This window comes from Barbus barbus, assembly GCF_936440315.1.
Source record: "Barbus barbus genome assembly, chromosome: 3".
NCBI classification, from domain to species: Eukaryota; Metazoa; Chordata; class Actinopteri; order Cypriniformes; family Cyprinidae; genus Barbus; species Barbus barbus.
In genome coordinates this window covers 25,839,234-25,961,129 of record NC_136731.1, presented here as the reverse complement: position 1 = coordinate 25,961,129, position 121,896 = coordinate 25,839,234, and the positions used below count along the sequence as shown (strand labels likewise).

Sequence of the window (121,896 nt, the reverse complement as noted above, 5' to 3'; positions counted from 1 at the left end):
GTGGATGTTTCTTCCACTCCATTATGGTCATAACCTAATGTCTTCTCTTTACATACTGAGTGAATAAACATGAACTTGAATAGAACAAAGTTCAGATCTACTCACAGTGTAGTTCAAAACAGACTACACTGTGGACAAAGCAGATTTGAGGGTTAACGATGTATAAGAGTGTCTACAATAAAAAAGGAATGAAAAATTTTATTAAAAACAAACATGGCCATAAATGTACGGTTTGTGTTCATGTTTTCATATAATTTTTATTTATTTATTTATTTAAATTTAGTGACGTGGTGTATTAATATAAATTGTTTTCCTTACACCTTGGCATGTGTACTAGGGTTATTCTAGTTAACTAAAACTAAAGCACAAAAAGAAACATTTTAGGTACATTAATCAATAGAAACAATGTAAAATATTACATAAAATATTACATAAACATAAAAAATAATAGTATCGCAGTGATTATTATTTTCAAGAAAGCTTAAAAAGTTTTTAAATGCATTTTTCAAGGCAGAAAGTTAACAATTAATTAATTATTTAAAAATATCAATACATTTCTGGGAATCAAACTACATAACTCAAAAAAACTTGACTTTTCATTAAATTCACTTTTTCAAGAGATTTATCAATATTGGCACACAGTCATGAAGGTCTGCAAGGGTCCTTAGTTATCACTGCATACCAAAGTTAAATTTTAATATAGATATTAAAATCATGATCATTATATAAGAGATTAATTGAAGTCACTGTATGTGTGAACTGCCTTATTAATTTATTTTATTTTTTTACAGAATTAAAAAGCGCCATGTCACTGACCCATAAAATGTGTCTGGATAAAGCCAAGCTATTATAAGCTCCCTGTCATCTTCAAGACTAAACAATAAAGAACACTTGTCTTTAAGAAAACACAAGATCATCTTTCAGACCACCAACCAGACCCTCCAAACTACAGCCCAAGGGCACATGACCTTTCCATGACATTTGCTATGGTTTGGACAGCTGCTGCATGTTTTGGTGACACTAGCAAATGTCAACCAAACAAAAAATGTCAATCAGATGGACAAAGCTAAATCACAAACTGTTGAGATCTGAGGTACAGACATAGATTAAATGGATTTCACAAAAAAGCATCTTTGCTATGCAATTAATGAAGGACAAGAACAATACGCTCAACCTAAAAGCCACATGGGTTGGATATGAAGACAAAAAAAAACAAAAAAAAAACATGCCCCACGGAAATGACTGAATGAGTCTTTATTTCAGGCCTAAAAAGGGAGACGCAGGTCCTATAGAGGACTTGTAAGTAGTACAGACGTCTATTGATATAAATAGTGACTGTAAGTCAAAGACCTGGTCCCAGAGAGGGAAAATTGGCAAAAGATAAAGAGAGCTCAAACTGGGACATCGTTGGGCCAAAAAGTGACAGGCAGGTCTTCATCTAGGTTAAGAAGCTTGAATCTGAGTTTACTGAGGTGTAGGACTAAAACCAAAGCATAAGCCCTAAATTCAGTTCATGGATTTATATATTGATTGGCTACGACATGTCATCTCTCATGGGGAGAGCTTTGCACAAGAGAAAATGTATTCAGAACAAAATAAGCACAGAGTGAATTTTCAATTAACATAAGCACAGAGTGAATTTTCAATTAACAGACAGAATAAGAGAGTGATTTGGCATCTTACCAATTTCTTACCAGCTTCTTGAGATGGTTGTCCATTCCGCTCAGCTGAAACAACAGTGATTTGCCATTATAGGTCGGTTAGTGTGTTGTTATTTTAGCTCCTGTTGGAATTTATACCGACACCTATTGGCGTAGATGTGGATGCCGTGTTTATATATATATATATATATATATATATATATATATATATATATATATAATATGTATGTAGAGAGATGTTAAATGTAAAAATTATAATAAAAAGACAATAATAATACAAAGTTGGTACCAATAATGTGTAGTTTAAAATGATGACAGCATCTGTCAAATCAGGTTATCTCTATCTTTTTGTTTTGTTTTGTTTTTTTGTAATAATTATGTTCATTAATAAAATAACATCATATTTCGAAAGAGGGGGGAAACAGCAGAAGTACCCTTATCCTTATCCAATATGCCCATATCCTTATCTAATATGCCCATATCCTTATCCAACATGCCCATATCCTTATCCAATATGCCCATATCCTTATCCAACATGCCCATATCCTTATCCAACATGCCCATATCCTTATCCAATATGCCCATATCCTTATCCAACATGCCCATATCCTTATCCAATATGCCCATATCCTTTTCCAATATGCCCATATCCTTATCCAATATGCCCATATCCTTATCGAATATGGCCATATCCTTATCCAATATGCCCATATCCTTATCCAACATGCCCATATCCTTATCCAATATGCCCATATCCTTATCCAATATGCCCATATCCTTATCCAATATGCCCATATCCTTATCCAATATGCCGGATCCCAGCATGTACTAACATATTTGTAAGGTGTGTGAAATATTACCATAAGAAGATGGGAATGGCTGGGACAAACACTTTCACGCAATAAACAATACACGGAAAGATGTACTTACAGACACATCTATTATATGGAAAATAATAATAAATACCGTGTGTACCTATAGTTTTGATTTGTAGTGAATCTTTATATTGCTCTGGCAATATAAACCCATGGTTACTGTGCAAAAGCCAAAGCTTTTTGAAGCTTTTGTGTGTTGAGAGACAGCGAAAAACAAAAAGGCAATTTCCACACAAGTCTTCATCCATAAATCCAGAAAACCAAATTGCATATCCACGACAACCACCTAGCGGAGTAGCATTTTAAAAACGCATTTTTATTTCCGCTATTTTGGACCGTATTGCCTGCCGTACTGAAAGCGTCCATAGCAGCCAGAAGGATGTTGACAACGAGAATCCATTAATTTTACATCCGAACTGATATTTCAGTGCAGCGAGAGTGGTTTGGTGTGATTGAGATGTTTTCCAGGGAGTTAATGGTGTGGAAATGACTTCAAACAACCCGGCTGGTTTTCTTCTCATGGTTAATGGGCAAATCGAAGCAGCCGATGTAAGTTAACAAAGATTTTTTTCGAGGATCTGTTTAATGCAGTAAACTGTGTGCAAAGCCTGTTATTAAAGTGGTTTAATTGGATTACTTACATGTAGTATTTTGTCTAAAGTTCCCAGAATATGACGATCTTTACTGCAAGTATTGTTTTGTTTATGGACACGACTGGGCGCCCACATCAGTGAGTGAAATCAACCTGCTTCACTTCCTTTAGTCTTACAGAAGGGAAATCTATCTGTCCATCATTAATTATCATTATTTAGTTGCCCTTGCTCTCCCTATGTGGGAGACATGTTATGTAGGCTATAAGCTTTTGTTTTTCTCATATATTCCACAGTAGTAAGTTTGTATATGTTTCCCACAATCTGAAGGGCTTGGAAGAGGGGATTTCTCAAATAACTTCAAAAGGTAGAGGATCTCAGAGTTTGGTGTGGAACTTCCCTCTGGACATCACGTTCAAAAGCACGAACCCATTTGGCTGTAAGTGAAGCACATGTTGATTGAGTCAGAAGCAGTTGTATGAAGTTTGTGTGGGTTTTAAAGGTAACAAATAGTTTAATTCACCCTTCCACAATTGAAGGCCTTAAAAGTGTCTTAAATCAGAGCAGAAAATCTTAAATTCATAAGAAATTAAATAATGCCTCTACTGCAAAAATAAATAAATTTGTTGCTAAACAACTTATTGTGTGCTTCCTAGACATTTACGTTCAAAGAACACTGACATACTGTGTTCCCTTCAATTTATTCCTTAAATTGAGTTACTTGGTCTTAAAAAGGTAGTAAAAAGCCTTAAATGTACCTTTAGAAAACCTGCAGAAACCCTGATCTGATAAAGGAATATTATTCTGAAGATTGTAATGCAGCTTAATAATTGTGCCCACAATATATATTTCTAAGTATCAATCTATTTTTAAATTTTTTATTTTATTTAGGGCCCCAGATTGTGGTCAGTGTGTATGGCCCCGACACTTTCGGAAATGATGTTGTGAGAGGTTATGGAGCTGTACACATCCCGTTTACACCTGGAAAGTGAGTTACTCTAAGATTGTGTCGTCATAATGCAAGCTTAAAATCTGTGTAAAATGCGCAATTAAGATGCGAATTCTCTCTGTCCAGACACACCAAGACCATTCCCATGTTCGTTCCTGAGTCTACATCAAGATTTCAGAAGTTGACAAGGTTGTAACTAATTTCTCATAATTAATCCAAAATTACCTCATTCATTTGCATTCACATGTAGACATACAGCAGAAAATTAAAGTTCCCCAATTTATAATGCAGCAGCTTTGGGTTATGATCTGAATTTAATTTGCTGTTGTCCTTCCCTTTTGTTCTCAAGACTTAACTTGAACTACGTTTCAGTTAAATGTGTGACTTGTATGAACGTTTCAAGTGAGATTGTAACTCAAAAACATTTGTTTTCATCAGACTCTATATCTAACATGTTATATCTTGTACTCAGCTGGCTGATGGGAAGGCGTCCAGAGTTCACAGATCCCAAGGTTGTTGCTCAAGGAGAGGGAAGAGAAGGTAAGCTTTTATTTAACCCTAGACTCAAAATGAAATGACATTTCAGTGGATGTTTATCACCTCAAGCCAAGTTGTAGGTCTTCAGAAATTGTTCTTTTGCAATCAAGTGTACTTACAAGCCATAACTGATGCAATTTTGTGTTTGCAGTTACAAGGGTGCGCTCACAAGGTTTTGTTACACTACAGTTCAACATTGTGACTAAAGATATGAAGAAGCTGGGTTATGAAACTACATCAGAGCATTCAGCTGCTACAGGACTGACAAGAACATCTCAACAGCTCTAATAACTTTCAGGATAGTTTTGTACCTTTTTGTAATCTTGGTCCATTTTCAAGTCACTTCCATTGTCGCTTTGTAACTATACATGTGATATCAGCTTTGTATGTTTTTAAATAAACTGATCTTGTTGCATTTATAGAAGTTAATTTGGTTCAAATTTGATTTGCATAATTTGAATTCCAATTCTAATCTGCAGATTCTGCAGATCTTTGCCTGTTTTAACCCTAAACACCAAATATGATTAACCTTTTACCAGGGTTTTTATACTGACCTAAAACTACAAAAACTGAAATTAACATTACTGAAATGAAATGTGAAAAAGCAAGCTTATTTTATTTCAGCTAATTCCCAAGGCAACATTTTTCACTTTAACTTGATCTACTAAAATAAAGTAAAAAACTTTACTAAAACTAACGACAATCATAAAACCACAACAAAATTACTAAAACTTTAAAAGCAAAATTCAAAATATGAATAAAAACTAGGGCTGCAAAACGATTAGTTGATTAATCGCATTCAAAATAAGTTGTTTACATACTAAATTTGTGTATTGCATATATTTATGAATATATACACATACATGTATAAGGAAAAATATGTTAGATGTATAAATTATATACAAGTATTTTTTTTATATATATATATATATATATATGCACACATATTTATATACACACATTTTAAAAAATATATACGCGTGTATTTATATATACATAAATATACACCGTACACAAACAGTATGTAAACAACTTTTATTTTAAATGTTGTTAATCAAATGCGATTATTAATTGTTTTGCAGCTCCATACCATAGCATCTTAATGAAGCTAAAATAACACAATAAGATGTGATGTGGCGTTTACTGACAGCATGAACAGACAGATCAAACGTCATTGATACAATTGATTTGTTTTACCACTGCAGCTACAGGTCTTTTATCACTTGCTGCTGTTTAGATGGCAATAAAACATCACACTCCTCCTGTGACTTTCCTACAAAACCATTACACAGAAATAAGGTACACAACAATATGTTACAATAGAACAGATGATAAATTATATTATACAGTTATAATGCCAACAAGCACATATCCATAAAAGCAGCCTGCTCCCAGTAATACGAGACAGTTTGGTAAATACACAGACAATAACATGGAAAAATAAAATGTTATGCATGTTCACAAGGTTAGTCCTCCACAATAAATGCATAAATAGTACATAATGACAGAAGTAACGGGTGATACACGGTAACAGCAAAACAAGATGATCGAGACAAAATGAGCTAGATATCGTATGGATTCAAAAGTAAAACTAGTCTGGATAATCGAGTACAGTGATGTTCACTAGCAGGGAGTCTTGTTTAGCAGGATCAGTGCCTGCCTTAACCATCATGGCCAACAAAAGCGCATTACATACAACTTAAAGCTGTCTTAGCCACCCCCACCCCCCCAAAATGCCTGAGTATGCCTGCAGATTATTGACCATAACACACCCAGGCTCTGCTACAAGGCTGCACGTGGGTAGTACTACCACAATATTTCCAGCAGAGGTCACTAGCTCACAGATGAGAGAAACCGTAGAGTCAATACTCAAGCTGTAATAATAAAAAGAAGCAGGGATAATAATGATAACTGGGGAACAACTGAAGAGAGATAAATGTGTAGTCAGTTAGGAAATGACCGCAGCTCTGCATTTAAAAAGGACAAGCAAAGTCACTTTGGTAACTACTATTGGTGGCAAACATTGCCATCTTGTGCTTAACCAGTTGAATTAAAAGTGTAGACACAGCAAGCCACACAAAACACCAAAGTCTAGGCGTTCTCGCTTTAAAATGGAGTGCTAATTGTGGTGAACAATTCATAGTCTGGTCTAAATCTCATTTAATGATGAAACCATGGCCAAAATAAATTTATGAATACAGAACAATGCAAATCAACCACAGGTTTCTAGCTGTAGAAAGATGCATATGACCCCAAACATACATGTATACCACATACTCAAACAAAAAAAGGAATCAATCATACAATCTATTAAAAGACTCCTCCCACACTGTAACCTGTCTTGGCATGTCCACTCATTCTTTTAACACTAAGCAAGTTAGCTTCGAATACAGAACTGAGGATTTAGTTAACGGCAAGCTCTGAAACACGCTTGGCTTTTTTTCCCAACGTACATGAACAGATTGCATTAGGAAGCAGTGATTAGTGATACAGCTGTCGGTTATAACAGTAAGATGCATTAGGACCTGATGAAGATATACCAACACCCATTTCCTCCCGTTTCCCTTTGCTCCTTCCATACGCACGCACACATAAATTAAAAATAAAAACATTACTGAAATGACCACATTTCAGGTTGTTGGATACTCACAGAGTAGCGGATGAATACCAATCATTAGTATGGATTAGCTGTCGAATATGGAGCTGTGCTGTGCAAATAGTGAGCCTTACTGAATCGAAAGAACCCATTCACCCAATAAACAACATCTCTGCATTGTAAAGCAGTAAAAAACAGGCTTAGGTATAAAAGTTGAGCTGTATTATGATATGCAAACCAACTCCCCGTCATGCATTACAAAAGAAAAGGAAGAAAGAACAACCCTCTACTTCAGTATGAAGTTCATCTTTCAATGCATCAGGTTTGAAACCAGTCACACATGCAGTTCGCAGACTCCCTCCTAGTCCTCGGCTTTGCTCGTGTCTTAGTGAACGGTTTGCCATCGCTTCTCGCGGTAAGGACTAACGGTGGGCCGACAGTCAAAAGAAGATAAATCAGAGCATGTGCAAAATCCCTGCTTAGAACATCAAAATCATTTCCATGTAAACTGATAGAGAGACCTCTAAACTGTCTACTCAAGCGTACTGTAAATACACATAGTGTATATGCACTGCGTAGAACGTACAGGCTGCTTCGATTAAAAGGGTTAGCTTTATCTAGCACGCTGCTTTCAAAGACTAGAAATTAGAAAAATTAAGACGAACCAGTACTCCTAGTTTCAAGCCTCTGATAAGAAAAGTAAGCCATCAAAAAAAGAAGTTAAAAACAGGAAGGTTACTCCCGGGAAGAAAATCTCCTAGACGCTGTATCGCTGATGGTTTCATTTGAGGAAATTTAGGAAAGAATACCAAATCATCGTATGGTACCAATTTCTGACAGAAGAGGAAGGGAATCGCCTGCCAGTGTAAGACCTGTAAATACCACTGCTACTCCCAAAAGTCTCAAAATAGCAGGCAGGTTTGGGGGAACATAACCGACTACATTGTCTATGCCATAGGAACGGGGATGAGAGAGAGATTCGTGTAGGTTTCGGGGAGGCAAATGATGTTCCTCACAATAAGAAGGGGTTGGTTGTGCCGCCGGCTTGTGCTGCTGCGCCTGTGGGCGGCAGCCCTCCGCTCATGAGCGGCTGGGGCATGGACATGGAGGCTGGGATCCCCATGTTTTGCATCTGGCCCACGGGCCCGAGAGGAGCCATGCCGGCCATGGGTACCATTGAGACAGGACCGGCTGGGGGCATTGAGGACAGAGGCAAGGGCTCGTTGCTTCTCTGGGCCATGCTGAAGCCCTGTCCGCTCAGGCCCATCATGGGACTGACTCTCATCTGGTTGAGGGTGGGTGGCTGTGGCTGGGTCACCTGGAAGGGGTTGACCTGAGCTGCAGGAGCTGAAGCTGCTCCCGAGACTGAAACGAGACCAAAGGGAGGTACAGGTGAGTGTGATGCTTAATGAGAAAAATCAGGGTATCCGCAGGATTTTTCAAATCAAATTTAAGGCATTTTAATTAAAATAACAGTCCGTCTAATCCATTCAGAACAAACCAACACAATCGCAAAAGCTGCAAGTATAAAATGTTTAAAATGTTTTAATAAAAATGTAATGAAATCAGTACCAACATATTAATGTATACACAGGTTGAGTGATAATACATTTTGCTGAGACGGTAATACTGTCTTTAAAGAAAGACAGATTACACATTGAGCCGATACTAGTAAAATCTATATACTGAATGTACATAGTGTATATATTTACAGCATATTACAATGTGAAAAACTTAAACATTGTCATATTCTTCAGTACAGTACACGGATGCATGTTCTAGGTGAGCAGCACCACGCGCATGCGGTACTCTCGATAATGGCATTAGATGGATTGTTGAATTGTTGAGTAAAGTTGTTATTTTTGTTTTCTTTGAGCACAAAAAGTATTTCACATGGACTATTTTATCCATGTCATTCCTACCTTTTTGGGTCTGGGAACATTTCAGTTGCATTGCTGGCTATGGAGGGTCAGAAAGCTCTCAGATTTCATCAAAAATATCTTAATTTGTGTTCAGAAGATGAATGATGTTCATGCAGGTTTGGAACGACATGAGGGTGAGTAATTAATGACAATTTTCATTTTTGGGTGAACTATCCCTTTAAAACGATAAATGACCTGGAGTTTTATAAAAAAGACCCCTGTAAATGTACAAGTGATCTCCTAGAAATATTTCATTGGTTTAGGTTACCTCCAGCAAGGAAGGGGTTGGAGACTGGAGCCTGCTGGGGAGGTTTGGTGACCAGAGAGTCAAGGTTGACAAGTGCAGCGTTGGGACCCAGGAAAGACTCTGGGGTTTTTCTGGTTGGGCCACTTGGTACGTCAAACAGATCAGAGCCTACAGACAAACTGGTTTGCGATGGCAAGGCAGAGCTTCCTCTAACATCACCTGTAAAAAAACATCACATCTCATGTCATTCCCTAACAACAGATGATACTTCATTTAACTAGTAATCTAGTAGTCAGCATTTACCTGTCACTGCTGAGGAGCGAAGACTGTCAAACTCTGAGAGGTCCTCCCTGGAAGTACCATTTGGTGTGGAGAAAAGATCAAAGCTACCCACTGAGGGAAGACAGTTGGGATTAAAATTGAAGAAAGATTTTGTAAAATAAGAGAACAGTCTTTATTTCTCAATGTAACAAATACATTTTAACATGAACTTCAGTCTTCAGAGCTCACCTGTGGCAGGGGCTTTGGGGCGGGTGGCAGGCATTGGGCTCCAGGGATCAGCAGCTGTAGGAGCCGGGGTTGACCCCCAGGGGTCACTGCTTTTCAGAGGAGCAACTGAGGAAGAGGCACTGGGAAGACCCCAAGGATCTACAGGAGCAGCTGGCTTAGGGGCTGCACCTGGAAGATACACACAGATGTGTTAAGTAACACCACAGGTAACACTAGAATGAAAAACCACTGCTACTCCCTTTACTCTTACTTATCAATAACTGAAAAAGACCTTTTTCAGAGCTAATTTTTAAAAACAAAATCAAACCCTAATGAGTTGCAATATAATGGAAGTAGCAGTAGATCTTTTCTTCCATATTGTGACAGCCGAATAAAATGGATTATTGAAAAAAACCAGAAAAAAAAAAAAACAGTGCCTGAACTTTTCATGTTTCTATTCATTGGTTCTTGAATGAATGGAAGCCTTAGTCTGCCATTTCACTTAAAGACTGAGTTCAGACATTTTGATTTAAAAAAGACAAAAAGCTATGAAAATGAAAAAAAGGCACAGATGAATCACTCATAAGATGCACTGAACTAGACAATTTTAAGCACAACACAATTAAAGGCACCAAAACAAAACAGAGTACCAAAACAAACTTGTAGCCAATCAGCAGTAAGGGGCGCGTCTACTCGTGATATGGAGGAGAGAGCGTTCAGTGAACAGCCGAGCGTCAGAAAGATGGAGATGGTGCATAAAAAACGAGGAAAACATCTGCGGAACAACAAGGCGAGAAGTAGGACCCGTGTAAATATCGGATTAGCTTTCCAGCGCTGGAGAGAACTCAAGGAGCGGGAGGCTTGCGATCGGACGCCGAGCTTGCTTTGTTTCTTCCCGATAGGTGAGTAACTGTGTCTACACCGGACTCGGCGTGCCGAAACAGCTAAAGTCTGCCTACACTGGACGTGTGTATTTCAGGCGAGAATTGCATTTATAGTTAAGAGATGTAACCAACATGAAAACCAGAGAGCTGTCTATGGGTGAAAAACAAGCAATTGTGAAGCTGAGAGGAGGAGGAAAATCAATCAGAGCCATTGCACACACATTGGCCATAGCCATTTCAACCATTTGGAATGTCCTGAAGAAGAAAGAAGCTACTGGTGTACAAAGTAACAGACATTGAACAGGTAGACCAAGGAAAACAACTGCAGTTGATGACAGAAACATTGTGAGAGCTGTCAGGAAAGACCCTAAAACAACTGTAAGTGAGATCAGCAACAACCTCCAGAGGGCAGGAGTGAAGGTATCACAATCTACTGTTCGCAAAAGACTTCATGATCACAAGTACTGTTACACCAGGCTACACCAGAAGATGCAAACCACTCTTAGCAAGAAGAATAGGAAGGCCAAAAGGAATTTGCCAAAAAGTACAGAGATGAGCCTCAAAAATTCTGGGACAAAGTTTTATGGACTGATGAGACAAAGATTAACCTGATACAAGCGCAGGTTTTATTAAATCGATGTAGAATTTCTATACTTCTGTGTGTCTGTGTGTTACTCTTTTGTGTGTTAAACACAATCTATAGATAACATCATTTTAATGAAAAATAAATGAAAAAATATATGACAAAAATACTATTATAAACTTAGTTTATAATACAGCAAAAGATACTCTAGAAAAATCATGGGTGCACAATAATTTTATAAAACCTAGTGAAACATTTTTATTTACAAATAAAAGTGAATAAGTGTAGGACTAAATCCGGTGAAATAATACACTGCTCTTTGAATTGTTGTAAAATACATTCATGAAAAAACAAGCAAATACATTTATATATAAATATATAGGCTACTATAAAATTAAAATGCATTTCTTTTAAATCTATTGCACAGTAATGAAGGCAGCAACATATGATAGATGGGACAGAACAAGAAAGACTGTTAATAATCTTTCATTGCGCAAAAGTAAGGCTCCAATATAGACCAGCAGAAAGCGCTTATGCGCATCCCGTGCGCAGAATGATGCGCTTGAAGCGACACGGAGTCACAGCGCGCAGCCCTCTGAGTCCACATAGAAACGTTCAAAGTACAAAGGGAAGAGATATTGATGCGTAGTATATTAAATCTGTGCGTAAGTTTAAGCCTTTTCTTTTGGTTTAAGCCTTTTCTTGAAGAGAGTTTGACTGTAGTAACCGAACGCGACACGCAGTTTAATTACTGAATGGAGGATGACAGACAGCCGCGGCAGAGAGAAGAGTTTACCTGAACTTGAATTTAAAGACTTAAATATTCATCTGTACCTCAGATTAAACTATGGAACAGCTTCAGAACACTTGAAATATAGTGCACGAAAACTTTATGGTGCTTTATAATGTTTTTGTGCCTTTCGTGGGGCTCAACAATAACACAATAGTATACGCACAATATCGGATTTGGATCGGTCTCGTCTGCTCGATAACCGATCCGCAGAAAATGACCGCATCGGAGCCGATACCGATCCGGAGTATCGGATCGATGCATCCCTAGTCACAGGCTTGATGCAGTTATTGAAAGCAAAGGATTTGCAACTAAATATTAAGTCTTTTTCACTTTAATCTGTTAATTCTATCTGTTCCAATACTTTTGCTCACATGAAAAATGGGTGGGTTCAAACAAAAGGTGATACCGAGGATGCAAGTCTGAAATTTGCGTACTTGGTATTGAGAAACACGCGCAGACCTAACGTTAAGTCACCAGACTATTTGCCTAATCTTTTCGGTAGTTTAGACTGCGATGGAAACGCAGAAAGCAACAGGTCTGGAGAAAAAAAAAAAAAAGTTCCTGGGACATAATGTTCCAGGTAATTTTGGTGGAAAAGCGGCTTATGTTTCACAGAACTAATCGTTGCCTGGGTCGCGTAGGCTACGTATATGTGGGGCAGATCTATCAAAATAGGGGCGAGACCCTTTTGGGGTAGGGGCATATTTGTTTTGGTGATTTCAAATATCAACATTGGCTTCCAGAAATCGCTTACCCTGCCTTTCAGAGCAGACTGATATAAATGAGAAGGTCACAGAATTACTGTTACATCATCAATAATATATCTTCACATTTAATGTTTAACTCACTTAGAACAGAAACCAAATGGATTAAACCTGTACAAACTACAATATGACAGGAAGAGAAAAAGAACTATTTGGAGACCAGGCTCAAATTCCAAGTTTAAGATCAATCACATATACTTCAAAAATATGAGATCCATTATTTTAAACCTACTGGTAATGCTAAAATTCTATTAAAAACAGTAGCAACAACAAGAGAAATGTGGGCTTTTGGTAAACAGGTGGTCCTCACATTCTGACCATTAACTTTTTTTTATTTGATCAAATTAGATTCAAATCTGCCTTAAATTGTAATAATAAAGCTAGTATTTATTATGCAAATGGTCCTGGTGGGATAAATGCTCTTTCATTTTTTTACAAAGCCTAATGTGATCAGCACAGCAGGAAGCTGATACAAACTGTTGTCAATGTGCAATTATTAGCCACAGCCAAATGTGATCTTGTATGTGAAGGGTGTTTACTTGAGAAACTAGCTAGTGTTTGTGTGTGTCTGCCTTCAAGATAATAAAACTAAAAATAATGTCTGTTTTTAGATATATATATTCCTCATCCATTTGACAGAATTTATTATACATCACAATATTTACGCGTTTTCTCCAAAACGGTTTAAAAGGGTGATTTGTTTCCCTCCTGAGGAATCATTTAATCCATTTCACTGCTGCTAAGCAGATGTTTAAATTAAAGAATTTAAATTAACAAGATCAAGATGGACAAGTCTATTGACATACTCTTTAGGAAACATAATTGCCAACCAAAAGTGCTTTATAAACATCATGATATTTACAATCTAACTGATATTGTCAAGCCCAAGTTTGTATGTGTCTGTTTACCATAGGACTGCCAGGGGTCTGAGGCAGGGCCTGCTGCTGCAGCTCCTGCTCCCCAAGGGTCCGATGTTTGATTGGCAGGGCCCTCAAGAACCGGGTCCATCATATCCATCAGAGAAGACTGTGGAGGCTACACACACACACAACATTTGAGATCAGCGCCTACAGATACCATCCAAAGCAATCACATCAGTTTTAGTGAATAAGAACTTGGAAGCTGATCTGAATATAAATACTCACATTAGGAGTAAACAAGTCCGCAAGCAAAGAAAGGGAAAAAGTTCATTGAAGAGATTAATGAAATGGTTTTCTGGTGACATTATTTAGCTCATAGTAGTATAAACACAAACTGGTAGTATAGTTTAGGAATACCCAAATCAGAATTTAGGTAACTGAATATTTTCAGGTCATATACATTTGGAAAGGAGTGACAGGTTATACCCCATCTAAAAACATCTCTAAAAGAATTGCTAATTTGGAATTGCTTTTATGAGCTCATTAATTGAGAATATATATATATATATATATATATATATATATATATATATATATATATATATATATATATATATATATATATATATATATATATATATACACACACACACACACACACACACACGTGTCACACCACATGACCATCTAATAAGAACTAATGAAGGCAAAGGTGACAATTTCACAGCCCCTAAAAATATACTACTGTTAAAATATATGGGGTCAGCACTACTCTTTTAAAGAAATTAATACTTTTATTCAACAAGGAAGTATTAAATTGATCAAATGTGACAGTCAAAACATTCTTAAGGTTACAGATGTTTTATATTTCAAATAAAAGCAGTTTTAAACTTTCTATTCAAGTGTATTTCAGTTTCCACAAAAATATTAAGCAGCACAACTGCTTTTAACATTGATAATATTATTAAATATGTCTTAAGCATCAAATCATCATATCAGAATGATTTCTGAAGGATCACGTGACACTGAAGACTGGACTCATGGCTAATGAATGTTCAGCTTTGCGTCACAGGAATAAATTACATTTTAAATATATATTTAAACAGAAAACTTACATTTTAATAATTTAATGTATATAAATACAAATAAATTGTAATATTTTCACAATATTACTGTTCTTACAGTATTTTTGATCAAATACAGTTTGAGAAAGAGATAAAAATCTTATTGACCCCATACTTGCGCAATGGTGTATTTATACATTCATAAATTGACTGAAAAACACTGACTGTGAGGTAACCAACAAAATTTAGCAGAGTTCTGCTCTACTCTTATGTTAGAGTAGAGCAGATTATATTAGCCATTTGGCCTTTGAAGACTTTGAACACGATGCATAATATGTACAGTTCTTAAACTGTACTTTCACAGGGTTGTGAAGCTTGACAGCCCCCGATCAATATATGCTTTTGATATTTGAAATAGCACAGAATGAACATTCAGGTAAAATGTCTTTGTTCTACCGAAGAATGAATATCATACATGAACATGTTAGGAACGACAAAAGGATAAGTAAATGACAATTTTAATTTCTGGGTGAACTATCCCTTTAATAAATGAACATGCAGGAGGTAAGGGATGTGTAAACCTTCAGCAGAATTTTGTGTGGCCACAGATTCAGTTCAGGCCTCCTGATGAGTTGAAGAGCTCAGAGGCTGCACCTACCTCTTTCTTCTTCTTGGCTATTTTCCCTGTGTTGGAGTCTTTACGGCTTTCTTCTAGAGCCATCTGGAGCCGTAGGTCATCCCCACGACGCATCCTCTCCTCCTGAACAACCACACACAGACACACAAAAGAATTCATGTTATATCACACATTACGGAGTACGTGCTGTCTGCTGAATCACAGCGTGAACCTGCCGCCCTGTGTCCTATGACGATACAGCCCTGTTGTTGTGATTCACGATGATTCAGCATCAAAATTCAGTTACCGGGGCATGTAAAAATCTGCAGATTACACAATTACACATTGAAGCCAAGACTCAGAATTATGCTAGCAAACCAAGAGACACACCCGACACTTTGTTTCCTCAATGGGTCTGTTTCAAAGGGCAGAGGAGACGGGAAGGAAGCTAGAAGTGCAAAATGTCAGTGGGAAGCAACTGAGGATAGGCTGTAATTTAGTCCCTATGTTAATTTGGTGCCAGTAAATAGTTTTGTATTTGGTTAGCCATATTCACAACAATTAATGCTTACAAGCTGAAGGGGAGCGAGAACAGATCAGGGTTTGTTGTGGTTCAAAGTCAGTAGATGGATCTTCTCAATGTGTTCAATGAAGCTCAAGAAGCAGAGTTCCAGATGTCAAAATAAGACTTTATTAGACAACATAAAGCCGAGATAACGGTCACCGCATCTGAATCTTTGTCTGTCCGTCCATCCATTTTATACCATTTTCACTACCCAAAGTTGGTAGTTCCGGTTTTTTAATTGGCTACGCCTGTCGGGTTCGCCACAATTAATCACTAGCCCACCTGGTCCATTTTTAATGGTGGAATTTGGCCAGATCCGCCATTTTTTAAAAAGTTCTTTATTCCATCACTCCTATTGGTTGGCAGTGATCCCAGAGGACATACATCACAGTTGTTTACGTGTACCTGTCATATTCTGGAAATCACCCAAAGTTCCTCGGGTTAAGTTCACTGGTAAAACACCTGCATTTGACCAGTGTATGGCCCTTTAAGACTTATAATCAGTATTTAGACATCCAGTAAAATAGTAATTAATATTTGGATATCATATTTTGCATAGAATAGTATATGGATTATATTTTTAAACATGTCTAATATTTTGAATAAGATAATGCTATAGTGAGTAAACAAAATAACACAACAGGTTTTACCTACAAATCAACACATTTGAGCATTTATTTTAAATAAAATTAATCAATAAACACTCCAAGTTAAAATCTTCCAAAACTGGAAATGATCAGCAATCATCAAACATGGGTTAAATGAGGCTATAGCACAAGCAAAGCCATTTCGCTTAATCAGTGAACATTTCCAATATTGTTACATGCAGGACATTTTAGTGTGGAGCTGAAACATGAAAGATTTATGCAAGAGGCAAGAAGGACAGAGAAAGCAGAAAATGCTGAGATGAGTGATGCTCTTTCACCACAAGCCTCATGATATCAACGGTTAGAATGCTATGCTTCCCTTAACCTCAATGATCACAAATCTGGGACATCTGACTGTCTCATACAATTATGTCCATTTTTTAAAATGACCCCTAGTTTACATCAAGATCTGACAGGGAAGGAGCTCACAGAATGAATCACAATCCCTATGATAGACACCTGACAGCTATACAATTAGAGGCAGGTTTAAGAGGGCCAACAGCGATACACAGAAATGTAGGAAGTCCCTACTGTGCACCTCCCTTTCAGACAAGCCCCTCCTCAACAGCACTAACATGCCTGCTTTTTCATTTGTAAATTCATCCCAGATGTCCAAGCGCACACACAGTTCCTTCACATTATTCTTTCTTCCCAAAAATATTCAGAGCCTTCAGGAACATTACATTTCCTACTGTATCAGCTGCCCCATTTTATCACTTTTATAAGACATGTAAGATGCGGTTTTAAATCCCACCGAGACAGCTGTGTGGTTGTATGACTACCACACTAATTTGTAAGCTTCCTAAACAATATCCTGTTGCTGGTCTGGGCCCATGTTGCAAGAAAAGGACAACTAGATATATCCGTGTAACATGTAATTGGGAAGAAAACGAGCCAGCAGAAGGTCATCTTTCCTATTTCTTGTACAGTGAAAGTGGCTTTCATGTAATGCAAATAGTTCTCAGCGTGCAATTAGAAATGAAACATTTTCCTAGTAATAGAGTAAGCGTATCACCATTGACTAATTATACAGTGACCCGGTTAGAATGTGTAAAAGATGCCTGAGAGGCACAATAAGGTAAATCTGCATCTGATAAGACCACATACAAATGTGTTCATTCCTGAATCAGCTGTTCAAAACTCTAACTATAAATAAATAAACCTAATTTTAGGCACCTTACTCTAACAATTTCCATTCCTGTGTCAGAAATATTTTTCCACATTTGATGTAGTAAATTAATATTTGATTATATTCACTGTGGCTACATCTTTGCTAACTGGGAACCATTAGAGCAAGTCATTCTCTGAAATTGCTTGCTGATTGTCTGGGTGGTGGAACAATCCGGTTTTAACTATGGAGTGATGATCATTCATATTAGGGCAAATTAAAAACATGGAGAGAAAACAACCAGAACTAATAACTGAAATAAGTCAGCAAAACCAGTCAGTCTGACAAAGTGGAACCGTATGGCTGTGATTCGGCTACCCGATCCGCAGAAAATGCAAGTATCAGAGCCAATACCAATACTTGCATCCCTAACGCCTGAAATAAGTTAACAATAAATGTCATCTCGTCAAATAAGCCGCCTTTGCAGCCTCATTGTGTTTACAATCATACTCATGCAAAATACACTACCTTAAACTTTCAGGGAAAACTTTTTTCTTTTTTTTAAATAAAGTCTCATCCAGATGAAATAGCACTCTATAAAAGCTCTCTTTAAAGGATTAGTTCACTCATTAAGTTAAAATTTACTCACCCCAATGTCATCCAAGATGATCATGTCTTTCTTCAGTCGAAAAGAAATTAAGGCTTTTGAGGAAAACATTCCAGGATTTCTCTCTATATAGTGGACTTCAACGGGAGCCAACAGACTGAAGGTCCAAAATGCAGGTTCAGCGCTGTTTCAAAGGACTCTACACGATCCACAGCCGAGGAATAAGTGTCTTATCTAGTGAAACGATTGGTCATTTAAATAAAAGAATAAAAGAAAAAAAGAAAACAAAATATATGTATATTCGGAGTTCAGATGCAAAAGCCGCTAAACACCACCTCCGTCAAAATGAGATAATGACATTGAGCGAATGCTTACGGCATATAGTACATGTTCAACAAATATTTTTGCTTCAAATCCTCTAAATCCCAGCATCAGACCATTCAGAAATATCGGTTTGTTGGCAAAAGCCTCTAGACGCCACTTCCCTTTGACAGCAAAAGCCGCTATGTTCCGAGAACCAATCAGAAGGTGCGAATCGAATCATATGATTGAGCGGTTTCAATAGCGGCACAGTGAGGAGCCGTTTTTTCTGTGGAGATTGTTTAAAGATTCAGATTGAGATTTGTAACATAAAAGATGGAGTACGATGAAATGGATGAGCCTGTCCTACTGACATTGAAAATGTTGTTTAAGCTGTAGATACAGTGGAAATGGCTCGGTCACGAGTGTGACATGCATTCATAACAGTTTTTTGTGCAGTACCGTTACTTTGAAGGAATCTGATTTATTATACATCAAACAACAGCTCTATTTGACCAATGACAAAGTCAAACAAGATGCCATTCTTCTGTCTCATATGGATGTTATGCCAGATGTATGTATTTTTAATGTTGAATTGTTTGTGTAATGTCTGGTTTTTTTTTTGTTAAAATAAATATGCTGCCATTTTGTGCCATTGTGGTTATACTGTGTGAATCTTTTCTTTTTGTTTTGTTTTTTATATTTTTGGGGGATTTTTGCCTGTATTCAGACAGGGTTTCTAGTTGCATCTTCAGTATTTACGGTCTTGTCCCAAAGAGATGGATTTAGAGGTTTTTGCAAAAAAAAACAAGTGGATTAAGCTGGTTTTGTGACGCAAAGAAGAAAATCTAACTTGTTAAAAACCAATGGATTGTCTAAAGTGACATTTAAAGAAAAAAAGTTATTTTATTCACTAATTACCTTATTACCTTTAAAATGAAAATACTGAACCTGATCATAAGAGCCTGATAAAAAAATGCTCATTTAAAAGAAAAGTCGTCTGATGGATTTAGAGGGTTTTGCATCTGAACTACACTTTTTAAACACAAATCCTCATCTTGCATTACGTAGTCACGCTGGAAACGTCACGCGTGATATAAGCAGAAGTACCGACCCAAAGCTTAAAAGTGTGGAGGAGGAGGACCGTTCAAAAGTTCTTGTATGTTGAATGACACATATGTCTATTAATAAGTTTACTATTTAAAATATGTGCATCATGGATGTTTACATTTTTTGGAACCTGAAAAATTTCTTCCGCTAGGAAAAAATTATTCCTCGGCTGGGATCTTGTAGAGCCCTTTGAGGCTGCATTTAAACCGCAATTTGTCAGTTGAAGTCCACGAAATGGAGAAAAATCCTGGAATATTTACTTCAAAAACCTTAATTCTTTTCGTCTGAAGAAAGAAAAACATGAACATCTTGGATGACATGGGAGTGAGTAAATTATCAGGAATTTTTTTGTCTTGAGTGAGCTGATCCTTTAAATGTACATCTGTGCTTTTAGGTAGCCCTGCCCAACATTAGAACTCATTGATCCTAAATCCTTCTCATGAACATACATTAAGCATCCTAATAAATCATATAATTAGCTGTAGATGTGTCAGATCAGGCAGCAGTTTTAGGGTGGCATTGAGTGACATGATGTACCTGCTCGGCGGCCTCTCGGCTCATGGCAAGAGCCAGTTGCAACTGTAGCTCCTCTTCTCCACTGGTCTGTGGTCTAGCTTGCTCCAACTCTGAAGATGCATTGGGAGATGTGGCTAAAAACAAACAAAACACGCATACAATGACATTATCATTCAAGCATTGCACTGCTACCACACCCGGCTGGGTTACCTTAAGGCAGGGCACGGGTGAGCCAACAAGCACACATTACAATTACTGTTGAGCTGGTTTTATCAGTTACTCATACGCCATGACACAAGAACAACGTAAAATGTTCTTGCTACATCTCTCTTCAATCATTTCACATCTGTCACCCAATGACTACAAAGTTATTTAAAGAGGCAAAAGTGCACGTGCCAGGCCAGAATGAAGCAGCCAAAGTGGGTAAGTCACAACAGCCTACTGATTATAAGCTTGTTGCTAAACCAGAGGACAAGAGTACTTCAATACTGATTGGATTAGGCCAAGCTAGGGGTCGACCGATTATCGGCCTGGCCGATTATTGGCACCGATATTAAGCATTTTTATGATAATCGGTATCGGTCATTTTCAAAACCGATGTGCCCATAAAATTATTTAATTTTGAAACACGCTATTTGGCTCTGATGCAGCCTGTCGGAACTCACCACTCTGTGGCCTAGAACAGTCTCCGCCCACCGCGCATCTGATTTGTTGAGAGTCAGGAGCCCGACCAATCAACGTGGAAGACTAAAGGCGCTCTCACACCTGAAAGCGCTTGCTAACTGGTGCTGCTTCATCACGCATCAGTTCTCTCTCAAAGGCAGCAGCAGACGTTGCTCAAGTTGCAATAAATTACAATCCACTACACTGAAGTTGTAAAAACCTCAATATTATCTATTTATGGTTTCCGAGATGGGGGAAACGCAGGGGGAATCACGGAATTCAGTCATATAAATAGCATTTACTGTATAACGCAGAGCCATGGAATTAGTCAAAGTTTGGATGAATTAATCAAAAGTAGGTCAGTACACTTAAATCAACTCACAGTATGGACTATCTGTAAACATTAAGCTGCAAAAAAGACTATTTAAATATGAATTCTGCATGTTCGGCGTGTCTCTGTATATGTGAATGGCACAGACGCGCGGTTTTGACACACACACACTGAAGTGCGCGATGCTCGCGGTGTTTTCCGCATCTGCCATGTCACTAAATGAGGCCATAAATATATGAACATCATCCCCAGAACTGCTCTGAGAGTTACTTCATGAGCATTTGACTGTTTCGTTTGAGTAAAACGATCGTCATATCATAAATAGGCTACAGAAACTTAAGAGGTCCTCATGGCAACCCGTCAAAATAAAAGTTCGGTTTATTTACTAATACTACTACAATTATTACAACTTTTGTTTAAAAGAACAATCACACAATACGCTATTTCTTCCATGTTTTAATTTTAATAGTAAACCCATTTGTTTGCCAAATTTGAGTTTAACTCATTTGATTAAAAGATTAATTAAATTAATGTTTTATGGCTTCATTTGCACTTCACTGTAAATGAAAACTAATGGAAATTACTGTCACATAGGCCAAGATTAAGTTACTGTCACATAGGCCAAGATTAGGATGACGGAAATTGGGACATTTCAATAGGCTATTGAACCAAGTGAGCCTATAACAGGCTATTAGTGTTATAGTTTCATTAAAATAGTTGCGGTCTTCTTCGCAACTTCTACAATGGAGCTATGAAGACAATTAAATTATTTACACATTATATACATTGCGCTTTTTAAATTAATCAATTGATGTGCATTAGATGATGAATTGAATAGTCCCCTCTTGTAGGTTATGATTTAGTCAACCGAAAATAATTAATGAAGAATTATGAGAGGTTATGCTATTACACATACATTTCTAACATGTAAATTATTGAAGCCAAATACTTACATTTCCCCAAGCTGTTTAGCTGTAGTATTTAGTATTCATAGGCTTAATCATGAAACATACAGTGGCCCCACTTTTAACTCTCTCTTTATATATTACCTTATTGTAGATGGATGCATGGGGGAAGACAGGAGTAAGAAGTGCAACCAACACTAGGGAAGGCCATTTTTGTCAGAGCCCTTGTTATTCTTAATTTTGACATTCATTTTCATTTTTACACCAGACATATATATTGGTTCTCGGTCTACTTGGTCTGTAATAATCGGTATTGGCATCGGCCCTGAAAAACACATATCAGTCGACCCCTAGGCCAAGCCATGTGTTTAGAAAACGCAAGTATCTCTAGCCATTTCGGAGCACAGGAATCAGTCACAGGCCATTAAGAGCCAAACACCTTAGAAAGTACATGTCACAAGGCCAGAATTAACAACCACAACTGCTCAAACTAGAAGCACGACACACGTAACAAAAAGAGCTGCACATTTGTGTTAAGGCTCTGATGTTTTAAGTCACCATCATTAGTCTACTCTAGGTATTTTTGTTGTAAGCAGCATCAATCAATAGACTGCTCGTCTGTAATCCATAAGATCTCTGACAACCATTAGGCCTAGTCTTGATGCATCACTTCAGTAATGACACTGGACCTGGAGAATCTCAGTGCCTTTTGAAACAAGCGTCCCGGTTTCTAAACCCCGAGGGACTAGAAATTACGACCAAAGGGCTTGAGTCTGTGGGAAAAGCAGTAGAGCCGAACAGGGGAAATGAGGTAGCGTGGGCGTGTAGCTTCGGTGAGATCACAGATGACATCACAAGTGCTTCCAGTCTGCACCACGCCACCCTTAATGGGCTAAAATGGAAATATGACTCATATGCCAACTGCATGGTTCAAAGTCAATTTCTCAGAATCACAATTTAAGTCAATTTCTCAGAATCATAATTGAAATAGCAAGGTTGGTTTTTCATTCATAGTCACTGAGACAGATTTTTGATTATTGGCATAGAGAGTTGTCTACTTTACTTTTTTTTTTTTACCTTATTTTGGCCAATAACAGACAGTAAGAGACTGACTGACATGCAAAGCAACCAATCTGATTGGAGTCAGCTAGATGAAAAAGTGCCTTCCACATTTGTATGCAACCAGACAGTAAGTGAACAGACTGTCTCAATAAATAAAAATGATTTAATGTAACATTTATACCCATTTTTTTGCAGTTTTAAAATAAAAAAATATCACTTTAACCACTAGATGGCCATAGAGCTCCACTATATGATATTTGCTATTTGAGAGACCTGAAAGATATCTTTTCACAAGTTGGATTCAGTTGGATTCATACCTAAATATTATAAAATCACAATTACTGAAAAAACCCCAGTTTTTCAATAATGTTACATTATTATTAGAATGAAACCTGAACAAAATGTTACAAAGAGAAATGTTAGAGTCTTAATTGAAATAAATGATAAAATCTTATCTATTTTTAATATAATTCTACAATTTTAAATCAACATTTCAGTTACTAACTGTAACAGAACAAAAATGAACAGAAATGAACAGTTATATTACATATGAACACATGAACTGAACAGCAATAACAAGTGAGCAAATAAAGCAGTAAAAAGATAAAATTTAGTAAAAGAAATCAAACAACGAGGAACAATAAGTGTGTGTGTGTGTGTGAGAGAGAGTGTGTGAGTACACATTGTCGGTGTCAGTGTCACCACTTTATATTTGTGTTGGTTCTGCATTTTGGATGATTTTATTTGACAAATTATAGCCTTACAAATGTGTGTGTGTGTGTGCACATTTTCAATGTGTCAGTGTCACCAATTTATTTTTGTGGTGGTACTGCATTTTGGATTATTTTATTTTACAAATGATAAGAGAACAGTTTTTATAGTCTCAAAAATGTTTTCCTCTATGTGTGTGTGTGTGTGTGTGTGTGTATGTGTTGTGAGCAATATAATTTAGCATTGTGGATGTTTTTTGCATTGGTGGAAGTGTGCCAATTTATTTGTGCCATTTCTGTCAATGTGTTCTGCGTTGTTTCTGATTTTGATGATGAATTTTGTCTATTTTGATTGCGGGGTCTCCAGAGACCCCGAAAGCCACAAGTGTCACAAATTTTGTCCCGCTAACATAAAAACAGATATCATTCCAATTTATTTATTTTTTTGTAGATCTAGAAAGTGTTGAGAGCCGTAGAAGGTTTCATATCATTTGGACAAAGGGAACATTTTTTAAAAATTGAGCAAAAGTCATTTGGGGTCAAAAAGACCCCGTAAACCATCAGAGGGTTTTAAGTGTTTAACTACTGAAATATTCAGTTGTATCTGAAAGGCGTTTCAAAATGTGGCTAAAAATATTTTCAAAGAATAATTCAAAATTTTAATAATTTGATTTAAGCAAAACAGTATTTAAAAACAAACAAAATGTTTTTGCAGTTTGGAAGCATGCGCAGAGTTTGGCTGCATTATGTTGGCTGACGTAAAGACATCCAGAATCTCCTTTAAACAAGGTCAAGATCTTTCCTGAGCTATTGGTTTAATGTGCTGTCCTTTGACTAAGAGGGTGTTTTTCACTCTGAAAACAAAATTAAGGATCTAAGAAAAATGGTAAACAGCTTGACATTTCACTGTTATACAGCTTTAAATACTTTGTCTTGGATATGTGCACCTGTGAACACAGTTTACAACACAATGAGCTTTCTAATGTGCATGAAACTGATAATGGGGGTGTTTTCAGTGTAAGCAAAAGCTTAAAATGTCCCGGACACCATAAAATGACATAATTTTGATTCGATGACAGAAGGTGTGCACAAGGGGAAAAATGCTTGTTTTGACATCTGAGGATGACTACATATGAAGAGGTTTCTAATTTAGAAACTAAAAAGGTTTTAGCGGTTTTCCGTCAGCTGCTTTATAAGCAGTACAGTCACACTTCAATTCACTCGACTAGAAAGGTATACACTTGTTGACAGCATGCGAGTTATTTCAAGAATACCTAAAAGATTGCTATGTAAAACCGCAAAGCCGGATTTTGTGAATCACTCCAAAAGACACAATAATTGGTGGCAAATTTGTATATTGTGCTTAAAAAAAACTAAAAAATCCAAAATACAGTCAAAATGTTCTTTCTTTGGTTGTCGAGTAAAAACAAACGCATGTAATAACATAGATAAGGGCCTATTATTTTTAGCATGTATTTTTATGATTTGGCTGGATAGCCATCACGTTTGAACTAATGTTTATTTGATGAGATCTATGTATGTGTGTTGATGTTTATACACAAACAAAAGCGTACATTCAATCTGATCATATAAAGTGGCAGAGTCTCTTCAGAAGACTTGGTTTAAACAGCTCTATTTATATGGATTGTAAGAATTACAGAACCTCAGACACTTTGAACTCCTGAGATGGACAACACACACACAGTGCATTAACATACAGACATCTGTCTCCACATCCCACTGAGAGAAAATGCGGGAAAATGCCTCTCTGAAATATGCATCAGTTCCTCTTCATCCCCTCACCCAGCTCACTCAGAATGGTCAATAGTAGAATGTAAAGTTCTGCATTAATGCAAGTGTTATTTAGTGTCATGTTTGGTATCATTTGAATTGTCTCAGGGCGACTGGTACAATGGTCTCATTCTTATAAGAAGTAAACTAAAAGGTAATACAGATCCTAAGAGTTCAGAGATATTTTGCACACTGTAGAGGGTGGGTCAGTTCCCAGTGGTTTTCATGCAAATTACCTTTTGTCACAGAAGGTGTTAACTCATTGGATATGTAATTGACATAACACATACAGTATTTACCTGACTATAATAAATTGTTACATTTGACCTTATTCTGTTTTACTCTGTAATTATTGACTCTAGTAGATTACGTTGCATCCTTGTTAGAGACATGAGCAACCGAATGAACGAGTAAATATAAAGTCAAGAGTTAACTAGAATAATCAAATATCAGAAGAATACTAATTAGAAACAGACAAACAATCAATTTGCATTTAAAGATAAATACGAGGTCATAATGAAATGGAGTCAGATTAGAGTTTCATTTAAACTGAAGAACTTTGCACATTGAAAAGACCAAACACGCAGGAAACCTTCATCCACCATTGGATACCTTCTTTGGGCCAAATGTGTGGACCTTACAGATTACTTTTACAATGTCTTTTTAGTGCTTTTTTGAAAATAGTGATTACATGGACATTCAAATGGATTAACAAAAATGAGAAAATATTATCTTAATTTGTGCTCCGAGGACAAATGAAAGTCTTATAGGTTTGGAACTACATCAGTGTATGTAAATAATGATCATTTTCATTTTTGGTTGAACTATTGCTTTAATTTACATGATCAGTGAAAGACAAACCACAGGAAAGCTATATGCCAGAAAATCATTATAATCAAAAGCTTCTGAATTAATTTTACAAACCAACAAAACCACATCTTATCATGTAGCAACCATATCTTAATTTTCTTCAGTCTCATGAACTGTGAATTACATGTGACAGAGCCCATTTACACTTTATGGAGAAACAATACCAGGAAACTAGCAGAGGAATGCAAAACACCCGTTAACAATTCAGCTTTTCTTCAAACTGTTTTTTCTTTTTGTTAATGACTCAGCTGTTTACACCCTCTTTCATGCAATGAAGCTCGCCATACACTTTTTTTCATCTTCTCCTTAATCCAACACGTTAATGCATTTGATGACAAAAGACACTAGGAGAAGAGAAAATGTACTTTCAAAGATGATTAAAAGAATTTGGCTGACTTCTTTCGAGCGTATTATCAAATTCTTTTTTTTTTAGATACTGTATAAAAAGAGGCAGGGGTTAGTAGAAAAAAAAGGAGAGAGACATATGCAGCTTCTTCCCTGAAGCACAGAGCAGAGCAAAAGACCTCTGGGAGTTCAGGAATTCTGTCTTCCTGTAACGAGCTGAGGGAAAGGGGTGGGGCGTGAATGGCACGCAGCTGTCCAGAGCAGACCTACAGCTACTGAGTGCTGCAGGGAGGCACAAGAGAAGATGTGTCTCCTGCAGGGTAACAGCAGACAAGCAGTTTCCTGGTCTGCAGCGTAAAGAATTTGCACCATCCAGTCTGAGCTCCAGGTGTGCAGAGTTTCACAAAATTAATTCAACAAAGTTGACTCTTTTACAACCACACCAGGCCAGGTTTAGTTGTTGGCATTAACAGCAACATTTCAGAGATAATGGGAAAAGATCAGCAGGCTACCAACCTTTTATTGTCGGTAAAGGGCTTATTATGGTCCTCAAGAATAATGTAGCCTGTAACATTTAAAAAAGCTTCGGTTCAAGAGCTACAGCGAATGTACCTGCTAACCTTCCACACAAAATAAATACCTAACCCTTAAACTAGTCTTAAAGATGTAGTTCACCCAAAAATGAAAATTCTGTCATCATGTGATGCTGCTAACGCAGGAGCCGGCATTCTGATGTATAACCTGGATGCGCTGCACCTTGTTCACAAGCAGAGGAATGCACACGCATGGGTCGTGGTACGGTCTTGAACGCGCATCGAAGACTGACACGGAAGAGAGGAAATTGTTACACACAAAAAGTATTCTCATAGCTTCATAACATTATGGTTGAACCACTGTCCTTACTACGTTTCTGGGCCTTGAACATGGTTTGTTGCGTTGCTGTCTATGCAGGGTCGGAAAGCTCTTGAATTTCATCAAAAACATCTTAATTTGTGTTCCGAAGATGAACAAACATCTTAAGGCTGGAATATCTGAACAGATTTTTAAAACCCTAGGCATCATACACATACCGACTTGGTAAATATTGACAGAGGAAAACTGGCCATCATACACTAAATGACTGAAGATCACACACTACCAGACTTTAAAGTCGTTCCAATCACAACAAGAAATGCAGAAACGTTTGCCATGTTGCTAGGAGACGATTGACAAATGAAAATGTGTGTTCTAAAATCGGCTGAAAACATCAAACATTTAATATCCTCCGACTGGATGGAATGAAAGCCTGATGCTAAAAAAAATCAGAGTCTGTGACCATCGTACACTACCCGATTTTCTGTGGAATCTGTCAACTCTAATCTGCAGACTGGCTCTGACTGTCAGCAACTAGCATCGACTTCAACAGACTGTAAATCAGTGGAAAATTGGGGCAAAAATCGTGTAGTGTATTCTAGGGATGGGTCACGATTTTTGAATATTCGTTTAGTTCATTTAATTATCGAATAGGTTGTGCGATTATTGTCTTAAAAACGTTCCCCATGTTTTCTGTGCTGCTGCAGTGGTGACGCGTTCGTGTAAGTAGAGGGTGAGTGGCATGAAAAAACCTTGCGTAGCATATAACGGTTACAGTAACTTGGAACGATGCTCTGTGCGGACCATAAACACCCCTGACTGGGTTAGAGGTGTGGCTGAATCTGTATTCAGAAAGGCATGGAAAACAAATAATGCTTTCTACGCAGACACTAAAGGGACATGGTTAGCCGCTTGCTAGCAGTAGCCTGTTACATTACAGTACATGAACCTTCACTCACCACATAAACAGATGATTTGCAGATCCTGAGCACCACTGACAAACATCTAATCTTACAAAATGTATGGTAAGTACTAGGGATGGGTCACGATTTTCGAATATTCGATTAGTCTATTTATACATAGAATATCGAATAGGTTGTGCGATTATATTTGTCTAAATATTCCCCATGTTTTCGGTGCTGATGCGATGGTGACGATATGTTTTGAGCAGTTTAATACCTTATGAGCAGTTGCTTTATGCTAATGGAATAAAAGCGTGAATGGTTTCTCTCTCTCGGTTTATGGGTGTGTAACACTAGCCCAATAACGTGAAGTGCTTGCATGCATACAGGGAAGGGGTGCTATCTTCGAATAATCATCGAATAATTCCCAGCGACTTTCGAATATTACTTTTGCTTGAAATGCCCATCCCTAGTAAGTATTGCTGAGTGCTGCTCCGTACACATGACTGCGAATCTTGAAAATGGAAGTAAAAAACAAGCGCGTGTTCAAAAGCGATTTCAATGCCCCGCATATTAATAACGGCTCCCTGATGTCCGCACTTTATATACAGTATAATTACCTAACGATATAATGCAACAGAAGATATTGAAGTATTTTTTCCTTGCATCTCGTATTTATTCCCTTTAGGGATTCAATTATTTGAAACGGAAATATCCTAGCCTTATGAGCAGTTGATTTATGCTAAATGATGGACTGTTATATTAATAAGTGCCATCATTCGGTTATATTTATTATATTAATGTTTCAGCGCATTACAATCATTATATGGCTTGAGTTAAGGTAGCCTATCCTCTGAATTAAACCGCTTATCATACAGATTGAAAGCGTGAATCCCATCTCTCTCCCTCGCTCTCTGTTTATGGGTTTTTATGCATGCATGCGGGGGAGGGGTGCGATTTTCAAATAATACCCAGTGATTTTCAAATATTATTTTTGCTTGGAATGCCCATCCCTAGTGTATTCCAGGATTTAGATCCCGTAAGACTCCTAATCTGGCACTAGATACATGGTGCGTTCAAGTCCTCCAGGGAAAGTTTGTATTTACAAGTTTGGAAGCCACTATGGTCAGAGTGCAAAACTTCAGCAAAAATTATTAACTCTTCTTCTACAAAATGAGGAATAATGAAAGTGCATTAGGTGTGTTTTGTTTTTTTATATTTGCATTTGATTAATTAATTGCGTGGTAAATGGAATAATTACATATTCTGTCATATTTGTACAACACCAGGTACACCCCCAACTTGGAAACTGGGGCTTTAAAGAAACTTATGAGTTTTCCACACTTAATTATGACTGTGTTCAACACGTAAATACGATCTTTCCTACATGACTTCATCGCACCAAAAGTACCCATCAACCAATGGCATCATTTTGGGGTCCTACAGGGACTTGATTCAACAAGATGACACTGGCCTCTTGCATGTTTGTTTATGAAATATTTCAGCTAATCTAATTTGGCTTGAGATGATCAAAATATTTAATTCAGTTTTCCACATTTAAAACCATATTATCCCACAGTTAGCACCAAAAATGTTTTTAGAATTCATGCCTGGCAAGTTAACAAGCTAAAGATACTTACATCCATGATATGATGCAGGTGAGCCCTCAGACTTGCCATACTCCTCCGAGTAGCTGGTGGAGAGGTTGGGTTGGCTGGAGCCACGGCCGAAGCTGATCTGATTGTTGCTGCCCACACTGGTGGTCACCTGTGCCATGCGCTCCTTAGTCTTCAATGCCTGAGAGCGTTCACCCTTCAGACGGTCATCATCCTTCAGTAGAACGACCAGCTGCTTCGATTTCTCTCTGACGTTGATGCCCTGGTCTTTGCCGTCCCGATCGATATACTGGAAATCTTTGAGCGTCTGTATGGCAAAGATGTTCTCTTTGCACTGCAGGGCCACTCGCTCAGAGCCCGTTTTGATCAGGTAGTCCAGCAGCGTCAGGGCCTTGTACACATGCCGCCAGTTCTTTCCGTGGTCATTCAGCCTCTTCCAAATCATGCTCATTATCTCCGAAAAGGCCACCACATTGTAAGTGAGGTCGGCGATCTCTGACATGAGAGAACTGGAGGGACCCCACGGGTCATTGGAAGTCGCTTCCCTGACCTTCTTCTCCGGCTCTGAATAGTTATTTACCACATTTTTCATCTGTCTCCGAATAGTTGAGCTTGGCATGGTGGCGTGCAGTGTTAAAATCCTTGAGAATTCAAAATAAAAAAAAAATCAGTTTTGCTTAAAAAAACAACCAAAAAAATAAGTATTTTGTGTAATAGTTCGAACACACGTTCTCCGTTTGAACAGTTTCTCTGTGTTACTCTGTGCCTGTTAAAACCATTTCCACAGAGAGAAGTAAGCCAGCTCGATGTATTCCTCCATTACCTGAAACACAAAACCAAAATGTCAGACAGAAACGGAAAAGGTTCAAACCAGAAGCTAGTAATAGTTGCTAAGCACAATTAGACTGCATAAAATTTAGTGCACATAAAAACAGTAAAAGCAATTATGTTAGTTTTTCTTTCCACAAACATTAAATGAAAAGAAAGTGATCATGTTGATAACCATGGTAAATTGAACAACGTGCATACAGAAGTTTAATGGTCCATTACCAAACTACACTTGCATCTCCTTCAGTTAATACCACACCTCAGATAAAGAGAAATGGATCACAGCTGCTTACTTTCCAAGCATCATACCACCCAGGTACGTGTGGAGTAAAGGGCGGCTTAGTGTGTGAAGTGCTTCCTATTACTCATCTTTTACAGTAACACAACACTCATGTGGAAAGATATCTTATTTCCCAAAAGTAATTGCACCACACCGTGCTCTCCATTACAGTATGGAATGTAAAATCAGTCTATGCTTTAACTCAGCACAAATGTTGCATCAGAGTCATACTAAATATAAGCTTCCTGTCCTGAGCACACCATGACGCTTCAATCGCCAAGAAACCATCTCAACCCATCCTATAAATTCATTAAAAGCTAAAGAAATGTGACTCCTGCTCTCCCGCGGAGGAGCCAGTAGAGCGCTGCCTTACGAGCAACCCCCACTGCCGCTCCCCCAACACATGAATACAGCCATGGCCTAATGAAACATCTGCTGCTTTAATGACCAATTCAGGCCCAGCACATCAGAGGAAGAGAGGGGCAACTGTATCACTACCGGAACAAAGCTCCAGTGGCTCTCACTGTGACGGGGGCCCAGGAAGCCAGCACACAGGCCTGGGTCTGTGCAAGGATGGCCTCCTCCATACTAAAAGAACAGGTCTGGCAATGTCCTGCCAATATCAAGGAGTCTCAGTGATCGGTCTTGAAGCAGCGCCAGAGACCGAGCATAGCAAGTCCTGTGAGCAGCACTGGCTCTCTGTTTTCTACTTCGAGAAGACATGAAACCTATCCAGGAAATTGGCTTAAGTAATACTAGGACACTTTAAGAACCCGATCTGCTTCTATAAAAGAAGGTTTTGACAACAGTCCTCTTGCACTACATAGAAATGCTGCTATAAATTTATTTTGGGGAATTGGCAGTGTTTTATCAACACCAGATCGCTACAGAATACAGAAAACAATATTTTTCAACTTAACAGCAAAGAGAATGGAGCAGATTTTGTATACCAACTAATTTTACCTTTGCCAAAACCAAGGTTTAAAAAAACAAACAAGTAATTTTAGCTAGCATAATTAGCAGCAATAAGCACAATGCATATTCACAATGTAAAACACAAGATGCGGAAAGTTGATTGGAAAAAGTGTAAGGTCTCACAACGTGTTTTAAAAACTAAACTTATTTCAATGTCTCATGTTTTTGTTTTTATTTTTTTATGTTTCATGTGCATGGTTCTAATACGATTGCATAAGAAAGCAATTCAAAAGTTATATAAATGTGTTCTATATGAACGGCCCTTTAGACTGCATGAATTTAGTGCACCCAAAAATAAAATTACTTATTTGGAGAACTGCTCAATATCACCAGCAAAAGGAACGCAAATTCTATAGTATAGTGAAAATATATTACCATATAAAAACTGAAGACTCCATTAACTGGTTTGACTGACACGATTTACTTTCCTGTGTTGATGAATTTCGTATTGAAACAGGTGGTTTGGGCACAACATACTTTATTTTTAATTGCGTCACATCAATGAGTAATCATTCTCTATTTGCCTACTCAACAACTGGGGAGGGGAACTCTCATTCCAGACCACATCTGATTAAAAAACAATATGAGCAGCACAAAAAAGGTCTTCAATATTTTTTACCCATTTTCCTAGAAGTGAAAGACTTTTTTTTATTTCACGAGAACAAAAAACATCCCTAATCCAAATTACAGGCACTACAACGAAAATCAGCCCACACCACATAGGCCATTCAGTACTGACAGCAAAAAGAATCACAGTGACCTTGCTGCACACAGCAACTGCTTTGACCTATTCCTCCAACATTTGACATGCGCAGGCCATGCTGATCCATGACCGGCCGCATGACACCCATGCAATGAATACTAATCATGCACCAAGAGCAAGTTCTGCACAGCTGTGAAGGACAGGTTACCCTGATATGACTCGATCCAAACAAAAGACGAGCATGGCAAGTACCAGCATGTCTCATGTCTTTAAGGATCCATTGTGGAAGCGCTTAGGAAAGGTGTGTGGTGGCAGAGCGAATCCAACAGCGAAGAAAAAGCAGGTGTTAAGATTTTGCAAGCTAAAACATTACAAGAATTAAGAGGGAGAATTAGGGGGGAAATGCACACATATCTTGGATTACTCCATAGAAGTCAGGCCTGCAGGGTGAACTGAAAAAGGTGGATGTTATATAAGCCAGCGCTTGTGCGAATGGGCTTCCCCTCACAGGTAAACCAGCCAGTCCTGCCACTTCAAGTCAACTGCTTCCTATACATAATACTACAGAAATCTCTCAACATCTAATGTATTCAATATTCTAGCAACAAATCAGTAAGAAAAGACGTGACAAATGGTAAACTCCACTTTGGTGGCTAAATAAAGGTAGATGATGTTGCTGTACTGTCCTCTAGAGACTCTGTCTAATTACAGGAAGCAAAACATTAAAAGATGAAGATGCATATGCTGCAGAAATTGATCTCAGAAACAACAGACAACGGTTCCCCTCAATCACGGGTGTGTCCAGCAAGAGATGAGAGGAGGAACTGAGAGAGATATGGGGATAAACCGTTCCAGCCATACTGTCCACAGTCTTTGTAGTGTCGACAAAAACTCGTCAAGCCACAAATCTCTTTACCAAAATTTAAGCAACGGATTTGTGACTACACAGTAATCTCACAGACAAACTAATCTAAGAATACCACAAATGTAAACAGAGCAGAAAGTGTGGTGAATATCTCAAGACCGGATTGAATAAACCAAAGTTAAGTCGTGGTAAATTATTTATATAAGACACTATAGCTAGAGGAAACACACTTATGGTTTATATACCGTGGACCAAGATTACAGAGGTGAATAGAAAATCCGCGTTTACAACTATATATTTAAATATATATATCAGTTACACAAACACAAATCATCCCAACGAGGCTTGTTAACAGCAGTTTAACCAAACAAAGCCGGTTACAAATGTATAAAAGTACGTTATCGAGCTAACTTCACCATAACCAAACTATTAAAACACAAAACAAACCTGCGCTTAACTGCTCTTGTATATTTTTAAAACGTATGAAGCAACATTAACGACTTTAGTAAGTTTCCAGCTAAGGTTAAGGTTTAAGTTAATTAAGCTACAGAAACCACGACGAAAATTTCGTTAACTATGAGAACTTTTTAAAAACTAAACTAATTTATATTACTATATAATGTTGTTGAACATGTTGTAAGACTCAGCGCATCCAACCTGTGGTGATTTGGGGTTTTATTTTTTTAGGGACACCGGCTCTTTAAAAGCTATAAAGTGAGTTTAAGTATTAGCCGTGTAGGCTAGCTAACTGTGGCTATGCTCCGACTAACTTGCTCATTTAATTAAATATCGCTCTAATTCCTCTCAGACCGCAAAGGAAACCGAGCTTTATCGTAGCCTTCATTTTGAATAAATTGTTTAAGCAAAAACAACCAAAACTAGTTAAACCTCGAGCCGAAATGTGTGTGGTGCTCGGTGGAGATATCGCCACACTGAGAAGCGAATAGAAAACAAAAACAGTAACTTACCAAACCTCCTGTGCCGATGATGACCGGGGGTAACACCCGGCATAAGTACAAACTACTCGTGTGAGAGATATAGAAACTTTATTTTCTAAGACACGGTCGAGGTGTGTGTTCACATGAGCGTTAGTGTGCTGGGCTTGTGTGTGTGACACCCACAGCCTTCAACATGGCGCTCTGACTGCCTGCACATTCATCCTCCTCCGAGGGGCGAGACAAGCCAAAGGGTGTGACCAAACTCACTGGGCTTCATTCTTAAAACTCTTTATTTCCCAAATATCACCGCTGCGAGACTCTTTATGGCCATGAAAGTCAACCAAGACACCCGTTAAACGGTGTTCTGCTAAAATGAGTGCACACTTTCCGTCATCGTGAGATAAGTGTGCTCTCTTGAAGTACAGAAACCGATCAAATCGGCGGAATGTAGCCCCCAAGTGGGCTTATACTGGAGACATCTGACTGTGACCCCGAGGTGGAATGTTTCTAGGAAATAAACTTCACGTTCTCATCGTGTTTAAAATAGCTGTCTCAGAAGAAGATGTAGGCTACAGAGTGGACGATTGCAACAACAGTAAAATATTGTACAATAACATTCCCCTTTGTTGTACAAAAATGTAAAATAGCCTAATTTTCCACCAAAACACAACGATTATAGTTAATAAGGTAAAGCAATAATAAAAAATAAGCAATAAAATAATTTAAACAGTCTTACTCCTGAAACAGTCGTTTCCACCTGGGGGGCCCCCTCCATCGTCGAGCCCTTAGGATCCACCCCACCCACCCCTTGACTATTGGAAATAAAATTCAACACATGAAAGCAGATTTTTTTAGTGAAATGTGATGCATACATTAGATTTATGGTCGGCTAGACTATATGTAGTAGTATTGACGCGAGTTGACCAGTAAGAGGCAGCATGGTGCAGATTTTCCTTCTCATGGTACTGAAATAGACGCGTGTAATGATAAATCCTTTTTGGGGAAAGTGAAGTGAAGCAACTTCTAAATCTGTGTACAATAACAGGTTATAAAATCTTAGTATGTCGTCTCATTAATTACAAATATGTGGGGTAAACAATAATGTTGTTCTCCTCTAAAAGAGTTCAAACCCTGTCTTTGACTTTAAAAGAGAAGTGTGTTGAAGCAGTGTGGTCCCTTTCATGATGCTTGCGTTTATTTCTGCATGCAGTCTGCATGTGACATCCCACAGTGAAGCAAAACAGTAGTTTCCATTTTGCAATGTAGAAATGTTTCCCAATCTGCATATTTTCCTTCACATGGCTTCTAGACATAAAATGGCATTCCTCTTGTTTCTTTTGTGAAGTCAGTGTAATTTAAATTATCTATTAGGCTATTACTATCCACAAGGTTTGAACAATAATGAGCAATACAACTCTGATTTACAATTCAGCATGATTTTTGTATTATGATAGCCTTTAAATGTGGATCATAATATAGGCTAAATGTAAGACATGGCTTATTCTGTAAGAGATGCAATGACTACAAATTATTTAGTCATCTTTAAAGGATGATTCACACAAAAATGAAAACTCTGTCATCATTTACTCCCCTTCATGTTGTTCTAAACCTGTATGATTATTGTGAAGCATGTTAATAACCAAACAGTTTTGGTTGTATTGTAATTTGTATATATCTTATTTTATTTTCCAAGAAGCAAAAAGCATGTAATGCAGGTTTGAAACAACAATGAGGCAGAGTAAATGATGACAGGTTTTGTTGGCTTGTTGGCTTTTTATTTTATCCTAAACTATTTGTTTAGGACAAAGTTTCATCCCCAGTCTTTTTCTTTCTTTCTTTCTTTCTTTCTTTCTTTCTTTCTTTCTTTCTTTCTTTCTTTCTTTTTTGGCAAATAATAGCATGCATAACTTCTTTGTAAACGAGAATGTAAATGCCGTGGTTATTAATCATAGGCCACAGGGTCATATTAGCAATACTAGCAAGTATGAAATGGTTGCACTGCATCTATATTTTTCAAACTCTGTCACCGAGACACCCCTCTGTTTGTGGTTTCCTTGTTTCATGCTCAGGAAGCCCTTTTCTGTCCCCCATATAATGTTCATATCGTCGAGTGTGCTTTTCCGGAGATATATATATATATATATATATATGTACATACATACATACATACATACATGCATACACAGGTGGTGAAATTAATGCTACAATGCAATGAAATGTTTCTTTTTACATAAGCATCTTGACTTTCTGTCAGCAGCTTCACACCACCATGAGTTTCTCATGTGCAGTCCTACATCTGGGTGACATTCACAGATTGTCTTTTGTGGTGCAAAATGTTTCCAAGTTGAAGTAACAGTTTAAGTCATGGAAAATATTGAGTTGAGTGCTGTTGACATCCTGACTAGAAGTTTATGTCTGTACACATACAGTAGGTTTATTACATTTAAGTGATCATTCATGAAGCAACTTTCTTTCTTTATGGCTAAACTTCAAATGTTCTGAAAGGGAATTTGTAAACAGCTCCTCTCTGCCTTGGGGAGTGTTCATAACATCAGCTCAAACAGCAATAATGACTGCCTGTGTGCATAATGAGTCCCATTACAGTCCTCTTGCATAGGCAATGCCAAGACAGACTCTTTGAATTTGATCATGATGTCTCGAGTGTGACATCTTACAGTAAAATAGTGTATTTTGTATATTCCCATTCTGCAATTACTCAACCCTAGAACATGTGAAATACATTCAGATGCATATATAAATTAATTGTTTAGTCAATGAATTGCAATGATAATTTACAGTGCCTTGTGAATGTATTCAAACCCCTTCATTTTTTTCACATTTTGTGATGTTGCTACCTTATGTTAAACTGCTTTAAATTACTTTTTCCTCCACATCAATCTACACTCCATACACCATATTGACAAAGCAAAAACAGAATTGTCACAACTTCGTAAATTTATTAAAAATAAAAAACTCAAATAATTACATTGCATAAGTATTAATACCCTTAACTAAATATTTAGCTGAAGTACTTTTACAGCCTCAAGTCTTTTTTGTTTGATGCGACAAGCTTTGCTCATCATCATTTGGCAATTATCTGCTATTCTTCTCCTCACTTCTTCACCTCTCATGCTCTTTCAGGTTGGATGGGGGCAGATGCACATTTTCAGGTTTCTCCAGAAATATTTGATTTGGTTCAAGCCCAGGCTCAAGGACATTCGCAGCATTGTGTATAAGCCACTCTTGCTGTGTGCTTAGGGTCACTGTCCTGTTGGAAGGTAAACCTTCTGCACAGTCTGAGGAGGATTGAATTTGGCAACACCGCCATAAAGCCCAGATCGGTGGAGTGTTGCAGTGATGTTTGTCCTTCTGTAGATTTCTCCTATCTCCACATATGATCATGGAGCTCAACTAGAGTGACCATCAGGTTCTTCATCACCACTCTAACCAAAGCCCTTCTCCATCAATTGCTCAGTTTGGCCAGGAGACCAGCTCTAAGAAGAATCCTGGTTGTTTCAAACTTCTTCCATTAAGGGTAACAGAGACTACATGCTTCTGCGACCCTTCAATGAAGCAGAATTTTTTCTGAACTCTTCCTCAGATGTGTGGCTTGATGCAAACCTGTTTCTGAGCTCTACAAAGCTCATATTTTGACCCCAGGGCTTGGTTTTTGCTCTCATACACATTATCAGCTGTTGGACCTTTTATTAAGACGTGTGTGCCTTTCCAAATCATACCCATTCAATTGAATTTGCCACAGGTTACCTTCACTCAAAGTCTAGTAACCCCTACAAGCAATATGAATGCTCCTGAGCTAAATTCCAATTGTCCCAGATAAGGGTATGAGTACTTATGCAATGGAATAATTTAAGTATTTTATTTGTAATAACTTTGCAAATATGTTAAAAAACTTTTTTGCTTTACCATTATAGTGTATGGAGTGTATATTGATGTGGAAAAAAAGTAATTTAAAGCAGTTTAACATGAGGCAGCAACATTAAATGTGAAAAAAATTAAAGGGTATGAATACTTTCGCAAGGCACTGTAGATGTAAGAGAGAATGTGTGTACCTCATCTAATAGTAAATCACTTCGCGAAAGCATCTGCTGATTGACAACTTGCTATATACTTTCTTACTAAATGTAAATATGTTCATTGATATGATATTAAAGATATAGTTCACATGGAAAATGAAAACACATGAAAGTTAGAGGTTTCATTTTAAAAACATAAATGTGCAAAAATAAATTTCACTGAGGAATATTAAAAGAAAAGACCATTTCTTGTGAAATATCTAGCCAAAAATGGGACATCCATGTGCATTTCAGGGCTAAACAGCACCATCAATAGAGAAACATTCATTGTGAGGTGTTCAGTGAGTCACACAGCTCTGGGGACGTTTGCTCATCTTGAAACACATGTTCTTTGAATCATGAATTCTTCAAGATGAACTCCTCAGCTGATTTGATTCATCTCCAGCTATTTCCAGACAAAGAAGTGCTAGTAATATTTGAGGAAAAGTCTAAACACTTGTTCAGTGATAGATCTGCTCATAAAAAAAGCAGTCAGGCAAACACATGTGTGCTATTCTTTACTTGTAATAAGCAGGTCCGCCTCTCTGATGAGGGGAAGTTGTCAACAGGCCATTCTTTTCGTCATCCTCCCATCATTTTTTCAACTTTCCTGTTTCTCACATAGCTGTATTTTCTTCTATTAGCACACTGAGACAGGAACTGCCACCCCTGCCTCCCTCCCACATGCTTCTCTCTCTCTCTTTTAGACCCACACACATTCTCATGCTTGTTCTCTCGGCTCATTTATCTTGGTGCGGTGTTTGAGAGTGAGCGTATCTCTGGACGGGCTGTTTCAGCGTGGATGCTCTCTGGGCTCATCCTTGCCTCTCTTCTGTATTCTGTTGCTGTGGTGGGACGTCTACCCACATTGATCTTCTGGGTTCTGGCTTCACCTCCAGCTCAGGATGGAAGCAGTAGCTATTTACAACTTTTGTGCCACGGAAAGTGACGAGCTTAGCTTTCAGAAGGGAGATGTACTCAAGGTAAGAGCAGTTTTGTGTTGGTTTATGCATTGTTTGCTGAATTATATGATTTGCTTATTGTCTTTTCTTCCACTAGATCACTAATATGGAAGATGATCCTAACTGGTACACAGCAGAGTTGGTGAACAGGAAGGGCTATGTCCCTAAAAACTATATCAGCGTAAGGCCTCACGTGTAAGTACAATTTTATGTCTATAATCCTTGGAAAGTATTGATTTGAAAGTATTGTGTTGGTATTGATTTTGGTGGGTATAGTCTTGATTCACACACACTAGATCAGAATGGTGGTGGGAACAAAGAGCACATTTGAGAATTGTCTCATTGAGATTAAACAGTCTCCTGCTTCTCAGTATACAATGTAAACATACACAGACTGTATTAAAAAAATTATTATTATCAATGTTGAAAACAGTTTTTGCTGACTTATATTTTTGTGGAAATCAGGATACACAACCATTCAAGACTTTGAAGTAAGATTGATTGATTAAGATATTAATACTTTTATTCAGCAAGGATGCATTGGTCAATGTTACAAAATATTTATATTTCAAATACGTGCTGTTATTTTGAACTTTCTATCCTTTAGACGGTCCGATTTTTTACAAAACTATTAAGAAGCAAACACTGTTTTTAAGAATAACTGAACATCAGGAATAATTGATAACAGATGAACTGAGCCTGGTTTCTGCCAAGGTTTTTCTGTCACCGATGGAGTTTCGGTTCCTTGTCACTGTCGCCTTTGACTTGCTTAGTTGGGGATGCTTGACAGATTGTGCAGACACTATTAAAAGAGAGCTGAACTGGATGAGGACATCCCTGAATCATCACTGAATTGACTTTTAACTGACAAATGACTCTTTTTTTATTGCCCTCTTGCATTACTGACAAACTGTTTTCCTGTTTGACACTGTAAAGCTGCATTGACACAGTCTGTTTTGTATAAAGCGTTGTAAAAAATGTAAAAAAAAATCTGCATTCAGAATGATTTCTGATGGATGTTCAGGATGTGACACTAAAGACTGGAGTAACGATGCTGAAAATTCAGCTTTGTCGTCACAGGGATATTTTACATTTCAAATGGTCAAATAAAACAGTTGTTTTAAATGGAATAATATTATTATTTTTAACCAATAATGCAGTCTTGGTGAGCACAAGTCTCAATTATTTCAAACTTATTTGTCTATAAAGATTTTTAGCAGAAACACCAGTATGAAAGAGCTATGAAAGAGCAACCTTTGTTGGAAACAGAAATTTCCCAATAGTTTACCAGTAGTTTTCCACCTAGTAATAAAGTGTGTACAAACATACACACAATGCTATATGCTAAGTTACAGAAACCTTTCTAGCTATTTATCGCATGTTTAATAGTGCTGCCCTTTATCTCGTCCACAGATGGTTCGCAGGCCGTATCTCCAGACATGTGGCTGAGAATCGACTGCACCATCAAGAGTGTGGAAGCTTCTTAGTAAGAGAGAGTGAGAGTGCACCTGGAGAATTCTCCATGTCGGTGAGGTAAGACACATCCCAGCCTTCCTAACCAAGTCTGCTTTATGCGCTGTTGTTGGGGTCATTGTAATTCGTTGTTTGCTGCATGCCTCTTAAAAGCATAACTAGAAATTGAATAATGAGGAAAAACTGTAGGGTCCATCAAAACCCATCTGACCTACTTTGCAAAGGATGCCAATATCCTCTGCTGCTTAAGAAAATGTACCATGAAGTTGTCTGAAAATGAGAGCATCAGAAAGCTATTACGTCGGAGAAGAGATTTCATTTAAAATTCATCAAGTGCGCTGGCGCTGGAATCACATTATTATTCTGACTGGCTCGTTACCATCTACTTCTTGATGGCTGAGTTGGGTTTGGATGGTAGAACACAAGCCTGTCTGGGATGCCGCGAATGAGCTGGCTGGGATAATCAGCTCTGCGGTCTCGAGCGAAGGCTGGCCTCAGGTGTGGAAGTGTTGGTTTGGGCTATTTTGAGATTGAAAGACTGAACAGCACACTATGAAGAGTGGAATTGGCAGCTGGTCTGCAGGTCCAGGGCTAATGTGTGACGCAGCTCTGCATGCATTCCTTGAGAGAGTGCTGTCTGTGGATACAGATTACTAATCAGACTGACACAGGTGTGATCTCTGTGTGATCGATGAAATCTAACTCTGGCATTTTAGTTTAATGTCTATAAAAGCTGTTAAATCAAGGTCATAGTGCAAAATAAGCAACGTGAGTGCCAGGAACGCCTCTGATTTTGTAAATCTTTGATGACTTTGGGCATTAATGTCCAATGCCGTCCAGATTTGAACTGGGTTAATGGGAAGAGACCTTAAGAAACCTCAGATGCTCTGATTATTTTATTTTCCACAGTACTCATGTTCCCGTTTTTCTTTGAGAATGTAAGCCACCGTTTTAAAGGAGATATCTTTTCAGATATGACAAATGTCTGGCCATGACAGCTTCCTCTTTTTGGGTTTCAGCATATTCATTAACATGCTCTAAATACCCTGAGTAAGTGTTTTTTATTGTGCAAGACATGCTGATATCTCTGTCTGGTTGGCAACTCAAGCATGGAGCATGCATTGATTTCAATATAAATTCAGAAAGCAGTTTTTATAGTATTTTTTATAGTAAATTCTTAAAATCCTGGAAAAATGAACATTAAGATATAAACCAATCATTCTGCAAAATCTTTCATAACTAGAAACTTGAAATTATAAACAAAGTTTGGGTGATGCACACTGGAGTCCAGTGGGGTTTTTTGTTGTTTGTTTTTTGAGAAATTAATACTTATATTGGGTAAGGATGCATTAAATTGCTCTAAAGTGGAGTAAAGATACTTATAATGCTACAAAAGGTATATTCAAATGATTTCTGAAGTATCATGATGTGACTGATGACTGGAGTAACAGATGCTAAAAATTCAGTTTTGCCATCAAAAATAAATTAGGCTACATTTTAAAATACATTAAAATAGAAATGTTATTTTAAATTGTAAATTTTAACATTAAATAACATTTCACAATATTACGTTTTTTTTTACTGTATTCTTGAACAAATAAATGTAGCCTTGGTGAGCATAAAAGATGTCTTTTGAAAACATGAACTGTTACCCACTTCATACTTTTGAATAGTAGTGTAATTTTACTGGAAGTTTTTTGTGCAGGAAACCACTCAATTAAAAATTGCTGGGTTGTTTCAATTCAAATTTGTCAAATATGGACAAGCCCAACCGTTGGGTTAAAAAAAATTTTTTTTTAATTTAACCCAATAGTTGAGTTTGTCTATGTTTGACCCAAATTTAGGCTGAAACAACCCAGAATTTTCAGTGTACATTAAATACATGCAAATGCAACTTAAAAACAAATCTTATATGAACATTGTTTTCAATATTTGTATGATATCAGTTTTACAGTTTGTCACAAGTCACAAATAATGTGTACCATCTAGGGGTAAATAAAGTACAAAAATGTATATTTGGTTTTGTACCTCAGGGTACCACCCCAGTGACAGCTTTGTACCTTTCTTAGTGTGTACAAAGGAGGTGCTGTCTATCTCATCTGCCTCTGTGCCACAGGTCTAGTCACTATACTTGGCTGAATGAAGATCGGTGAAGAAGATAACTCAGCTGTGAAAAATCTAGTGAACCATCTGCTCCATCTTAAAGTGGGACACTGACTTATCAACAAAACCAAGTTTAGATAGCTTGACTACTGCAATGACATTCTTCTATGCATAATAAAGTAAACTGTATATACACTTGCTCACAATTTCTAAAGCAAACATTCCTTTTATTACCTCCTGAAAACCAAATCCCTTAATCCTAAAGTATTAAACACTTCACTAAGTGTAACTTGTCCTTCACTATTTGTAATACATTCACGATGCTTTAAAAAAGTGGGTCTTGTTGAAAAGAGTTTTAGAGTGCTAATTTATTTCTAAATTAGCTAGCAACAAGCTAAAACTACTTAGAACACCTCAGCAGTCACAAGACTTGCTGGTGTCAGCAACCACCTAGCAACACCTTGGTAACCATCCAGAACAACCTGCGTATTTTTTTTTTTTCTCACCGAGTGGTTTCATTATGTTGCTAATGATGAGAAAGGGTCATTAGCATCGGCCTGTCAATCATCTTCAGTGAAAGGCGAGAATGCCAGCAAGCACGTAATCCTGCATTGGGGAGCTAAAGCTTCCACTGGGCTGTTCACTAGATAAAAAACTGTCAATCATAGTAATTCAAAAGAAACAGCTTTATAACAGCAGTAAACTGTAGACAATGCAACATACCACAGCCATTTGCTGTTACCTCAATACATGCAAGATGTACCTGCCTTGCTACAAACCACAACAGCTTTGAAGGTTCATTTGCACTGAATGTAGGTCATTGATAATGGCACTGACGGCTGAGAGAAATGACAGGTTTTGCCGATGAACCACCAAATCATTCACATCTATATTTAATTACAGCTCCTGTCTCATCCATGCCCTAAACCTCATCACCAGCATATCATGCACAGACTTTTCTAGACTCTATTTCTGTTAAAACAACCTCAATTCGCTGGACTTGTGACTAGTTTAATCAGCACATAAATAGCACTGAAGGATGAAGCATCTACAGACTTTCAGGAAGCATTTGAGGAAGTACAATATTTCACATTGACAGTCTCAAGATTTTAGGTTTATTGAAATGCAAGCTCTCAAACATTACACTTTTCACTTTCTTAAAATGAGCAAGTCTAGGCACTTGGTTTCCAGGTAAACTGAGTGACAAATGGATTTTATCATTGCTGTGCTGCAGAAAGCAGAGAGATGTGTATCATTGTGAATGCACAAAAAATTATGGGATGACTCACCCTCGTACCTTTGATCCACTTTACTCTGAAATATCAAGATCTTATTAATATTCGTAAAGCATAATTCATCTTTAGACATGCCTTCGCCACACAGTTGAAAGAAAGTTTGCTGTTTGAAACACTGAATTATTTAAATGTTATCACGGCTTTGAAGAGAATATTTTCAGAATCTCTTAAAGATGTCTAGGAGCTTTCTACACTAACGCAACCAAAGAAAAGATTTATTTAGAAGACATGCTGACTAATTGCTGTGAAATGTTTGGCCTGCATTGACTATAGTGGTTTACAGATCCTAAAATGTAAAAATAAGACCACGCAGAGAGCATGTTTTGAACCTTACTGTTTTAAACCTGTCATGATTGTTTAAAAACCAGCAAATTCTTTCTTTGAAGTGTTTTGGTGCTTTTTAAAAAATTGACAATTTGTTTGCTATTTCCGTGCATGTTATGTATTTTGAAAGTAATTTTGTTTTGTAGCCCAAAACAGAACTGAAATCAACTAATCATAGCAGAACCTTTGTTCTGCTGACATATATAGTTTGTATCTACAATCTAGGCACAAACATGGCAGATCGGGGGAACAATGTTTCAGGAACAATAACTAAACCTTACACTAAAAATAAAATGAAACCTGAAAATGTAAAAGTAAATGCTAATTCAAAATATGAATAAATACTACAACAGAAGAAATATATAATATTAAAATAACACTGGTTTGGAAAACCTATTTGAAAACAGTCATTATTGCAGTTCTGTTTGGAGCCACTAGTGGCACACTGCACCTTTAAGAGTGACTTAAGTGTCCTGCTTTTTGCGGTCACTTTATGAAATCCTAGAGGGCTTATTCTGTAAATACTCTGATATTCTGTTGTGCTGTGTACTTATTCTGATTTTCTGTCTTCTCTGACCAGCTATGGGGATCATGTACAGCATTTCAAAGTGTTAAAGGACAGAGATGGCTATTACTTTGTTTGGGAGGAGATCTTCCCTTCCTTAAATCAGCTTGTGGACTTCTACAAGACCAACAGCATAGCAAAGGAAAGGACTGTGTTTCTGAGGGATACAGACCATACGCTAAATGTAAGACAACACTTACACATACAGCTGTACTTTTTGACAACAGGTATTCAAATTTCATACTTAAATGCTTTTAAAATGACTGCCGATTTGTCAATAGATGTGGGGTTTTTTTGTTTCTTTTTTCCACCAAACAGCAAAAAGATTCTTGTTCAGATTCTATTTGTGCTTATTTGAGTGAACCATGTTGAGAAACCTTTTCCGGCCTTTCAAGCATACTTTCCATGTAAATTAAACAATTACTTGATTGACCTTTATCCAAATGACATGCAATACACATCAGGAAAATCAAACTAATCAGTTATGAAACTACAAAAAATATCTTGGGCAGGGGCGTAGCCATCATTTCAAAAGTGGGGGGGACGGAATGTCTAGTGTTATACCTGTTTTTTTGTTGTTGTTTTTTTTTCAGTTAACCCTTATCTAATTGACAGGTTTTATTTTTAATCATACCTTTTTGCGTAATATGCTTTATGATTATATTATTATATATGATTATAAAATAGAAGGAAAGAAAGATAGAAAAAAGAAAAAGAAAGAAAGAAATATAACAGCTTGTCACTGGGACAGTATCATTAAAAGCACATCTTTGTACCTTATTTACCCCAAAAAGTTTCATAGTTGTACATTACGGTACATATTGGTACTCTAATGTACTAATATGCACCTTTTTGAGTATAAGTTACAAAGATGTCCTTATAAGGGTACTATTGTTTACATATTTCAGATTGTATATTGTGAGTGTTGTATGTAGAGTACATGGCACACAGTAATGGATACTTGCACATTCACATACTTCTTTATTCTGTTCTGTTCTATTATACATTAGTCTGATTAGTCTGTTAAAATAAATATCTTATCATAGACAATGCTGTAAATAATCTTTACCTCTGAAGCCTCACTGAAACTTTCTGCCTCATTCACTCTCAACTCTGAATTCACTTCTGCCTCCGTCTACAGCAAATAAAGTAGTGTTTGAAACATCTACATACAGGGAATAGTGACATACAGAAGAAAATAACACATTAAATACACTGCTGGACAATAACCAATAATTTGTATCCTAAATTATTTTTTAACACTTTAGAATGATAAACACATATTCACTATTAACTATGACGTTTGCCTCAATAAACTCTTCATTTACTGCTTATTAATAGCTTGTAAGGTAGTTGTTGTAGTTGTTAAGTTTAGGTATTAGGTAGAATTATGGGATGCAGAATATGATCATGCAGAATACAGAATGAATATGTGCTTAAGTACTAATAAACAACCAATATGCAAGCTAATAATTACCTACTGTAGTTAAAAATGATAGCTGAGAAGTTGTTCATCATGCTAATGTTATTTTTTATTTTTCTATATTTGACTAATTATGTGTTTTCTATGATTGGTCCATATATAATCCTACAAACGCTTGTGTATTAATAGACGTTATACAATGTAAAAACAGTCAGGTGTTAAAAGCCACTCTATCAGTTCTTCTCAGCTGTGAAGTTTGATTTTCTTGTGTGTCGTCCTGATTCTGCTCTAACAAACCTAGGCTGACTGTTTCTTGTTCATTCTTGACAACACATAAAAACGTCAAATTAGTGCACTAATGACAGAGCAGCCCTAAATGAAGATCGGTCCTGTATCAGATCAGTGCTTGCATACTTGATTGAAATACATCATGTAGATTTGGCAGCGTTAAACATGTCACAATGCTGCAAACGCTGTAAAATCTCAGTTCAACATTATCTTTATTCTTATTTGAAGGGTTCTGATAACATACATACGTGTTAAAATAAAAGACGTTACAAAAGAGTTACGGAAAAAATATACTGAAAATAAATACGTGCATGTTTGTCCAGGCAGCTTTTTTTTCTCCATATAATGAACATCAAAACTGGCTAATTATTCAACAAGAGCAATAGGCAGAGTCACTCAACATTGTGCAACACTATTCAGATCCCACATGCCAACTTACGCTGCTTGACTTCTTCGTAAAAAAGGAGTGAAGAGTATCTTGCCGCTTTGAACTAATCTCGACCGAATAATGAATGATGGAAACAGCGCGGGACCGCGGGCGCGAGCCTGGGCATGTCGTGACGTCACAAACTGAGTGACTGATTGCCATGGAAACGTAAACGTCATGTATAAATTATCTTGTCTCTTTGAATTTTAAATCATTCTGCATTTATATACATTGCTCCATTAAAACCTCAACATGTAGAGAACACAACTGTCCAATGAAAAAGTGCGGGGGACGAATTTACTTTTTATAAAAAGTGGGGGGGACACGTCCCCCGCGTAATCTACGCCCCTGATCTTGGGTGTAATCGTAATGGTGAGGCACGTAAAGTATGACGTCAAAATGGACCTAAATGTGGAAAATGTAAAGGCAGGCACAACAATAATGACCTTTGTCTGTTATTGTTTCCCATCAGAGGCCCCAACAAGCACAGGCCCTGTTTGACTTCAATCCAAAGCACAACTCCCAGCTGCACTTCCTGCGGGGTGATGTCGTAGACCTGCTGGACTGCTCCAATTCTCAGCGCTGGAAAGGTCGCTGCCGTGGCCGTGTGGGCTTTTTCCCCCCTGAGTACGTCCAGCCCATCTATCAGTGACTGTGAAGGACAAGAACAACACTGTGTGTACATATCAGTATTCAAGCATCTATTATCAAGCTGAGCAAGTTTGAAAATGACTTTGCAAACAGGCAGAAATTAACTTATCCAGCCACTGTTACTAAAGTATAATCATGCTGTTGACACTAAGATGACACCTGTCTTTTCAGGACAAACACGTTTGGCTCCAACCCTAATCAAACACACCTGCCTGTAGCTTTCTACTGATCTTGAAGACCTTGATTAGATGGTTCACGTGTGTTTGATTAGGGTTGGAGCTAAACTCTGCTGGACAGTGGCCCTCCAGGACCGAAGTTGCCCATGCCTGCTCTAAACTATCAAGCACCATTAAAAAAAAAAAAAAAATTAAATAAATAAAAGTCTCTGAGCATACTCTGGTGCATTAAAATGCAAAAGGAGATTTTGAATTGTATTAAAACAATCTCTTCACTGCACTTTGCTTATAAATTTGGATATTAACTCAAAAACTTCTTCAAAAACGAATTGGTATATTTATTATACTTTTTTCTGTGTATATATTGTTCATAACTGTTGCTGTCTTATTTTCTTTTGATGATGTAAATGTTACCATTATGATGACTAAAAATATATGAATATTAAAACAATAGTGTGTACATCAATCTCAATCATCTTCAGTTAGGGTGTAATATGACTGTCAAGCCAGCAAATGACTCAAATTGATATTATCACGCTCATTCTGGAAAATGTCATACCTCCATTATCTGACACTCTGATGTGCTGCAAATTAAAACTGAATCCCAAAACTCTGAAGGAAGATATTATGTTTCATCCATGGGTTTTATACAGATTTTAGAATATTGCTTATTTATATTGCTTATTTATTTATTTATTTATTTATGAGTACATCTGTGGTTACGTTATGTTAATATTTTTTTCAGCATAAATTACACACAGTCATACCTCAATTGTGAAAACTATTTTTGGTTGTTCTTTTAAAACGGTAAGTTGCTACATATGGACTACAATGTTCTCCAATTTGCCATTTAGCTGTGGGCCCTTTTTAGGAACTTTTAAGAAACATTTTTTTTACACATCATAATTACCACATTCCAAAAACACTATTTACTTTCTTGATAAATATGTTTTAATAGCTGTTTCATATCTACTTCGTCGAAGTCTTCAAAGCTATAGGTTTCAGAACAGTGACAAGTAAGCTCTGAAACGCTTTCTTTCTGAAACACTGACTTTCTGGGTCATTTTAGCCAAAAGAAAACAAAATTCAAAATGAAACAACTAAAATATTCATTTCTATGCATTAACTTAGGCTAGAGTTGGGGAAAACGTCCCCCTTAAGGATTGTGCAATTTGTTTTCAGTGAAACAAAAGTTAAATGTAGAATATAATACATTTTGAATTTAAAAGAAAAATTGTTAGCTGAAGCTAACTGGCTTGCTAACCTGAGGTCATTTTTATATATAAAGTTCAAATATTTTTATTCAGCCAACTAGTTAGAATACATTTGATGGATAACTCTTGTCAACATAATCCATAGTAACAATACAACTTTAGCTTGACTGTATCTTTGGGAAAAGCAGAGTGTGGGGGGGGCATTTCCCCCAACTCTACCCTACCTATAATCCAAAATTACACACATCCTCTCATTTTTTTCATTCAAACTGTCGTAACAAACGTTCCCACTACTAAACAGGATGAATAACACCATAAAGAGTGAGTTTCTCTTACCATTGGTTGATAGTGTGTCACGTGACTAAGGTGTGCACGTTTACCTGCTCTTGCATCTGTGTGTGAACACACTCTTGACAGGATCGACTGATGAGCAGAAGCGAGTCAACCGGATCTTACAACGTACGCGTCTGCCTTTTTGTGTAGATTAAATTAGTTTAAGTAGCCTAAACTTGTCAATTATACGCAAACCATTTTAAATGCTGTCAGAAATACCGCCGATTTGAAGTAATGGCACTATCACAGGTTCAGTGCCTTGATGACAATCACATCAACTTGCGCACTAAAGAGTCCAAGCCGGACTTCTTCTACAGCGAGGAACAGAGACTGGCGCTGGAGACACTCATACATGAGGGACAGGGCGCCTATGAGGACTACATCAAAACACACAACATCCGCTGCTTTCTGTCGGACCTTGAACTTGAGAGGATCCTCAGCACTGTGGAGGCGTATAGCCCGGGACCCCCTGATCATACCGCTGAGCTGCTGCTGGGAGACAGTGATGGGGAGGAGATTTCCCTTCAGTACTGGCCTGACCGCTCAGACCGCTCCATCCCACAGCTGGACATTGGCTGGCCGGACCGACCGTACTACCGCGGAGTCACTCGTGCGCAAGTGTACACTCAGCCCCCTTATGAGGGGCAATCACATATTAAAGAGGTCGTTAGAAAAATGATCTCCCAAGCACAAAAGGTAGGGGATGAATATTATAGCTGTATAGTTCTGATTTTAATATATATATATATATATATATATATATATATATATATATATATATATATATATATATATATATTTTGTTTGTGACTCACCTCCAGTGAATAAGACACTGACCAAAGTCCAGTGTCGAGATCTACACGTGTTCTCAAGCTCATAAAACAGTCAGAGCTCTGAGCTGTAGCTACACTCAGGAAAAAAGTAGCCTACAAAAGTTGTCACTGTGGGGCAGTACCCATTCAAAAGGTACATCTTTGTACTTTATTTACCCCTAAAGGACACATATGTATACCTTAAGGTAGGCTACATGTTAGTAATTTTTGAAAATGAATAGTAATATAGTAAATAGTAATTTTTGAACCCCAGTGACAGCTTTCTGAAAGTGAAGGGCTGGGCACTGCTGGCACTTTGGACATTTAGAGTTAGAATGTAAAATTGTAAAACAATTAATATATAATATGAAATTCTATATATATAATTTCGAGATTGTCAGTTTATCTAAATATGTATATTCTAATGAACGTTTTCAGATCTTGAAAAATGTAAATTAAATGTCATAGGAAATTACCATGTGGACTTGACAAAAGATCAGATCTTCCTTTCATTGAGGCTCAAAATCCTTTTTTTTTTTTTTTTTTTTTTAAACAATGCTGGAGAACATTATCATCAGGTTTTACACAAACTTCATACAGCTTGAATACTGATGCATTAAAGCAAAATACACTTTTAAATTCTGTGAATTGTTTGATTCATGCAAATTATTATGATAATATATTTGTAAATGAGGGGGGAAAAACATTTTTCGACCCAACAGAGTATTTTTGAATAGTCCTCACAGTGTCCCATGCACTTTTCCAGATCTGTATTTTTAAGTTTCTTGGAATTAGTTTTTCAAGGATGACTTTTTTTTTTTTTTATCTGTGTGCGTTTTATTTACATGCATTATCATTATCAGTATGTTTTTGACATCACACAGATTTGTTTGTACCAAAATCTTGTGTTTTCATTAATACCTGTCCCTTTGCAGGTTATTGCAATTGTCATGGACTTGTTCACAGACACTGACATCTTCAGAGATCTCCTGGATGCAAGCTACAAACGGAAAGTGTCTGTGTACATTATATTGGAGACCACCGGAGTGAAGCACTTCCTGAGAATGTGTGAGAAAGCAGGCATGCACACTGGACACCTCAAGGCATGTCACAATGAATACTTTAAACTCATTTGAGTTGCAATTTAAGTTGAGATATTGAGTTATTAGCAGAAAAGAAACATTATTAAAAGCCTGCAGTTTAATGAGCAGGAGTAACTTATTGAGAGATAACTTTTGGAAAGTTCAGTACTCTGAATCAGAAAGTCTAATTTTCCAAACAGCCCGAGGCAACTGTGAGCATTTATGACTCTTGACACTTGTGTTTAGAGACAGAAACAGATTTCTGCTGATGATAGGTAGTTTTGCAACTGACACAGAATCTATAACTGTATCAGTGGAAAGTAAGGGAATTGTTAGAAATTAAATGTATTTAGTGTTTATATACAACAGAAGACCTTTTTTTTTTTTAAACAAAAAGTGCATTTAGTATAATCTATTTAGATGTTCTGTTTTGGAAGTTATATAAATCACTTGACCTGAATAGTGATACTAACTTCTGTCTATGACCTAAAGGCACCACAGAAACTTGGTGGATAGTAAACAGTTCTGTTCACTCACAAAAAGAAAATACAGTACTGATGTGTGAATAGTGATGAACACTGATGACCACAATAGGCTCAGTGTAGTTTCAGATTACCATCAATGCACATATGTGACCCTGGAGCACAAAACCTGTCAGAATTAGCACGGTACTTGTAGCAATAGCCAACAATAAGTTGTATGGGTCATTGTGTTGAGCCTTTCTGAAATCGCATTTGGTCTCATACTGTATTCGCGTATCTTGTCAGTGTCTGCACTTGCTTGGCCATTTTTAGTGATAAACAGGAAAGTGGGTTCAAACGCCAGCAGAAGGCCGTGTAAAGAAAGTCTTTAAGAGAAGCAGTCTATCAGCGGAAGTTAAAAACAGCTCGTAAGTGTATTTACTTGTCTCATTAGTGTTTAGTGCATTTTCCGTTGCTAGGAAACGCTTATTTTGTTTACGGTGTTGAGCCTTGCTGCAATCACGTTTGGTCTCGTAGTGTATCGCGTATCTTGTCAGTGTCTGCACTTGCTTGGCCATTTTTAGTGATAAACAGGAAGGTGGGTTCAGCTGAATTGTAATAGTGATTTGTTAAACTGGTTTAAAAAAGGTTATTATACCGCGGCAGCCCTCGTGTAAAGCCCTCCTAGTGTGAAGACCAAAGAGTGTAAAGACCATCGAGTCTACCGTACGACTCAACCGGCAGAGGACATAACTATCGACTTATTATCCTATATTATTCCTACTAGTTTCACTTCTGTTTTAGTTCTTCTAACCAATTCGTACTATGTGTTTCCAGATCAATACTATCACTACCACTCGCAAGCCACGCATCACACACTGTAGACAGCGCAATCCTATCAACCTGCGCACTTTGCCTATGTCTGCTAATACATTACTCTCTTTTTCTATTGGTCTCTGGAATTGTCAGTCTACTGTCAACAAAGCTGATTTCATTTCAAGTTTAAACCTCATGGCCCTGACAGAGACCTGGATCAAACCAGAAGACAATGTTACACCTGCAGCACTCTCCAATAACTTCTCCTTTTCCCACACCCCCCAATTGACTGGAAGAGGTGGAGGTACTGGTCTGCTCATCTCTAATAATTGGAAATTTACTTCTTTACCATCTCTGAGTATCAACAGCTCTTTTGAATCTGGTAACGGAACGCGTTGGCGGGCGGCCATGCGGAGGGCTGCGATCTCCTGATCAGCCTGGCTCTGGCGTGTGGCAAGATGCTCTACAATTTGGTGCTGGCACAGGCTGACCTCCGTTAGCTGACGGAGAAGCTCTTCCATCGTGAGTGGAGGAGTAACCGCCGGTCTGGAAGAGACAACACAAAAAAAAAAAAGAAAAAAAAAGGCGTGAGGGTACTGAGGTCACTTGGCAGCGAAATCTTCCACTTAATATGCCCTCATTCTCCACCACTGTGACGGGGTGGAAGAATCACGCGACAAGGAGAGCTCAAATAAAGACCCCAGAGGGTGGATTTATTAATTAAAGTGGGTGCTGAGTGGAGTGTGGCTCGCTGAAGTGGTGCTCTCCGTGCGTGGTTTTTCCCTTTGGGCGGTGCGTCGGTGCTGTGCTCGTGGCAGGGCTGGATCGGTCACACGCTGGTATCTGGAAAAGATATAAGAGAGGTAACACATTAAATCCTCAGCTTCTTGGAGACCAGGCTCTCCTTGTGACAGTCTCCCGCGGCTTATATGGCCGCGGGCAAATGGGCCAGGTGTGGCCGATCCAGCCGTAATGAGCGAGTGCAGGTGTCTCGCTTCTTTCTCCAGGGCAACTCTGATGAGTGCTCGGGACGCTCGTCACAATAGATATTAACTGAAGTTGAGAGAGAATTTCTTTTTGTTTTGAATGTTTTTTTTCCATCCAAATATCAACCAAACATGCTGAACTTTTTTCCACCAGAACTTGAGAGTGTGCAGCATCAAAGGGGCAGAATTTTTCAGTCGATCCTCAAAGAGAGTGTGTGGAAGCCAAAGCCAGAAGTTCATGTTTATTGACGGAGACAAAGCAGTCTCAGGATCATATAGGTAAGTCTGGTCAACACAGTTTATCAAGATTAGACCTAACCTAATTTATGATTCTGGTACATGCATCTATAAATACATTCACTAAAGTAGTTATTTCAATTAAAAATATTTTCTTTACTTTCAGTTTCACATGGTCTGCCTCTAGACTGGACAGAAACCTCATCACGGTTCTCACTGGCCAAGCAGTCGACATATTCGACTCATTGTTTCAGGACATGTACATGATGTCTAATGGAGTGTGTCTGAACAAGATTAATCTGAGCAGTGAACCTGAACCTGAGTTCCTCCCTAAAGTGGTACCCACTCTACTCCCCTCAGCCACCACAGCACTCAAGCTCATTAACCCAAAATACACTCTTGTCTCCAACTACGCTTTCACTACCAACGGACCTGCATCTGACCAGACAAGTGCCAAGAACAGCACTTCCAAGAATCAGACGGAAATCATCAAACAAATTAAAGAGACACCAGTGGTGCCACCGGTTCACCCGGGACTGCTAAACCTGGAAAAGGCGAACATGATCAATTATGTGCCGACCTGGCCCGATCCTGACCCGCCGAGTGATGTCATTGGTTTCATTAACATAAGAGACTCCAACAAGCCATTGCAAGCTCACCTAATGCGTTCAGAACTCTTTGAAGTGTCTCAAGCCATCCGATTCAAGGATCGTTTTCATGAGCCAAAGGAGTCTTTATCTCTGAGGGCTTGTCCTGGACCCATATCCCAAACTCTCTCTTATCCTGAAGCTCCAGATCAGAAGCAAACATCAGGTGAAGCGCAGAAGAATTTTGATCAAAATCAACATCAAAGAAGCAGCCGGAGTGAGAATATTATCTCGCCTTTGGAGAAGCTGGAAACAGTGCATGTACTTGCCTGTAATAAAGTAAATAAAGAGGAACAATGTGTGATGGAAAAAGAGCTGGACACCATATCTTTGCAGAGCAAAAACATTCATACAGAAAAATACATTCCCAATACAATTTCATCTTTTGTTCATAACAATACAGATACAAAGCAATCTCTGGATACTCTACAATCTATGAAATGTCCTGACCAAACCTCAGAGGAACTTGGCTTGAAATCATCATCATCAGCGATGTCCAACAAAAGTCATCATGACTCACTTGCCCTCATAGACACTCCTTCTGTTAAGCAAAGCCAAGATGACCAAGTCATAAATTATGTTGCCACTCAAGACCACTGGGATACAAATCCAGACACAAACCCAAATGGCTGGAAAGGTACACATACGTCTAACTTTGGCTCCAGCATCTCTTCATTGTCTGATGAATACTATGAGTGTTTAAGCCCTGTGGCTGACTTTAGGTCTGTAGGAGATGTATTTGTGCTTGAAAATACACCAGAAACTTTGCATAATTCAATCAAAAACAGTGAAAAAGAGCTGGAAGGTCCTTGTTCAAATTCATCCCCAGCTCAAGACAGAACAGATTTGGATAATAAACAGACCTTGTTTATTCCAAAACTTTTAAAAACAACTTGCAGTATTGTTTTCAGTTGCTTATCTGCAGACTTCAAAACAACAACTGCAACTTCCAAAACCACCTTTGCCCAAAAAAGAGACGAAGGTACCATAATTAATGATAGTAAACTACCAGACAGTGAAACCTGCTGTTTCTCACAGATTCCTAATGGTTGCTTCAGATTCTCTTCAACTTCAGAGGAATACTTTGAGTGCAGTGATACAGTGGGTTTGAAGTCAGAGATTGATGGTATTGATCATAAAGTGAAACTAGGCTCACTGGAGACATTAAGCTTAAATGAACAACTCCAAGTACTGAAGCCTGTTCTGGAAATTGAGAAACTATCTGAGCTGAGCAGCCAGAACACAAAAGAAAATGAGGAACCTAAAATGCATTTTGGACAGGAGCAGCCCAAATTTCAACAAATACTAGATAAGGCAGCTGACTTGGCACTTTTAAAGTCTGAAGATAATACACAAACTCGATTGGATGAGAAAGTTCACAGAAAAGTACAAGAGACTGAAGTTAAGTCAGAGCCAGTGGTTAAAAGCAAATCGACGAGTAACATTTCTCAAGAACATGAGATAAGTGAATATCTCAAGGTTTTAGATATACAGTCCAAGGAAGAGTTTGTAGAGTCAGCTGAGAAAGTTGAAAAAGCACCAATGCAAGACTTACAATTTGAGGCAAGTCCAGATTTAGCTTCTCAGTCTGGGGAAAGACCAGATTTAATGCTCAAACTTTCAGAAGTGAATGTTATACCACAGTCGACAACAGACAATGAATTTAGGAGCTCAATACTGCAAGATGAAGCATATGTAATCCCTGTAATTCCAGAGAAGACCAAGGTAACAAAGTCCATGGAATTCCCTAAGAGTGAGGAACTGCAAAACCCATTGTCTGATTTAGATTCTGGATCAAATCATCCACTCAACCTAAAATCCGAAGAGCATGTGTATGAGCATTTAAAACTGCTGGATGATGAGGTCAGTCCAGCTGTGTTAAAGAGGAAATCTGAGGAGCACAATCCTCTAGAGAAAGTACCAGAACAGTTTGAAACCATTGAGCTGCTGATATTAGAGGATTCCGACTCCCAGGAGACAGAGCTGAACAATTCTGAACCCATAGGACCAAGAGCTGTGCTGAGAAAAGAAACAAAAACGAGCAAAACTGAGTCTATAGAACCAAAGACTATAAATGATAGAAAATCTAAAGAGAATAAGCTTGGTGATGTTTACAGTAGGCATAGAAAGCAAACATGTCACCCGACAGCTCTGATTAATGAGAAACAAGAAGGGGAACATATTTGTACAAATCAGATGAACAAGAACCTGCCAGAGGCGAAACCCAAGCTGGAGTGTCTGGTTAGGAAGGTAAGAATTTCTTACTGTACTATCAAGAACACAAAACTAGTTTTGAAAACTGAAAAATATCATTAACTAATGTTCTGTTCTTCATCCTATAGCAACTGCATCAAGCATCATCCAGAATTCCTATTCAAGTGAGAGGAGGGTTAACTAAGTTACCCATCAGCAAAGCAGACACTAGCAATCCTTCATTTGAGCTTCGAGCTCCTAAAGCTGGCATGCATAGACGCCCATTTGGAAAACCACTGGGGCAGAATAAGCCTAGCACTACATCATCTCCATCTCCTGAAAAACTGTCCCCCGGAGGAGTTGCTTCAGTTAGGTCAACACAAAGACCCCCTTGCACAGTCTCTGCACCAAACGGTCCCACCTCTCCCTCAAAATTGCCACAGGTCCAGCTGATTGGTGCACCTAAGATTGGGCGGTCAGCCCAGCCAAACGTTTCCAGGAAACATTCTGCATACTTAACAAAGTATAGTTGCTCTTCTCCTGGAATTTCCTGTCCAGCACAGGTAAAGAAGCAGGCGACTAAAGGGTCTCCGCCAAACAAGTAGAATAAGGCAACAAACTGTTGTATACTGATTTCATGAATGTAATGATGTGCAATAGAAAACAAAATACTAAAAGGCCACTGGGTTATTTTAGTATTTTTATTGAAATTTTATTGAACCATGTGAGTTGATCTCTATGCTTTATTTATTCTAGTTAGCCAGCAGAAAGTTAATACAGGATTAACATAGGATTTTCCCAATCAGTGGTAAAGCAAATCTGTCCCTGGCCCATATGCAAAAAATTTGTAGAGGCTAATGAAAGAGTTTTTCATTTTTGATTTGAATTATTTCGTTGTAAAGTAGTAATTTATAGCATTCTATAAATATATTTATCATGTCAGTGAGGCAAGTATATGCTGAGTTTCGGTTCAGTTTTTGTGAAGTGTTCCTGCTCAAGATCAAGACCACCCTTGTTTTCTTTATTTTACAATAGCAAAACAAAACTTTTTGTTAATACTGTGTGCACACAAATAAAATGATTTGCAGCTTTGAATGATGTATACTCTTACCTTTATGAGGAAAAATTATGGCTTATTTTAATTTTCCACTCTTATAAAGAAAAAAAATGCAAGTGATCTCGCTAGCGCCTCCATGTCCTTCAAAGCGCGCTTCAGCTTCCACTATTAGCACAAACGATTTGATATGTATCACACATTTATCTTAATTTTTTTAATTTATGTTGTGAAATGCATGAAGTTTTTTATGGCTCAAATCGTGTTTATTTGAGAAGGCTAAACTGATCAAACATATGCGTCTGGCGCTGGCCGCTTGATATTTAAAAAATAAAAGCTTGAATTTAACAAACATAAAATGTTCCAATCATGTTTCTAAATTAACTTGATAAAGAAAAAAAAAGAAATATCACTTTGCCACTTTTTTAATGGCTGCAACAGAAGAGAGAAGAGAAACAAGGGCTCGGGTCAGACTCGGGCGGAGACTCTGATAAGCTGTCAGACAAGGGCTGGGCCCGTGCAGGGCTCTATATTCGTTCTCTTGTTTCAATGAAAAGTTCCCCATCGGCTTGGAGGGCCCCCAATCTGTCCGGGGCCCATATGCACCTGCATACCCTGCATATTCAGACGCTACGCCCCTGTTCCCACAAATACGTTTTTCAACTGATGAATGTGTTATGTAAATTGCAGGCACAGACTTAGATAAAGCTTTATGATTGTCCTTAAAGCTAATATGTAAATAATAAATTTTTATATTCAGCTGGATGTAAATGATCAATTATTGATCTTATTAAATCATCACAGCTCACCATTTGCATAAAACATTATTTCCTGATTCATTTATGGCTTGACTTTGGCTGTGCAGTAGTAAATGCAACCTGGCCATGGTTGCTGTCCACTCATTTAGATTAAGGTCAGAAACTCAAAGTCTTTTTTAGCTAAAGACTACAAATCCCCAAACTATATGCTTGTAAAATTCCATTTATTGAATTATTAAATTAGACCTTCCAGGACAGATTACACTTGATTACAGCGGGACTTTATTCTTTTTTTTTTATTATATAAAGAGTTTTTACCATAGTTGCTACCTGTCGGAGCAGCTTCAAATAGAATTGAACTTTATCACACACCACACCTTCTTTTTAAGTTATTTTTAAGTAGCTTGGGACTGTGTGCAATCATGTGGCACCATCAGATAATCATATTTGTCATGTGACTCCAGAATTAATAACATATCATTTACAGATCAAGGGAAAAACACTTGTGTCCAGTATTGAGGGCCCATGTGTATGGATGGCAGATTTCCAATCGCATACTAATGTAATGAATTATTATTATTATTACCTATTTCTGGCGGTGTTCTAATTTGAACTTTAATTTCAGGCAGTCTTAAACTTTTCCCAGTAATTTGCTTCTGTTGACAGCTCTTCTCTCTCTTGAGGCAGACTAGTGTTACAAAGTTTTAAGGCCATCTAGGAACCTGTGCCGGGTGATTTACATGGAAGTTAGATTAGTGGTTTAAATGTCCTTCCAGTAATGTCTACATAAGTTTTATGCTTGCAGAGCAGGCAAATAAGGGTCATATCAGCAGCAGCAACCAGCAAATTCACATAGTTCATGCGACAATGGGCCCATTTGAAATGTTTCATAAAGAAGAGCATCACCATGCCTCACACCCAAACTAAGAATAGTTTTAATTGTTTATGATCATAATGTGTTCCAGCCAGTTTAATGGGTGCTTCACTTGCACAGTGACGGGCAGTCACAGTCTGCTTCTCTAACCATAAAGTTTTAATTCTCTTAAAGTGATACAATCATGTTCAAATCAACACTGGAATCATATTTTTCGATATATAGCTAAATCTTTTATGTTCCACAGAAAATATAAAGTTATATAGCTTTGTAAAATAGGAGGGTAGGTAAATAATGGCTGAATTTTCATTTTTGCATGAACTATCATGTTAGGTTTGAGCAGGCATTTGGTCATGTAGGATAATAAATACAGATATAGAGAAAAATGGTTTGGTGTTGAAAATCTCTTTATAAGGAGTATTTGCAGGAAAAGAAGAAATAGCAGAGGCTTTTTACTTCCTTGTGAAACTAGCAGCAAGATTGCGTAGGTCATACATCTGAATCAGTCTTCGCCATATCCGTGTCAAGAAGTATTTTCTGCCCTCAGGGTTCAAGAATCATTATGCAAACAGAAAAAGTCTTTATCTTCTAACTCACTGCAGCTTATCTGTGCCATTTAATGAAATGAATAGAACTGTAGGGAATATATTTTAATAAACTTTAAAAACTCAACTCTTTTATTTTACTTTACTCTAACGAAACCGCATGAGAACAGTATGCAAATGGTAGTTAACACTAGATAAGGGAACTGCCAATCAATGTATGCATTTGGGAGAGGACTTTCTCCAAGTCTACTTAAAATACATTCAAGTTATGATAGTTATACACTTATAATTTCGTACGAACCTGTGACCTTGGCGAAGTATTTGGACATGGGGCTCTGTGAAGTGTTGACTGCCCTCTGTTGACTAATTTTTTGCTGAACTTTGAAGTAAACATAGCTCGACCAACATTGCAAAGATCTCAAAACCATTGAACGGCATGTGCTTGAAATCTAAAATGGACAAGCATGATACAACAAACTGGAAAATCTAGTTCTGACAAGCTGCTTGCCAATCTAACCTTAGCTTACCTGAGAAAAGGGTGGATCATTAATTAAACAATGCACACATATGCCATCAGATTGTCTTTAAGCTGTTTATTCATTGTCATCAAGTGCTGTGAATAAATACTAAAGCTTGAAATATTAGTTACTTAACAAAAACCCTGCATTTCATTTGAAAATGAGAAGTCCAAGTTCTCAGAGGCAAGATATTTAGAAACTCTGGCCACTATGACCACATTTATGAGGCAAATATGCTTAAATAGTCCCGTTATTGGCAAAAACAAACATCACGTTGAATTGTTAGTAGAAGATTCTAACAGGAAAAACATTCAATCAACCACATTAAGCTTTAGATCTTAAGCGCTATATTGAAGTCAAAGAATGTACCTTGCATCTAACTTGCCTTGAATTAAATAATTGTTTTAACATCAGCACTACCCAGCATTAACACACAAATACACAGAAACAACTAGTGGCACAATTACACAAAGTCATGAGGCACTGACACTGATATGTCACAGCGTAGATTTATGGTAACATTTTGTAACTGTTGGCCACACAGTGGAGTTGTTCATTTTTTAATTATTAAACAAAACCCCCCAAAAACCAGCAGAGCTACGACTAAAAGACAATTTTAACATCTAGTGGTCCTTTTTTATATTTGGTTCTTCAAATCTTAAATAAAAGTGTCAATATTTATGATCAAGAGGAGGAATATCCCTGCACTTCAATCCTCTGAACATTTTCACATCAGCATTTTAGGGCACTGAACTAATGTAGCATTGAAGAACATCCCGGTTCTGAGCGCACAATTTTTTTCAAAATATTACACATACAACGAGAACTCATAATGACAGACAAAAAGAAAAACTGGTAACGATTCCGGCAACAGGGACAGAAAAAGTCTTGACCTCGGTGCATGTTATGACTGACTGTACATGAGGCTGTTAGTCATCCATGCCAATATTACGGAACAGGTAAGACATGGATTCTCCATTGTGGATGCGGCGAATGGCTTCTGACAGGATCATGCTGATATCCACCGTCTTGATCTTGGGACACTGGAGTTTTTGGATCTCATGTGGAATGGTGTTGGTGACAACGACCTGCACAGAAAGACATCACAAAATCAGTACTCATGACAATACACTCGTCATTCTCAACCTTGAATTAAAATGATGCTACGATGACTTCATCTATGGCGGAATCCTCTATTAGCTGAGGGGCGTCTGAGGAGAGGATTCCATGAGTGGCCATGACAAAGATCTTGTAAGCGCCTCTTTCTTTCAGAGTTTCGGCTGCTGCTAGAAAACTGTCAACATCGTCAATGATGTCATCCTAAAACAAACAAACAAACAAACAACTAAATTAGAAGACCATTTAAAATAGCAACTTGAACAGAGTTATTGTTGGTTAAAATTAGAAGCAAACATTCAAAAAAACAAATTGAACAAAGAAAATTTAAATATTTTATTCCAACTAGTTGCCAACATCTAATTTTCTTTTAGTTTACACTGAAGTACTAAAAAAAAAAAAATAAAAAAAAAAAGTTAATCTAATGAAAATAGAACATTAAATAAAATCTCATTCTAAATATTAACAAAAAATTATAATAGTGCATCAATGATACTAGAACAATCCTGTCCTGAAGTTATTCCAATCATCTTGAACTCACCACTATGATGGCAATTCGTCCACCTACATCTCCAACCACAGTTATTGGGGGTTTTTCTTTGGGAATTAGCACTGTGCAAGAAGAAGAAAAAAAGAAGATAGGGAATAGGATGGAAAACAATAAAACAGTCTGAGTGAGTTTTCTGAGGTGAGCTTTTTACATGGTATCTCTAGGCTTGGATGAATGGCGCCAATGTTTTTGACAGTGGGTGGGGAATGACGTCCATCCACCAGGTCTGATTCAGCATCCTGGGCTTCACCGTGGATCACAGCGATGCCCAGCCGCAACCTTTCAGCGAACGACTGTGCCCTGTGAAAACAAAGAAATTTGCAATGTTTTTGCCATGGAACTGTTTCGACACAAACCAAGGCCACCCACAACCCCTAATAAATCAGGTACCAGTTGCATAAACATAGACACTATGTTAAGACTGTGTCTTAAGAACTAGTTTGACCAACTAGCAGTTAGCCAAGACATAATCAGTCTCACTTTTCTGATTAAAATTAGGCCAAACTACATTTTTGTAACTGACTTTAAAGAGTTATGACCAGTCTAGATGAAAACAAATTAGATGGATAACCTTTCAAGACTAGTCTAAGCAGTTTATGCAACCGGTCCCTGGGTGCACAATCAAAAGAGCATTAGCCAGAGCAACGGACAAAGGTCGTTTAAGATACTGAGTATCTGTATACAGGGTTCCCACTCTTAAGTCAAATGTCAAATTCCCTGACTTTTCCCTGACTTTCACTGACTAAAAAGCTGAATTTCCATGACCTATAATGAATGGAAAAACAGGCCGCTGTTGTGCTGAGCCTTTTTTTGTTGTTGTTGCTTTTTTACCATTAAATGCTCTGATATTTTTTACACTTTTTTTTTTTTAAACTCAGTCTTTGAAGAGGTCATTTTGTAGCCAAAGCTAAGTGGCCGAGAGAGCTCAACGCGCTGCAACTTCAGAAAACACATGCAAATAGAAAAAGCACCAGCAAATCAAGAAAACATCTTCATCAGTTTGACAGCAGGTGGTGCAAATGCTCACAACACAAACAAATAAAGAAACACTGCAAATGCTCACAATACAACCAAATAAATTTTATATGCCGTGCGTTTCTTTGTTTGGTTGTGTTGTGAGCATTTGCAGCGTGTGTGTTGTCAAATTGACGAAAGTGGTTTTCTTAATTTGCAGGCGTTTTTTTTCTATTTGCAGTGCGTTTCTATCTTTTTTTTGGTTGTGTTGTGAGCATTTGCAGCGTGTGCGTTGTAAAATTGAGGAAGTTGTTTTCTTAATTTGCAGGTGTTTTTTCTATTTCCAACGCGTTGAGATCTCTCGGTCACCGTACAAAGCTCCCAAAAATGTTCATTTTCTGGCATATTTGCCTTTGTTAACCGGTACAGCCTGGTGGCCTGGTGACTGCATTTGACATAGCGATAGCCAGTTGACGAGCGGGAAGGGAATAAGATGGCGCTGAAAAAATAGCCCAGGGCTCAATGCTAAGGATTTTTTCAGTGCTTAAAATTACTTGTCCTGTTAATATTTTCACTAGCCTTGCCACAAAAAATAAATAAATAAAATAGTTGCTGTTATCAACTTTGATTTTTGTATTCTAATAAATAAACTTATGACACCAATATTTTAGATACCAACATTTTTTTTACAAATCTCGATTTCAATGTTAATATCACAGCAAAAAAAAAAAAAAAAAAAAGTATATATATATATATATAAGTTCAGTATCTAATATAAAGTTCAAACATCATTAAAGATAAATAAGAACAAATTAACAAATTGCAAGTAATAGCTAAATTAAATATATAGCACAAAGATAGAAATTAAATTAAGTTTTTATGTTTGTAGGTGTTCAGGTACAGAAAATGAATAATTACTTATAAAATAACATTTGCATATTCTTCACTCTGTGTTGCAACTTGATTTTGCATTGCCATTTGAAATTAGTGGCAAGGCAACCACTGCATTTTAATCATGAATCAATCCAAAAAAAATGCAATGTTTTTAATTTATTTTAGACTGCATAATTTCAAAATCTGAAGAAACAGAATGGTGTGACTTTAGCTTTGTGAAATTATAAAGATTATAAAGATTTGTGAAAAAATAGATTAATCATTGTTAAAGCTACAAAGTTACCTGCCAAGACAGGCATTTTTATACTTTTGTATATATTTGTCCATTCAGGTGCAAGAAAGATGCTGTGAGAAACTCAATTCAGGGCTCGCACGTGTCCGAGACGCTGCTGTCTGTACACAGGTCACAGCGCGCAAGTACTGAATGGAGTTGACGAACAAAAATCCCTGATATTCCATGACTTGGACAAAAAAATATATAAAATTCCCTGACTTTCAATGTCTGGAATAGACCTTTTAAAATTCCATGATATTCCAGAAATTCCATGACCCGTGGGAACCCGGTGTATACATCTGCATTCTGTTGAAAACGTTACTCTAAATCCCGTCAATCAGACAGGGAGGAGCAGTTTCCAAATAATCTCTGCCACTTCTGTTGTTTGACAGACAGACAGACAAAAATATGATGTCTGTTTAATGCTGTACGTCTTAATTTTTTTTTGATAACAGTTTACAATAATGTTCCATTTGTTAACATTAGTTAAACTAACAATGAAGAATACTTCTAAAGCATTTATTAATCAAAGTTGACTGCAACATTTACTACTACATTATTGAAATCAAATGTTGTATCTATTACTGTTATTTGACGGGCCTGAGCTAACACTGACTAACAATGCACAGTTGTATTTTTATTAACTAATATTAACAAAGACTAATAAATACTGTAACAACGCATTGCCCATTTGTTAATGTTAGTTAATACAGTCAATATAGGTTACAAATGAAACCTTACTGTAATTATGTAACCTTAAAAAGTTTTAATTTTATGACTCATTGGGAACCCCTGGAAGTTGAGAACCACTGACTTAAACTATTTCATGATAACAACTGAAAAAATTAATATACTGTCTGTATGAATGTTTTATTTGTAAATCAAAAATAAATGAAAAAAACTAACTGCATTGACCTACATGAATGAAAACAACATATTTACACTAAGTTTACATAGTCAAGTACAGTCAGTTTTCATCTGAAAAGTACGCTGCCACTGTCAGGGGAACAGACTCTGGGTCTACATAAACGCTACTGCAGCTTTAGTGTCATAGTCTTGTTCAAAACAAAGGCCTACCATGCCGTGTGTAGAGAAAACATACTCTGCTGGCACAAGGATACTGATAAACATCTGATAAGCGCAATTCTCATGAAGTTTCTCATTTACTTTCAAACTTAAAGCAGAATTTTATCCTGTGGGATGCATGACTGAAAAGGAACCAAATATACCAGTAAGAACGGAAATATTGACCCAGTTGGAAGCATTTGGAAGCCCACATCTCTCACCAACTCAACATCATGTTTGCACACTGGCGCCACCTAATGCATACAGTTATACCAATGAGATTTCAGTGAGGGATTAGGTGGAATTGTGGAAAAGGATAATTCACTAGTGTTTACAGCAGGTAAAGGTTCGAAGGTATTTTAATATATTCCCACTAAAAGAATGGATACTTGACTAGTCAATCATTCCTGCAAGTATCTATTCCTTTTGTTTATGGATCTTTCACTACTATTGTTTTAGTCAACATAGCTAAACTACTGACATGACATGTAAAGAAAGATGTGACTTCACCTTTTGGCTGATGCTGGAGATTTGGCCACAATTACAGCATTTCTGTAGTCAGGAATCTGTATGCAAAAAAAACGAATTAATTAATTTAAAAAAATATGCACACATACTTGAAAAATCTTAAAGATGTAGGCAGATGCGCTTAAGTAGCTATAATTGTAAAATGTTAGCTTTTTGCACACTACTTGCCAGAAGGTTAATATTGCTTAAATGGAAAGACCCCTTTCCCCCTACTTTCCTCCGCTGGATTAGAGAGATCATGCAGTATCTTAAACTAGAAAAAATAAGATATTCTCTTCAAGGTTCTTCCCAGAAATTCTATGCAATCTGGCAACCTTTCTTGTCATTTGTTGAAAAATACAAGTAGGGAATAAAATCCCAAAATATGTATAATTGTGCTTTTCCTCCTGTCTTCTTTGTACAATGTAATTGATACTTTATGTCTGATGGGTAAAGGGTTGGGTTGGGATATGTTGGTGTAATTTTGTTATTTCTTGCATTTTATAAAATCTTAAACAGACCTTGTTAAAAAAATAAATAAAAATATAGGCATACTGTATAAAACACGCTCATATGTTCATTACTGACTAATGCAGATGACATTCCATCAGAGCAGGAGAGAAAATGATTATGAATAAAAAAAATGAATGCATAATCTTAAGTGGAGGAACGTATGCAGAGAAATATCAACATCAGTTAAATCCAGTTTCTGTCCTGCTTTCTATTTTTAAGCAAACGTAACTGGTGACATTCATAAAGAGAAACATGGACTGCCTTATAATTCAAACTGAAGGCTCTGAGATGACAAACAGGAAGAACAACCATCTAAATAAAAACCAGATCTTATGCAAACAGGGTTCCCACTCTTTCATGAACACCAGATTCAAGGACTTTCAAAGACTTTTTAAGCACCATTTATTTTATATCAAGCACCTATCAAATTCCCACGCCAGCGAATGTAGTGTCATGAAAGACCTTACAGTACTAAACATTTTACTTACACTTAACATTTACATTAAAAATTTCAGAGTAATAATGTTTTGAATGTGTAGGTTTCATAAATTTAGACCGTTTTGAGTAGTCGTGTTCGAAGAATTTAATGAAATCCATTGAAGTTAATACTGGTAATATTCAAATACAATTTCTAAAATATTTTTAGAAAAACAGCAAACTACAAAAAACAAAACTGTTTTTTGCTGTAGTTCTTGTACAAGATTTAAATTTGAAAGAATTTCACAATTTTTAAATTAATAAAAAGTGGTTAAATGTTGTATTAACACTGTAAACCTGTTAACATTAAAAATGAGCATGTTCTCTCAATAGAGACGTTACTCATTAATAAACAACTCAAGTCAAAATTATTTTGTAAATCCCATTTTTTCATCTTTGACCTAGAGGAATGCAGGTGCTCAAACATGCAGCTGCTCAAAATTTCAATATATATTTTTTAATATGTCATGAACATTTTAAACATTGTACATGTGCAAATCTGCAAATAAATATAAAGAAAAGAAATAAAAAATAGGACTTTCTATTTGCTTTTAAACTGTAAACACGTTCCACTAAGCAGTTTTTCTTATTTTTCAAGTTCTACATTTTCTCCTTAGCTCCATGTAAGTTTTGCGAGTTCATTTTTAGTCCATCTCCTATCCTGAAAAGTCTGTCTTGCAGAGATTGACTAAAAATGAGCTCCTAAAACTTACTGCTATTCTGGAAGATCAATTCTTCAAACAGTGGTACAAGAGGATGTGGTGCTGGTCCATCAAGAGTCACTCTCAACCAGCGTTCATTTCGTTGACGAATACTTTATCATAATTTTCATCAACAACATTTTTTTCACTGACGACAACGAGACGATAATGAACGAAAACTCTTTTTGAATGACAAAAATGACAAATCTATTGACATTTTCGTCAACAAACAAAAACGAGACGAAAATGTTAGGGAGGGACAATTTGGGAAGAGATTCATTCAGAACGAATCTGCTGCATAGAAGGTTAGATGCAAACATATGAACCGGCGGGACGTAAGCTAAAATACACTTGCTGCACGGCGCATAAAACATTAAAAAATGTCAATATGTGGGAGTAAGAGGAGAGCAGACATATGGATAAATCTGACGACGCAAGAGAGAACTCAATTCGGTCCTGTTTTCTGAGTGCAGACACTGAAGCATACACACAGAAAGCGCGTCTCGCAGCACGTGAGTACTCTTTCACGTCGCATGAACGGAGAAATACACACAAAATGATGTCGAAATGTCCGTTTTGATGAGTATTCACGTAAACACAGCTGTGAACGTAAACAGTAGGGAGAACGTGTATCAGTAGGCCTACATTGCATCCGTCACCGTGCATTCGGTTTTAAAGGGATAGCAGCCTAATTTAGTTGCTATTGTCTGAGTCATTGATGTTAATCAAGCAACAAAAGAAAGACATACAATCACTCACTGCTCTTGACTGAAAAACTTTAGTAGCCCTAAAGATTCATCTAAATTTATTTATAGAAATAAATATGTCTGCTTGAAAGAATGATAAACAAGTTGTTATAAAGAATGCATAATTAGCCTACATAAGTATTTCATTAAAAAGAAGACCATATTCTTGTTCTTTATGAGAAGTGGTTTTATTTAATTGTATCAAAGGCATGTTGTGTGTCACCGCAGTTAAATTGCAGTCTATCATGATAAAAAAAACAATATCAAACCTATATAATGAGTTTGGAAATTTTAGAGAAATGCTTAATAAATGCACTGTAACTAAACCCATTAGATTTTAGCCGACTAAATTTACTGTAGATCTTATGATATTTAGTCAACTAAAACGAGACTAAAACTAAAAACAACTCAGATGACTAAAATTGTCAGTCTGTGTCTCGTGTTTCCCCGCCTCTCGTGTCCATATTTGGCCTTCCTGTTCCTGTCCTCGTTTGTCATCATTAGTTCATTTGTCTCCAGCCCTGTTTAATTACTCCCCACCTGTTCCTGGTCTTCCTCATTGATTTCCTAGTGTTCTTAAGCCCTGTGTCTCCCTGTCTCCCATGTCCTGTATTGTTCGTCTTACCCCGATCTCCTTGTTCTGTGTTTTGGGATTTGAATAAAACCTGACGATTGGATATCTCCGTGTCTCCTCGCTCATTGCCCCGAGTGCAACGTGACAAAAATATGACTAAAACTATATGGCATTTTAGTCAAAAGACTATGACTAAAACTAAATCTAAATTTGCTGTCAAAATTAACACTGCTCTCAACTTATCCGTCTATAAAGCCTATAAAAATTAGTCTTCATGTATTTAACAACACTTCAGCATGTTATTGTCATTAAGTGAGGGTCATTTTTTAGGATTTTATACGCAAGCAAAGTCTCTGAGAACCTGACATCTTATAATTCTGGAGACTCCAGGTAGGTTGCAGTTCTGGAAAATGGTGGCGCTGGAGACTAAATGTTTGATGGTTTACACCCAATTCGTCACATTAATTCTTAATTATTTTGCAGTTACCGTGTGTCTTTTCTTCTCCACCTGTTTTTGTCTAACCCCGCTGTAACCAATGAGAATTTCGCTGACCAATGGTCATGTCTTAACTTTACAATTTCTGTATTGCATTAGTTTTGAATATTTCTCATTGGGGATTTAATCATTTTTGACGTGGTTTGGAATTGGTAAAATGTTCTTGGAAATAAATATGATCAGAATATCAACGGGTCTAATAATTATTCACGCACTGTAAAGATGTGCTCACTTTACACAGAGTGTGCGTGATCGTGTAATCGAACTGCGAGCGCTCATTCAAATGTGATTTCACTTATTAATAGCGCAAAAATGATATACAATATTAGAATGTTTGCGGGAGCGGCACACACACGTTGCGGGAGTGGGCGGTAATGGTCAGACACTCAGCGGGAGTGGCTCAAGAAAACTCTAGGCTGCACATCAACACACGCTAAGTTTTTTTTCGCACTACCCCATCTCCACCCCAATTATTTGTGCCGTTTCGTTCTGTCTTTGACAGCACATATAGGACAATTTTGAAATAGCGCCATAAACTACATTTATTTTAAATTTAATTCAAGCACTTACAAGGACCTATGTTTGTTTTCAAGTATTTTCCAGGCCTTGAATCCATATGTCTGAAATTCAAGTACTTTCAAGAAGCGTGGGAACCCTGTGCAAAAGAGAGCCACACAAGTTACACAAGGACCTACTTCTTCCTGTATGTACTGCAGCAGGAATGGTGAGGCCCGCAGATTGTCCACTGGAATGTTGAAGAAACCCTGGATTTCCTTTTGATGCAAATCCATTGTAATGAGATGAGTCAGACCTGCTCAAAGCCACAATGAACCAACAGACAAAGCAAATGAGTTGGAGGACAAAATTGGCAAATATCCTTATAAACCAAAAATTTGGGGACAATTATGTCTCTGATGGACTCATTTACCCGCTTTACACATCATTGAGGCAAGTAGTTTAGAGACGATGGAGCCTCTCTTCCTCATTTTACATTGCTTGCTGTAGGGAAAATAGGGAACGACGCCAATGATGTTTCGAGCACAGGACGTCCTGCAGGCATACACCATAATGAGCAGCTCCATGATGGTGGTGTTAACATCTCTGAAGATGAGAAGGGAAGATTCAAGACTGGGATTTAGGGAATCTAATTTGCATACACAGTGATTTGCATATTTAACATCCGTATTAATGTCAAACTGAAGGTTAATTTGCACAGTTTGCATAATTCGTCATTTTGGCTGTGAGGGGTTTGAGCTGTGTTGATTATGGTTCCAATGTCGCTTTTAGTCAATTTAACTTTCCAACAAAACTTCATGTTAAACTTTTTTTGTTTTTGTAAAATATCTGAATGCCATAACTTATTACAGAATACCATTATTACAAAGCAACAAAATTCTGGTATGAATATAAATCTAAATTACACTGTTACTGTTATTTTTTGCCTTGTTTGCAAATTGAAGTGCTTTTACATCACAACAGAAATTAATTACTCATCTTCATGCCATTCTAAATGTATATGACTTACTTTCTTCAGGTGAACACAAACAAAGGGTTTAGAAAAATAATCTGTCTCTATATAATGCAACTCTATGGGACAGCCAATACACTTGCACTATAAGGACTTCTTTTAAAAAAAAAAAATGTGTGTGTTCATTTAAAGTCAGTCAGTCATCTGGGTGAGTAAACAATAAGACAATTTTCCTTTTTGGATAGAGTATCTCTTTAAGGCTTCTTACTTGGAGATGGTTTGGATGATAAAAACATCTTTGCCGCGCACAGACTCTTCGATTTGGACCCGTGTTTCTGTGGGAAAAAATTTAAATAAATGTTACTTTCATTTTTAGTCTGGTCCACAGTAAACATTTAACTTTATAGAACAGACTGGCTATTTAAAATTTTGGATTTAAAGGGATAGTTCATCTTCATTTGCTGGTCCCCATTAACTTCCATTGTATGGGGGAAAAAACCCCACTATCCAAGTCAATGGGGACCAGCGGCTGAAGGTGAACCATCCCTTTAACGATGCATGGAATGCTGGGAGAATTCCACCACAGTGTCTGCATGTGGGAGTGCAAGCGTATCTCCATTTCAGCATGCACAAGCATGACCCAAAACAAAGACTGCCAGTTTAATTAGTCAACAGTAGCTCAGATCGCTGATCTGTTTTACTGTCTACTCTCTCCAGCATGGCATGCAATGAATGAACAACCACTACAACAGCGGCCACAGCCATCGCTAGTGAAGATTAGAAGATATGCAGATATTTAACAGAAAGTTGAGATGAAAACAGGCCTTCACCTCTGTTAGCTTCTTGATAGACCTGCACCTTTCCAAGTTCCACACTCAACCGCCTGCGCAAGAACATAAATTCAAGGGGATATGATGCAATATAACAGCTTAAACACACAACAGAAATATTTAGTATTTGAAACACAGGTTACAAGATGTAAATATCAGTAGTCCCAAATCATATTTCACCACAAAATCAAAATAAGAAATGTAATTTACATAAAGAAAACAGATCCTAGTTATGTTAACAAATATTTATATTATTTAAATTAATTTGTTAACATTGTGTTTTTTAAATTAAAATAATCTTAATATAATTTTATTTTGTTCTTTTGTGTCACGTCGGCCTTAAAAACAGCGATTTACATGACAAGAAAGTAAAGTCTGTTAAAAGCTTCATAATTCGAAATGGTAGTGTGCATAATTTGAATGGTAGTGTGCATAATTTGAAATGGTAGTGTACTTGCACTTACTTGATTTGTTGTTACCTAGCACTCAAAAGAATACAGTTGTTCTAGCTCAGATTTGCTGAGTTGAAGAATGAATGTCTTTCCGCTCTTTCCTAACTACCCAATATAACTGGCATGTTATACTGGAGCTCCAGTGTCAACTTACTCGGCTAGCCTCCTCCCCAGCTCTCTACTGGAGGGGTTGGAGTTGGCCGTGAAGATGACCAGGCCTCCTTTGGCAGCACTCATGTCCTGTGGTTTGGTGTCTACCTCTAGGGACTCAGGCAGTGGCTCCCTGGGCACCCAGGCACTGCTGAGCCCTTCCTATCAACAGGACCACAGGCACACTGTTAGTTTAACACCAGACACTTCCTGCAAGAACAAAGGGAAGATGGCATGTTTACACACACGAGCCAACCCAGACTCGATGAGAAATGAGCTCTCAAGTGCAGGCAGACATGATGACTAACTGCTGACACACAACTGCAACAGCATTAAAGTGACTTCTGAGTCTGCGCGATCGTGAATCACGTAACCTGTCTGTCATGACAAACACAGAATGAATTAATAACTCGAGAGCCACAGCACATTGAGGACTCACAGAAAACATGACTGGGGGTAAAGGGTCACGTGAATGGCCAAATGCAAGCAAAAACACATTATGCTAAAAAAAAGTTCACCCATTGCATTTGTATTGCTGCTAAGCTAACTATACCTTTATGCCATTGAAACCGGAAAAGATAAATACAGCTAGATTCATGTCAGCGTAAGATAATTTGATTTGTGGGTTTGAGTTCGTAAACTAAACATATTGCCAAATCTCACCAGTTTGCTCTTTAAATCGATCCCCTCGCGTGGTTTACTGTATCACTTGCAACAATGTGAACTTTGCTACCCTCGAGAAATACCCAACATGGCCGCCAGACGCACAGCTTTTCAAAATAAAGGTCCAGGCTTTGTGGAAAAATACACTTTAGCATACTTTTGTAAAGAGTAACAGAAATAAAATATATTTTTTTTAAAATTTAGTTAAGTGAGAACCGAATGCAACGTTTTCAGCCACTTAACTGCACGTTAATGTATTAGAGTTTAAATCTAAAAATGCAGTTCTTTCGAGTTTTGACTCGTTCAAATGGCTTCTATTGCCTTTGAAAACTGGTTAAAATTGCCGCATGAACTTTCTCATATTGTAATTACACTACATTTAAAATATATTTATTTTAAAGGTATTATCAAATAAAAACGCAATGTTAAAATTGCAATCATATTAAATTACATGTACTTTGGTATGTTAGTCAACACATCAAAATAAGCGTACTAGCGCGACAAAAATTCTTTAAAAATGTACTTTACAGTAAAACGTAATAAAACATTATTATAAAGTGCACTTTTTAAAAGTTGATTTAGGCGTGTTATGAAGCATAGGTCCGGTTTCACAGACAGGGCTTAGACTAAACCAGGATTAGGCCATTGTTCAATTAGGACATTTAAGTAATTTTTATAAATGTGCCTTAGAGAGAGACAGAGAGAAAACATTACTGGTGTGCATTTAAAGACAAAACAAAGGCACATATGTTTTAAGATCAGTCTTTCAGTTGAAACAGTTCAGACCTATACTTTAATCTAGGACTAGACTTAAACCTTGTTTGTGAAACCAGGAGAAAGTCACTTAAGTCATGAAAGCCACACACAAGAACCTTACGAACAATATTTTAATACCGAAAGAGAATAATTTCAGGAATCATTACACACTTGATTCTAGAATTTTGAGTTGCAAAGAAGATAAAACTGACAAATTAAAGCATAATTTATCCAAAATATGTTTTTGTTTTGGGTTAATCATGGGTTAATAAACATTTTGTTAGAGCAGGGTGTCAGTAGGTCAAATGTCAGTCAGATCAATCAAACCATTATTCATTGAAATCAGAACATACTAGTCCAAATGAAATGCATTAAATATTATAAAAACACAAAAATGTCTTTATCTTGCACAAACACACATTCTCATTGGGTCATAAAGAGCAGAAATAATGGTGAACCGGGAGGGAGGCAGCTGCAGAAACAGCGATTCCCAGACTGTCCCCTACGCTTGCTGCAGCCATGGCAAACTCTCTCGCACGCTTAGCAGTCTGTCAAAAAACAGCATAAGAAAAAGCATTAGAGACCACTGACTGATACATGCTGATCTAAATCAAATTAACGAACGGCTTGAATGAGGTTCACGCACCTCCTCGCGGATGAAAAAGAAGGTATTTACGTAGGCTGCTCCTCCCAACAGACCCTCATAGAGGACAATAATAAAAACCACCCATGGGTTTGGCAAGAACTGGTAGTATACAGCGAAACCCAACAGAACAGCATTCAAACACTGAGAGAGAAAGAGCAATCCGGGTCATGTAGAGTTCTTTACTAGTGTGTGATATTTACCGTTTCATATGCTTGTATTATTTATTTTATGTACTGTCTTTTGGTTCAGCCTAAGCTCTCACCTGTAAGAGAGACATAAGGAAAATTTTCCTGATCTTAAAACAGATAAGAGACGTGCGGGAAGCAAACACACCGATCTGGTAAAGTGTCTGATACCTGCAGAGGAGAAATAATGAACCACAACTGATATCGTTGAGGTGAAGAATCCCAAGACTACAACTTTTACCGAGTGGAATTGGGATGTTCTCCCCCAAATAAAAAAATTCTGTCATCATTTGCTCAATCTCATCAGATTTCAAACCTTATAGACATTATAAAACCTAAAAGATTTTAATAAATGTCTCACGTTTTTTTATTTTTTGAAAGTTAATGGTCACTAAAACGTTGGTTTCCAACATTCTTCAAAATGTCTTCTTCAAAGTTTTGAAATGACATTCTTTCAATATTCAGATGGACCGTTGATGAAGCTTTGGTGAGCATAAAAGACTTAAAAATCTTACTGAACAACATTTTTAAAGGTAGCGTCATTCAAAGACGAAGTCAGGAAGTGATGTGTCTTACCAGCGATACTGTTCTGCATGTGAGAGACGGGATTCAGGGAAGTAGAGCAGTTCCATCTAATTTTGGAGAGATGGATGGATAGATATTGATATTCAGTGATCACAGATTGTTCTATTTGCTCTTAATGACTTTTAACTAAGACTGTGACAGAAAACACTCACCAGTCCCTGGTTAATAAAATACTCAGCAAAGTAAACCACAGCAAGAGGAATAATAAACTTCAGCAGACCCTGAAAGAGATCAAATGGGTAGGAACACACTTAAAGACTACAGACTCAAAGAGGAAGTGCATTTTCTCACTGCAGCACAATAAGGTGCAAACAAAACAATAAAACACACATACAATGCTATCCTACATGACACACACAAGCTATGCTCACACTTGCGCACCAAGTAATTCTTTTTTTATGTAACACTGGAAGAAGTGAACTGCATTTCTGCTGTTCAGTGGCCTAGAAAACAAATATTTTAGGAAACAGATATCACGTGACTAACTGAATATTACACAATTTATCTCAGTAACTCTATACAATAACGCTACTATTATAGTAATTATAATTTTTGGAGAAAAAAATACTCGTGACAAATGTGCAAGTCATGTCAAAAATCTAATGCTAAAATAGAATCGGTAATCAAAACAATGCACTGTATTCATAGCGATAGGAACACAAGGTCTGTGAATAAATGAATTATTTCTAAAACAATAATGATAATCAAGCAAAAATTACTTAGTGCAAATTTAAATTCCATTAAGTATTTATTGAAATATTAAACAGATGCAATGTTATTTAAGCAGACAAGAAATACCAAACTAAGGACCATATACAGGTACAAAGTAGGTCTAACCTTCATGATGTATAATTTGTCAGTGAAGGTCAGGGGTCTGATGTGCTTGTCCTCTGTCAGAAGGAAGAAAGCGTGGCCAGTACAGTTATCTGAATGGATTATCATACTCATCATCATGAGCATGAAAAGCTGCAGCAATGCAAGCAACGAGTTCCTCACTGTACACACCTTGCTCTTCCTGTGTTGTCTCAGTATCCTCATCTGTATCGGTCTCTTCCTCAATTAAAGGACGTCTCTCCCGGGAGTTCACCTCTCTGCAAGTACCGTGACCATCCTCGTGCCGCCTCCACTGTGGAAATGAGGACGGGAACACCAGGAGAAAGAAATAGCTGAAAGAAATCATAAGAGGAAAAGATATGTTTATGCAGTGAATCTTCTTCACAGGTGCAACCCCAGAGAGTTGAGAAAGTTCTGCTGACCTGACAGCCAAAATAACAGGCACAACCAGCATGATCCATAACGTAACCTGGGGGGTCAGACCAGCCTGTGTAAATGCAGAGTAGAGGAAAGCTCCAGCTACTCCTGATGCCCCTGTGCCGGACCCCCAGCCACTTAACACATCCCTTAAAGAGACAGAAACACAGATGCAAAATATTGATAAACAGCAAGTAAAAAGAAAGATCAGCGACTCAGAAATTATTCTAATATGCTGATTGGCTGCTTAAAAAACATTTCTTATGATGTTGAAAATGGTAGCGCTTTTCAGGATTTTTTTGGTTAATACAAAGTTCAAAAGAACATAATATATTTAAAAGAGAAATCTTCTGTAACATATGTATTCACTGCCACTTTTGATTCACTCTTGATTCTTCAGATGCAAACTTTGGAATGGTAGTGCATACTGTGCACAGAATGCAAATTGTCTTTATGCATAAAATACCTAAATTTCAACAAAGCACACCAAAAACAATATTGTATCCCTCAATTCAAGGAACTTAATTAAACCTTCTATTTCCAGCATAACAACAGAAACATTATATCTCATTATTCAATCAGACTGAAGTTTGTTTGTGTGTTTTTTTTTTTTTTTTTTATCAATCTAGATCAGAAATGCAAAATAACTGCTGTATTTGCCACAGATAATACCTGAACATGCGCATAATAATGTCTTTCAATTTCACATAATTGTTTCTAAAACAGTGCATACTGATCAGGTACAATAATATTCTATTCTGAACACAGCCTGAATAAATGGGAGAAGGCTTTACCTGCTGAAAAACACAGAGAGGGAGAGAAAGGAGAGCTCCCCCAATCCTGAACTAATACTGGCAAAGACGACACCTGAGGAAAAATCCAAAGATTCATTACAACATTCATCAAATCTCATTAATCCAGCTCAGAAGAGGAATGCACACATGCTCATTACCAAATATGCTCATCAATATAGTTGAAGAGAACGACATCATCAGGAAGCTGATTACTGCCGTAAAGAAACACACCAAAACACGGAATCTGTTCATTATAAAAGTAAAAAGAAAACATAATTATTATTAAATAACACATTATAAATAATAAAGGAACAGCTCTTCCGCACTGTAAAGGGCAACAAACTAAATCAGACTTTGTCCCTTTTGACATTGATTTCTCAAACTATTCAGAGTTGCCAATTCATCTCTTAATCACAGTATTTCATAATTTTACCATCTAAACAACTAAACCTGTTTGAAAATGCTGATGGATGTTTGCAATTAGATTTCAAATAAAGAAGTGCTTGCCAACTTTACCCATAAGGCACTTTGTGTATATAGAAAGGTGCTGTAAATTTGATTAGGAGGGTGGGTAAGATATCAGCCAACAGCACAGCCTACAAACAGAAAGAAAACAAGGTGTCAGTCCCTGAACAAATATTTAAACTTGCACTTAAATGCGGGACAAGTCTGTACAGGTGAAACAAAAACTGCAAGAGAAAAAGAAAGACAGGGCAGACAGACAGACGTACTGCAGTGGACACAGGATTGCAGTCATAGCGGCTGCTGTTGTTGTTGCTGATCTCTATGTTAGTCCCATTTGGAGCAGGAGTCTAGTGGAGGAGTCTAGTGGAAAACAAAAAAAACAAGAAATACTGAGCAGTCCATTTTTGCAAAAAGAAGTACACTTTAGCATAGAGTACATATGGAAATAATATACTTGCGAGAGTAATGTTTTCAGAATTTAATTAAATTAAACTATTGTAGTTTACAATTATATGACATACAATTAGTTGAACATAAATTGGATTTATCTTTATATGTAATTTCATTATTACTTCTATTGTCTTTGAAATATGGTTAAAAATGTACTGGCGAATGTACTGGCAAGCATTTACACGTAACAAACAGCCATGGAAGTGTACTTCAGGTAAACACAAGGGATCTTAATTACATTGAACTAATATTATATTATCTTCATGTATATTTGATAACAATCTAATCATAGCCAAGCTCAGAAATGTCTTACAGGTGTCGTTGTGTTTTGAGTTTCCTGTTTTTGTAAGATGTCATGTGCTGCACTCAGCATCACCACATATGCGAAGTTATTGCAAAGTCCCAGTAACCTAGATAGAGATCATGAAGATTACTTTAGATATTGCGTATCACGGTTTTCTTTTAATGAAAAGTTAACAGAGGATTCACCAAAATCCAATCCAATTCCTCCAGCATTGACGACCTGGAGACACACAGACAAACTCAAGATAAAACTTATATATCATCATTTTTTGTCATTAAAAAAAATGTCAGCAAGCATCCTACCAGTGTCGGCTGTATTGACAGGGTCGGAGTTTACTGCTCGATCCATCGCGACCTTTCACAGTGAAAAACTGTCACATAAACTTGATATCTCTCGCTGTGAGACAATAACTGCAGACATCCAATAAAATTACAGATTCATAAAAAACGGTATAACTGTATAACCATAGCTCATCCGTAGCGATGTTATGTCAGATAAACAGAACAACGAATCCATTGCCTTCCACTTTTCATTTTGACAAGCGCCTGCAACAACAACAATCCCAGCAGCAGCAGCAGCGGCGGGTGCGGCTCACAAATCCATCCGACCGAGCGCACGCGGACATAGTTCCCACCCACACTACAGTTATCAGTGCACAATATATTTGCAATTATTCAGTTTATTTTGCATTGCTTTAAATCATACTTTGCTATGTAAATATATTCTGTAATTCTTGTTACAAGAAAAAGCTCTGCAACCAACAGAGAGTTTTATATATCTATTAAAATCATAATCACATCTAGTAGCCTACATTTTTCCAAGAAAGTCTATAAATAACTGGAGAGAGCGATCAATCTATCATTTATCTCAGTTGCAGTTTAGAGGTATATGATTAGAAATATGCCATATTTGCTTATGTTATCAGTTTTTTTTAAAGCCTGATGTGTAAAAGCTGTGGAAAATGTTGTCACAACCTGCTGACAATGTTTCTGTCTGGTAGCACCACAAAAAAAGGCCTTCACTATCCTGAGCTGTGACATCAATGCAGCAAAAAATAAAAATAAAAATAGTCCATTTTATTTAATATATTTATATGAATGCAAAAACAAAAAACAAAAGCACTCACATCATTGGAAAAACTCCCAGACAGGGTGCTCAACAAAAAATATCGATAATGAGAAAAAGAAAAAAAGTCGATACACCTATGCTCCAAAAATTACTTTTTTGTTTTGTTTTTATATATTTCTATGAATAAAATCTTATTGCAAAATGTTTAATATTCTGACAGAATACAGCTATTTTGAACTCAGAAATGTGAACTGGCTGATACTTGCAGACAGATGATGTTGGACACCTACCAGCAGGGCCTAACCATGCCATCCTAAACCCAGACGTCTTGTTTTCTGCAGGAAATATGTCAGATGTCACTGAAACAGAGAAAACATCAGCACAATAAAGGTCACAGGAGTGACCCACAGTTTTTAGTCATTCAATAAATAAATAAATAAAATTAGCTGGTGCTATGGACTCTTTTGGTGCATTTCCACAGTTCTGGCCAAGTCTTTTACATTTTCATTATGTAATGTACATTTTTGAAAATTATACTTTGTGTTGCATAGCCTTTAGACATTATATAACAATAGTAGTAGTAATAATAATAACTAGCTATAGTTAACACCGCAGCAAGCGTGTTTCTAATACAAAAGATGAGAGAGTGACAGTAAAATCCTTTGGAAAGTTGTGGAAACGCTTGAATGAATGTTTTTGTTTTGCTGTTGGAGCGAATGCAAAAATCATATTTGCTGCAATGTCCTGTTCACCACCATAGACGTTTACCCAGCTATTCATTGTACGAAATACTATTTATACAGAATCTATTACGGTAATAAGAATATTTGCACCATGTGAACCTTTTTTTTCTTATTTCTAGCATTTTTTTTAGCATCTAGCCCAAAAGTGCATTAATAAGACCATTAATAGACACCCAACTAAAACACTTTCTATAATCAATTTCTATTATCAACATAAGTGTCTCCATCTGCTGGCCAGTCTTCAGAAATGCATCAGGTTGAATTAGAAAGAAATGGCTTTATTTGGGTGAACAAGGGGTCCGCAGCGGCACTGCAGAGGGTCTGCAAATTAATGTTTGATCACAAACTATTTTTTGTTACAAAAAATTAAAACATGAGTAAAAACAGCAAGTGCATTTTAAATACCCCGAAACGAAAGCAGGAGCAGCACCCTCAGTTGATTTTATAATGAGATGATATTATTGGCGAAACAGATTTAGAAAACACTCCATTGCATTTTTGAGTTTGAGTTCTGTTCTTATTTACAGTGACTTTTTTTTTTTTTACAGCGGTGAGAAAGGTAGCCAACAACAGACATGTTTGTTGATCTCTTGAATGCAATGACCAATCAGAGGTAGGCTACATTTAAGTTACAATCAACTCAACAAACTGTTCTGTTCAGGCATGAGTTCAGTTGAGCTCGCTCTCGCCAATCGTCTCGCAAACAACGACACGATGCAGGCCAAGTAAGAGATTCTTTATGCAGTGTAGACAACTTTACTGATTTTAATGTAATGTTCTGGGATTGTGAACTAAGATGAGTGACAGCTTTTTAGGGATTGTAAAGTGAGCGGCCTTTGGAAGTGACATTAAATGCGTGATTCACTCTGAAGCAGCACGGGACAAAAATATGGCATGTCAAAATAGATATGCACAATACAGACTAAAAGAAAAATATTCGCATCAAAGTTTTTTTTTTTTTTTAATTCCACCATTAATTCCAATTATTTTTTAAAAGTAATGCTTTGTCCTATACTGAAAGAAAGAAAGAAAATAAAAAAACAAGCAATAGAAAACATTACAGAAATTCTAGGTTTCAATTACAAATACCATAAAAACCTTTCAAACCATCAACTTTTAACCATTAAATCCATTAAAAACGGTTTTCTGTGTGTCTTGGAACATATTCCATTAAGGATTTAGGGGTAAATAATCTTAAATATCTATGCATTGCTATTCTTGTCATGGGGCCCCTGCTCCATCTCGCAGTAAAAATAAAATGTTATGTTTTAGTAAGCTTGAAGCTAAAGTTTGAGTAAATATTAATTTGTCCATCTGACAGTAATTTTTTTTTATAAACTTATAGGCTAGCTGAAGTTCAGGTAAATGTATAAATGCCCTTCTGACTAGTAAAATGAAAATGTATGACTGCAAATCCATTAAAATAATATAAAACAGCTGCAAACAACTAGGCCTAATGAATTGCTTAAGTTTTGGTTAATGTCAAAATAACTTTGGTTTTGACAGTAGTCTGTCTTTTTTATCATTTTAAACCTAACTGGGTTTTTTTGGATTCATAATGTAGTGACATTTAGACATTTTTAAGTGTGTCTTAAATTTCCACATATTTTTAAATGATATATTCCACACATGTTTTGGACACCACCATCACGGCAGAAACCCATCCTCATCATCTTGATGAGACGCCTGTTGGTACTGGTGATATTAGTGATGGGAGAAAGGTGAAAAAGGAGAAGAGGTTTTGGAAACGTCTCATTCCACTCTTTTCTCGCCGAAAAGCTGGAAGCATGTCCTGGCTTAGGCTGAGAAGGTGTAGAGTGAGGCCGGATCAAATCTGAGACCTACTGATTGTAAAATCACATGAATGTGATATGTTACGAGTACTGAAGATTTTTTTTATAATAAACATGTCACTGTCCCACAAACACAAATATAGGTGCTTCACAATGCCATAGAAGATCCTTTCTGTCTAAATGGTTCCATACAGAGCTTTTAACATCTGAAGAACGTTTCTGTTTCACAAAAGGTTCTTTGTGGCGAAAGAAGGCTCTTCAGATTATAAAGAGGTGGTTCTTTAAAGAACCTCTGACTGAATGGTTCTTTGTGCATCCAAAAATGGTTCTTTTATGGCATCGCTGTGGAGTGACATTTTAAAGATAAGAAATGAATTATTGATCTGAGCGTATATTAAGATTGCATTGTTGAGGACAGGTTTATTAGATGTCATTACCAAACTTGCGTCACCGTACTAAATAAAGTACGGTGAGTATGTAATATATAAACTACCCCAAATTGAGTATGTAATATTTTATTCAAATCCTTTATGTGATTTAAATTCATATTATTGATATTCCCCCTTTAGATCACACTTCTCTATAGAACATTGTAGAAATTGATCCAGCCTCTGTAGTGGAGCAGGGCGTCTTGACGTCTATACATGCAGTTTGCTGACAATTCTGGAATTTCGGGCAAATACATGTTTATTTCACTGCTTATAATACAATATGCTTCGAATGATCGTTCATATCTAGCCTATAAATACACTACTTTAGCGACAAGACAAAGGGATGTAGCTGTTGTGAGAACAGCGCTGACAGCAGCAATGGTTGTCCCCTGCACCATGTTTAAAGTTTATGACCCGCCCAACTCGGATACTCTGGTGTCAAAATTATTTCAGAATTTCCCAGTAGTAAATACGACTTGAGAGGCCGTTCACATCCAATTTCCGATTAGGAAACTCGTATTTATGATAATTCCAATAGCACGTGAAGGCAGTTACCCTAATTAGTTTATTCTGTTCACCTGTGTTGTATGTTAGTTCCCTTTTTTTGGTTCTTGCTTATAAGGTGAGATAATCATCAAAGAACAAAGAGGACCAGTTTGAACTGTTAATCAGAAAAAAGCACAATAACTTCAAAGAGAGCAAATATAAAGTACAAGCTAATAATCAGACGTGTCTCCTGTCTTATTTCACTGAATGCTGCCAGATGATCTGTGCTTCTCTGTAGCCTAATCCACAGCAGAGGCTCAATCTGGAGGAGATGCATCCCCATGAATGATTTAATGTGTCTAGGATTCGCCAAGTGTTTTTTAAATTTTTTATTTAATCATCATAATCTTTTTACAGAAGTCAGATTTGCTCTAAACGTAATGTATTTTATTGAATAACACTGATTTATGTTTTTGTCTCAGGTCATGGAGTAAGACGTGGAAAACCGCCTGTCACATTTTCTTATAAATTTACATTTAGTTATTTAGCAGACACTTTTATCCACATTGTAGAGCCTCTGAAGTGCTCCCTACTGTTGAGGAACAGCTGGAACAGGACATCCTGCCACATCAGGACTGGCATTCCAGTTCATTTCGACAGCAGATCACTTCACAGAAGAGCTGGACAAGGGTAGGTTTACTGCCATAATCCAAAACATGAAACTGCTCGGTATATGAGAATTTTAATTCAGAAACAAATTTACAATTATTTTAGAGAAGTTTAAGATATCAAGCCAAAAGTGCCCCTAAATGAAGAACCAATTTGAGTATGTAATATTTTATTCAAATTACATAATATTAATTTATATTATTGATATTCCCCCTTTAGATCACACCTCTCTACAGAATATTATAGAAATGGATGATTTTCATGAACCTCCAGCCTCTGAAGTGCTCCCAGATTTTGAGGAACAGCTGGAGCACAGGACTCATACGAGTAAGATTCGATTTTTTTTCATCATCATAATCTTTTTCAGATTTGCTCTAAATTTAATGCATTTCTACGAATAACACTGAATTATGTTTTTGTTTTAGGTTATAGAGTAAAACATGGAAAACTATGATTTACAAAACTTTTGTTACAAATTTTCTTGATTTATAAGAAAATATAAAAGAATTTGTAAATTTACTTGATGAGAAAATAAATGTATTAATCAGTTTGCAATCAAATATATTTATTTACATTCTGACATAAAGGTTTCTGCAAGTAATGTCACTTCTGAAACCCCTATGAGCTCCTTGTTTTGAACTCAGGCCATACATCTACTGCCAGCTGCCAATAAACCGAGTCAAAAACATTTAAAAAATAATAATGGCAGTTTACAGGGTGTTGACAAAGTGTGAAATTTTTAAAGGTTTAAAACACCTTTTTGGGGGGCTGAAATCACATGCTTTGGCCAGTTTAATATTCGCGTTGAACCATTTATTTTAAATAATATTTATAGATATTTCATAAAGTAGAGTTTATAAAGCACAATTACAAAACAGCTTACTGATAATAATCTTGCAATTGAAATTGTAAAGCAGCAGATGATATGATGATAATCTTATGATAATCATCCTATAAATTTACATTCTTGCATCTGGGTTGGTTTACAAGGTTCATAAGATGAACAGATAAATATTCAAGAGAAATGTTCCAACAGACACTGACACAAATCCTCACAATGATGTGTTGTCTGAATAACAGCATAAACGAAACAAAAATTAGGTTAGCAGTGAAAGGTTTAAATGTTTAATGTTTTTTCCAGTGTGCATCATATTAAACAATAATAATAATATACCCCTGAAAGGTATATGTGCATTGTGCAAGTCAAATACAGTTATTATAAGTACTAGAGCAACGTTTCTCTAAAGAGGTAAACATTACAATACATTGGAGTGCTATTAAAAGAAGGAAGAGGGAGGAGATTAGGGCAAAAACAATATTATTATTATACCATTACTCTTTAATATAATTTCTTAGTTTCATAGTTTTGTTTTCACACATGAAAGCAATAAACACTAGAAAGAAAAAGGGAATGGGTCAAATGATGAGTTCAGACAGAGTATAGATGCGTTCGGGTTCAGTGATTCTTTAGAAACATGATGAGGATTGAAATGTAAAAGGCTTCCTGGTGATTAGTAGGCATGGTTGGCCACAAAGAGAGATTCTCCAGCAGCAGCACCCTTATCTCCAGCGGACACATACTTCCCAACACAGGCCAGGCTGTTGTTCTGGAGATAGAAACACAAGACAAAACAGTTGCTTTAAAATGTTCATGCATTAAATGCTAATCCTCCTGAACAAATTACTTCATTCTTACAATCAAGAATCTCAAAAAATATTCTATGTAATAAGCAAAAATAAAAACAAATGAATAACAAATATTTATATAAAATAAAAAACACTGTATAATACATATACACAGACATGATAGATTAAAAAAACATTTGTATTTATATATAAACCATTTATAATAAATAATGAAAAAAAAACATAAATAATTATAAAATTAATTGGAAGTCATTAGAGAAAAAAAAAAAAAAACATGCCAGATTTTTTTTTTTTGTACTACAATTAGAGACGGTGCTTGAGAGAAAATCTGGTTACAAAACTGGGTTTTCGTATAAATATCCAGTAGATGATCTCAAGTTAATAAAACTTACAAGAGCTCTCTTTACGAACTCCTCCTGGCAGGCCTTGCCATTCTCCTTCTTGCCACCCCAGGCTTTGAGGGCAGAGGCCTGCAGGGCACGACCGTAGGAGAAGGTCAGGGCCCAAGGCTTGTGCAGGGGACACTGGTTCATGGCATTCAGGTTGAGTGTGGCCTCCTCCTCACTCTGGCCTCCAGACAGGAAGGTGATACCTACAGAGAGAAAGGGGTGTGGTATGAGGTAACTATACTGCACGATGATAATTACATGCTTAAGAATTTATCAAGCAGGCTTGTGATAAGATAAAGACTCTGTCATGACTGAGTGAGTAACTGCGGGTTGTTTTACTAACCAGGCACAGCGGGAGGAACGGTGCGGCGAAGAGCTGTGACAGTGGCCATGGCGACCTCCTGAGGGGTGTTCTTCTGGGAACATGAATGCCCGGCGGTCACCATGTTGGGTTTGAGCAGAGTGCCCTCCAAGTACACATGGTGGTCTGACAAGGCTTTGTACACAGCAGCCAGAACCTTCTCGGTCACATACTGGCACCTCTTCAGGTCATGGTCACCATCAGGGAGAATCTCAGGCTCCACAATGGGCACAATGCCATGCTAAGGAGAAAGATGACAAAATGTGAAATTATTTTTATTACAAATTAATATAATAGTAATGAATTACTTTATAATTAATTATTTTAATATTCAATACAATCGAAAGGTTTGGGGTGGTTACAATTTTTTTATGTTTTTGACAGAAGTCTCTCATGTTCACCAAGGCTGCATTTATTTGATAAAAAATACAGGATATTGAAAAATATTATTAGTATTTAAAAACAAAATCTATTTTAATACATATTAAAATGTAATTTATTTCTGTGATGGCACAGCTGAAATTTTCAGCATCATTACTCCAGTCTTCAGTGTCACATGATCCTTCAGAAATCATTCTAATATGCTGCTAAAGAAAAATTTAATATTTTCAATGTTGAAAGCAGTTGTGATTTTATGGAAACTGTCCTTTTTTCCAGTATTCTTTGAACAGAAATGTCAAAAGAACAGCATTTATTTGAAATTATTTTTTTTTTTTGTAATATTATAAATGTCTTTACTTTCACTTTTGATAAACTGAATGCATCTATGCTGAATATAATCATTCTCTATAAAAAAAACAACCCAAAAATCATGGATATATAGCTGTAAGTACCATCTGGCAGATGCTAGCGTAACGGGCGAGCACATTGGCGTTCTCAATGATGGCCAGTCTTGAGGGGGTTGTGGAAGTGATCTTCAGCACACACCTCCATTTAGCAAAGTCTGCCCCGTCTTTCTTGTACTGAGCGCAGCGCTCATACAGCCCATCCAGACCTGCAAACACAGAGGCAAATGAGCATTTAATGAGTCATAAGCAAGTGACTGTGACCATTCAGCTATGGACAAAGTCCATCTAATTCCAGCATTTAAGTGGATACGAGAGGTTATAAAATACCATGTGTAATTTTACTACCTGATAATCTATTTTATAGATAGTGATGGGATTTTCACCTTGTGTGGTGGTCTCTCCATTGGTGCCAGCCAGGGGAACTACACCCTTGTCCACTTTGATGCCAACTACCATGCCCCTCTCCTTAAGGAGCTGGGAGAAAAGTTTGCCATCATCTGTCTTCTGGTAGAGGGTCTCGTGGAAGAGGATGACGCCTCCGATGCAGGGCTTGACGCGGTCGTCTGCGGTGAACAGAAGCTGGCGGTACAGTCTCCTGTTCTCCTCTGTGTTCTCAGCATTGATGCTCTGGAATCGCTTGGCCACGCTACCTGTACAGGAACAAAGATTTGAGATCAAAGAGCGTTATTAGATGAGCAAATGGATTGGTTACTGACAAACAAAAACTGAATGTCTTGAAGTACCTGTAGACTCATCTGCAGCAAGAATGCCTTTGCCAGGAGCAACAATCCTCTGAGCAATATCACTCAGCTCCTTCTTCTGCTCTGGAGTGAGGAATGGGTAAGCGTGAGGCATCTTGACTCTGTGGAGGAAGGTGTGAGAGACAAACACACATTTATATGACCTCTGAGATGAAATTATTCTGAATACCAGTACAAACACGTGAATCACATTACAAAACCATTCACCTAAGATCATGTAATGAAACAGGTGATTCTTAAATCGACACCAAAGAGTCAGAGCAAGGGTTCAGATATGGGTGTGTACTTAAATCGTAAACCTTACTAAAAGCACTTATTTTTCTTTCTTCTAGACACATTTTTGTTCGCTACTTCTCGACGAGTTTTGATGCAACATGTCCTTGAGATACAAACACCTATGACCTTGTGCGGCCCACGCAACTGTTAACTTTGCATGATATCGGAAAAAGAGACTAGCGAAACATTAGCATTGTTCAGATATGCTTGTTTTTACTGGATGTCGGCGTTTTATATTAAGAAAAAACTCACCTATTAAATGGGCGTTAAGGAAGCGATTGTTTCTGTACCACACTTGCAGCGTAGCCACGTTGTTCTGCGGATGCAATAAAGGAAGGAAATTTTTAAGCAATTTCACAATAGGATAGCTGGACCAATCAGAACACGAGGCTTGTTTTGATTGACAGGGCGAAGAGACGACGATTGGCTGATGTGCTTTGGAAGGCGGGTTTAAGACTGACGCATCAATAGGGGAGTGTTTTAGATGTTCTTGTGATACGTGACAGAGTGCACATGCAGGAAACAGAGCTGGAAGGGACATTTTAAAGCGCTCCATTGATGTAAGCCAAAACATATGACCTTGTCATGCGTGTGCAGTTATTTCTGTGCTTTTAGGAGTGTATTTAACAGGCTATAAACTAACGCTAATATGTGTTTTTCTTTAATAAAATTAAATCTGATGTTATATTATATTGCTTCTTTGTCTACTGGACATTGAAGAACGGCTCAACAAGAGGCTCTTAACATTCCAGTAACACCCTCTGCTCAAGTTGCATTCAACCAAAGGCCAAATTAAATATAGACAATAATTTGATGGCTCAAAGCCAGTGGTCCAGCTGAGCATTATAGAGCAGGTTGTGATTTGTGAAAAGGGGTCTAAAAGCGCTCTTTGGGATGTTGAATATCAAGCAAAGCCAATAAAGCTGGTTAACATAATTCATGATAAAAAAAAAATTAAAAAAAGATTCTGTTGGTCAGTATTTTGTATTAGGTATCTGAGCAAGACAATTATTTGGAGAATTAAGAATTATGAATGATTTACTGATGGAACACTTCAGTCATTGGCTAAATTATGAAAGTATTTAAAAATAATTATTTTTACAATAATATGAATAATTACAGTAGTAGTAGATTAATAATAATATTAATATGTGATAAAAACAAATACAATCATGCAGCAGTAGAAGATAATTTGCAAATGCATTTAAATAAAAGCAATAAAACAATATATTACACAAGTAGCGTATTTCTGCAATTCACATTTTTGTACTACAGAACAAAAGAAAAGAGCATGCACATTTTTACCGTGTTTTTGGATGAAGTGAGCAAGAGATACTCTCCAAATGGAGGCAGAGGAGGTCTGGATAGTCTGTGACACCCGTTTGGTGCTAGATGACCTGTATTTATTCAGACAAAGTGACCTTTGACATTCCGTGGGTTTGGCTAATCTTAGTAGCAGGCAAACCCACGATGCAACCGGAGAAGGGCGATGTGACATTCATGGACACTGGCATGCAGCAAAGAAAGGTTAAAGAGAAAGGCTCTGAATGGCATAGACATGGTATATGATTATTAATGTTCTTGCTACATGCATTAATTGTAGCATGCATTAATGCCATCCCTGTTAAATAATGATGCAAAGGGGGGCTGGTGGTCTACAGATGACTTCAATAATAGAATCAAACTTCTGCGTGATGTTCTTTGATGTTACTCCATGCACTCCCTATAAACCTCCTCTATCTATGAGATTACTGTCATCAGAAAAGGGATCTACTGTCATGAGATCTTCTGTCATGACCTTTCATCTCTCAAACATCTTCTCAACAAAATCGCTGTAATCAGCAAGAGCTACATGAAAATAGAAAATAGAAAGCCTTTATAGAAAAGTCTAGAAGCTTCCAACAAATAAATTGAACATTTATTTAAACTGCATGTTTCATAAACGACGCAGAAAATCCAGGACAATCCAACAAAGAATGTAAAATCTTTTTTTTAATATCTCACCACCAATGCTTGATAGATAATAAATCGACTGTAAACAAAGCCTCATAAAAAACTCTTTAATTTATAAAAAAAAAAAAAAAGACTTTTGCCAGGCAACAGAGGGACCATCAATAAGAAGTGACTTTGACATAGTGTGTTGGCTGTAAGCATTCAAAATATCGCCACATACATTATCACATTTTACATAATACAATACGCACACATAGTTAGATCATATTTCTTATGTAATAACCGAGACGATGCCCTGTAAACAATTAGATCAGTAAAAATAGGAAATAGTTTTTGTTACACTTTTACAGCATTACAGTATATCACAAAAGAAATCGAATCTAAAATTGGTCGGTCAGAACTATATGTATATAAAAGTGTATCTCATATAAATATAGGTGAGCATATAGTCCAGACATTTCAAAGACATCTGGATCAGAATAAGATACATTGAACAGCATATATGGTTTATAGATTCATATCCATATTTCTCTTTGTATGAAGCACAAATGCCATCTTACCAAATACAATGATGCCAAAGAGAAACACACAGGCGATTATTGCTGACTGGAAAACTAGAAAAAATAAACAAAAAAGTACATAAATGTAAAAATCTTTTTGTGCTTAAAATGTAAAAATGCTAAACGTAATGTTTAAAAGTTCATGGCACTTCTTAAAGCCAAAAGCTACAAATTCATAAAAAACAATGCTTGTGTACTTCAGCAATTACAGCTGTTTGGAAACCCGGTGTGAATTATCCCATTCATCCCGATATGAATGAAATATGTCCAATAACCATTTACTACAATAGTATGTTTTGTGCTGTTTTGTAATATATATGCTGTTTTATTAAGTATGAGAAAAATAGTCTTACATGATTCAATTGAACAATATTCCCAATAAGTGCACATCTGAATCTTTATTTTAATTAAATCAATGAATAGTTAAATTGTGAATAGGAAGAATGCGGTAATGCAAACTTTACAGAACAGCCAAAGACTGAATCACAGTTTCTCTAGAGCTTAAAACATACTTTTAAGTGTCACTTGGAGTTGGAGCTTCTAAGGCATCTTTTAAAATGAGGAGGATCTTTTTCCTTTCATCCACCCTTCTACTTAAACTTGATCTCAAAGCAGAAGCAGTTGATGGAGTCACACTCTGGAGGCTGACAGGTACAGGCACAATCCCACATCGCACACTACATTAAACAAAATCAGGAAAAACAGTCTTATACCAGTTCTATTCATATTTATCGGCATGGATAGGCAGGATTTTATAAACTGTTTATTATTCAGAAAAACCAAAAACACTTGAGTTCTTTGATAATAAGGTTATTTAATAATACCATCATAATGTTATGAGGCAGTGTTGGGGGTAACACATAACAAGTAACACGAATTGTGTAATCAGATTACCTTTTTCAAGTAACTAGTAAAGTAACACATTACTTTTAAATTTACAACAAAATATCTGAGTTACTTTTTCAAATAAGTAACGCAAGTTACTTTGTTTTCCCATTTATTCACTGACACCTCTCCAGTCCCCGTGTTGAGAGAAATCGTAGACCAGAGGCACTTCCTTCAGAGTGAGATTCATTCATTTCACTTTTGGTGTAAAAAGGCCTTTACAGTTGCCAAAAATATAACTGTTTTTTTTTATATAGTTTCTGTTATTTAAAAAAAAAATTAAAACAAGCAAGCCCAACCCAGGTGGCAAAAAGTAACATAAAAGTAATGCAATGCATTACTTTCCATAAAAAGTAACTAACACAATAATTCTATACACAATACTTTTTTATGGAGTAACGTAATATTGTAATGCATTACTTTTAAAAGTAACTTTCCCCAACACTGACCATTGGTAACACTTTACAATTAGTTAACATGACTAACTAAAAATAAACACACTTCTACAGCATTTATTCATTTTAGTTAATGTTAATGTTACTATATAAACCAGCGATTGTATCTGTTAACAAATGCAGTGTGAACTAACTGAGAACAAAGAATTCTCATAGTTCATGTTAACTCATGCATTAACTAATGTTAACAAATGAAATCTTATTGTAGAGCATATCACACTAAGGGATCAAAGACTTCAGTCTTACGTGGCAAAATTGCAGCATAAAGCGTACAGAGTGTATTCAGCTTAAAACAGGAAGAGACAGTGAATGTGTGACTTACATTAGGGGAGGGACAGGAATAGTCCAGACAGGACTGCAGAGATGGTGGACGGCAGTCACATGACTGGGCACATACTAAACAGTACTCGCAAGGAGAGAAACTTGTGCAGCAATCTGAACATTGAGGATCACACTTGGCCTGCAAAGTCAGAGAGCTGTTACACAATGCAAAAATGACCCAAAAGAGAGAAGAAAGAAGCAGTGAAAAATCAGGCTACATCTGAGACAGAAAGGCTACTGTATAGCAACTGCCATAGATATTGATTCTAGAATATTGTTCAGTAATTTGGCTAACATAAAAGTTTTATAAAGAGGAAGTGATTATGCTGAAGTACCTTGAGACAGTAATGACACCACAGCACAGCCGCAAGGAAAATCATGTAGAGTCCCACAGAGATCATGATGATGGCAGGCAGCGGGAGGGAAAGAGCCCACACAGGAACAGCCTGACAGAGAAGATGCATACATCACTATATTTCACTTCTTATTAGTACATCTTATGGGAAAAAGAGCATTGATTAGTATTTTGAATTAGCTTTTTTTCCATTACTGTTATTTCTTTCATAAATAAGCATTTTAGGATTTCACCTCTGTAAGTTACTAGGTTTTTAATCCCTGTGAAATGTTTATTCTCATTATTAACTTTACTTCATATCACAAATGGCCCCTAAACATATAAACATGTTAAAATATAAATTTAAAATTAGACGTGTAAGGGAGCACCTATCTGAAATCAGAAAATAATGCTACTACACTCTGATTTGTGTAATTTAATAACACAGAGCTGAGAAATGTAATGTATGCTTAGTGAAAGACGAGATTAATGTAATAAAGTCTGACTGAACACCTATTTTAATTTGTGTGTAGGCTATATTAGTGTGCATTTAAATATATACGGCCGTTTATTATCAGTATTATTATTATACATTATTTAATATTATTATTACCAGTATTGCACAGTATGCAATAAAAAAAAGCTTTACACTTCATTTGTAAGGAAAACCGCTAACGTTAGTAACGTTAGATTGGTTTAGAAACGCACAGATGCTGTTACAGAAATCAAATCTTCATAACGTAGCAAACATAAAACAATCAGTACATACCATTATACCGTCCCTGCATTCCCAAATTAATTGACCAGGGTTTTCAGTTATCAGTAGGTTTATTTAATTTAATGAAACCAGATATTTACTTCAGATACCATATTGTTCTGTAGCGAAGCTGACCAATGTTGTCCTAGCAACCGAGATACGACTTCCTCCGAGTGTACGGCGCCCTGGAAGGACCAAACTTGATCCATAGTGAAAACGTAAGAAAAATTAGAAATTACTCGGATTTTACGTTCATAAAATTGATGTTAGACATTTAGCGTCCCAAATAATTTGTATGTTATATACAGGGCTGTATTTCACTGCAGATTACAAAATACATGCTTTAAAAAGTAATCAGTAGCTGCTAACGTATTTCGTTTAGTAACGTAATGTAAATACTTTGAACTAAGCTATGTAACACAAGGGAACATATACTTGATGTCTTATTTTTATGTTTTCCAACTCTAAATAAAAGTGACATCTACCAGTCATACGATTTGTGTTTTCTTTGCATTTTTTTAACAATATCAGTTTTCCACAGCATTTCTATGAATAACAACAAAAACAAATTTTAAATCTATCAATCAATATAAATTCAATTTGAATGGGATTTCGTGCTGTTTCCAAACACACTTTTTCAATTCAATTCTTAGAAATATTAAACGTAATGATAACCCACTCAAAATATGAGAAAATAGAAAAAGAGTTAGTGGATCAAATTTTTCAAAGATCAAGAGAATCAGGCGTGGACGAGTCTTAACTTTGATAATGAATATATCTTTGGGTTTGAGACTTTAGTCTTTGCAACTTCAGGGATCTCATCTATGCACAATCAGCTTGTAACACTCCAAAGAGAAAGCAAAACTTGAAATCGCATCATAGGACCCCTTACAGCCAATATGATGCACTGAATGCAGTAAACGAGCATAATTTGCACTACACATTATTTATAATATTAACTCTGTTGCCATTTACATAAAGCAGTTGAATTTGATTTTATTGTATTTTCATTAAATCATAAAATGATTCAAAAGAGTCAAGCTAGAAGCAAAGGAATACAGATTCTTCTTCTTCTTCTTAGTGCCTTGTGTCATTTATATGTGTCTGTATTTACACACCTTTATTTTGGTATTTGTTTGTGCAGACATATTTCTACAACCATACACATATCAAATGTTAGGTTTAGTTTCAATGCCTTCTAGTGTTCAATTGTTGATCGATACGCCTGAGAAAACGAGAGACAAAAAGCCTGACAAAGTACTTTTTTCTTGAAGATTGTTTGGAGATTACTTGTGGATTATTTTTTATATTTATAATAAGCATTTTAAGACCCACTCCTAATTCTTTTATTTTCTTTATACAGTCATTTAGTATTTTATTAGCTTTATTAAATTCAAATTTTAATTTAATAAAATGTTCAATATACATTCATTTATTCATTCATTTATCAAACTCAATAACTACATTTCTAATGCAAGAGCAAATTGTCTAAATAATTCTGCAGTTCATTCTTTGCTTATATGCATATGTCAGTTTATTGAGTGACAAAATGACAGAACCAGAATAGATAAAACATTGTATAAGCAATGTTAGTCATGAAAGATGTAAAGGGAAAGCCTTTAATGAAAACTGTGTGATTGAAGAATTGTGGGTTGAAGCCATAAATTATATGGTCCGAGGACAAAAGACCTGAAAAGCAAAGGATTGCCATTTTCCTGCTTTGATTAGTAAGTCATTTAACCCTTAACCCACATGAAAGAACCACACATGGGCTGTGTTGTTAAATTACTTCTAATATTAATTTAAAATCTTAGAGGGTTCTTCAAGTAAATAGTTTAAGATTCAGTGGACAAAACAGTTTGAGGACCTCGGCTTTAGACTAGCTTTGTAGAATGTCTACACAGTGTTTCTAGCAAGAAATGAGAAAGCCAGTGAAGGTGTGTGAGAAGCTCATACTTGAGATTACTTTCCAATCACTGCAGCTATTTCTTCCTCCAGCCAGGAAATAAGAGAATCTTCTGACAGAAATTTAGAGAATTCAGCAGTAACCAAACAGAAAATGAAGAGAGTTGACAGATTAGTGCTGGCTTGTGTCCAACACACGAATTCAGACCAAACCCTTGAGTGTAAACAGAAGCTCAGATGAAACAGTGAGAAGAGACTGCAGTCAGATCAAGCTGAAATTCATTTTGCTTTGTCATTGTGATGTTAAAAACATACATGGAGTAGGACAGTTCACATTCTCATGAACAGAAGAAATGGAGTTAAAAATGATGAAACCAGTCTTATTCATTCAGATATGCCCACAAATTCAATCCTGCTGCTAAATAACTCACCATGCAGTCACATCAGGGGCCTGTACTCTTAAAAATAAAGGTGCTTCACATTGCCATAGAGGAAAATGTATTTGTCTAAATGGTTCCACAAAGAACCTTTAACATCTGAAGAACCTTTCTGTTTCACAAAAGGTTCTTTGTGCACTGAAAAAAAAATGATTGAATTGACAAAAATAAATTAAGGTAAGTGGTTGCAATCGATTTATTTTAGCTACATGAATTGTTTGCAACCACTTACCTTTAAATTTGTAAAAAAAAATTTCAGTGTGGCAAAAGAAGGTTCTTCAGATTTTAAAAAGGTAAAAAAGAGATTGTTCTTTAAAGAACCTTTGACTGAATAGTTCTTTGTGGAACCAATAATGGTTCTTCAGTATCACACGAGTGCTGATTTTGTCCCAAATTTATTTTGCGATTAATTGTGATTAATTATATATGTTTTATATATATATATATATATATATATATATATATATATGTATATGAAGAGTTTATATATATATAAAAAAAGAGTTTCAAAAATCACGTTTTTTTGTTTTTATTCTATTCTATTCTGTCAATTAGCCAGTATTTGTTTTGTTATTTTTTACCTAATCAAAATAACCCAACTGCAGTTTGATTGAATTAATTGTAATGCAAAATGAAAAAAAAAAAAAAATGGTTAAAAAACAGAGTTATCTGTTTTTGCAAATGAACTTTTCATATATATATATATATATATATATATATATATATATATATATATATATATGTTGTTAGCGTATGGCCTCTACACTTACTGTTTCCAACCATGGGCAAGAAAAAGGGCTTTATTTTGCTAGATCGCTCATCTGTGATGAGTTAACAATGCAAAACCCAATCTTCTCAATGCTTTTATTAATCCTGACCATTTTGTGCTTTGGAAATATTGAAAAAAAATGCATTGTTTTTATGTAGTTATTGCTACTGGGCACACCTCAGCAGAAGTATTTCAATTATGAAATAACAGGTTTGACTTCATGGTCAAGTTCTCACAACTTGACTGCGTTTCTGTTTGCTGCAGATTTGATATAGCTTAGTTGAAGTTCACAGTTGAGGAGAGATGCACAATTAATTTATTTCGTTTATTGTAGGCTATAAGTCTATTTTTTATTCTTATTAGGGGTAGGTAAAGAATACTTTAATACAGTTAACATTATATGACCACAAAGACCAAACTTAGAATTCTGAACTATATATCTCCTACAGACTATGTATCTACACAAATCTCTTCATGTTCTCACTGAAGCCTGACTTGCCTTAGGCACATGCAAACAATGAAAACATTTTTATCCTACAATGCAGTGGATTTAGTAAAAAAACAAAAGAAAAAGAAACATATTCAGTTAACCATTCTGTCATACGCCGTCAGAAAAAAATGTGTCTTTAAGGCTAGAACAGCTTGTCATTGACGCAGTACGCTTAAAGGGACATTTCTGTACCTAATTTAATAATAATAATAATAATAATAATTAATTACATTTATATAGCGCTTTTCTGCTTTTCTAAGCACTCAAAGCGCTCTACATTGTGAGGGGTGGTGTCTCCTCGTCTTAATTTACCCCTAAAAGGTTGGTAGTAGTACCTTAAGGGTACATGTTGTATGGTACTAATATGCATTATTTAGGGGTAATTACTTGTACTGCTCAAGTGACAAGCTGTCAACCTAAATGTACAATATTTGAACTTTTCCTGACAGTGTGCTAAATAAGCTTGTCTTATGACTCTCTACAAGACTTGCCAGCATATGAACTTTCAATAAGGGGCATTTATGTTCTGCCTTTTGTATAAATGTGATGTTATATGTATTTGCTTTAACCCTATACAGCCTTGAGTGTAAACATATTATATGAAATAATAGTCATATACAATATATTATTAAAAGTTTGAAAATGTTTTGTTGTTGTTGTTGTTGTTGAGTGTCATTTAGGCTTTTATGGATCATATAGTGAGAGTATGGAGCTCATACTAGAGGAACAACAAAACTCAGCACACAAAATGTTATTAACAGGCCCAAACTGATACAAAAAAATATGTTACTTGGTGCAGTTGCTTATATTTATATGGTCAAAAAGTAAAATAAATTCTGATAACTTGTAGTGTAAATCAAGTAGATCATTGCAGACTATAGCAGACTATTTACATAAAAATATCAGTTGTCACTCACTATCTCCCAATAATATGTCTTAGTAAGATGATATTTTAATTCTTAGTTTTATGATCAAAGCTCTGTAGTTTGTATTGTGAGGGGGGAGGAGGGAGGATGATATGCAATACAATGACGACTGAGAGATGAACAGAGAAACATTCCTCTAAAGCCTGTATCAAATTTGATAATCTAAAAAATCTAAAACGCCAATCTAAAAAATGATGGATAATCAAGTAAACTATGCTGTCCCGTAAGTATGAAGTATCTTGAAATATTACTAACAATATAAAAATTATTCCTATGCAATATTGGCATGAATCCTTTTTAATTTGTGATAATTTTGCACTGATAAGGGACAACACACCACGAAAACATATTTTATTACATAAACAGTTTATACAGAGTAAAAACTAAAATTTTCGATTCATCAAAATATCTACCATTAGCAGCTATTACAGCTCTGCATAATCTGGGCATCCGAGCTGTGAGTTTATTCAAACATTGACTTGATATATTATTCCAATCCTCCTGAAGGATTGCCCAAAGATGATTCACACTGATTGGATCACGGTCCAGTTCCTCCCATAGTAGATCAATTGGGTTGAGGTCGGGTGATCGGGGAGGCCATTCCATGACAGACATGATGCCAGCTGACTGTTTCCTCTCCAAATATGATTTGCACAGCTTGGAAGTGTGCTTAGGGTCATTGTCTTGTTGGAAGGTGAAGCCAAAACCACACTTTGCCAGGGGTGTTTCCAAACTTTTGGAGGGCAGTGTATATTTTTTAATAATTTAATTGATTGCTCTCAGTGTCTAAGTAAAAACTGCAACTGATTTTTCTTGCACTAATATTTGAAAATATCTTATTTGGATTTACTAATATTCACGAGAGCCTAGAAATTTAAAAGTGTTAATGAGTGTAAGATATCAGAGACTGAATCAGACAAATTTAAGATGCATCAGAACATTGAAACCAGAGGAACTGGAATGCAGAGAGGCCCCAAGGAAACAGGACGTCGTAAATCAGATTCCTAGCTCCAGCTACTCTGAAGCAAGCAAACTAACCAGCAAGCCTCTTTCACAGAATAACTTACAGCCTTGAGACAAAAGAACACTTATTGATAATTCCAATTCAGGAAGGAGACTGTCAAATTTGTTGCAAGTAATCAAGACTGATGGTCACATGTAAACCTGTGATAGAAAATCATGAGCTACAGACTCTCTTGGGCAGGTCTTCCCCCATACAAGACAAAGACAGACTTGAATTCCTTTGTCTAAAGAACATGCCTTCGTTCTCCATAGAACCATACAAAGACTTTCTTTTTCATATGCACATAAAATCATCCTAAAAGGACATTTCTATGCAGAACCCCATATTATGTTTGTAACCCACATATTAGACTATCCATGTTTTAATCACTCATTGTGTATGTCTTGCTTTTAATAAATATTGAATAGCTTAAGCCTTAAAGGGTAATATTCATGTTTAGTATGTATGAGTTTGAAAATTCATGCTTTAAATGTTTCTTCCAATCAATTCTTTGTCAAATGCATCATAGTCTTGTTATAGAAATCATGTCCAAAAGTATACTTTGCAAAGGCCTGTAAAATTCGGACCCTGTGACTGATAACAAGCCGATTTCTGATGGAAGGAATACCCCTAGATAATAGCCTATCTAATTGGTCAAGACACCAGAGGTGATGTGTCCAGAAGCCGAGTTTAAAAATTCAGGACACCATCAAACTCTCTCTTTAGTCACTCCTCTTACTCTCTTAGTCACTCACTCTCTCCTCTTCTTCTTTTTTTCCACCGCGTTTTGACGCTGCTCTTTGAGCGTGCTCTGGCCCACATGCCAGCTGCTACCATAATGAGAGGAAAGCCACCTAGTCTCGTTACATCCTTTTATTCTTTTACTTTAGTTTCTTTTCTTTCCGTGGAGTTTCGTGTTCTAATGTAAGTTTGCTGCAAAGTCCAGCTCCGACTGCACTCGCTTCAAACTTCGACCAGACCAACTCCAGCATCCTCAACCAACGCCCAAGACCTCACTTCAAAGACTATTGAACTTCCAGCCAATCAGCAACTTCGGGGAACCCCCTGTCTGCAACGATGACACAAAGGAAACCCCTTAACACAGGCAAAGCAAGCAAGTAACACCTCCAGGTTGTAACTGAATCAGGTGCATTTAATACCAATGTTAGCCTCATTGAGAAACTCAAAGCGAGGGTTAAATAAGTGATTGATGGTTGTTCAGGTCTACGCAATTGAACATATTGCTATAAACTTGGGATATCACATTTCCATTCTCTTAAACTCATCCTTTCCTCACTTTCTCTCTTTCTGCAACGTGTGAATGTGTGAATGCTTGTGTTCATGTGTTAGATTAGTTTATGTCTTAGGTTTATATAAATAAAATCTGATTTATATTGAAAAGAGAAGTATCTTGTGTTTTGTGCTCACAAGTTAATGTCTTAATCTGTCGATCTTGTTACAATGCTGTTTAATAGTGTTTTCACTATATTTGGATTTTAATATCCAGTGCAGAGTTTGTTATACGGTTCGTTCAGTGAATCGCCGTAACACTGATTCTGTTCAAATCCCTATAAAATCATAAATGATTCTCTTTGAGCTAAATTAAACTATTTCTTTAAATTACATATTAATATTACGTTTTATTACATTACATAAGCATACTATATAAAAAAAACAGTGGCTTCAAAATTAACAGTTAAGGCAACTGTAATTCATTAATAAAATAATGAATAATTTAATAATAAAATAATATTTTCTTAAAATAATTTCATATTACGTCATTTTAAAAAAAATGGACAATTTTCTTCAGGTTTCAGGACAATAAACCATGTTATTGTGGACAATACATTGTTTTCTTAGACAGATTTCCATAAGCACAAATTGATTTCAATTGTAATTTCAAGAGTAATGGAGTTTATTTACTGGAGAGTGTGAGTTACAGAAACTGAGAAACAAAACTCTGTTTAATGTACTTTGTTTTATTTGGAATATGCAAAGTGTTAAGATTCCACCTTAATTATTTTATTCAAATTAAAGATAGCTGTATTTCTAATGTAAGAGCAAATTCCCTTTAATGCCCCATTTAATGTTCTACATATGTTAGTTTATTCAGTGATGAAGTGACAGATGGCTGCTTCAGTAAAAGGCCTGGAGGACTGCTGGGAGAGAGAGCAGAAGGATGTAGATGAGAGAGAGGGGTGAGAATGACTCTGCTCCACCCAGAATAGTTGGGACGTCGTAGATAGTGTTAGCCAGGAAGTAGCTGAAGGGATTGGTCTGCATGAAGACTGTGCTGTTGGCGAATGGGTCGATCTCACTGCCAGGGGGAATGGACAGAATACCAGCCTGAACCCACATGTCATTCATTCTACACAGCAGAGGACTGCCGTCATCATCCTGAATGAGAGTGAGCCAGAAAGACTGTTACAAACGTCATACTACAGTGGTACATTTCTCGGAAAACATTATAATTGTATGAATTAACTCAAATTTGAAAAAAACAAACGAGAAGCCTAAAGGAGTGAAAAGGACTCTGCAAATACCTGCTGAACGGTCAAACGCTCTGTGCAGATGTTGATATGTGCGGTGTGTGAATTATCGCAGCTTACAATGGTGGTCTGCAATTCCTGAAAAGGTAGATCTGCATAAGAAGAAAGAAAAACAGATTAGAAAAAAATTTGGGATGTCATTGAATCTATTGACATAGAAAGTCTAAATAAATGATCATGTGAACTCACATGTAAAAGCATTTGAGTCCCAACCAATGACTGAACATTGAGTACCAGGGCCAAAGTTTGCATTAAAAATGTCAACTGGTAAATTGGCAACCGAAAAAAATGGATGAGACAATTGCAGGAGTGCTACACCGTTTCCTAAAATATCGTCGAAAAAGACATTTGCCACATCAGTTGCAATTGGCTTGCTGGAGCAGTCCCATTGGACAACATTGAGGATGACTTCCCATCCATCCGTACCCATGAAACTAAAAAATGAGATGTTGAATGTAAGCACACAAGTCATCAGTTTTTAGGCAAATTATTTCATATGAAATGAAGTCTTCCTGAAATGATTACCTGGCAAAGCAGCTAACAGAGGTCATGACGAATAGGTCAGAGACCAAAGTTCCTACACACATTGGATTATTGCGATAAGTTACACTAGCCATCCATGGCCATAACCCTGCAGAACCTCCACACACAGGCGCTGGAGAGAAAAGCGAGAGAGGAGGAGAGGGAAGTGTAAATGGCAGCTAAAGGGAAGTGTAAGCAAGCAGTAGGACTGTTCCAATGTTGGATAATTTCATTTTGCTTTGTTATGGTGATGTTAAGAAACATACCTGACGTAGAACAGGTCTCATCCAGAACAGGCGCAGTGGAGGTAAAAGGGATGAAACCTGCATTATTCATGCCCACATGCTGAGTGATCCAGTTCTGGTAGTTGGACACTCTGGCGTACACACCAGGAAGATTAGGCAGAGCACAACCTTGACCAAAACTCACAACACCAGCCTGGATCCATGTAGCGCCCTGTCTGATGACCATTGGACCTCCAGAGTCATCCTGTGCAGCAACAGAGTAAATTAAATATTAACATATTAATACAATTTACAAAATAGTATTGCATTAAATGGTACAAGCAATGCACTGTTGATACCTGGCAGGAATCTTTTCCACCTTCCAATGGTCCAGCGCACATCATGTTTTCTGTTATTCCTCCATTAAGGCAGTTACACTTAGTGTTTCCAACCATGGGCACATCCACCTCCTGCAGGTTTTGAGGTGAAGGAAGGGGTACTGCAAAACAATGAATGAAGAAAAACTCATCATGCTCAAGTATAACAGGCAGAAATCATTTTGTGTAATTTACTGATCTTTAGAAGCAGAATCATTGACATTAACATGCTTTTTTAAAATATATATTGTTTAGTTAAAAATTTAGTAAATTCTGTTGTGTTGTTTTTATAAATAAAAATAAAATATAAAAAATGTTGTTTTTTTATAAATAACAGTTATTATTAATTAATGAATGAATTAATAATTAATTTGTAAACAGAAAGAAAATGTTTCCTTGGCAACAAGCTAAATATTTGAACTTTTTTATGGTTTAACTAATTCTTTATGGTTTTAACTCTGACATGGATTCTCGGCACGAGTGTCAAAGGTTCATAATGTTTCGGAGCTCACATGCTTTTATGTTATGACTTCAACAAATCCCAAATATTTCAAATTTAAAAATTTTAAAATCCCAACTCTTTCAAATTTTGATTTATTATTTATCAATATTTTTGTCTTAATTTTAGAAATATAAAAAAAAAATTTGGGTCACATTTTTTTTCCTCACTATTAAGAAAGCATCAACAATGACTTTTGCCTCAATAAACGTCTTATTAATATTTAGTAAGGTAGGATTAGCAATGTAGTATAAGCTCATGTAAAATAAATGCTTTATAACTACAAATAAACAGCCAATATGTTAATGATAGACATGCTAATAAGCAATAAACTACTTAATAGTGAGAACTGGTCCCTATGAAAAAGTGTTACCTGCTTTTGTTTTTTGAGAAATGCATCTCAATTTAAAAAAAAAAAATATTAAAATCATGCTGTAACAGGCTTGGTAATCTCCAGTGTTTTAATTGCTGTCATGGTATATGGCATAAAAAGTAAGAGTGGTATAATATTACGATATACTGAATTCAAGCTTTATGCAAATAAGAGGTGAAACACATTGGGTATTAAATTAATTTGGGTATTAAATTAATTCTTACCGCTTGAATTAATGTTTCCCCAACCTGTGACCCACATCATGTCACTGTTGAATGTGCTTCCCTCTGCTGCCAAACAGACTGGTTGGATGAAATCAGTGAAGGTCACAGGTGAGGAGAGACGCAGCAGAGCCATGTCATTGTTATGGGGAAGGTTGTCATATTCTGGATGACGTATGACATGAGAGACGCTTCTGGAGACCTCGTTTGGATTGGGTAGTTCTTGACTCTGTCGACCCAGGTACACAGTATAGACCGAAGGATCGGGGGAACTAAAATGAGGACATGATCAAGTGTTTACAATCACATTAATTATCAAGAAGGAATCATGTTATTAAAGATGTTTGTGTGGGTTACCTTGGAAAGCAGTGAGCTGCTGACAAAACCCATTCAGTGTTGATGAGTGATCCACCGCAGAAATGACTCCCACCCTCATGAAGGCTGACCTGCCATGGCCAAGTGCCAGCAGACGCGTTCTGTCCCCCAACGATCTTCGTGTTGAGGGGCGCACTGCCACATGCTTCAAACAGGAGAGGGAAAAGGCCATTACACTTATGCTCCAAGAAAAAGGTGAATATGTTACTCAGTAAATTGTATTATTATGTGATGAAAAAATATTTACCAAAAGATTGACAGTCACACCCTGGAGGAGATGACACAAGATCAAATGTTAAAAAAGACAACTGCTCTTCACCAGTACCATCAAGTAAGGTAGCAGCTATACGCAAGACTCATTTTATCTGCTAAATAAGTCATCTTTGTAATCCCACATATAAATTTGAAAGAAAAAATATTGTAATTTTTCATAAAACTAAAAACAAATTCTGCAAATTATTTAGAAACTGACTCTATTCAAGTATTTTTAAACACAAATTGAGTAATCATAACTTAAGTGTTTAATCTAAACTTATAAATAATTATAGCAAATGTTATAGCATTAATAAATAATACAACTTGTTAAAAAAAAGGTACATTTCGTTTTGTACTGTTTTTATTATTTAGTCAGGTGCAAGTAACAGATTTTATAAAGAACATGATATGAAGATAAAGGCATTTACCTTTGGTTAGGAGAGTGATCACAAAAACCAAACTCAGTGTCGAGAACATCTTCATCCATCTGATTTCGCTGCTGACTCCAAACTTATATATCCTCTAGATCATGACATCTACACCTCTCCTAGTTTTCCTACTGAAGCCGAGGGTTGTCTTGGTCACACCTACACAGTGAAACCAATAGCTTATATACAATAAAGATGATGAAAAAATGAAAAATATTCAGACAAAGATTCTGACATCTTAAATGGACAAACTTGATTTTCAGCATGACATACCAGTATAAGAACTTTACATAAAGCACATTTTGACCATGCTATGGACATGTACTATGTATGTTTTATGTATTTTCTTCAGAACTTAATAGCTAAACCAAATTAAACATGTACTCTTTGACTTGATCATATAAGTTTTGCCTTAAATCAATATATTAAATCACAGTTTGTTGCTCTCAGTTTCTATGAGCTTTCCAAATACAGTGATATAAATGGACAATAATTCAGTAATATATCAAGCGCAAAAACATAATGAAAATGTCAGTAGTTCCTAATATGAACAAATCTTTATGTTCACATACTTGTTTGACAATGAAACTGGTTTTGCAGGTTTTTGCAGCACAAAACTATGCATGATCATAATAGGAGATGACAAGGTGTGTTCCTTTCTCTTTTTTCCAATGTTATTTCAGCCTGTTTTTAAAAGATTGTTAAATCCAATCTTTGTTGTGTACAAAAGTGAAATTCTGAATAATGATAAGTAATAATAATGAGTCTTTCGTGCCATCGAAAAATGTTCTTACGTAACAATGATATCTGCACGAATAAAATGCCAGCTATATAAACTTTAAAACAACATTTAATGTATTGTTATATTATTGATATATTGTGCATATTTAATTTTATTTTAAACTCACAAGATAATATATATATATATCTTTTTACTTTAAGGAAGGCTTCTGTAGTTTTCTAAATTTTAGTTTATACTTTCAGTCACTTTGTGTTTTAAGCATTTAGTATTTATTACAATTTTAATAGCATTTATCAAACTTTTCGACCTTTGTTTCAACCATTGTTTTTTTTTGGAAATAACTACAAGGTTCAAGGATCATTCTTAAGAAAATGTACTTAATGAAGAGATATTAACTGAGGAATAATATCGAACGTATAACCACTCCTCATGATTGTCACGGATCCGAGATGAGGCGTAGACTCAAGTGCAGGAAAATGGTGGGTCTTCTTTTAATAATAAAACAAAACACAAAACTGAACAAAAACCACCCCGAGGGGGAAAAACAGGCAGGCAGAGAACTGCAGTACATGTACACAAACCCACACATGACATTACACATCCGACATGAAGTGACGAAACAGCACAGGACTGCAGACACCAGGAGAATAAATGGGGAGACAAACGAGGAGGACACAGGTGAAGTCACTGAAACAATAATGAGATAACAAGGAGGGCGGGGTCAGACAATAGACAGGAGAGCACATGGCACAAACCACAAACAACAAGCCATGTGCTCAAACAAACACACAGTGACATCTGGTGGCCAATCAGGGCACACCAGCAGGACGTGACAATGATCTGTCTTTTTGCATGTACTGTATTGTTCAAAGTTATCTGTGCTTTGATCAATCAAAAAGCTTCCTAACCCATCCACATTCACTACATCAAACTGAATACTTTAGAAATACATCACATATTAGTGTATTTTCACCAGACATCAGTTTAAGGGTGAATTAGGAATATTAACCAGCCATAAGTATTTATTACATATCATTATATAATTGTATTTTAAAACAAAACATTAACTTGTGTCTACATGACAAAATGGAATTATTTAGCTGTTTTCCCTTATGCGTGTTAAAGAGCAAGTCACTTAATGCAAGATACTGGTGCCATCATCTCTGTCTCTGTGAAACTGCACCTGACACAAAAATATGAAGACACATCTTGATTTGTTTCTCATGTTTTTGCTTTAGTGTCATAACTTGAGGATTATCAAATGTCACGGTTCTGGAACGAAACACCTTCAGGCATGCTAGACAAACAAGTTACACATTTTCTACAGAAATGGAGTTGCTAGAAGATAAACAAGTCTTAACATATTCTCGTTTCTATTTACGCTGTCTTTGATTTGAACATGTCTTCGTTTTGCATGTCTGTAATTTTTGAATCCTGGCCAACTGGCAATTATTTGTTTATATATAAATAAATACAATACTAACAAATACTAATAAATAAATACATGAATACAATTATTTTTTTTTTAATGGAATTGTTTATACTGTATGTCACTAAAGAATAATAAGGAATATGAATCAACTTTTTTTGGTCATGCTCTTTATATTTAGCTTATTTTTATCCCCTACTTCTAAATATAACCGTCAGACAAAATTGAGACCAAATTTTTGTAAATGCACTGAAAGCTTTATTCTGTACCAATCCCTGTTCAATTTGAATACAGCGCACAGACCATTAACTTCATTTTTTGAGAAGATTCTTATATGTGAAATGAGTTTGAGCTCAGTAAATGGTATAATGTACATGTCACTTGTTGGCTTGTTAGTTGAAGGTGATATTGGAAATGGGTGAGGTAGAACAATAGAAAGTTATGCTTTTTATGTTTGATTAACCCTCGCTGAACATGCAATGTCTAACCTGGAATGATACTGCGTTAAAGTTACAGACTCAGGGATGGGCGACAGTAGTGTTTTACCCTGAAAGTACCACAGCACCTGAGCAAATAAAGCTGGGTAGATTACTTACAAATTGTAGTCCATTACCGATTCCAAATTACATGACAAAAATTGTAGTTAGTGATATATTCCACTACATTAGGTAATATAATCAGACTGCTTTTTGATTACTTTTAGAATACCTTTGACGGAACTGGCTTATCACATTGATTTATATAGTATAATCTTGTACCATAATGATAAAAAAATGCAAAAAATATATTCCATTTGTTTTTATTAACAACATGAAGTGCACTAAACAGGGGTTCATGACGGAACTGCAGGGGGTTTGTGAGTTTAATGAAAAGAATCATAAATGTATAAATGTATAAATCATAAAAATGTAAAATCAAAATAAATCATTTAAAAATATTATCAATCAAAATAAAACACTTACTAAAAAAATATATTTCAATTGTCATGTGACCAACATCAGAGAACTGTGAACATGCAAATGTAATACTTCATTATTAAAATATATATTTTAAAATCTCAAGGTTACGTAAATATATTAGGTGAAAGAAGTTTGGCTAACAAAATGGGGATCCCTGCATTACATGTAAATAAGAAACAACGCGAATTTGTGCATTTTAATGTGTTTGAAAGACAAAAGCCTTAAGACATGGTTGAATAACCCACTGAGCGATAATTCAAATAAAAATGAGTGTGTTCATCAGTAGTTGATGCAATGTTGAAATGCTGAGAAAACACTTCTTAAAACTGGAATGATTTTTCTAAATCCAGTGGTCAAATATTGTGTGGCCTCTCAAATTTTGTCGTTTCCAGCCCAGATATCTCAAACAGAAAACAAGATTATTTTGCTTACCCCATTGGCAGATTATTTAGCTTGTTTCAAGCAAAAACAAACAAACAAAAAACACTTAATTTGGATAATTTTTACTGCGCACGTTGGATGGGTTAAATGCAGAGCACGAATTCCGAGTATGGGTCACCATACTTGGATGAATGTCACTTCACTTCACTTCACTTCACATAGGTGTTCAGCCTAATGTGAGCAGATCAATAGCGGCTTCAAAATCAACAAAAAAGGAGAAGAGTGTGGAACATCATTGGTGCCACAGGCAATATCAGTGCCAGTGCAATAAGAACTTAACATCAACATCTATGTATCTGGTGTCCACATCTTCCTGTATTGCTCAAGTAGGGCTTGCTGCAGCCCTCAAGATCCAGGGGGCGTGGTTGGATCCACATCTAGGGGTGGAGATGGGTAGGTTAGGGGTAGAGATGGGTGGGTTTAGGGATCAGGGGGTGGAGATGGGTAGGTTTAGGTATACGTAAGGTGGGAGGAGTTGGATCTGGATCCTCGCATTGCTGGGCATTCAAGAGTAAATTGTATTTTGACTATTTTATTTTATTATTGGATGGCTTTTATTGTAAAAGAAAAGATGGCAGATTTTGTTGCTCTTTCTGGGGGTTCAGCCGATCAGCTGCATTTCAGATGAATAGGAATGCTGACAGCATTCTCCAGGTATTATATAACTTGTCAGTTAAAACATCTGAACTTGCAGCTTACATTGAATAACTTTAAACTCACATTTCTGCAGTTCTTTTTCAGTGCATCTCCAGATCACAGTTATAACAAATTAATTATATATGCAAATGACAACAATCATCACTGTTTTCATGATGCTAAAAATAATGAAGCACGATATCAAAAGGTGAGATAAAGAGAAATCATCTGCTGTGCTAGCAGTAACCTACAGCTAATTCCTTTGAAAGATTGAGGTCATTGCTGATTTAAACAACTCATAGTGTCTCTTATATGGCAAATATAGATTGTCCAATGCAAGGATTTTGCAATGTAGCAATGCAAGGAGCTACACCACTACTTAAGGGCCCACTACATGATATGGGTGTTATTTGCCTCTTAAAACTAGAGGCAAATATATTACTGTGATGAGTAAATATTTCAAACCCCACAACAACCCAGAAAAAATGTACATGGTGAAATCAACAAATATTCATTCAATAAAAATATGAACTCTGAACCATAACTAACAGTGGCAGCAGCAGCATAAATTAGCATTAATATATACATATATATATATATATATATATATATACACATTTTTTTATTCTTATATAATTATTGCTAAATAGAAGCTGCAATGCATGCTGGAAACCTGCAAAATATTGTTTGACATAAAAAATTGTTTGTTTAGATGACTCAATTTGGAAAGTCAAGGCAACATTTCAACAGGTTTTGAACAAATAGGCTACTGTCCTGTAAACAAAACAACTTTTGTTTACAACATTTAGAGCATCCTCATTCAAAATAATAAAGTGACTCTCCTATTATTATTTTTTAATTCAAGCTTCTTTTTTACATTTGTAAACTTTTTTTTTTAAAACAGTGTACCATCTCATGAAGAACACACTTCAGATACTTTTCTTCCTCAAAGGAACCTCCTTCTTGGCATTGTAACATTGAGTCTAGAAACACAGACATCTTAACAAAAAAGAAAATATATTCTTACAAAAACCTTGATGTCATACCTTATTTTAGCTGCCCGCTCAGATGTCCAAACTACACTTTAAGAACACATTCTGTCTGTCTGTTATATTATCGGTCTGATTACCCTCGTGAAAAAGAAGTGTACTTAATTGCAGTAAAAGTGTACTTTTTGTGTACTTCAATTATTAAAAGTATACTTTTTGAAAAGTCCACTTGCAGATAATATAATATAATCTAAATTAAAGGCCACTTAAGTGTACTTAAAGAGAGTACACTTTAATGACAATAGGTCTTAACATACTTAAGTGCACTTTAAAATAATGTCTAATTAAGTATTACTTAAACATGCATTTTACATAATTATGATTTTATCGTGTTTTAAATAAGTATACTCATTTTGATATATTTATCAATATACTAAAGCACAAGCATGTAAAATAATTGATTTTAATTTCAGCTCTTGCACTATGAACTCTATTAAGTTTAATTTTCGACATATTTGACAAACAGTGTCATTTATGAGATTACTGTATTTGTTTGTAATATTACTGTACTTTACATCTGTGTACAGAATGCTTTCAATATCATTATGTTGTTCTCACTTAAACACATTTAATTGCATTAATTGCAAGCAAATGTTTAACAGATCTAAACAAAATTAATTTGCATTAAAATACATTTGATTTTAATTAGACTAGGCTACACGGCACTGTAAAAAATGACTGACTTTTAGTTAGGAGAATGAGTCACGAATGAGTCTAACAATAGTCTTTGGTCAAACTGGACAACCTGAACTTGAACAGAAATGAAAAGCCTACACGTAACCACGCACGAAGTATCTGTTTTGTTTTATGTGCATGAGCCAAAAATACTACGTCATGATGGCGCGCTACTTCCGCAGAGTTTGAAAAATGCGCTCCATATGCGCGGCTTGTTTCTGGAGTCGCGACGCGCGAGCTGATCAAACGAGAACAGAGGAGCGGTGCGTTTGGATGATTACAGATGAGACTTTATGTACTGCAGTAAATGAATCAAGTAAGTACATCCTGATATAAGCTTTCTTTATTCTTAATTTAGCCTTGCCATTCACTTACTTGCTCGGCAGGTGAATTAATCGTGTCCTACAAATGATCTATGTATGCGTTCTGATTTCGGAATCTTATCGTGTGCGTGCACCAAGAAATTTGACTGCTGAAAATACAATATTGTATTTATAACTAAACGATTTAAAATTCAATTCAACGCTACTAAACAAAATTCAAAGATCAGATCTTGTAATATTTAATGTATATAATCGATATTATAACCACCAGTAATATTCAATATATCAGCCACCTCTAGAAATAATGGTGTTGTTGTGTTTTTGTTTTTGCATTTGAAGAGCGAGATGTTCCATTACTGGTTGTGTTTGTAATATGTAATATTTTTGTACTTATCCGGAGTTATTCATTTTGCAGGATCAGTACAGATTTGTTGCAGAGACACAGTGATGTTAGAGGTAAGTCAGCTCATCCTGATCACACATGACAAGCTAAAAGTGCTATATTAACTCACTATCCCTATGGATTTTAAAAATGCTTTGAAACTTTTCCATTTGCAAGTAATATATTCCCACCTGTGCATTTACTCCCTTCTAATCATCTTATATTTTACAGGTAACAAATCAAAGGAAGAGGACAGCAGCTTTGCTGTGTCAGTCGTGGTAACTACAGGAACATTCTTCATGAAGATGTGCGAGAGAAGATTGCAAGGCAAGATGAGGGGGAAACAATTAAAAAAAAATTAAGTTATCTATATTTGGGTAATTGATAAAGTTACGTTGTATTGCCTGTAAAGTAGGAATAAAAATGTTTGTAAAAATGGTATCTATTTTTAAAGCCCAGTGTCAGTGAAGATGGTGTTTGTAGGAAATCTGAAGGAACATCTCCCAGCATTCTACTACGATGTTGCCCTGATGATTGAGGTAATTCACCTCTTAGGTGATGCAGATGTGGTCAAAAGTTTACATACAAACACCTTGCACAATAAACTGCTTCATCAGAGCAGAAATTGCCATTTTTTTAATGATTCTACACTCTTAACATTTTACAGATACAGCAAGGTGTTTATAAACTTTGGACTGCAACTGTGTCTCACGCTTTCACTCAACTGAACCATTTATAATGACTGGATATGTTTTATAACAATTGTTGTTCTTTCTTTAAGGAATTTTTTTCTGACTTTCCTGCCTTTTTGGAACATTTCCGTTCGCAGAGACTGTGGAGAGATGGTGTGCAGCTTCATGACATTTGAAGTTTACCGCCGATGGAGAGCCTCTGGGACACTGACAAACACCACTTCCCAGCAAGTTCATTTGGAACTTTATTTATTTAGTGAAACTTGCATTCACTTATGCTGGAGTAAGATTTTAGAAGAAACCTTTCTGTCCTGTTTAATGTTGGGGTGTTACAACCCTGTGGTTATTCTGTTTTCTCTGCTGTGTTGGGGCTGTCTGTGTTTCTGCTCTCCCTAGGGAAAGTCATCCGATTGGTTCCTGCAGGCTGATTGTTCCTGTCTCCTGATTGGTCTATGGAACTTTAAAAGGCACGACATCACTTCCTCAGGAGCATTGTTTTGCCATCTTGTGAACTGAGCAGTTAGTTTTTGTGAGAGGTTGTATTTAGAGAGTTGTGAGATTGTGAGTACTGTTTGCTTTGTTTGTTTTGTGTCTGGTTGCAAGTGTTGTATCAAAGATGTACTGGTTTATTTGACCCATTTGCCTGTTTGACACTGATTTTTGGATTGCCCTTTAAACTTGGTTTTTGCTTGGCTTTGTAAATAGTTTTTTTTTTTTTAAATTGTAAATACTAAATTGGGATAGTAGGGAGTCTGACGCCATTTTTCTTTTGTTTGTGAATACTTTTGTTCTCTGTTTTGGTGTTAGGAAGTTAGGGTAGTGAATTTAATTTTGGTTAGGCAAGGTAGAGGTTTAAAAACCAGAACGTTTTGTTTGTTATTTTGACCTTGTCGGCTCCTGAATTTAAACTCCCAATAAATATTGTTGAAAATCTTTTGTTTCGTGCTAGTCTTTTCATGTTACACTTCTTCCCTAGACGGGGCGTAACATGGGGCTAGTAAAGGTTTGAGAATTTATGGCCTGGTTTCACAGACAGGATTTAGACTAAGCCAAGATTAGGCCATAGTTCAATTAGGACACTTAAGTCATTTTCATTAACATGCCTTAGAAAAAACATTACTGGTGTGCATCTTGAGACAAAACAAAGGCACTGATATTTTTAAAGATCAGTCAGTGCAAGTGTCTTTCAGTCGAAACAGCTCAGAATTACACTTTAGTCTGGGGCTGGTCTTAAGCCTTGTCTGTGAAACTGAGGGTACCATTAACACAGTTTGGTAATGTTTTACAATAAGGTCTCATTTGTTGTACGAATGATAATTTTCTTTTTTTTTTTTTTGTATTAAGTGTGTGTTAGTAATCCTATACGTTATGGAGACCAAATGACTCCACAAGGATAGTAATACCAGTAAATTTTGACCTTGTGGACATTTTTAAGTCCCCAATGAGGAAATGGGCTTATACATCACACAGAATGATGTTTTCTATGATGGCGAGATTAGGTACTTTTGTAAGTGATTTTGCATTGTTCTCTAGACTCTTTCTAATAAGTGAGTTAAAGTGTTGCAGCTGTGTATAGTGTTGGGTTTTTCTTGTGCATAACCAAAAAGCATTTTTGTGTATTTGTAGTGGGTTTTCAGTTTGTGTTGATTGTAACTAGGTAATTAAGAGATTTTCTTTTTAAATAATATTTTAAATAGCCTATACTAAATTTCAACTTAATTGCCAGAGATATACAGGTCCTTTTCAAAAAATTAGCATATTGTGATAGTTCACTATTTTCTGTAATGTACTGATAAACATTAGACTTTCATATATTTTAGATTCATTACAACACAACTGAAGTAGTTCAAGCCTTTTATTGTTTTAATATTGATGATTTTGGCATACAGCTCATGAAAACCCAAAATTCCTATCAAAAAATTAGCATATTTCATCCGACCAATAAAAGAAAAGTGTTTTTAATACAAAAGAAGTCAACCTTCAAATAATTATGTTCAGTTATGCACTCAATACTTGGTCGGGAATCCTTTTGCAGAAATGACTGCTTCAATGCGGCGTGGCATGGAGGCAATCAGCCTGTGGCACTGCTGAGGTGTTATGGAGGCCCAGGATGCTTCGATAGCGGCCTTAAGCCCATCCAGAGTGTTGGGTCTTGCGTCTCTCAACTTTCTCTTCACAATATCCCACAGATTCTCTATGGGGTTCAGGTCAGGAGAGTTGGCAGGCCAATTGAGCACAGTAATACCATGGTCAGTAAACCATTTACCAGTGGTTTTGGCACTGTGAGCAGGTGCCAGGTCGTGCTGAAAAATGAAATCTTCATCTCCATAAAGCTTTTCAGCAGATGGAAGCATGAAGTGCTCCAAAATCTCCTGATAGCTAGCTGCATTGACCCTGCCCTTGATAAAACACAGTGGACCAACACCAGCATCACTGACTGTGGGTACTTGACACTGGACTTCAGGCATTTTGGCATTTCCCTCTCCCCAGTCTTCCTCCAGACTCTGGCACCTTGATTTCCGAATGACATGCAAAATTTGCTTTCATCCGAAAAAAGTACTTTGGACCACTGAGCAACAGTCCAGTGCTGCTTCTCTGTAGCCCAGGTCAGGCGCTTCTGCCGCTGTTTCTGGTTCAAAAGTGGCTTGACCTGGGGAATGCGGCACCTGTAGCCCATTTCCTGCACACGCCTGTACACGGTGGCTCTGGATGTTTCTACTCCAGACTCAGTCCACTGCTTCCGCAGGTCCCCCAAGGTCTGGAATCGGTCCTTCTCCACAATCTTCCTCAGGGTCCGGTCACCTCTTCTCGTTGTGCTGCGTTTTCTGCCACACTTTTTCCTTCCCACAGACTTCCCACTGAGGTGCCTTGATACAGCACTCTGGGAACAGCCTATTCGTTCAGAAATTTCTTTCTGTGTCTTACCCTCTTGCTTGAGGGTGTCAATGATGGCCTTCTGGACAGCAGTCAGGTCGGCAGTCTTACCCATGATTGCGGTTTTGAGTAATGAACCAGGCTGGGAGTTTTTAAAAGCCTCAGGAATCTTTTGCAGGTGTTTAGAGTTAATTAGTTGATTCAGATGATTAGGTTAATAGCTCGTTTAGAGAACCTTTTCATGATATGCTAATTTTTTGAGATAGGAATTTTGGGTTTTCATGAGCTGTATGCCAAAATCATCAATATTAAAACAATAAAAGGCTTGAACTACTTCAGTTGTGTTGTAATGAATCTAAAATATATGAAAGTCTAATGTTTATCAGTACATTACAGAAAATAATGAACTTTATCACAATATGCTAATTTTTTGAAAAGGACCTGTATAACATTGAAGTACATTGAAATGCCATTGAAGTATTTTAGTTCACATTAAGTGCTTTAGAGAAGTACATATTTACCATATTTCATATTTTAGTCCCACTTAAGTGATTCAAAAATATCACTCAAAAGTTCAACTAACTGCATTTAATGTAATTTTAAACTAATATATTTGCAATCAGTTACAAATAACATGCATTTAGGTGGTTGAACATATCAGTGTATTGTTAACTGACATTAAAGTATACTTTAGTTAACATGAATTGCTTGTCAGTACATTAGTAGTACACTTTAACCATATTTTAAAGACACATGAAACAATTATGAAAGTACATATGAAGATGTACTGAAAAGTACCACTTAAGTGGCTTAAAAAAACACTCTTTAAGCCTTTATACTTCATACTTTAACACGTTTAAATATTGTTAATATCAACACTGTATAACTATAGCATGCATTGTATTGTATTTACCTTGTACACAAGCCCTGAATTCCAGCAATATCACATGCTATTTGTTCCTTATAGGCACGAGGCCACACACAGAGTACAGGTGATCACAGCCATAGTGATTATCAGAGAAAAAGCAGGATTGTTGGTGTGATTTTGCTCAGTAGTTCAATAAACAAGAAGTTAATAATTATTTTGCATTTTAGACACAATACAATTGCTGTAATTGCTGCTAATTGATGTACAATCAGACAATGATTACAATCAAAATTAAACAATCAAAATAATTTCAGGCATTTATTTAGCTTTTGTTCTGGAATGTTTGTTATAAGCAGATCCATTTAAACTTTGTTTGTTAATACTGACCGAGAAAACAAACAGCAAGAGAAGCAGAAATTCCAGAAAAACTGACTTTAGACGTCATGTCACTTCATGATAATAGCCTCTCAGATGATCACTCACTTTATTTATTTATTTTTTGAGCACTGATGAGACACTATTGTCAGGTCATGTCAACACAACGACAAAGTATTGTATAGAATTGTCTGTATTATCCTGTGTATCCAATACTGCTGCACTGTTAAAAAAAAAAGGTTGAGCCAATTTAAAATTAAGGCAACCAGCTTCAGCAGATTTTTGAGTTTTCCCAACTTGTTTTAAGTTTATGCAACAAAAAGTTGAGAATCTCCTACAAAAATAAGTTGAGAGAATTCAAAAATCTGCTGAAGCTGTTTGCCTTAAAATTTTAAGTTGGCTCAACTTTTTTTTTTTTTTAACAGTGTGGCGTATTTCTACACTGTGATTCTACTTAAAATTACACTGCATATGTTATCATAATGCCTATATTATAAAGCTGATCTCATTTCTGGTTATTACCTAATATTAATTACTGCTGTTAGTCAGACTGTACCTCTCAGGTTAGGGGTACTTTTGTTTTCCTTACTTTTTATACACTGCACTGTTATTATATACTACCTAATGATGGTGATATATGATTATATAAATCAGTTTTTTCATAACTCCACTCCCTAACCATCGATGGTTACCGTCTGTGACCCAGATCATCGTGTCATTGTTGAATGTGCTTTCTGTTGCCGCCAAACAGACCGGTTTAATATATTTACCAAAAGCGCTTACCGAAATTATAGTTATAGAGTAACATTCATACGAAAAAAATCTCAACAATCAGTCGTGAGTCACCCTGGACAAAGTGAAACTAACTCAGTTTGACTAACTCAGTCATACTAAGGGAAAGTAGGTCACTCTATGGAAACTAGAAGATGAAAGCTTTCACCTAAGGCTAAGAGAGTGGCTGCATATGTGTATATATGTTCATATATCAAATCGGCCATTTGTCAGTCCTCATATGATCAAAGATCTACTTCTAATCTTTACAAGAACACTTTTGCCATTATTCTGCATATCTTGGTGCACTAACATCAACATAAACATAATGAAACAATTAAATTAAAGGACATTATATAGATGTTATACACATTGTAAACAACTGGTTAGACAACTTTATCACTTTAACAAAGATATTTGGTTGACTAGCAGTATTCTGAACAAGGAACAAGCATAGATTGTCACACATTCAGGAGTTGTTCCCCAACAATCCCATACGTGATAAACGGATAAATCAGTTAAATACATAAATACACACACACACACACAATATTTTATATATAATTTATATATATATATATATATATAAAATTTGAGACTTCATGCAAAGCAAATTTGCAACATATAAATAGAAAAAGGTCAGAGAGATGTAACATATGCAAATGCAATAATATGACACACATGAAGTCTGGTGGGTTGAATGTGTTGACACTAGTCATTGAATGTTTGAGAATTCAAAATACCTTTTCTTTTGTAACAAATGAATCCAACCACTACAGAGCAGAACCTGTTTGAAGGTATAAAAGAAGGTCAGAAACTTACATAAAATACACACTGAATGCCACATGCCACAAAGTATAGAGACAAGAAACCACCCACTATTCTATTTTATATACATGTTAATGTTTTGTACATATGCACACTTTGTCAGGCTACTGAACTGACTGTCCCCATTGATTGATTCCCCAGTGTTTTCCAAAACCCTGCCCTGCAGAGACATGTTAGCAAACTCATATGTGCGAAAGACAGACCAACAGCACGTTTATGAGCATGACATCATTGCTTTTATACAACAATTCAATAAACAAGTTAATAATTTACATTTTAGAGTCAAAATTCCCAGTTATTCTATTTTTGTTCCTCAAATGAAAATAGTTCCAAATGCAGCTTCATGAAATGTGTGAATCAGTATGTTTGCGAACCAGTTGAATAAATGATTCAGTGAATTAGTCATTAAGACATTCGCTTGTTGCCACCTACTGGCGTACTAATATAACTTACGAAAAGAGTCTGAAAAATCCCTACCGCTATCTGACTGATAGTATGAAATGCTCAAGATGAGTGGAATGCTACAAACATAAACTTACAAAACTTAAATGATAAGAAGATATGAGACTGAGTTGGGCAAAAACCCTACAATTGAGAAAAAAACACCAAAATTGTTTTATTTTAACTCAATTTGTAATTTTAATAAGTATTTTTACAGCAAAATATACATGTTTACTTTTCACAGTGTAAAAACGGTGTGTTGAAACAAGTTACTTCATAAGAAATCATATAACTTATTAAAAATATAATAGAAGTGAGATAAAAGATAAATAGATGTATTAAAAAATGGGTATATTTTACTCTACAATATATTTATCTTACAGTAATGTCCTAAATGTGGTACAGCTTATTAGAACGAACCACTAAAACGGGACATTTCCATAAAGTGCCAAGCTTCATAACAACTTCACGATGCATCTGCTACAGTTACAAACAAGAGTAAGTACAACAGGCAGCAGCCTCATCGTCTGAGATAACAATAGAGATCTTAAGAGTTGACATTCATATACTTAAAATGAATAATGTGCCCCACAAAAGCTTTTTATGTTGTATGATTATGTAATCGGCCAAAGGAAGCACAGTGAAGACATCTATTATGTGTCTGAATACTTACATACACATTCAGAATCAATAAATCTACTCAAAGACTCAGCCTTGATGAAAGATTTTTAAGAGCCGTGAGTGCAGGCAGGAGGACTGAAACGGTAAAACAGAAGGATGAAGTTTGTGACCCATTAGGGACACCCTGGATCGTGTTGTTTGCCGTGCTTGTAGTTGAATTTGTGAAGTTTGTGGCTTTTGCAGGGAAGGAACCCACAACAGATGTCAGGAATGAGGCAAAGCTGGAGGTTTTAGTGAAGACCTGGACATCTTGCATGCGAACAGCGCGGGATGCGGTGCTGTTGCTGGAGCTTGTGTTAGAGCTGCTACTGTTTGAAATGCTAGTTTGTATTGTCAAAACAGCAGCATGGATCCATGACTGACCCAGCTTACACATCAGTGGACCACCCTGATCACCCTAAGAGAGAAAGAGAGAACTCTTTACTAAATGTTACAAAATGGTTATTTGTTACTTTAAGTACTTGCAGACAAATACTATTATTTCAGTGAAAAGAGTTTTTGGTATATGGAAAATATCAGTGTTCTTATAATTTGACAAGAACACACACTACAGTTTAAAAGTTTACTTAAAGCTTTTATGTATAATCATCAGGTAGAAGGTACCGGAGTATCAAAGCTCGCTCTGTCAGATTGCTCAACAGCTTTTTTCCCCAGGCTGTGAGAGCTCTTAACTCCAATCTCCCTGTCCCCCTCTGACCCCCCACCCACACAACTCATTAATACTGACAACTTTTCCTAAGTGCAATTCTGGGTGTGCTACACACAGTTGAGTGGGCTATACAAACCACCTGTAGTAACGCACTCATCCCACTATATGCACACTAGACACTTTCTATAAACACTCCCTGCTACAAAGACTCAATAAGAAAATGTTTACATGAGCATTGCACTACAAAATAATGTTTACTTGAGCATTGCACTACAAAATAATGTTTACTTGAGCATTGCACTACAAAATAATGTTTACATGAGCATTGCACTACAAAATAATGTTTACATGAGCATTGCACTACAAAATAATGTTTACTTGAGCATTGCACTACAAATCTTTTTGCGCTATGCGCTGCTTCCCACAAAATCTGTCTTTAATCTGCACAACAATTTAAGCATTATAATATGCATTACAAGGCATAATTAATGCAGTAAAACTACTTTTATAAAAAAATTACAAAAACAAAAACATGAAAAAAATCTTTAAAATCTCCAAATGTTTAAATGGTTGTATACATTATTTGAAAACACTTTACAATAAGGTTCCATTTATTGAAACTTGTTAATTTAGTAGGTATCATGACCAATTTTAGTTTCACAAGCAATATATATATAGAAATGAACATTTACCTATAGCTTGATAAATGCTGTAAAATTATTGTTCATTTTAGGTCGTGTTACCTAATGCATTTACTAATAATAACGAATTAAACCTTATTGTAAACTGTAAATACACTTCCTTCCAAGAAGCCACAGTTTACTGGTATTTAACCATTCCTTTTATTATCTGTAAGTACTTGTATTACGAAAGTAATGCAAAATGTTTTGTTTTTAAACAGAATTAACTTGCCTCCTGTAAGTTCAAGGAACTTGTACAAATACTGTTGTCTGAAGATGAGTTTCCACAACTCACAACAGAGGTCTGGTACTCCTGAAGAGTTTGAAATACTATAAAAGGAAGAAAACAAATTCAAATGAAGAAGAAATGTGAAATAATTATTAAAAAGCTTATGAACTTATTTAAGCAGTAAGCATAGTGTTTAAAGCATTCACACCTCCTCCTGCTCCTGAGCCCCATCCTGCCGCCCAGCATTGTGTGTTAGCGCTGAAGGTATTTTCTCCCATGTCCACACATATAGGCTGAATGAAATTTGTGAGGTTTGGTGCGACAGCCAGCTGCAAGACTGCAACATTGTCACCTTTACCATTGCTGATTGTGAGATTGGCCACTTTTATAGAGACCTCATTGGGGTTGGAGCCCTTCTGATTCAAACGGCCCAGGATCACGGTCCAGTCAGAGGCATTGGTGGATCTGAACAAAAAAGCACTCAATCAAATCATTTTGATTTCTCATCAAATGTTTTTGTTTGTGGTGTTTTAGGGGCATTACCTGGTAAAGCAGCTGACAGAGCTCATGACAAAGCGTTCAGCAATCAGCGTTCCTCCACAAACGTGACTGCCGTTAAACTGCAGGCTGGCCATCCATGGCCAAACACCGAGGGAGCTGTTTCCTCCAACACGGGTGTTCAGTTTGGCGCTTCCACACACTACAGCTACAGCAACAAAGAGAAAGCGAATGAATGGCAGATTTTATAAGTCAAATACTTAAAAATATATTTAGTGAAATATTTACTGTAGTTTTCTTCAATTCTTTTATACATTGAAGATTTTTTTTTTTAAATTTGCTATTAAATTTCACAAATAATTACAAATAAACAGCAATGACATTGACTTACAGTAAATATAAAATTTTGAAGTAGAAGGACTGAAACAGTATTTTCTTGAAAAATGTACTCCAATAATCTTTGTCTTGTTTACAATTATTATTATTATTATTATTATTATTTTTTGCAGTTGATAGCTTAATACAGTTGACCGCTTAGTCTTAAAAAGCAACAATAAATAAATAAACAA

At 36.5% G+C, this 121,896-nt stretch overlaps 10 protein-coding genes and 1 long non-coding RNA gene across 18 annotated transcripts in view; 4 read left to right on the top strand and 7 right to left on the bottom strand.

The window, feature by feature from the left end:
• Positions 1-2,885: 2,885 nt before the first annotated feature.
• LOC306853788 (B9 domain-containing protein 1-like) lies at positions 2,886-5,033 on the top strand. Its single transcript, XM_079391442.1, has 7 exons — positions 2,886-3,085; positions 3,198-3,266; positions 3,457-3,565; positions 4,018-4,114; positions 4,202-4,264; positions 4,548-4,615; positions 4,764-5,033. Exons 1-7 carry the CDS (start codon positions 3,023-3,025, stop codon positions 4,898-4,900), a joined length of 606 nt encoding a protein of 201 aa, XP_079247568.1. The 5' UTR covers positions 2,886-3,022; the 3' UTR covers positions 4,901-5,033.
• Positions 5,034-5,632: 599 nt separating this feature from the next.
• On the bottom strand, positions 5,633-35,140 carry LOC306853670 (epsin-2-like). 3 transcript variants are annotated; one of them, XM_079391247.1, is made up of 10 exons: positions 34,950-35,123; positions 31,059-31,153; positions 30,355-30,971; positions 20,305-20,417; positions 15,473-15,574; positions 13,799-13,925; positions 9,888-10,055; positions 9,681-9,770; positions 9,399-9,596; positions 5,693-8,573 (listed from the first exon to the last, which is right to left on the bottom strand). In XM_079391247.1, exons 3-10 carry the CDS (start codon positions 30,947-30,949, stop codon positions 8,221-8,223), a joined length of 1,746 nt encoding a protein of 581 aa, XP_079247373.1. In that variant the 5' UTR covers positions 30,950-30,971; positions 31,059-31,153; positions 34,950-35,123; the 3' UTR covers positions 5,693-8,220. The 3 variants fall into 3 exon arrangements, with proteins under 3 accessions (XP_079247372.1, XP_079247373.1, XP_079247374.1); XM_079391246.1 differs by having other exon boundaries at positions 5,633-8,573; positions 30,355-31,153; positions 34,950-35,140; XM_079391248.1 differs by having other exon boundaries at positions 5,736-8,573; positions 13,799-13,916; positions 30,355-31,153; positions 34,950-35,140.
• A 4,497-nt stretch (positions 35,141-39,637) lies between these two features.
• Positions 39,638-49,292, top strand: LOC306853781 (GRB2-related adapter protein-like). Its single transcript, XM_079391429.1, has 5 exons — positions 39,638-39,975; positions 40,052-40,149; positions 41,368-41,487; positions 45,730-45,898; positions 48,325-49,292. The coding sequence occupies exons 1-5, from the start codon at positions 39,898-39,900 to the stop codon at positions 48,502-48,504; spliced, it is 645 nt and encodes a 214-aa protein (XP_079247555.1). The 5' UTR covers positions 39,638-39,897; the 3' UTR covers positions 48,505-49,292.
• A 1,005-nt stretch (positions 49,293-50,297) lies between these two features.
• LOC306853649 (uncharacterized protein) lies at positions 50,298-58,860 on the top strand. The gene is made up of 5 exons (XM_079391207.1): positions 50,298-50,922; positions 51,974-52,141; positions 54,538-54,662; positions 54,787-57,517; positions 57,610-58,860. The coding sequence occupies exons 1-5, from the start codon at positions 50,461-50,463 to the stop codon at positions 58,063-58,065; spliced, it is 3,942 nt and encodes a 1,313-aa protein (XP_079247333.1). The 5' UTR covers positions 50,298-50,460; the 3' UTR covers positions 58,066-58,860.
• Positions 58,861-61,260: 2,400 nt separating this feature from the next.
• On the bottom strand, positions 61,261-73,751 carry LOC306853710 (phosphoribosyl pyrophosphate synthase-associated protein 2-like). 4 transcript variants are annotated; one of them, XM_079391324.1, is made up of 11 exons: positions 73,640-73,751; positions 72,981-73,138; positions 72,375-72,427; positions 71,813-71,879; positions 71,005-71,177; positions 70,772-70,887; positions 66,573-66,628; positions 63,027-63,175; positions 62,867-62,937; positions 62,383-62,529; positions 61,261-62,297 (listed from the first exon to the last, which is right to left on the bottom strand). In XM_079391324.1, the coding sequence occupies exons 2-11, from the start codon at positions 73,061-73,063 to the stop codon at positions 62,139-62,141; spliced, it is 1,074 nt and encodes a 357-aa protein (XP_079247450.1). In that variant the 5' UTR covers positions 73,064-73,138; positions 73,640-73,751; the 3' UTR covers positions 61,261-62,138. The 4 variants fall into 4 exon arrangements, with proteins under 4 accessions (XP_079247450.1, XP_079247449.1, XP_079247452.1 ...); XM_079391323.1 differs by having other exon boundaries at positions 72,981-73,186; positions 73,640-73,729; XM_079391326.1 differs by having other exon boundaries at positions 72,839-73,138; positions 73,640-73,729.
• A 757-nt stretch (positions 73,752-74,508) lies between these two features.
• On the bottom strand, positions 74,509-79,633 carry LOC306853839 (battenin-like). Its single transcript, XM_079391490.1, has 16 exons — positions 79,540-79,633; positions 79,378-79,429; positions 79,261-79,294; positions 79,085-79,181; positions 78,588-78,668; positions 78,373-78,452; positions 78,015-78,100; positions 77,857-77,929; positions 77,068-77,211; positions 76,817-76,977; positions 76,649-76,737; positions 75,964-76,032; positions 75,803-75,858; positions 75,304-75,397; positions 75,042-75,182; positions 74,509-74,943 (listed from the first exon to the last, which is right to left on the bottom strand). The coding sequence occupies exons 1-16, from the start codon at positions 79,540-79,542 to the stop codon at positions 74,827-74,829; spliced, it is 1,377 nt and encodes a 458-aa protein (XP_079247616.1). The 5' UTR covers positions 79,543-79,633; the 3' UTR covers positions 74,509-74,826.
• Positions 79,634-84,810: 5,177 nt separating this feature from the next.
• Positions 84,811-89,965, bottom strand: LOC306853698 (fructose-bisphosphate aldolase A). Of its 2 annotated transcripts, XM_079391306.1 has the most exons (8): positions 89,793-89,965; positions 88,740-88,803; positions 88,194-88,312; positions 87,834-88,100; positions 87,496-87,656; positions 86,645-86,903; positions 86,305-86,504; positions 84,811-85,872 (listed from the first exon to the last, which is right to left on the bottom strand). In XM_079391306.1, the coding sequence occupies exons 3-8, from the start codon at positions 88,303-88,305 to the stop codon at positions 85,777-85,779; spliced, it is 1,095 nt and encodes a 364-aa protein (XP_079247432.1). In that variant the 5' UTR covers positions 88,306-88,312; positions 88,740-88,803; positions 89,793-89,965; the 3' UTR covers positions 84,811-85,776. The 2 variants fall into 2 exon arrangements, with proteins under 2 accessions (XP_079247432.1, XP_079247433.1); XM_079391307.1 differs by lacking the exon at positions 89,793-89,965 and having other exon boundaries at positions 88,740-88,816.
• Positions 89,966-90,461: 496 nt separating this feature from the next.
• Positions 90,462-93,934, bottom strand: LOC306853815 (uncharacterized protein). Of its 2 annotated transcripts, XR_013782772.1 has the most exons (5): positions 93,765-93,934; positions 92,997-93,107; positions 92,663-92,800; positions 91,513-91,677; positions 90,462-91,054 (listed from the first exon to the last, which is right to left on the bottom strand). XR_013782772.1 is itself a non-coding variant. In XM_079391464.1 (4 exons), exons 1-4 carry the CDS (start codon positions 93,765-93,767, stop codon positions 91,591-91,593), a joined length of 339 nt encoding a protein of 112 aa, XP_079247590.1. In that variant the 5' UTR covers positions 93,768-93,929; the 3' UTR covers positions 90,462-91,590. The 2 variants fall into 2 exon arrangements, 1 of the variants encoding a protein (XP_079247590.1); XM_079391464.1 differs by having other exon boundaries at positions 90,462-91,677; positions 93,765-93,929.
• Positions 93,935-101,177: 7,243 nt separating this feature from the next.
• Positions 101,178-105,262, bottom strand: LOC306853685 (prostasin-like). Its single transcript, XM_079391275.1, has 10 exons — positions 105,106-105,262; positions 104,670-104,690; positions 104,405-104,567; positions 104,051-104,319; positions 102,937-103,076; positions 102,620-102,842; positions 102,357-102,486; positions 102,021-102,265; positions 101,826-101,923; positions 101,178-101,679 (listed from the first exon to the last, which is right to left on the bottom strand). Exons 1-10 carry the CDS (start codon positions 105,158-105,160, stop codon positions 101,419-101,421), a joined length of 1,605 nt encoding a protein of 534 aa, XP_079247401.1. The 5' UTR covers positions 105,161-105,262; the 3' UTR covers positions 101,178-101,418.
• A 5,975-nt stretch (positions 105,263-111,237) lies between these two features.
• LOC306853852 lies at positions 111,238-114,005 on the top strand. The gene is made up of 5 exons (XR_013782775.1): positions 111,238-111,352; positions 111,775-111,815; positions 111,973-112,068; positions 112,196-112,280; positions 112,523-114,005. It is a non-coding gene; the product is annotated as an uncharacterized lncRNA (long non-coding RNA).
• Positions 114,006-118,742: 4,737 nt separating this feature from the next.
• The window catches only part of LOC306853663 (polyserase-2-like), a 7,591-nt gene continuing 4,437 nt past the window's right edge, over positions 118,743-121,896 (bottom strand). The window contains exons 7-10 of the mRNA XM_079391231.1: positions 121,373-121,535; positions 121,038-121,294; positions 120,833-120,930; positions 118,743-119,668 (exon numbers count right to left, since the gene is read on the bottom strand). Coding sequence (XP_079247357.1) covers positions 119,291-119,668; positions 120,833-120,930; positions 121,038-121,294; positions 121,373-121,535 — 896 coding nt within the window. The 3' untranslated portion in view covers positions 118,743-119,290. The remainder of the gene's footprint in view (positions 119,669-120,832; positions 120,931-121,037; positions 121,295-121,372; positions 121,536-121,896) is intronic.

Excerpts from the sequence above, each read along its gene's own strand:
- LOC306853839 (XM_079391490.1), bottom strand. Across the intron at positions 77,930-78,014 it reads TATATTGATGAGCATATTTG|GTGTCGTCTTTGCCAGTATT; the intron begins GTAATGAGCATG and ends ATTTTTCCTCAG. Across the intron at positions 77,212-77,856 it reads CTCTCTGTGTTTTTCAGCAG|GGATGTGTTAAGTGGCTGGG; the intron begins GTAAAGCCTTCT and ends TGTCTCTTTAAG.
- LOC306853815 (XM_079391464.1), bottom strand. Across the intron at positions 92,801-92,996 it reads GGTGTCATTACTGTCTCAAG|GCCAAGTGTGATCCTCAATG; the intron begins GTACTTCAGCAT and ends CTGACTTTGCAG. Across the intron at positions 91,678-92,662 it reads ATTCCTGTCCCTCCCCTAAT|TGTGCGATGTGGGATTGTGC; the intron begins GTAAGTCACACA and ends TGTTTAATGTAG.
- LOC306853781 (XM_079391429.1), top strand. The coding sequence starts at position 39,898 with ATGGAAGCAGTAGCTATTTACAACTTTTGTGCCACGGAAAGTGACGAG. Across the intron at positions 39,976-40,051 it reads AGAAGGGAGATGTACTCAAG|ATCACTAATATGGAAGATGA; the intron begins GTAAGAGCAGTT and ends TTCTTCCACTAG. Across the intron at positions 45,899-48,324 it reads ATACAGACCATACGCTAAAT|AGGCCCCAACAAGCACAGGC; the intron begins GTAAGACAACAC and ends GTTTCCCATCAG.
- LOC306853788 (XM_079391442.1), top strand. The coding sequence starts at position 3,023 with ATGACTTCAAACAACCCGGCTGGTTTTCTTCTCATGGTTAATGGGCAA. Across the intron at positions 3,267-3,456 it reads ACGACTGGGCGCCCACATCA|GGCTTGGAAGAGGGGATTTC; the intron begins GTGAGTGAAATC and ends CACAATCTGAAG. Across the intron at positions 4,616-4,763 it reads TCAAGGAGAGGGAAGAGAAG|TTACAAGGGTGCGCTCACAA; the intron begins GTAAGCTTTTAT and ends TTGTGTTTGCAG.
- LOC306853670 (XM_079391246.1), bottom strand. The coding sequence starts at position 30,949 with ATGCCAAGCTCAACTATTCGGAGACAGATGAAAAATGTGGTAAATAAC. Across the intron at positions 20,418-30,354 it reads ACCTGCATCATATCATGGAT|CCACATCTCCCAATGCATCT; the intron begins GTAAGTATCTTT and ends GTTTGTTTTTAG. Across the intron at positions 9,597-9,680 it reads TCGCTCCTCAGCAGTGACAG|GTGATGTTAGAGGAAGCTCT; the intron begins GTAAATGCTGAC and ends GTTTTTTTACAG.
- LOC306853649 (XM_079391207.1), top strand. The coding sequence starts at position 50,461 with ATGGCACTATCACAGGTTCAGTGCCTTGATGACAATCACATCAACTTG. Across the intron at positions 50,923-51,973 it reads TGATCTCCCAAGCACAAAAG|GTTATTGCAATTGTCATGGA; the intron begins GTAGGGGATGAA and ends GTCCCTTTGCAG. Across the intron at positions 57,518-57,609 it reads TGGAGTGTCTGGTTAGGAAG|CAACTGCATCAAGCATCATC; the intron begins GTAAGAATTTCT and ends TTCATCCTATAG.
- LOC306853710 (XM_079391324.1), bottom strand. The coding sequence starts at position 73,063 with ATGAGTGCTGCCAAAGGAGGCCTGGTCATCTTCACGGCCAACTCCAAC. Across the intron at positions 72,428-72,980 it reads CTGGGGAGGAGGCTAGCCGA|GCGGTTGAGTGTGGAACTTG; the intron begins GTAAGTTGACAC and ends GTTCTTGCGCAG. Across the intron at positions 62,530-62,866 it reads GACGAATTGCCATCATAGTG|GATGACATCATTGACGATGT; the intron begins GTGAGTTCAAGA and ends TGTTTGTTTTAG.
- LOC306853698 (XM_079391306.1), bottom strand. The coding sequence starts at position 88,305 with ATGCCTCACGCTTACCCATTCCTCACTCCAGAGCAGAAGAAGGAGCTG. Across the intron at positions 86,505-86,644 it reads CGTTCCTCCCGCTGTGCCTG|GTATCACCTTCCTGTCTGGA; the intron begins GTTAGTAAAACA and ends TTCTCTCTGTAG. Across the intron at positions 85,873-86,304 it reads AGTTCGTAAAGAGAGCTCTT|AACAACAGCCTGGCCTGTGT; the intron begins GTAAGTTTTATT and ends TTCTATCTCCAG.
- LOC306853685 (XM_079391275.1), bottom strand. The coding sequence starts at position 105,160 with ATGAAGATGTTCTCGACACTGAGTTTGGTTTTTGTGATCACTCTCCTA. Across the intron at positions 104,320-104,404 it reads GCAGCTCACTGCTTTCCAAG|TTCCCCCGATCCTTCGGTCT; the intron begins GTAACCCACACA and ends TCCTCATTTTAG. Across the intron at positions 101,680-101,825 it reads AGCGTTTGACCGTTCAGCAG|GATGATGACGGCAGTCCTCT; the intron begins GTATTTGCAGAG and ends ACTCTCATTCAG.